Below are 144,179 nucleotides of genomic sequence, written 5' to 3'. Positions count from 1 at the left end.
TCTCCCTTATAACTATTCTGGAAGAATTGAAGGCTGTTATGTCAAATACAGATAGTATTGCCATGGAAATTAAAAATATACGGAAAGATATGGCTAGTCTTTCAATGAAGGTTGCGGATAATGAGATTAAATTAAATGACGTTATAACAAAAACTGAAAGGCTAATATAGCCTTATAGCCCGCCGTAGAGGGCTATACCGGCTATTAAAGGCCCTCTCCAGCGTTAAAGGCCCCGAGCCGAAGGCGAGGGCCTTTAACAAGGGAGAGGGACTTTAATAGCGGTATAGCCCATCTACGAAGGGCTATAAGGCTATTAGAACATTCTGCCACTAGAGGACAGAATGTTCTAACAAAAAAAACAAAGCCTTTTGGGAGCGTGAGGGGATTGGAATCCCCTCAGTCTCCCTGAAGCCTTTGTTCACAGCCAGAGCTGTGAACAAAGAAACATTGGAATGTTGGAGCTCCAAGCTTATACCAGCCATTATAAGCCCGGAGCACTCCATTGTTTTCAATGGAGCTCCCAACATTCCAATGTTCTAATACAGCTTGTTTCAAAATCCCTTTCCATCAGTACTAGACTGCTTGAATTAGAAAATAGAATACAACTTGCGTATTTTCAATTTGCATGAAGCTATCGAAGGGAATGACTGTAGACGCTACCTACTGTCTAATTTATTAAGCTTGGAGTTTTCAGAAACATTTCAGATTAATAAAGCACATCGTATTCTGTCTCATCGTAAACCACGCCAAACTAAACCTCAGCAAGTCCTTTTTAGGTCGAGCATTCGAGATGTCTTGTATATACTTTAGTCTATACTTTAGTATATATAGTTTAGTATATACTTATATGTGTATATACTTTGTGGGCTCTGGAGATCAGCCCTAGGACTTGTCTGCTTCCACTTAGGGACTTTTTTTCTGTTCAACTGTCTCTATTTAACTGTCTTGATAGAAAACGACCAGCAGAGGTCGGTAAAATACCAAAATTGCTTTCTGCTGAATTACTTTCTTTTTTAAATTTTTCTGGCAACTGCCTCTATTTCACTTTCTTGATAGAAAACGACCAGCAGAGGTCAGTCAAATACCAGAATCACTTTAGCATTCTTTAGATTCCAGTCCACAGAAATTGTCTTCCACAAGCACAAGTAGACAATAATATTGTTTTCCAACATTGTATTTTCTGTGATATGACCACTAAAGGCCCTGCTTGTATATTAAAAACAGAGCTTTGGACTATACCATTTCCTGCTGAAAGGCAATATTTCTCTCCATGTGTTCACTTACCTGGTGTGTCAAGCATTTTGGTGATTACTTTCCCTCCATGTTAAAGAACAGTAGATGTTTAAGCACCCAGGCTAATGTGCTCCATAGCTAAATACTCCAAATTCAAACAAGCTTTATTCGACAGATTATGTCATAAAAGCACATAAAAGATGAATAAAACATAAGTAATAGCAATAAAACATCACCAGTGTAAAATAAAGCCTGAGGGGTCATATCACAACACCATATAACACCATATAAAAGAGAGATCTATTCATCTATATATATCCAATAAAATTCAGATATTTAAACTTGGTTTAAAACAAAGGAACAAATTCTTACTTTACAAATTACAGAACCCATTTAAAATTAGCAGGCTCTCAATTCAAATTGGCTTCTTCTATGATAACTGGGTTATATACAGTGAATCACTACCTTAGCTAGCCTTTACAAGGCGTAGGGACCTTATTCTTATGACCCACAACCACCCCAAGAATTTTACCACTGCTATGGCGATCATTGATGATGTGTCTGTTCTAAGGATTCGTCCAGTTTCACTAGCCTTTCTTGTGCCTATGAGCATGCAAATCGGTCTCAACCAAGCCCATCGTGGTGCATCATAGCCAGTACAGACAAACAATAGGGCCAGTGACTCATTCCTAAGCTGGCATACCGGACACAATTCATCAATAGATTTATCCCATTTGGAAGTAAATGATCTTAGTGGCAGTGTGCCTGCTCTAAACTGGAAATATAATTTCCGGTTGTTTAGTTTTGTAATTTGGTCCCAATAGGGCTCCAAACTTGGTGTTAGTTTGCTTTCCAAGAAACGGCCAGTTAACGAGGACGACTCACTTTTTCTAAGTATATTCAACTGAACCCTTTCCCAGTATTTCTCCTTCAAAATCTTTTTTGTGGAAAAATTGGCATTTATTGGGTCCTTCCACAATGAAATCATATCAATATTTGCTAGACTGTCTCTAACCACCCATAGCCATTTTATTTAGTGAGAGATATCTGCCCTAATTACTGAAAAAAAACATGAGCATACACTTTTAATTCAGGAGTAGTCCATAGCCTCTGCCAACACAAAAGGGGACGCAGTTTGGCTATATCTGCGATAGGTTTCCTCCAGAAGTCAAACAGTAGCGGACAAGTAGGCGTGCTCTGTGGTAGCCTAGTAATTTTTGTCAAAAATCTGTTTTCCGCTATTGTCAGCATGGAAAAGTTCTCGAACCCCCATAGCTCTGAACCATAGAGGGCTGAGCTGATAACTTTCAAGTTATAAATCTCAAGTAACGAGCTGATTGGCTTTGAGTGTGAGGTATTATGTTCCGTATGCAACACCCCCGACAATTGCCTGTGCTTAAGAGATGCCAGATCAATCTGGTGGTTGCTTTCAAATCATCCTGAATATTAACCCCGGATGTGTAAACTCTTTAACTTGCTCTAGCAGCCGATCATTCATTAAAATACCCCCTTTATAGGCCCTATGCGAGTTAAATGCCATTAGTTTAATTTTCAACACATTGACCTCCAAGCCTAGCTTCATACAGAACTCCTCAAAAATTGCAAGAGCTCTCTGGAGACCACTGGGGGTCTTGGAGATGATCAATGTGTCGTCCGCGAACATTAATATGGGGATTTTTCACCTGCTAGAGTTGGTGTATTCGTAGGGACAGATCTCAAACACAGCACTATTCCATTAATAAATAAGGAAAATAGCGTTGACACCATAACACATCCCTGGCGCACTCCTTTTTCTACAGGGAAAGATTTGGTGACTTCGCCCTGCATACCCCATCTGACTGTGGCAATATTGTCCTCATGCAATCTAATAATGAGTGTAAGTAGTTCAGGAGCAGTGCTTAATTTGTAAAATATTAAGTCCAGGCGCTCAAATGTTTGTAGGAGGTCACACGCACTTTTCCCGACTCCACCCTCTTTCTCCACTGGCTCCTCCCACTTACTCTAATGGCTCCACCCACAACCTCAACTGGCGTAGAACCGAAATTGAAGTACCCACCAATCACGAAATATATTTTCAGAAGCAATATTACAGCGGAATAATGTATAATAATATAGTACCCCTTTAAATCCTCTTTGTCTACATCTTGCGCACCACACAATGTTGCCCACTGTAGAAATGTGCCTCTTCTGAATCTGTCCTGTTCTGCACATAGATGTAATTGTGCATGGCGGCACAGAATAGAACAGTGCACCGTATCCATAATGCATACCCTGGGCTGTATAATCCCAATTAAAGATATCAAACCCATGTCAATCCCCAACTTTTCCAAATTTTGGCAACAGTTGTTTTGAATCACAGAATCGAAAGCCTAGGCAAGCTAAAGGAATGCTACATAAAGATGTAGATTTTGCTTCTCTTCGTGTTTGGTACAGAATACCTGTCAAAAGCCAGCTTGATTAAACTAAAGAACCCCATTTTCAAAAATCTGCTTCTGCTTGCCCAAGATCTACAAGTAATACATTTGAACACATATCATTAGGATTTTTGGGCCTATATGCATCCGGGTCATCTGTCTTCTTTTCTACATGATGCAGACTAATCTAGTGTCAATATGTGAGTCTGTAATCCACCGTTTGATATTTAGAAAAAGTAACATATGCCCCTAAAGAGTTTTAGTAGTGTTATACAAGCCACAATGCTGGCTAAACAAAAGTAGGGTTGATGGCCTATTGTGAATCAAGCATCTTAAACACCAAAGACAGATACTCCCTATTTTTCATCCTCAAGCTTTAAAAGACCTGAAGGCACCTAGCACCACAAAATCTTGTGATATTTAAAGTATCCCAGAGTGCAGCAAATGTATGTCACTGTGGCGAAGTCAGACCATAATATGAACTCGAGACTCAATCCTACTGCCCAATGCAGTGCTCTTCCCAAGGCTGTCTTATACTCCCTAAAGGCCCTCATAGTCATAGCCAAAATTCCTCACCATCCTTATAAATTGACCAACATCAGTACTTCACTGGCAAAATAAGCACCAACAAGGCTCAATGTCAGCAGTACATAAAACTCACACTGACAAACAATAACAGAGTCTTACCTCACAGTATTACCTCAATAATTCAAAAATATCACTTCTAGAAAGAAAATCTAAATTATTTCTTCAAACATTAACTAGTAATATTAACAGCTTCTATAATAAGATTTGTGAGTAATTCTGCTCTTTTTGTTTTTTTGCAGTTTTATATAGAGTGAACTTGACTCAAAGGTATTGGAAGGCTTTAAATGAGCACCAGTTACATTACACAAAGAAACATTAATTTTGTTAGGCACAGGGAGATTAAGTGATTTGCCCAGAATTACAGGATGGTGAGCCGACGCCAAGACTTGAACCTGGTTCCTCAGTTCTAAAATTGTTAGCGCTGGCTTTTATGCCGCATCCTCTCCCCTAATCTTGGGGAGAAGCCTGGAGAGTGGACATTCAATGGCAAGAGTATCTTGCAAATGATGTGAGGACCCACAAACTTCGCATGTTTGCAGGCATTCACAAAGGTACATTTAAACAATGATTTATTCTTGTTGAGGGAAAAGTAAATTGTTTTTCTAAGGATGCAGTGCAGTGGGAATAATCCCAACATTTGTGAGGTGTAGGAGAAGGGGATTGTCTTCGGGAAAATCAGCATCCCCCTAGTAGAAAAAGTTATGTGTGAACGTCATTTTCATATATGTTAATAAATGTGTAACTGTGCACCATGGACATTTACAAATATGTGTGTATTCCTGGAAAGCTACTGTAATGAAATGTAATCGGTGCTTTAAATGGGCTGGTACTTTCAGGGACCGAGTACCTGCACAAGTGAGAGTATCTGCATTTCTCAGCAGAGGTTTAATACGTTTAATGGGAGAGTCCCAGAACTTCTCTGTATCAAGAAGGTACTCTGGAATAGTAAATACCCACACTTTCCTATTTCATTTCAGGCATCTGTCATACTGTCCCCAGAGTGCTCTCGAATGTTTTGCCCAATTGCAAATTATGTGCCATCTATCCTGAACTAAGTGTAAGCCTAAAGAGGCAGATGTAAAATTTACATCGGAGCTTCACGTAGATCACAATTTGTGTACTAAAACAGAAATAATGCTGTTAGTCTAAATGTATGTATTTTGTAATAGTGACATTGCTGTTAGGGAAATACGCAGCTGCTTCTTTGAAAAAATGTTCTTCAAATGTATTTGCTCCTCTTATGTCTTGCAGGGCTGTTTATTTGTTCTTTCCTCTGGTATTAAAAGTGTATTAAACATTTGAGTGCAAGTTGTTTTTTACCCATTTGAAGACTGATGTGGTTAGTTCAGTTTTCATTTCTTTTGCTATGTCAGACTGAAAATAAAATGTTGTTATTTACGTAAGATCTCTGTGAAGTTGCACTCAGCAGAGCTTCTGTTATGAACTGTACAGGGCCCAGGCAGAATACTGATGTCTCTTTCACTGTGAATAGACACATTATTTATTATGACTCTTCATAGCTGCTCAGGTTTGAGATTGCTATGTGTGACATTTTCATATTTTCCGGGGAGCCCGAGTGCTGGCAGTGTGGAGTCCAGTCACTGGCTCAGTGAACCTGGCAGGACCAGGCAAGTGTGCCTCGGCCCCTCGCACCCGTACAAGTGGGCAGATTATGTTTTCTAGGTCAGTTGGGGGCTGAGAAGTGCCCTCCCTCCAACACGTAGAGAGCTGGGCATATGAAATTTGCTTCCACCCAGTTGGTTCAGGCCTCCTACCGGACATTGGCGATTGCCAGTACCTCAGCATGGGATGCCAGGTTTCACTCAGTATTTAGGACATTTTACAATAAACATCCTCGTTATCGTGTCCAATGCCAGCTTGAGTCCGAGTCATAAAATTTGAGCTGCAGGCAGTTGATGGCGTTGTAAGCAATAAAACGCACATTTGTAGGTTAACTCGCAGCTGCCACTATCTCACTGACATTTTTATCATAAATTCTGCGCATTATTTTGTTTACTAAAATGCCACACTATCTGCAGACACGTGGCTGGAACTGGCCTTAGACACAGGTGGTACACTTTGGAAGGTAAGGTTTTGTTTGACTTTCTAATTTCCTCTCAGTGCTACCACCGCCCCTTTCATCATGCAGAGAATACATAGTACAGATCATGCACATCCTGCACTGCCCGGCCCCGGAGAGGTCGATGGTGTTGACACGGTCCTCAACCATTAAAGTACCACACAGTACCACATGTTACAAAATAAACATGAAATAGTTATTATTTACTTACTGCCTTTCTTTTTTTTCAATTATAGGCCTGGTTCTGCGCGTCACGCTGCTACCTTCCTCGAATGACTGCAGCTGCGCAGTATGGTGAGGCGGGCGAAAAGTCAGGACCTTAATCCCATTGGTCAGTCTGACTCAGGAGGAATCACATCCAGTTCAAGGTCAAGGAGGAAGGACGAGTCCTGGGTAACAATTCATCATTAAGCAGGAATGCAGGTTTGATTGGTAACGTTTTCTGGTGCTCCAGTGCGGGTAGAAGATCGTTAACTCGCACTACAAATCATATATTGTAGCCGCATGCACTGTAATAGGTAGACCCGGCCCTAAGAAATAAAGCACCGGAAAGCACCAGCACAAATTAAGTACTGTTCGGGAGGCATACCCAATTCTTGTAAAGTACCCCCACAATTTGACACAAGGCACAAGATCAAACGCTGACTTAAGATCAACGAAAGCGACATACATACTACCCTTACCCAAGGTCACTGTGTTCCAGTAGAGCAGGGTGAACCTAAACACTTGATCGATGGTGATAATGAAAGCCCTAAACCCAGCTTGCAGTGGAGATAAGACCTTAATTTTATCAATCCACTCTTGTATTTTATTAAGCACTGACAGGCCTGTAGTTCCCTGGGCATGATTTTACCCCTTTTTTGTGAACTAGAATAATTTCGGCTCCTTCCCAAGAAACTGGAACTGGGGCTCCCTGGGCAATGGCATTAGTCAACAATAAGATATATCAGCACCATCTATCCTTATCATAGAGGAATATGTCTCCTGGGGTACCGTTGGGGCCTGTAGCCTTATAGGCCGTTATGGAGTTAAATCCCGCTTCAACCTCTGCCTTAATAAAGGCCCTATCCTGATAGAGTGACCTGTTAATGTCACCCATATCTTCATCTTCACATGCGGCACAGCCGCAGCCGGCAGTGGGAGTACCTGCAGGGCGGTGACGTGGGGAAGGGGAGGGGCAGGGTGGGGTGTAGTAATGTATGGATTACGGAGCTTCCTCAGTAAGTAAACATTTAAATAAATAAAATGAATTTCGTTGAGTGCACTGCATCCTCAAATGCGATGCAGTGTGCGCAACAAAATTCGTTTTATTTATTTAAATATTTACTTACCTGTAAAACTCTGTAATCCATACATTACTACCCCCCACCCTGCCCCTACCCCTCCCCACGTCACCGCCCTGCAGGTACTCCCACTGCCGGCCGTGGCTGATGCATCATATTGGGGTTTGAAGTGATTCACCTAGTCAGTCCGTGAAAATGGTTTTGGGGCTGACTGGCCTGCCCTCCTCCGTCCCATTTGTACATATTTCAAAATTGTTTGGTATTTTTCTTGGCGCAGGCCTCCCTAAGTTCCTGCCATCTTTTGTCGTCCCATGTTCTCTTTGCCTTTATTTAGGTAGCCCTATAGATATTACTGACTCTTCAAACAGCTTGCGGGTCACCTCATTTAATGGCATTCCTCAGATCTACTCGTGCTTCACAACACTCTTTTTTAAACCAATGAACATCTTTCCTATTTGTGACCATTTTGTTCCTACCCTGCTTGAAGAAATGAGTATGCAAGTGGGCAAAAAGAATGTTGTGAATGCGAGTTGATTGCTCTAGGGCCAAAGTGTTTACTGCACAGCCATCGCTTATAGCACTATCCATACTCTTTTCAATGCTTTCCAACAGTTTAGGCATCATAATTACTTTTACCCATTTAAGGCGTCTCCTAATCGTTAGATAGAATGACTTCACTTGTAGAATTTTTATTTCCAATTTGGGTAGGTGTCTTATGTTTGACCAAATCCAGGGTCACACACAGGGGATAATGATCACTTTCTAACCTGTATCTAACCAGCATATCTCTAAGGGCATGCCAAAGTGCCAAACAGTACATAGTCTATCCTGCTAGCGCTACACTCGTTATTAAAGGTGTTATCCCCCAGTCTATCAGAAGGTGTACAGCCATTGGCAGCCCGCATACCCTTCTCCATGCAAATGGCGTTAATTTGGATAGCCACGTCTGTCCACCTTGGGATGTGGTCCAACTCCAACTTTGAAATACCCCACCTATCGTCTTCTCTTCCATGAGATTGACCCCCCCCTTGTAAGGAGCGCAAACGTTGAATTAAAGTACCCCGCTACTACTATGTTTGAGGTTCTCAGGTGTGGATCAAGGAGTTCGTCAAGGGCTGCCAAAACCCCTGACTTCTTCCCTCTGGTACCTCTCACATAGACGTTATACATGTCCATAGTCCACTGAGAGCCCATGGTCAATCTGACTGCCAGGATATCGTTGCACTGGTGTGGGAGCACCTGTATATTTAGCCCTAGATCTTGCCGCACCCAAATTTTCAACCCCCCCCGATGGTCTTCCTTTTGCCCCTTTGCTGGACGGAATATAGTAGTTCAAGTAACCTACACAAAATAAGGGAACTTCTGCCCATGTTTCTTGGAACAAGTATATATCATACCCCTCAATAAAAAGCGTGCCATTCAGGGGAGCCCATCTTCATGCACAAACCTGCAATGTTCCAGGACAGCAGGGAAACCTTACTCGGGCATGCAAGTGAAGACAGTGGCCCACTAGGAGTACACAAAGCTAGGCCACCTACCTCCAACTCAATGGCTAGCTGGGTTGTGATAACCGGAGTGGTATTTGATATATTGCCCCTCCCTACAGTAGGGTGCTCAGGACTCAGGAGACTAGCCCCTGGGTTAGGACTAGCTGTTGTGTGTTCTTAATTTTGCTTGAGGGGCCTTTCCTTCCCCTGTCAATCATTATGCTCAAGGGTAGAGCTACCCGCATAGTAGAAGGCCTGTGACATGTTAAATGATCACTCCTGCTACCCGGAGGGGCTCGTCTAAACTGTATTGGTGAATGCCCTGGTGCGGTAGTACGAAATTCCAGTGCAAAAAGGTTTTCCACTAAGTCTGCCCATATCATGGTAAGCTCTATATAGTCTTGATCATTATATGAAGAGGTTAGCCTACGTGCTTTAACTATATCCTCCCTAATCACTGAACGACATCCCCTAACATGCCCTAACATGCCCATTTTCCCAAGCTACGTTGTTAGAGACCAGTGCTTTATTTATTGATTGCTGGAACATAGCAGGAATAGCATGGTTAGAGAGTTGGCCCGACCTAGGATGGGGTTTGTTGCAGATAGGTAGTGTCAAGGGAGAAGACTCTAGAATTCCCTCACATTCGCTGATTAAGGTGTCAATACGGTCCATAACACAATACACCCGCACCTTTTTGAAGCTACCTTGCCTTTTTCCCCTATTGCCCCTACTCGCCCAACTCCCTCCAGCATCCCCCTTCCCCACATTGTTCTGTTATCTTTCTTTTTCCCATGTTCCTAAACTTATCCACCAGGTAGGTAAACTTGCTGGCTCCCCTGTGCACGAAAGCTAGAACTCCGCTGAGCTTAAAATACAACTATAACCCACAAGCCCCTGGTAACTACAAAAGGGAAAAAGAATAAACGACCACAATGTCCAACAATCCAACAAAATCCGCCAGATAGATAGTCAATTTTACAACCTCTGTAGGCAACGTGAGAAATAACAGAACCTTAGATTTCAAACTGACAGTCTCGTGGCAGCCACAACATCAAATCCACTCTCAGGCCATAGATGGAAGAGGGGTGGCCCTGCCCTGTCTCTTCCTGCCAATGACAGGCAGGACGGGCCTGCCCTTGGCTCGGGCTTTGCCCGGGTGCGGCCCATGCGGGGGTGAAGCAGCGCTTTATGCGCACTGATGTAATAGCGCCTCCCCGTCACTAGCGGCACCTGTGGGGTCAGCAAAGGAGGCTGGGACTAGATGTCTGATGCACAAAAGACCTCCTGGGAGCTGGCTGAGTACGGTGATTGTGCCCTGGGACTCCGGTCCCACCAGGGCTTCTGGAATACTGATGACAGAAGGCAGGATGGTGTCAAACAAAGGTTTTAGCTAAATACATATAAGGTCCCAAAGGGGAGAACGATTGCATTGCAAGTGCTTGTTAAGGTTCTTTGCCATCACCATCTCGTCCTTATCAGGAAAGCGGCTCTAGAAATTCCTTCTCTTCTGGTTAATGGCACTAAAATCTTCATTCATCAAGATTTTGCTGAGGAGATTGTTGCCGTACAATGAGATTTTGCAGCTTTGAGACCACAACTGAAATACTCTGGCTTCAAATATGGACTCTACGATACAGTCACCATGCGTTTCTGTAAAGACGAGATTTTAAAATCCTTTCACGCCCAGAAGACCTTCAAGCCATTCTTGATAACCATTCTCCTCTCTCAATGGATATGCCACTTCTTCAACTTGAAAATGCTTAGACTGTATTATAGCTTTTTATCTTAATTACCTAAATGGAACTTCATAAATGCTTTGTATTGTAGGTAGTTACCATTCCTGTTACTTTGTATAATATTATTTTAAGCAAAGGTGTTTCTCTCTCTTCTCTGCTCTCTCTTATTATATGCACATGTGTCTCATTAATATCTATCTATGTGCACCACTGTTTTGTATATAGATCTGTTCTTTACCCAATGTTTTCTTTGTTTCTACGGCTACTTCTTCGGTCTCATACTCCTTCTTTCATATCTTATATATTTCTTCATTCTTTCTCTATTTTTCCTTTTTATTTCACTTCTTAGTATATGAATATTATTCACAAAATTAAAGTTGTTTCCTTGAATGTTAAAGGTTTACGACATCCAGTTAAATGATTGAAGATTTTAGAATATTTATATAGGCAAAAGGCTGAAACTTGTTTATTGCAAGAAACTCACATTGATGACAACATGTTAGCATACATGCGAAGGAAATGGGTCGGTCAGATTATCTCCTCCCCTTCATTAGGTAAAAAGAATGGTGTGGCTATTCTTTTTTCAAAAAATGTTCAATTGCATATTTTAGATAAACAATCTGATTCTGAAAGTAGATTTATTTTGGTTAAAGTAAAACTTGGTAATACAATTTTACATTTAAATAATATTTATGGTACAACAGCATCCCAAATTGAGATTCCTTAAATGCAATGCATTAAAGTAAAAATTTGCGATTTCGCTTATAGGAGTAGCAAATTACCATGAAGTTGAACTTCATGGTAATTTGCAAAATCTTTGAAAAATAAACTTTTGTGCATTTTTCAAAGTTTCTTGTTGCGCACACACATTAGCCCCTAGGGCATGTGTGTGTGCAACATATGTGCACAGATCAATTTCAGGGGTGCAACAGGGTGTCATTTTGACACCCTTGCACCCTTGAAATTGCATGCAATCTCCTATTCATTCCTATAGGCCTGAAGGCCCATAGGAATGAATGGGACAGCATTCCTTAATTACGACTAGCAATTTGCAAGTCGCAATTAAAGAATGTGTAGGAATCGCTATTTTTATAGCGATTCCTACATGCATAGGCTTTTGCGATTCCTTAATTGCGATTCCTTAATAATCGCAATTAAGGAATCGCAAAAGCCTATGTTGATGCATGTACCAGCAAATTGTTAGACTTATAAAAACAGATTGCAAAATTGTAACGATTATTTCTATCTTTTCATAATATTGTTATGAAAACCACATTGCAAACATTTAGATATGAATATAATTCAATGCTAAGTAAAAGAGCCATTATTCAAATTGCTAATTAGAAAGCTAAATTTGCTTTTAACGTAAACAAATCGGGAAATGTTTAGCTAACTATCTCTGCATAAAAAAAGATAGAAATCAAATTTATGCTACACACAAAGATAATGGCACTATTGCTGTGTCTACTTCAGATATTCTTGATGAGTTCCTTAAGTTTTACTCCTCATATAAAGTAGCCCAAATCTTCTTAATCCTCAAGTTATAGACAAAACGTCTGCTCATTTACCACAACTTTCCCAGTCTGTTAAAGCCCAATTAGATGGCCCTTTCACTACAAAAGAACTTCTAATTGCTATTCAATTGCTCAAACCCCTGATGGCATTCCTGCAGAATTTTATAAAACCTTTGCTGATATTTTCACCCCTCACTTGCATCATTTATTCACTACATTCACCCACTCTGGCTTACTCAGAGGCTCTTTTACTGAAGCTTTAATGATAGTTTTACCTAATTCAGATAGAGACCACACTAAGGTTTCAAATTGTTGTTCTATTTCCCTAATTGCTCAGGATTGCATCATTTTTGCACAAATCCTAGCTACCTGGTTGGCTCGGATTTTGTCGTCACTTATTCACAAAGAAGAATCTGGTTTTGTGTCAAAATGATTCTCTGTTAATAACACACCTCCTCTTTCATGTTATTGATAAAGCTTCTACCTTTACTTTACCTGTCAGTCTTCTTGCTCTAGATGGAGAGAAAGCATTTGATAAAGTTCATTGGCAATTTCTTTTTCAAACACTATCTTCTTTTAATTTTGGTAATAATTTTATAAAAATGGTGTCAACATTATATGGCTCTCCTTCTGCTCGTCTTAATATGAATGGTCAGTTTTTAAATCCCTTTTCTCTCTATAGAGGAACCCGACAAGGTTGTCCATTGTCACCTCTTCTTTTTCTATTAGCAATTGAACCTTTTCTTTTTCATATTCAGAATTCCATTGATATTGAAGGAATAGAGTTAGCTAATGGTAATCTTCAAACGTCTGCTTATGCAGATGGTGTCCTACTAAACCTTAATAACTCCAGACACATCTATACCCCCAGTTTTAAAAGTTGTACATGAATATTCTATTGTTTCTGGTTATACCTTGAATACTCATAAAACAGAATTCTTTCCCCTGAATGTCCATTGCACATCTTCAGTACTGGATAATACAGAAATTATCTGGCAAAAGGATAAATATAAATATTTAGGTATACTTTTTTCATAATCCTTAAAACATTCCATTACTCTCAATTGTGATATTTAATTACAAAAATTATAGCTAAAATTCGCCAGTAGTCCCCACTACATTTATCTTGGTGGGAGAAACTTGAAACCGTCAAAATGACATTAGCCCCAATTATTTTCTACACTTTATCTATGATCCCCGTACAGTTACCTCTCTTAGTTTATATAAAAATTGATAAGCTTATTCCAAAATGTGTTTGGAATCATAAACCACTTTGTATTTGCTATACTAAACTTAAACTTTCCAAATTTAATGGAGGATTTGGCCTGCCTGATTTTTTCAAATCTCATAAAGCGTTTATCGTAAAACAAGGTTCATTTTGGTTTACCTGTATGGACCTTAGATATTCCCCAAAATGGTTACTGATAGAATGAAATTTATTTACGCCATTTCCTCTCCCATCACTTTTGTCTATATCCAATTCAAATAAATTTTTTAAATCCTCCATCATCATAGCATCCACTAAACTGATTGTTACTGACGTTGATGCTTCTTTTTCATCACGTATTTCAGATTCTACTATGATTTCTCTTTGGTACAATCCTATATTCAAATGTAATTGTACTATCACATTTTGGAAATGATGGATATCAGCTGGTAATTTCTTTCTTCAGGATATTTATGAAACTGAGGCTTTGTTATTATTCTATGAATTACTGGCTAAAATCATGTTACCCAATACCAAAGCTTTTAAATACGAAATTCTCTGTAATGTCCTACTTAACACCTTCCCAAATGTGCTATCCCAAGTTAAACCCCTGATTCGGTAACTTGATTTAAAGCTTGTTCAGCCTCTCAACATACTGTCTCCAAATTTTATAAACAGATAAATTCTACAAGTTTTACCAACGTAATTTTTTTATTCACTTTTTGGAATGCAGAACTCTTTTAGAATTTTTCGTTAAATGAGTCGAGGCAAATATGAACCACTAAGGGTGGTTTGCTGTATCGTTATCTCAAACTAATGCTTTTATTTTATTCAATTGTCTATGGACACCTTATAAATTATATAAGGCTAAACTTATTGATTCCTCACTTTGTTGGCATTGCAAACATTATGAGGGTACTTTAAAGCATGTTTTTTTTTATGTGCAGTAATATTTAAATTTTGGAGGAGTGATTGGGATATAATTGTTATAAATATCCCTACTATCTCTGAGGCCCTCACTTACAATATACTTATTTGTAAATCTCATGTTTTATCATCTATCTTATTGGAGTCCCATTCTAAACTTTTTGATCTTCTTATTTCTATTACTATTAAATCCATTACTTCCAATTGGAAATCAGCTGAGGCAATATTAATCCAGGCCTGGTGGTCATATGTTACTTTTGTTAGATTTGGTGCCCAATTGTCTTATAAGGGACCGTGTCAAAATACATCTTCATTTCAATCAATCAATCAATCAAAACATTTATAGAGCGCGCTACTCACCCGACCCGTGAGGGTCTCAAAGCGCTGGGGGTGGGGGGGGTGCTGCTACTGCTCAAAAAGCCAGCAGTATGGAAAAAAATTGATGATTTTATAAATACTTAACTATAAAATATTCAGTAATTCTATTTCTAATTGTATTGACATTGTTGTATGACTGGTGTTTTGAGTAGCCTCGTTTGTTCCTTATTCAATCCTTATATTTGTATTGCTTCTATGACAATTGTATACTTTTAGTATATAGATTTATTTTATTTTATTTGAAAAGTTTTTTGTGGCGCTGGCTAGACCCGGCTTTACATGAGGATCAGCGAGTTACAGGTTACATAGTTACATCAATGAAATCAAAGAATCACAGAGGGAGGGGAGGGGGATTGAAGGAAACACAGCGAAGAAACGAGGAAAACAGTGTCAGATTACCGGCTGGGTAGGTGACGGCCGAGGGGGTGAAACGAAGGACAGACTCCTCTATAGCTGCATATGACAGCTCCATCGGGCATCGGCCAAGGTTGCTCCGAGGTAAGTACAAACAGTTTTGGTATCCGCCCAGAGTTACAGGTTACATAGTTGCATCAATTAAATCAAAGAATCACGGAGGGCGGGGGAGGGGGTAAACACCAAGGTGAAACGAGGAAAACAATGTCAGATGACAGGCTGGGTAGATGACGGCCGAGGGGGTGAAACCAGGGCCAGACTCCTCTATAGCTGCATATGACAGCTCCACCAGGGAATCGGCCAAGGTTGCTCGTGCACCGAGGTAAGTACAAACAGTTTTGGTATCCGCCCAGTGGGCATCGTCAAAGGTCCATCGAAAGTTCCATCAAAGTTCCATCGGGCATTAGCCATGTTGATGTACTATGCATAATGTTCACGGTTTCAGTCCGGGGGCATCGTCATAGATACTGTTAAGACAATGTTTCCGACGTTAGTATTCATCCATTATATATACCAACACAGTATAATTTTTTGTTTTGTCCTTGTTTACAAAAACCCAATAAAATATTTTGAACAAAAAAGAAAATACGTACAAAGGTGTCTGTCCAATGTTGACTTCTTTCTTTAGATGGCAGGCAGGCAGGGCTCCTTAAAGCCAGGCTGATCAGTCACAAATTTGGGCACTTCTGACTGGGCTGCAAACTATGCACCTGGCTTTAGGATGGGCTGCCATGAGCCAGCCATGAAAATGCCCATATAATATAAATTGGCTACTCTTGCCGATAAGATATTAAACGCATTTGGCGCAATGATGGCAACATTACCGTCTGTTTAATCCATATGTCAGGTGCAGCATAGCATTCCCATTAATGTTAATAGAGCTATGTAACTATTATATGACTTGAGACATATACAAGTCAACGCCCGGCATTAGAAATAGCACGATGACTGGATACACACTGATAGGCTCAATGTTGTTTTTATATCTTTACAGCAAATACTCATTGAAAATACTTGAACATACCGCGCTACCAGATGCTATCGATATTTGATAAAGAACGTTGAGCATGCAGACTTAATAATAATCTGGGGGCTTTCGCTAGTAAGTGAACTTATCAAATACACATTTTAGTTGCCATTTTCGTCCTTCTGAGTCTTGACTATTGACGGTTATAACTTTGTGATTGTGTCTAGAGAACAACTTTTGTCTGCATTTGATATATATTATCATTATTTTCACCTCTTATAATAGGAAGAAGGACAGAAAATTTTGGGACTCCCACTTCTATTCATGGAGTTGAAAGCATAAGGAATATAGCACTTATGACCTGCCTTTACAATGTATAAACACGAGGCATATGCTTAAATGATTAGTCTTTACAATACGAGACCACTTTACATCACCGTGTCTTTACAGGGAGTCTTCATCTTGGTATAGTGGCTACCATCAAAGAAACTTAAAAATCTAAACCTCTTTTGCTTGTTGGCGTATAATGATATAATACCGACAACGCTAAAAATCAGTAAGTTGCCCATTCACATTACTATCCGTATAAAAATTAAACTTTGATAAACAAGGATTTAGAACAGATCACAATTAAAGGTGCATCTATTTAAACATAAAATGGTGGCATTAAAATGTGTCCGTCTATATATATTTTCTTTTCTTTAAAAAAACAAAATACAAAATACATGACAACTGTATGGGTTGTCAAGGAAAATGATTCAGGTATAAGTGAGATCTTGCACCCATATATACAATTGTATAACTATGACGTAGGCCATTTCTTGAGTATAAATATCACTGATAGATGTGATTGTGATTTGAAAAATTGCTGTGTCATGATGACTATGTGAGCTGTGCAGACCCTATAAATGATTCACTAGGTTAATTATGTTCATTCTATCAATTACAACACTTATGCCATAATCTGTGTGTAAAATAGTTTAATTATACAAAGCCAGTAGTACAAAAGCAAGTTACTATATATACCGTGTATCCATAGCTTTATACAAACTATGTCTATTTTCAGATAAACGATCTCGCCTACGCTGCTTTTAAGGTTGGCTTGAAGTTACATCTAACACCAACTGTAGTGTAGCTCCTATTTTCCCAATAGGCTCTGCGCATTGGAATAGTACCTACAGCAGTAAAGGCCTAGGCCAGACGTTAACTAGGTCTACTACTGTCGATGCTAGACTTAATTTTTGGGTTTGCCAGCTAAGCTCAGAGTTCGCTAGAAACTTTCTCGAATGTTCAAGGAAGGATTAACTTCCCTGATTAGACAAGAAGGGATTTAGTTTCTGACAACCATAGAACATGACAACTTTGCTCTCCCCTAATCAAGAGTCAATCTCAAGAGTCGTGTGAGCACAAGGCAATTATTTTACTCAGTCAGTACGTGCATTCTTAGTCTCATCAGAATGTAGAGAAAAGGAAGAGACGGGCGTGTTCAATAAAAGATGTTATTTATTGATCAGTCTCTTTTCTCGTACAAGAGAAATGGATCGATATTATTGCAATACTTATAGTTAAGTAAAGTGCATACATTAGAAGCAATAGTATAAAATAATACTGTAAAAACATTGATATGGTTTCTGAGCCATATGATGTTTTAAAATGATTAAAATATATTTACATACACATATACATTTGACTAAACGTACTCAACTGGTGTTTCTAAATACGCCTACCCCGTGTACCTGACCTAAGTCTAATACGTGGGCGGGAATAGAAAGTTACAGTTTAAGTTAAGTTTGTTTTTGCCAAGTGAATAACTAAAGAATTCTCTAGGAGGGGTTATTCAGTTCTGTACCTGGAATTTAGGATGAGTGAGGAATGGTATCTCTTTCTCTGCTCTCGATATTCCAGGCTGCCTGCGAGGGCTACCCGGAAGCGCCGGTGCTGGGTCTCTCGGTTTGAGATAGCAGCGCGTCTCTCAGCGCATCAGGAAGGCGGGGCTGCTGCCTGCGGGGTCTGCTTCTGCTCTCTGCTTCGGCAAGTATGGCTGCTCCGTCTTGTCACCACGCGTGTGTTTGCATAGGGCAAGGTCGGCAATATTTATACCTTAAAGGTGCCGGGATTGACGTAAGGATGGACATAGGTACGTCAATAAAGATGTCATACGACTTGCTCGTTAGCACATTCTTTACTAAAGTTCTCTGTGAAATCAAAACAATGGCCGCACGGATTATCCAGGTTGTCATAGGTTTGATTTGTTATGAGAACGTCGTATGCCTTATCAGGGGCTGGAGGAATGTCGCTTGTCTAATTAGATCTCAAGCGTTATGACCTAATCAGATAACACGTTCCTGTGCCGTAGTGTGACTGCGTCAGATAACGGTATCTGCATCATGGGGGATTTCTTGCCTCATGGGCTGACTGTTAGTTGACTAGCTAGGTAGTTTAACCAGAATAGGGTCAGGAATAGGGGGATCGATTCAGAACCTATAGAAATACACGACACCCACTCCACGCTAACTATGGTCATATCTACTAATCTATGCATAGTATAACATAGTACAACATACTATAGAGTATAGTGTATACCTTACCACCCCAAAATACATAAATGCATTTTGAAATTTTCAAATATATTGAAAAATTGCAGTCATATATATTGTATGCACTTAAGCTATGAATTAAATGCAAAAGTAAACATGCATTGTTATGCATTATTGCTTTTTGGTATATGAGAAATACACATGAAATGGCTCTTAATATGGCTATACAGAAAAGAAGTCGAAACCATTTCATCACATAAAATATATTGTGAACATACCAGCGGGCAGCTAAAGTCTATATAAAGTCTATAAAGTATCTAAAAAAATAGAAATCTTAGTTCTCTAGGAATAGTTTCTTACTTTAAGCAGAAGATCAGTGTCCCGGGAAAAAATATATAGAAAAATATTTTAGGGGCTTGCTGAAAAAAGTTGCTGTCCGTGAACTGGATTGTAATTGTTCATGTGACTTTATTTTTAAAGTTGAAGGCCGAATTCAGGGAACGCCGTGTGCGAGTTTACTCAAAAGTCTCTATTTCTGTTCCGGAGAGAACATCATATCATTCAGGCTTTCGAAAAAACTGTCAACAGCTTCATGGGAAAGTTCCTCTAAGTCGGAAATAGGGGTAACCATGCATTCGTGCGCATGATTGTCTCCATTGACATTCTGATTTGCATTGCTGACAGAAGGTCGTACCTGTTCGATGCTGTTTTCATCTTGAACTTCACTACTCTTCAATCGCAGTGGTGAAGATTCCAGGAATGCCGTCATCAGAATTGGCAGCCTTTGAGGGCAGCACAGTGCGTGAACCTTGGTAGGAACCAGCAGTGTATCTGCATCCACCGGCGCATCCGATTGTAGCGTCAGACAGGTGTCTAACACGCATTCTTCTCCGCATAGCAGACATCTTAGTACAGGTAAAACACACCTTTGCCACATTGGTCGAAATGATAGAAACCAAGTCATGTTTAGGTCTCTAAGCCGGGAGAGTCCCAGGATTTTTGATATCCGGTCCCGGTATCCAATGGCTAGGATCGTTTCTTCCATTGTCGTCAGAGTTTGATCTGTGACATGGGTTGCCATAACGAAAAATAAGGACTAGGAATAGGATTCCTGCAATTAGTCCCAGGATCAGGGGAAGTCCGCCAAAAATCGAATGGACGAAATCTGGAAAAATACCCAGTATGGCTTTGAATGGTGTTAATGCCATCGAAAATACTGTCTTAAATACCTTTGAGACCCCAGTGGTATCAGAAATATTCAAGATTTCGCTTAGGATTTCCGCGAAATGTACGGGGGAATTAGTTGATAGTAATGTATGTATCTCTGCAGTCGTCCTTGCGACTTGTAGATCATACGTTTCTTTTGATGACGTGAGCCTTGTAGGCGTCTGAAGAAGCACTGTTTTCATTCTGCTTAAAGTGTCTATTCGAATAGAAGTAATTTTCAAACCGGGCCATGCCCTTGCCTCCCTGTCTGGAAAGGAGCTGGGGAACAAAGAACGTCCACAGCACTTGACCTTCGCTGTCGTAGTGACGAGATAAGGAGTCCCGGGCATAAGACTGCAGCATCTGCGGTCTACAATAAGAATGTAACTCCCATTATAGAGTCTTTGAAAGAATGGTTCTATTTCAGTTGCAGGTGCGCCTTGCTGGTGACATGAAAGGTTGTATGAATTCCCTTCACAGGCTCCGTGCAAACTAATACCGTTACATAGAAGCGTGCCGCTTAGTGACATAGCACAATTGTTGCCACTAAGAAACACTTTCTGTCCTTTATTACTGATACATGCATGTGAATAGGGCAGGTTCCATGTTGTTTTAAGGTACCCCTTTCCCAATTTCTCGTACATGCCAGCCTGTATATATTTTTGGCAGTATTGAAACCTGAAGGTTGAGATTGGAATATTTATGATTCCGTGGATTATCCATTCACTGACAGGTCGTTCTGACATTGTCATTGGTAATCTTTCTAGTTTTTCAATGCTCAAGATTGTATAATCAGCACCCTTCTGCGCCATACCGATTTGTCTATCAGTAAGGTTAAAGATTTGGAATAGTGACGTTGTGTTGATTAAACGCCAAGGCACGTAGCCTGAACGCAGATTTTGTAACGTCCAGCCAAGCTGTACAATAGAACGCAATTGTGACTGACCATGTTGTAATAACAGTAAGTCTTGCGATAATATATCGATTGCTGAAGACACAATGCTGTCCAATGAAAAAATTCTGGAGGACAGAGTCATTAACCCATTGTCCACTACAGAAAGTGATTTTTCCAAATTAATACGGTCAATTTCCCGTATTCTTTCTGCTGTCTCAATTTGAGTAACCTTCCAGGCCTCATTGTATGCTGCGTATACAGAGGCTGCTATGAAACGCTTTTGACGCTGTTTGCGTGGTCCCAGTATGAAATCACGCAAGTCAGCACCATCAGTAAGTAAAGTTAGGTGTTGCTTAATTTCAGGCAGTGTGGAAGTTTGTAGCCATTGAAGGCATAATTTGCCCACACTGTAGGTTGTTATTATCCCTGGGTGATGTCTTTGGGGATATCTAGGGTCTGGCCTGGTCATTTTGAAACCCTGTGTTTTATTCAGGAATCTATCTTGACAGTTATTTGTATCTGTGGGCCAGATCAACCATTGTTTCCAATCAGGATGTGTTCTGTTTTGGTTAAGTATATGGTTTATGTCTATTTCTTCATCTGTATCAGAGTTATTGCTAAACATTGTTGGCTTTGGAATAGACAGGTTATTTAAATCTTTGATTTTGGCTAAGCCAAGACAGGTGGTTTGTTGGACAGTGTCATTTAAAAATATCATTTGTTCTGGGATCATGCAGGCTCTAAACAAAGCTTCTAAACCCTGTACTTGCCATTCTTTCGTCCCCCAAACACTTTTCAAATCAACATTTTTGTCCCAATAATCAAATCCAAAAGTATTCATTTTTTCAAAGAATGAGTCAGAATAAATCAATTTTGTGTTGGTTATCATGGTTTTGGTCCCTGTCTTGTTTGACAATTTAAAATAAAATGTTTCCGCATTACTTGTGTTAAAACCTGAAAAATATGAATATTTGCCATACACGGTTCTTGAGCTCCCTTTTGGAGGTGTAGCACAATGTTCCCATTGATTAAAATTTAAAACATTTCTAGGTTGTGCAGATTTATGCAAGAAATGGTTACCATAATGGTTATAGCAGTACATGCTGTCATAATTTGTAGAACCCTGCAAATAATCATGTTTTGTAAATTTAGCAGACATTACTAAGTCAGACATCATATTGTTAATACTTTCAAAGTCCCAATCATCAGCAAATGAGTTTGGTTTTGCAAAGTCACTCAAGGAGATCTTGATTTGGTGTGGATATTTCAGGATCTCGACCGGACCATAAATTTCATAGTCAGTGTTGTCCCAGGCTACCCCACCAGGTATTGGAATTGCTGTGAAGTTGGCTGAAGAAAGTTCTGAAGAAAGTTCTCGTTTCTCGACGTGTGAAGATGTGTGTGGTTTGAGGACCAAGTTGATGTTCTGACTTGCTGTGTCCATTTTAGCATATTTTCCCTCAATGAAGCGTCCCAAGGTAAATACCATGATGAGCCAAAGTATGAGGATAAATGCACCAAAACCCACCCAAAATTCAATCCATGGAGAAATCAGATATGTTTCTTTTAGTTGTTTCAAAAGTTCCTTTGCTTTGTCTTTAAAGGATTTTGGTGATGGCTGTGTCTTTTGTTCACTGAAGCCGTCAGAGGAATCATCGAAGTTGATGAAGTAACCAGATGCAGTTCTATCAATTGTTCCAATTGGTTCAGGATTTTTGTTTCTTGCATTTTCACTTGGAACTTCATTGTAGATTGGTGTGTCTCTGCTAAATGTCTTTATTTGGGTTTTCAGAGGTCTGAGTTCTATTGCATTGTTGCATAGTCCTTGTTGTTCTTCTTTAGGCGTTTCGAATGTGATGAGCCTCTTTGTTAGGACCTCTGTACTGGTAGCAAACCTTGGTGTTCTGCTACTTATTGGGAGTCCACTTGGCCTACTGTTTGTTATCGGCCACATGTTGTGGTTTTACCAGGTCGATGGATACAACTCGGTTCTCCTTTTTTCCAGCAAGTGGCGGTAGTACAACTGATCTTGTCCCGTTGACAGACAAGACAGGAACTGCTTTTCTGTAAGAAGGCCCAAATTCCTTCTTTACCGCGATCTTCTCCCTGACTAGATCCCCGACTTTTGGAATCCAGACAGGTCTTGCTGGGACAGGTGGTGAATCTTCAGTGGTCGTTGGCTGTTGTTTCAACTGTATGTTGCTCAGGTCTTTTCTTGTTTTGTTTAAGTCCTGCAAAATAGCCAAACGGTCTTTGACATCAAAGCTTTTTTCTGTTACCACTGAAGTCTGACTATCAAGGTCAGAGATCAACATCCTAGTTCCGAATAATAATTCGTACGGACTGAATCCCTTCAGAGAATTTCTTGGCAAGTTATTTAGACTACGTTGGACACTTATTAGATGTTTGACCCACCCAGCTCCCGAACCTAATATCCTTTCTATTATAGATTGCTTTCTGTCTTGGTTTTTTCTTTACACCATCCCATACCCTCAGGAAGGAAGTGAGAAGATTCCCGCTGGGCTGTGCTCATTTGGCCATTCTTTCCCCCCCCCAGGCTGGATTGCCTGAGAAAAAGAAAAAAATGGTCGAACGTAGCATGCTCTTAGCGTATATGCCATTTAGACTCGCAAATCTTGTATAACAGTCCGGACGTCAGCCGAGTGCTGTGGATCTACATTATAAGTGGGAACTAGCCTGTATATGTTAATCGCAAGCCATTCTTTTTGCTGGTAATATTATCTGCCTTGATACGACGAGGTATTAAACTGCTTCTCTCCCCACTGCGATCTCTGTTGCAGTTTGGGCAGTTTTTTACAAACATGGTGTAGTGCAGGCTCATGCCTGGCCACCAGTACCGTGATTGTAATTCTTCCAGAGAATCTTTTAATTTATGGTGTCTGAGACCCTCGCCCATGTGTGCGTCTGCGATTAACAAGTTTCTCCTGTCCATGTTTGGAATCACTCTATCCCCCACTCCAGGGATTCGAGCAAAAGGAATGGAGTTTGCATCTATGATGTATGTGTAATTGAGTGGATAGTTGATCGGTAACGCTGAGCAGTCGCCTTTTGATGACGTTTTCACCGCCAGCAATGTTTCGCCGTCAATGCATTTTAATGTACGCTTTTTCCGATCTACGGGAGCCGGTTTACTGGCTGCCGCTGCGGCTGTTTCAGCCAATGAATTCCCTACAACGTGAACGCCATCACGCTGGTGACTCAGTGAGTGTGTCACGTGAGTCTTTGGTAGTTCTTTTTTCAAAAGAGCTACCTGTTCCCAGAGCAGTCTCTGCTTTATTGGTGCATCCGTGTCATCTTTGTAACCGTTCTGAATCCAGGTCTGCAAATCCTTGTTATATGCTTTGACGCAGAAATATGAATCTGACACTATAAGTGTCGGGAATTCGCGATCCGCATTATCTAGCGCCATTTTCAAAGCTAATATTTCAGTTTGTAGTTCTGAATTAGTTTCTACTGAGTGTGATTTTGTTAATAGAGGTCTTAGTTTACCTCCGTGCCACACTTCTTTTGTAATCTCACATGTGGGATTGTATGCATGTTCTCCCCAAACGGAGGGTTGAGCATGTCCGTCTGTATAGATTACACAGGCGTAATGTCGTAGAGGCAGAATGTCGATTGGCAGAGGATACGTCTTTTCATATTTTAGATTTTTTAATTCTTCTAGTTCTGGATCAAAGAAGTAATATACTTTGTCCGTTGTGATTGAATTTACCCATTGTAACCATTCTGGATCCAATGTTGTTGTTGGTAAATTGCACGGTGTTGTTAATGTCTCAAAGGCTGATTCAGCTGTTCTGACTGTGATATGTCTACCGTCAGCTATGTCTTTTTCTCTAGCTATTGCGGTTTGAACTGCTTGAACAATTTTTCCTTTGTTGTTGAATCTCTGTTCAGCTTTTGTGTACAAATGTGATTTGAATGCAATTGGTACCTTATCTCCCTCATTAGAGGTTAGGTATGTGAATCCGCATCTCCCTGGGATGACTCGGATCACAAGGTTGCGTGTATTATCACGGGTTTCTAATTTTGTTTTAATTAGCATGTCTGTTTGTAAGGATCTCAAAATTTCTGTGTGTGTTTGAGTCCAACTGGATCTTTTAAAGTCTGGTTTAATCAGATCATAAAGGGATTTGACCCTTTCTGCGTAATTTGCAATGTATGTTCTTCCGAAATTTAGGAAGCCTAGAATTGACTGTAGGTTTTTTAGTGTTTTAGGAGCTTGGATTACGGCACATTTCTCTAGGAAATTGGCTGCCAGGCTTTTACCTTCACTTGATAACTCATATCCTAAGAATAGGACCGTCAGATGGGCAATTCTGGACTTTTTGAAGTTGAATTTGTAACCCTCTGCAGCGAAACCAAGTATTATGGTGTTCACTCTTTTCAAGTGAGTCTCCAAGTCATCATCTGTTAAGTAAATGTCATCGACATAAGATAATGCTTCATCATCATATTGTTGTAGTAATTCTGTTACTCTCGCTGAGAATACCCCCAGGCTATTCTTGTACCCCTGGGCTAACCGACAGAATTGTTTTTGAGTGCCATTTACTGAGAATGCAGTTAAATATCTGCTCTCTGGTGCTATGTTTTGACAAAAGAATCCGTTGGAGATGTCCAAGGTTGTTTTGTATTTTTTGCGCACTATGTTATTCATTAGTGCAGCACTGTGTGAGTTTTGCACTGCAAAAGTTTTGCAACATGTGTTAAGGTGTCGGTAATCCAAAACTAGACGGTACGAATTGTCTGGTTTGGAGACCGGAAACAAAGGATTGTTCATTTGTGAGGTGCAAGTTTCAATCACCCCCTGGTATTCTAGCTGATCTAGTATTTCATTTACTTGTTTTTTAGCTTCTTGCTTAATTGGGTACTGCCTTTGTGCAGTAGGTTGTGATTTTAACTGGATTTTGTGAGGAGGAGAATCCTCATCCCATCCTACATGATTTTTATATAAAGCAGGTGCTAAGGCCACTGCCCACTTTCTAGCAAGTGTGTATTTTTTATGAATCGGTATTTGATTCGAGAAGGCAGGCATAATTACTTCTTCGCCATGAGGGCACTCCCTGACAAACTCTGGTGGCCAGTCTTTTTCAGCAAGAAGGATGTCATAGCCCTTGGAGAGGTTATCCCAAAATAGTCCCCTAATTTTCCTAGTCTTATCTCCCTCTATACGTAATGTTATCTCGTATATCTTGTGGGGCTTGCTAACTCTGGTGTCTGCAGTTTCCACTTGAAGATATTCATTCGTGTCCACTGTCTCCAGATGATTCATAAGGACTTTGCGAGCTATGCTCACCTCTGCTGCGCTGTCTAGCATTGTCTGAGCCCACTCTCCGTTTTTCAGTTGTGTCCTCAGTATTCTCGGCATTGTTAACTACCTTGATACTGGCTACCTTCTTTTTGGGAAATTGTAATTTCTTTTTCAGTTGAGCAGGTTCCTTGTCTTTGGACTTGGCGTGCTCTTCTGATCGTCCTCTTCTTTCCGATTTCTGCGAGGAATTCTGAAAAGATTGAGAGGGACGTGTATCAATGTCTTGATATCTATCAGGTTTTTTAATATTATCCCTATTTCTAAGGTTATATCTATTCCCAGAGGGTTCACTCTGGGGTGACCTTTGTCTCGGGTTTGGAGATTTCTCTCTTCGCCTAGGAGACCTTCCTCTGGACTGGAATTTCTTCTCTTTAGGATTGGATTGTTTGTTTCCATCCCAGTTCTTTTTTGGTGAATTATTATTATTAAAAAATATTTTTTCTGGACTTGTAGTCAGTTGCGGTTTTACTGGTATTCCACCTAGACTATCTCTGCCTAGTTCTTCATAGGATTTTTCTATGATTCTGGCAATTTCAGCTGGTTGGTCTGCTATATCTGTCTCTTTTAACCTCTGGCGGATCGCCACGTTTGCTGCTTCACCCTTTATATTGGCTAGTAATATAGCCGAGACCTGCTTGAAGTCTTTTAGTAATTTCATACCAAGAGTTAAAGCAGGTTCTGGACCGTATTCATCTTGAATTTGTTTTAGCACATCTGGTATTACCGAAATGGATGGAACACCGTGCGTTTTTGTGTAGATGGAAGCAAAGACTGTACCCCAAGTGTCACAGTCCTCAATGTGTGGTGCGATTCCCATTGGGAGACATATAGTCAGAATTCTGTGTTTTTCCAATGGGGTGGTGTCAGGAAACACCGCCTCTATTTGGGTAATTTTCTGTGCCAACCAGAATGGTATTTGTTCCCGTTTAGCTGGAACTTTACCTAGGCAGGATTGGATGTTCTGTGGTGTAATTTTATTTGTGTTCCCCTGGTGAGGGGTCAGCTGTGGAAGTTTAATCGCTGGCTGAATTGTTGAAGTCCGCATTACATACTGAACTAATTGTCTGTGAATTTTTAGTAGTTGTTTTAGCTGTATTAGCAGCTCTGCTGCAGGCATTCTTTCGATGTCTGGATATGGTGTGTATCCGGCTAGGACCGGCCACGTTGCTCCTGGTCTTCCTAAAGGACCGAGCCTTGTAATGTGATTATTATGTTTTAGGGCGCCATCAAATAAGAGCAAATGCTCTTGGAATTTGAGTGGTACTTCCACCTCCTCGAAAGGAGTGTACTCATTAGGAGGTTCCTCTACTTTGTAATAGTGGAAGTACTTTGTTATAGTATTAGCTGCTGGAAAATGTATCCATGTATAGTATACCTCTGTCTGCCGATATTCGTGTGCCTCGATTACGAATATGACTGTGCCACCTCTAGGTGTCAGTCCATTTTCTATAAGTTTTAAGGTTATAGATCTCCTTTTGGCGACCGGAATGAGTATTATATCCGCGTCTGCTGCTTGCATGGTAGCATCAGCATCTGCTATTTCAGTAGCTAATCTAGTAACCTCTCGTTCTTCATCGCTGTTCATTTTGCTGACAGGATGGTATTATGTTTATTTGTAGATCAGGTTTCTTTATGGAAACAGAGATTAGATGCACAATATTTTGGAACTGTTTTATCCTTCAACGTTGACTAGACCAAGAACCATACATAGGAGTTCCCTCCTGCGAGGTTTTGGAGGATATTATAACCTTTCACCCACTCCAGACGTCTTTGGAGTATTTGGGAAAAGGGGTCTGAGTGAGAAAGCACGACTGAGTTACTCTAAATGTCTTACGTTAGTTTTATCGCCCTTTCCAAACGCGTTGGGCGCCATGTAGTGTAGCTCCTATTTTCCCAATAGGCTCTGCGCATTGGAATAGTACCTACAGCAGTAAAGGCCTAGGCCAGACGTTAACTAGGTCTACTACTGTCGATGCTAGACTTAATTTTTGGGTTTGCCAGCTAAGCTCAGAGTTCGCTAGAAACTTTCTCGAATGTTCAAGGAAGGATTAACTTCCCTGATTAGACAAGAAGGGATTTAGTTTCTGACAACCATAGAACATGACAACTTTGCTCTCCCCTAATCAAGAGTCAATCTCAAGAGTCGTGTGAGCACAAGGCAATTATTTTACTCAGTCAGTACGTGCATTCTTAGTCTCATCAGAATGTAGAGAAAAGGAAGAGACGGGCGTGTTCAATAAAAGATGTTATTTATTGATCAGTCTCTTTTCTCGTACAAGAGAAATGGATCGATATTATTGCAATACTTATAGTTAAGTAAAGTGCATACATTAGAAGCAATAGTATAAAATAATACTGTAAAAACATTGATATGGTTTCTGAGCCATATGATGTTTTAAAATGATTAAAATATATTTACATACACATATACATTTGACTAAACGTACTCAACTGGTGTTTCTAAATACGCCTACCCCGTGTACCTGACCTAAGTCTAATACGTGGGCGGGAATAGAAAGTTACAGTTTAAGTTAAGTTTGTTTTTGCCAAGTGAATAACTAAAGAATTCTCTAGGAGGGGTTATTCAGTTCTGTACCTGGAATTTAGGATGAGTGAGGAATGGTATCTCTTTCTCTGCTCTCGATATTCCAGGCTGCCTGCGAGGGCTACCCGGAAGCGCCGATGCTGGGTCTCTCGGTTTGAGATAGCAGCGCGTCTCTCAGCGCGTCAGGAAGGCGGGGCTGCTGCCTGCGGGGTCTGCTTCTGCTCTCTGCTTCGGCAAGTATGGCTGCTCCGTCTTGTCACCACGCGTGTGTTTGCATAGGGCAAGGTCGGCAATATTTATACCTTAAAGGTGCCGGGATTGACGTAAGGATGGACATAGGTACGTCAATAAAGATGTCATACGACTTGCTCGTTAGCACATTCTTTACTAAAGTTCTCTGTGAAATCAAAACAATGGCCGCACGGATTATCCAGGTTGTCATAGGTTTGATTTGTTATGAGAACGTCGTATGCCTTATCAGGGGCTGGAGGAATGTCGCTTGTCTAATTAGATCTCAAGCGTTATGACCTAATCAGATAACACGTTCCTGTGCCGTAGTGTGACTGCGTCAGATAACGGTATCTGCATCATGGGGGATTTCTTGCCTCATGGGCTGACTGTTAGTTGACTAGCTAGGTAGTTTAACCAGAATAGGGTCAGGAATAGGGGGATCGATTCAGAACCTATAGAAATACACGACACAACAGCAGACACAGACTGTGAAAAGGGTATTAAAGAAAGCGCACAAATGCAATATCTATGTGATGAATATATACTTGCCTGTTTCTGACTAGTGACCAGGGATCAATGTTGATTGAACTCAACTTTGCTGATATAAGTATAATGAATACATGGGATTTACAAGATGTTGGTGTTTGCTCTGATGATGATGTTGGATCCATAATAATGAACTCTGTACTGATTAACCATGCTCTCTCCCTTGTCTATAAAACTGTAATGTAAAAAATATGCGAAATTTCGAATGGCTTCCTGGTGTCTTTTAAATGTAAGTACGACTTGAGTTATGTTTACAAACAATGATGTAATAAACAGAAAAAAACGGGGGTCTGAATGCCAATACTATAGCGGGCTAACCTCAACTCCTCCAAGAGTAAGTCGGAGCACAAGTCACATGGAAGCCCACAAAGACAGAACAAGCATGAAAAAAGAGAGCGAAAAGGTAAGTGATTAGTAGTGAGATCCAAAACCAATCGAATTGATTCCCATCAATATATCATGCAGCCGCAGTGAGGGAGGAAGAAGAAGAGGGGGAAATCAACATTTCTGAAAATGTCAGAAATGCCCTTACTCTAAAACTAGCAGACTACAGAGTCACAGCTAAGGATGGGACAGTAACATTTGTGATTAAGGCTTACGAATCTTACAGAACAGAGGTATTCTATTCATGGGTTAAATTCCCACAAGTAGATGCACAATCACATACATTTCATTCTTACACCGAGGATGAACCACCAAATGAATACTGTCCATATGAGGACATTGAAGTTCCGCTCACCTAGCAGGAGCACATAAACTGGTTTAAAGGCACCCTCCCCATACAAAAGACAAAGTAAGACGAGGTCCGCTCTGTGGAAGAGATGGAGCCACTTGCCCAGTCTTAGCAGCTTACACACCGTATCCAGACATTGACTCAATGCCAGTAGCAGACTTACATCCACTTTATAAAGAAATATTAAAACTTTACAGAAACCTGACACAGTTTGTGATAAGAACACTCACACTTCAGCCAACAGGAGCTACATAAATAAACAGGATACATTCAGGGATCTACAACTAAAATAACACCACAAAAGCTACAAGCAGTTATGGGTAAGGTGCCCACTAAACATGAGCAAATGCCATTCTGGACAGCTCAGAAAATAACACATCTAGAGGCAGTATTTCCACCCACAAGCCATCATGAAAAATACAGAATGCTAACAATCTGCTTGCCAATGGGGATAGCTCTCCAAATGGAGAATTGTACCACTTGGGGTACAGGTTTCGCTGCAATATATACCAGAACTCATGGTATCCCATAATTAGCAGTAATACCAGATGTATTAAGACATCTGGTGTGTACAGAATGAGTGTGGAGCAGAACCTGCTCTGATCTTAGGGATGAAATTGTTAGGAACTTTTGCCCAGGTATCAGCTATCATACTAGCAAAGGTTAAAGGGGATGCAGCACCAGTGGCAATACGTCAATGCCTGAGGTATTTCACTCCTTTACAACAGGATTGTGAATTTTCTAAAATTATTGAAGACATCTATGCTGAATAAGGGAGAGATAGTTTGGGAGCTTGAGCAATAAAACCTCAACTCATGGGTGGTCCTGAAAAGGATAACATCAATCAAGCGCCTGATTCTTCCAAAAAGAAATGGGACAATAACAATAAAAAAACAAAATTATGGAGAAAATAAACCTCAATCCAGGGGTAGGTCTCTTCAACAGGAGCCCTCCAATAGGAAGTACAACCTTAGGAATAGAGATAACATAAAAAAACTGGACAGATATCAGGATACTGATACACGTTCCTCTCGTTCCTTTCAGGGTTCACCAAGAAACTGCGAGAGAGAAGGATGGTCAGAACTCAGACAAGAAGAGCGTACAAATTCCAGAGACACACCACGCACTTCAGATTATACTTCAAAAAATGAAGAGAAGCCAAAATCAAAAGCTCAATTCAAAAAGAAGAAAGTAGCAGGTCTCAAAGTAAGACTTGCCCAGAATTCTGAGTACTCAACTTCTGAACGGGGAATGGGCTCTGACGATGCTAGACAGCGCAGCAGAAATAACAATAGCAACCCAGAACCTGATGGAATTTCTACTGACAGCAGAGTTGAATGAACATTTCATGGTGGAGACACCTGGTACAAGGGTGAGTATCCCACATAGGTTACATGAAGTAACATTCCAAATGGACTGGGGACAAACCCAGAAAAATTGAAGGTCTCTTTTGGGAGAACCTGACTTTTGGCTATGACATCCTTTTAGCTGAGAAAGATTGGCCGCCTGAAATTGTAATGGATTGCCCAAAGGGAGAAATTGATATTTTCCCGGCCTTTTCTGACCCCATTCCAATATACTTAAAACACACATACGCGCAGGAGTGGGCAATAGCCCTTGCTCCAGCATTATATCGCAACCATGTTGGTTGGGATACTGAGTCACCTCACCATGTCATCTCAGTAAAAACTACTCCAACTCCTCAGAGACAGTACCCAATAAAACAAGAAGCAAAAAAGAGGTCATGGAGATCTTAGATCAACTTGAATACCAGGGTGTAACAGAAACTTTCACCTGTTCAATGAATAATCCTTTGTTTCCTGTTATAAAGCCCGATAATTCATACCATTTAAGTTTAGACTACAGACATCTGAACACGTGCACTAAAACATTTTCAGAACAGAATGCACATAGTGGCGTATTGATGAATAACATTGTGCGGAAAAAATACAAAACAACTCTAGATTTCTCAAAAGGATTCTTCGGCCAAAATATAAAGCCTGAGAGAAGGTATCTGATGGCATTCTCAGCACTAGGTTCCTAGCATCAATTTTGACGACTACCCCAAGGGTATAGGAACAGCCCTGGATTGTTCTCCACTAGGGTAACAGAGTTACTTCGGAATTTGGATGAAGAGGCATTGTCCTATGTAGATGATATTTATCTGACAGATGATGATTTAAAGGATCACTTGGCCAGGGTGAGCAACATAATTTTGGGGTTCGCCTCTGAGGGCTACAAATTCAACTTTAAAAAAATCAAAAATAGCCCTCCTCAATGTCCTATTTTTGGAATATGAGGTATCAAGTGAAGTTAAAATCCCGGCAGATAACTTTTTAGAAAAGTGTGCGCTGCTCCAACTTACTACATTGCTGAAAAACTTACAATCCATATTGGGATTTTTAAATTTTGGCAGAACATACATCTTAGATTACGCAGAAAAATTAAAACCTTTCTAAGGCTTAATCAGACCTGATTTTTAAGTTAGGCATTGGACACAGGAACACACAGACATCCTTAGTTCCATAGAAGCTGACATGATTGCTTCAAAACACTTGCAGACATGCGTAAATGTCGGCAGCTTGGTGATCTGTTTTATAGAGGGTCAGCCTGGGTACACTTACCTAAGCTTCAATGAGGGCGAAACAGTAACCACAGCATACAAATCACACTTGTACACAAACGCTGAAAAGCCCTTTGCTTCTACAGAAAAAACTGAAGAGGAAGAGCACTGGCTCAGGGGAAACTAATAATTGTCATAACTCCGGTACCCGCCTTAGAAGCTGCTACTAAGGCAAGTGTTCCATCCTTACATCCAAGATGGATACAATGGGCTAATTCTCTCACTGCAATGGATATAGAATACAGATATGACACTAGTCTAAAAACACAAACATTTCTTCAATATGAACAAGAATATCATCTCCCAAATTAAATAATGCCTCTAGATCATTGTATCTTCTGCTATTGATACACTAGAACAGGACTTGTCCACACTACAACACGGACAATCTCAACTATGTTCTATTATTTTATTAAGCTGGACGCTGCAATCATTGCACACTGGCCTTGGTGATTTTTATCAACAGCACGTCCCTATTTTCAGCATACAATCTGACTGAAAAGCAGATAACGATGGCACAAAGGGGAGCAAAATATACAATGCTGTGTATTGAAAAAACTGGACAAATTACCTTTTATTGTGGCAGAATCACCATCCACAGAATGGTTAATCCATGGCCATATAACACTACCGGTCACAACTTTCCAGTTTCATTACTGCCTAGAACAACAACATCCGGGTAGATATAAAGCCATAGGTAGGGAGTTTATCATGGAATCTTGGGAATTTCCATACAGATTTTGGTGCAGCAATGTTCCTTAGCGGTATCAACTGTGAGAATTCCTTAAGTGGATCTCTCATATGCCAGGATATCATGCTTAATGGGGCCTGTAATGGTTCGGTTGCTAACTTATCCTGTCACTTGAAAGGGTCCCCAGCTGCCGTGATTAATCTGGTGTTCAAGTTGCTTTCAACTGGGAGTTACTTGATGCTGAATGATCAAGGTTGTTCTGGGCTGCACCCGGGCATCGCATATGTTATCACTGTAATCTCCAAGGTTACTTGCTGTATGCAAGTATAGTTTCCACCGACCCACACAATCAGGGAGGCACCGTTATGGCCTTCGTTGAATGTGTACTTTATACGGTTTGATACTCTGAGACGAATGAAAACCATGCTTTTACAGCAAACCGTGCCCTTAACCTCCGCCCAAGAAACATATGATCTTCAGGTTACAAGGTCCTGAGCTGAGATACAGGCGATAGTGAGAACAAACTGACCTTTCCATTTCACAAAATGGTACAACATATCTTTAACATGTCTGATACGCCGGGTGTAGTATACCTATTTAAGACCTTGGGTTCGGGACTGTTAAGCCACTTTTAGACAATCCTCAGAGTTATTCTCAATTTTATACACTCCGTATTCGGAAGCATTTTTGGAGGACTTCCACTGATCATCTTCCAAATAGCAGGTATCCTGATTGTCATTTTCCTGCTACGCAATGGACGTCCCAATCACCAAGTATCGCACTGTTTCCACGATCCTGAGGGATCAGGGTTGTCATGTTCGATAGTTGCCAAGAACTATTCTCACCTTGGCTAGGGGGGTTTCTAGTGGCAGTGTGAGCTAGTTGGTATACAGGCTAACATACCCAGTAGGGTGTCTAGAATCAGTCCAGACACCAGTCCTACGGTGTATGTTGTCTAAACATGCAGATCCTATATAGGTTTATATGAACTACATGACACTAGAATATAAATATGATGATATTATAGAGAGGAAACTCTAAAAGTATTTATAGTCCTATTACCAGGGTCTATGATCCAAATCGCACCCATCGTGTGCTACATGGGATAATGTGGAGTACGTTCTATGTGCAATATAACGCTATGTTTTGAGTGATAAGCAGAGAAAGAGGAGGGAAAGGGGAAGGAGGCAGAAGAGGGAGGACGAACGAAGGCGATGTGTTCCACAGTCAACGTGTGATATCATTATTAATATCATATGCTTCTATCGAGAGTGCCACACCCCAAGGGAAGTGCGAGTCACATAGTGTGAAAACAAGCAACTAATTAGTGCAGTGATCCTGCGTTGATTGGTACAAATAAAACCATCCAATCCCAATATAACCAAAATTGTGATGGCCGTCACTCAAATGATGAGAAATGAAGCTCACCATGTCAAAAGTAAATACAACTTATTGTCAAGTCCAAATTATGATGGTGCAACATAGGTCTGATCAAGGTAGTCTAACAAAGTATCTAAATAATTCTGTGGGGGTAAACAGAATCCTATTAGAATATCAAAACAATTTTGCATTGCTTTATAACTCCAAATGAAAGCCATCATCCAAGAAGGATGCCTTACCTTGTTCTGCCAAAGTCAAGTGTAGAAACTGGGGTATAAGCAGTAATAATGGCATAAGATCTGCAATGAAAACAGCAATAGATACTTACTATACTATTTGTATCCATACAATATGTGCGTCAATATCTGGTCCCCCTAATGAGATGAAATTATGCGTCCCCACATATGAGGTGAAGACGGTAATTGTAGTGACAAGGTGCCCTTGTCAATAAAAAGTAGTAGTACAAATATGGCCAAAGCTAATATGATGCCCCACCGCTCCTGTCTGTGTTTCGAGGTCAAAATGTGTCTGACGAGCATGACTAACTGTAGACAGTGTGAGTGTCAAAGTAAATACAGAGAAATACTCTTGTATTAGTACTTAACTTGTTCTAACATGAGTTAGAATGTGTTATGCTTGGAGCATGGAATGTTATGTGTCATATGAGGGTTCTTGCAAGTTATGGTTTGGACATTCAGAGAGCAGGATGTGTTGGTCTTTCTCTTCATGAAACTCAACAAACATGATTATACTTAGCGTCTGTGTCGAGGACGGCGAATTCCAAACAAAATTGCCGATGAGCTGGCTCTCAACCAACCTACTGACTTCAGCTGCTTTGAAGATTCAGGTCGATACAAAAGGGGATGATGGACGGAGCGTTTGAGCAAATCAAACACTCACCCCCAGTCAACTGATCTGGGTTTAATCCATCACCATTCTTTACCTCACTCAGCCACCCCAGTTCAGACATGGCCATATACAAATCAGTCTGACCCTGTGCCTCATGGGACCAGTCCAGCCCGAACTGCCAAGCCATGTCTTCCCTGGACCGGAAACAAGCATCCTGGGACCGGTTTCGGATTCATAATCCTCATCAGCCAGGCTATCTTGAATCCAGTGGCCAAGTGAGCAAGGGACTCACGTCTGAGCATACCCTGCCAACTTAGGGCGAACAAAGCGATACAAAAGGGGATGATGGACGGAGCGTTTGAGCAAATCAAACACTCACCCCCAGTCAACTGATCTGGGTTTAATCCATCACCATTCTTTAGCTCACTCAGCCACCCCAGTTCCGACATGGCCATATGCAAATCAGTCTGACCCTGTGCCTCATGGGAACAGTCCAGCCCGAACTGCCAAGCCATGTCTTCCCTGGGCGGGAAACAAGCATCCTGGGACCGGTTTCGGAATTCATAATCCTCATCAGCCAGGCTATCTTGAATCCAGTGGCCAAGTGAGCAAGGGACTCACGTCTGAGCATACCCTGCCAACTTAGGGCGAACAAAGCGATACAAAAGGGGATGATGGACGGAGCGTTTGAGCAAATCAAACACTCACCCCCAGTCAACTGATCTGGGTTTAATCCATCACCATTCTTTAGCTCACTCAGCCACCCCAGTTCAGACATGGCCATATGCAAATCAGTCCGACCCTGTGCCTCATGGAAACAGTCCAGACTGAACTGCCAAGCCATGTCTTCCCTGGACCGGAAACAAGCATCCTGGGAGCGGTTTCGGATTCATAATCCTCATCAGCCAGCCTATCTTGAATCTAGTGGCCAAGTGAGCAAGGGACTCACGTCTGAGCATACCCTGCCAACTTAGGGCGAACAAAGCGATACAAAAGGGGATGATGGACGGAGCGTTTGAGCAAATCAAACATTCACCCCCAGTCAACTGATCTGGGTTTAATCCATCACCATTCTTTAGCTCACTCAGCCACCCCAGTTCAGACATGGCCATATGCAAATCAGTCTGACCCTGTGCCTGATAGGAACAGTCCAGCCCGAACTGTTAAGCCATGTCTTCCCTGGACCGGAAACAAGCATCCTGGGACCGGTTTCGGATTCATAATCCTCATCAGCCAGGCTATCTTGAATCCAGTAGCCAAGTGAGCAAAGGACTCACGTCTGAGCATACCCTGCCAACTTAGGGTGAACAAAGCGATACAAAAGGGGATGATGGATGGAGCGTTTGAGCAAATCAAACACTCACCCCCAGTCAACTGATCTGGGTTTAATCCATCACCATTCTTTAGCTCACTCAGCCACCCCAGTTCAGACGTGGCCATATGCAAATCAGCCTGACCCTGTGCCTCATGGGACCAGTCCAGCCCGAACTGCCAAGCCATGTCTTCCCTGGACCGGAAACAAGCATCCTGGGACCGGTTTCGGATTCATAATCCTCATCAGCCAGGCTATCTTGAATCCAGTGGCCAAGTGAGCAAGGGACTCACGTCTGAGCATACCCTGCCAACTTAGGGCGAACAAAGCGATACAAAAGGGGATGATGGATGGAGCGTTTGAGCAAATCAAACACTCACCCCCAGTCAACTGATCTGGGTTTAATCCATCACCATTCTTTAGCTCACTCAGCCACCCCAGTTCCGACATGGCCATATGCAAATCAGTCTGACCCTGTGCCTCATGGGAACAGTCCAGCCCGAACTGCCAAGCCATGTCTTCCCTGGACCGGAAACAAGCATCCTGGGACCTGTTTCGGATTCATAATCCTCATCAGCCAGGCTATCTTGAATCCAGTTGCCAAGTGAGCAAGGGACTCACGTCTGAGCATACCCTGCCAACTTAGGGCGAACAAAGCGATACAAAAGGGGATGATGGACGGAGCGTTTGAGCAAATCAAACACTCACCCCCAGTCAACTGATCTGGGTTTAATTCATCACCATTCTTTGGCTCACTCAGCCACCCCAGTTCAGACATGGCCATATGCAAATCAGTCTGACCCTGTGCCTCATGGGAACAATCCAGCCCGAACTGCCAAGCCATGTCTTCCCTGGACGGGAAACATGCATCCTGGGACCGGTTTCGGATTCATAATCCTCATCAGCCAGGCTATCTTGAATCCAGTGGCCAAGTGAGCAAGGGATGTGTGGCAAACAAGGACCCCCTGATAACGATGAGTTTCCTGGGTCAGGGCAAGCAATTTGAAGTAAAGTAAAAACCCAGGCAAAATTCAAATACTGGCAAGGTTCAAGGAAATAGCAAGGAAATGATATAATGAACACGAAAAAGGCACTGAAATAGCATTCAAAGATTGCATTTAATAAATCTGATTAAAAAAGGTATGAGGATATTCATCGCATAGAAACAAATAAAAATACATTAAAAGTCTTTACAGTCGATATTCACTAGATATTTATCATTTTTTATAAGTAAAAGAATTCCCAATAGTTTGAAGGGAAGATGGGTTCCGTCTACGCGTTTCGACACGTTGGAAGTGTCTTCCTCAGGACGCTACCATCTTGTAGCTAAAAATAGATCAATAATATTTACATAGATTGTTTTGTTTATGCTAGACAGTGCACATTATTCAATCCATTAATAAAAGCATTTTACTCGAACTTTTAATAGCCAGAAAAATGATGGTACTAGATGATATACCGCTTTTGTAATGAAACATAATATATGTTTTTTCAATAAAATAATAACCCAGATATGATACATTGAAGTACACATTTTTCTATTTTGTCATGTTAGGGGTTGGCATAGAAGAAAGAGATTACCTAAGGTAAGAAAAGGGAGGGTATAGGAATGATGCCTATATTATAAAAAGAAGACTGGTGTTTGCTCAAAACGACAAATAGGGCAGTTCTCTTATTTGGTTAATCAGCAGTTCCTTTATAACCTTTTTAATCTGTTAGACTTAGTACTAGGGGAGTTGAGAAGTAATATTTGATTCATTTTATTTAGAGATCTAACCATCACCTGTGTTTTCTAATTAAGGGTTGATGCTTACCATATGTAGCCTTCATTAGAGTAATAGAAAAAACAAGCGGGAATTATAGAATGAGTCCGATTCTGATCTCTGCGTGAGGCTTCTTTTTCTGTATACATTTAGAGAAATTAAATGAACCAAGAAAGCCAAACATGTAATTGTAGTGTTCATTTGGGATCACGGTTATCAAATTGTTTTTATCAGTTTCTAGACTTCAGACAAGTGATCACATGACTGACAGGGCCCACATCGTGAGGTGCCTCTCACATGATTTGCTCCATCTATAGATTTTTGTATAAATGGAGGATTGTTGGTCAATGCAGTATGGCGAGATCGGACAATGAGGTCCTTCAAATTTGTATTGCAACGGTGTGCAAACTACATGGAGCTGATAACAGTGCGCAATTTAACAAATTAATTATCTCTGTCCACAGCGTTCGAATGTGTTTGAATACCCTATCGAGCCACCAAACATCCTTTTTTCAACTACAAATAGACCAAGTGCTTTGCGTTGCTTAGCTCTGCCACGCACCGTCAAATAACTTCAGGTACATGAAAGAAAAGCACTATATAGGTCACTGCAGTTAGTCCCACACTGCTAAAACTATCACAAATTAAAATAATGTTTACTTTTTAACTCTTTGCAGCCATTAGGCTTTTATCCTTCCGTAATTGACGACCGGCAATCCTTGCTGACACGCTTCTTCGGCAGAAAGAATAACAGCACAGCCTCTATCAGGTACATTTCTCTAAATAATTAGCCCAATTAACCCAAATGGTTACGCTGTAGAACTGAGACGCCAGGTCTAGATACGCATATGCTGGATTATTATTATACCATTGCTTTTATGCACTGTGTAATATGAGCAAAGTAATTTAATACATGCGAACTGTGTATTTTGCAGGATAAATATAGGATACAAATTCAAATAAAAGTATCACTTGTCTGAAGTCTAGAAACTGATAAAACAATTTGATAACCGTGATCCCAAATGAACACTACAATTACATGTTTGGCTTTCTTGGTTCATTTCATTTCTCTAAATGTATACAGAAAAAGAAGCCTCACGCAGAGATCGGACTCATTCTATAATTCCCGCTTGTTTTTTCTATTACTCTAATGAAGGCTACATATGGTAAGCATCAACCCTTAATTAGAAAACACAGGTAATGGTTAGATCTCTAAATAAAATGAATCAAATATTACTTCTCAACTCCCCTAGTACTAAGTCTAACAGATTAAAAAGGTTATAAAGGAACTGCTGATTACCCAAATAAGAGAACTGCCCTATTTGTCGTTTTGAGCAAACACCAGTCTTCTTTTTATAATGTAGGCATCATTCCTATACCCTCCCTTTTCTTACCTTAGGTAATCTCTTTCTTTAACTCTATGCCAACCCCTAACATGACAAAATAGAAAAATGTGTACTTCAATGTATCATATCTGGGTTATTATTTTATTGAAAAAACATATATTATGTTTTATTACAAAAGCGGTACATCATGTAGCACCATCATTTTTCTGGCTATTAAAAGTTCGAGTAAAATGCTTTTATTAATGGATTGAATAATGTGCACTGTCTAGCATAAACAAAACAATCTATGTAAATATTATTTATCTATTTTTAGCTACAAGATGGTAGCGTCCTGAGGAAGACACTTCCAACGTGTCGAAACGCGTAGACGGAACCCATCTTCCCTTCACACTATTGGGAATTCTTTTACTTATAAAAAATAATATATATCTAGTGAATATCGACTGTAAAGACTTTTAATGTATTTTTATTTGTGTCTATGCGATGAATATCCTCATAACTTTTTTTATCAGATTTATTAAATGCAATCTTTGAATGCTATTTCAGTGCCTTTTTCGTGTTCATTATCTAATTTCCTTGCTATTTCCTTGAACCTTGCCAGTATTTGAATTTTATCTGGGTTGTTACTTTACTTCAAGTGAGCAAGGGACTCACGTCTGAGCATACCCTGCCAACTTAGGGCGAACAAAGCGATACAAAAGGGGATGATGGACGGAGCGTTTGAGCAAATCAAACACTCACCCCCAGTCAACTGATCTGGGTTTAATCCATCACCATTCTTTAGCTCACTCAGCCACCCCAGTTCAGACACGGCCATATGCAAATCAGTCTGACCCTGTGCCTCATGGGAACAGTCCAGCCCGAACTGCCAAGCCATGTCTTCCCTGGACCGGAAACAAGCATCCTGGGACCGGTTTCGGATTCATAATCCTCATCAGCCAGGCTCTCTTGAATCCAGTGGCCAAGTGAGCAAGGGACTCACGTCTGAGATTACCCTGCCAACTTAGGGTGAACAAAGCGATACAAAAGGGGATGATGGATGAAGCGTTTGAGCAAATCAAACACTCACCCCCAGTCAATTTATCTGGGTTTAATCCATCACCATTCTTTAGCTCACTCAGCCACCCCAGTTCAGACATGACCATATGCAAATCAGTCTGACCCTGTGCCTCATGGGAACAGTCCAGCCCGACCTGCCAAGCCATGTCTTCCCTGGACCGGAAACAAGCATCCTGGGACCGGTTTCAGATTCATAATCCTCATCAGCCAGGCTATCTTGAATCCAGTGGCCAAGTGATCAAGGGACTCACGTCTGAGTATACCCTGCCAACTTAGGGCGAACAAAGCGATACAAAAGGGGATGATGGACAGAGCGTTTGAGCAAATCAAACACTCACCCCCAGTCAACTGATCTGGGTTTAATCCATCACCATTCTTTAGCTCACTCAGCCACCCCAGTTCAGACATGGCCATATGCAAATCAATCTGACCCTGTGCCTCATGGGAACAGTCCAGGCCGAACTGCGAAGCCATGTCTTCCCTGGACCGGAAACAAGCATCCTGGGACCGGTTTCGGATTCATAATCCTCATCAGCCAGGCTATCTTGAATCCAGTGGCCAAGTGAGCAAGGGACTCACGTCTGAGCATACCCTGCCAACTTAGGACGAACAAAGCGATACAAAAGGGGATGATGGACCGAGCGTTTGAGTAAATCAAACACTCACCCCCAGTCAACTGATCTGGGTTTAATCCATCACCATTCTTTAGCTCACTCAGCCACCCCAGTTCAGACATGGCCATATGCAAATCAGTCTGACCCTGTGCCTCATGGGAACAGTCCAGCCTGAACTGCCAAGCCATGTCAGGTCAGACTGATTTGCATATGGCCATGTCTGAACTGGGGTGGCTTAGTGAGCTAAAGAATGGTGATGGATTAAACCCAGATCAGTTGACTGGGAGTGAGTGTTTGATTTGCTCAAACGCTCCGTCCATCATCCCCTTTTGTATCGCTTTGTTCGCCCTAAGTTGGCAGGGTATGCTCAGACTTGGCCACTGGATTCAAGATAGCCTGGCTGATGAGGATTATGAATCCGAAACCGGTCCCAGGATGTTTGTTTCCGGTCCAGGGAAGACATGGCTTGGCAGTTCGGGCTGGACTGTTCCCATGAGGCACAGGGTCAGACTGATTTGCATATGGCCATGTCTGAACTGGGTTGGCTGAGTGAGCTAAAGAATGGCGATGGATTAAACCCAGATCAGTTGACTGGGGGTGAGTGTTTGATTTGCTCAAACGCTCTGTCCATCATCCCCTTTTGTATCGCTTTGTTTGCCCTAAGTTGGCAGGGTATGCTCAGACGTGAGTCCCTTGCTCACTTGGCCACTGGATTCAAGATAGCCTGGCTGATGAGGATTATGAATCCGAAACCGGTCCCAGGATGCCTGTTTCCGGTCCAGGGAAGACATGGCTTGGCAGTTCGGGCTGGACTGTTCCCATGAGCGGTACAAAAGGGGGTGGTGATGGACGGAGCATCTGAATCAATCAAACACTCACACCCAGTCAAAAGATCTGGGTTTAATCCATCACCGTTCTTTAGCCCACTCTGCCACCCCAGTTCAGACATGGCTATATGCAAATCAGTCTGACCCTGTGCCTCATGGGAACAGTCCAGCCCGAACTGCCAAGCCATGCCTTCCCTGGACCGGAAACAAGCTTCCGAGGACCGGTTTCTGGCATTCCAGCCGTCTTCAGCCCAGCTTGCTTGAATCCAGTGGCAAAGTGAGCAAGGGACTCACGTCTGAGCATACCCTGCCACACTTATGGTGGCCAAAAGCGGTACAAAAGGGGGTGGTGATGGACGGAGCATCTGAATCAATCAAACACTCACACCCAGTCAAAAGATCTGGGTTTAATCCATCACCGCTCTTTAGCCCACTCTGCCACCCCAGTTCAGACATGGCTATACGCAAATCAGTCTGACCCTGTGCCTCATGGGAACAGTCCAGCCGGAACTGCCAAGCCATGCCTTCCCTGGGCCGGAAACAAGCTTCCGAGGACCGGTTTCTGGCATTCTAGCCGTCTTCAGCCCGGCTTGCTTGAATCCAGTGGCAAAGTGAGCAAGGGACTCACGTCTGAGCATACCCTGCCACACTTATGGCAGCCAAAAGCGGTACAAAAGGGGGTGGTGATGGACGGAGCATCTGAATCAATCAAACACTCACACCAGTCAAAAGATCTGGGTTTAATCCGTCACCGTTCTTTAGCCCACTCTGCCACCCCAGTTCAGACATGGCTATATGCAAATCAGTCTGACCCTGTGCTCATGGGAACAGTCCAGCCCGAACTGCCAAGCCATGCCTTCCCTGGACCGGAAACAAGCTTCCGAAGACCGGTTTCTGGCATTCCAGCCGTCTTCAACCCGGCTTGCTTGAATCCAGTGGCAAAGTGAGCAAGGAACTCACATCTGAGCATACCCTGCCACACTTATGGCGGCCAAAAGCGGTACAAAAGGGGGTGGTGATGGACGGAGCATCTGAATCAATCAAACACTCACACCCAGTCAAAAGATCTGGGTTTAATCCATCACCGCTCTTTAGCCCACTCTGCCACCCCAGTTCAGACATGGCTATATGCAAATCAGTCTGACCCTGTGCCTCATGGGAACAGTCCAGCCGGAACTGCCAAGCCATGCCTTCCCTGGACCGGAAACAAGCTTCCAAGGACCGGTTTCTGGCATTCCAGCCGTCTTCAGCCCGGCTTGCTTGAATCCAGTGGCAAAGTGAGCAAGGGACTCACGTCTGAGCATACCCTGCCACACTTATGGCGGCCAAAAGCGGTACAAAAGGGGGTGGTGATGGACGGAGCATCTGAATCAATCAAACACTCACACCCAGTCAAAAGATCTGGGTTTAATCCATCACCGCTCTTTAGCCCACTCTGCCACCCCAGTTCAGACATGGCTATATGCAAATCAGTCTGACCCTGTGCCTCATGGGAACAGTCCAGCCCGAACTGCCAAGCCATGCCTTCCCTGGACCGGAAACAAGCTTCCGAGGACCGGTTTCTAGCATTCTAGCCGTCTTCAGCCCGGCTTGCTTGAATCCAGTGGCAAAGTGAGCAAGGGACTCACGTCTGAGCATACCCTGCCGCACTTATGGTGGCCAAAAGCGGTACAAAAGGGGGTGGTGATGGACGGAGCATCTGAATCAATCAAACACTCACACCCAGTCAAAAGATCTCGGTTTAATCCATCACCGTTCTTTAGCCCACTCTGCCACCCCAGTTCAGACATGGCTATATGCAAATCAGTCTGACCCTGTGCCTCATGGGAACAGTCCAGCCCGAACTGCCAAGCCATGCCTTCCCTGGACCGGAAACAAGCTTCCGAGGACCGGTTTCTGGCATTCCAGCCGTCTTCAGCCCCGCTTGCTTGAATCCAGTGGCAAAGTGAGCATGGGACTCACGTCTGAGCATACCCTGCCACACTTATGGCGGCCAATAGCGGTACAAAAGGGGGTGGTGATGGACGGAGCATCTGAATCAATCAAACACTCACACCCAGTCAAAAGATCTGGGTTTAATCCATCACCGTTCTTTAGCCCACTCTGCCACCCCAGTTTAGACATGGCTATATGCAAATCAGTCTGACCCTGTGTCTCATGGGAACAGTCCAGCCCGAACTGCCAAGCCATGCCTTCCCTGGACCGGAAACAAGCTTCCGAGGACCGGTTTCTGGCATTCCAGCCGTCTTCAGCCCGGCTTGCTTGAATCCAGTGGTAAAGTGAGCAAGGGACTCACGTCTGAGCATACCCTGCCACACTTATGGTGGCCAAAAGCGGTACAAAAGGGGGTGGTGATGGCCGGAGCATCTGAATCAATCAAACACTCACATCCAGTCAAAAGATCTGGGTTTAATCCATCACCGTTCTTTAGCCCACTCTGCCACCCCAGTTCAGACATGGCTATATGCAAATCAGTCTGACCCTGTGTCTCATGGGAACAGTCCAGCCCGAACTGCCAAGCCATGCCTTCCCTGGACCGGAAACAAGCTTCCGAGGACCGGTTTCTGCCATTCCAGCCGTCTTCAGCCCGGCTTGCTTGAATCCAGTGGCAAAGTGAGCAAGGGACTCACGTCTGAGCATACCCTGCCACACTTATGGTGGCCAAAAGCGGTACAAAAGGGGGTGGTGATGGTCGGAGCATCACACCCAGTCAAAAGATCTGGGTTTAATCCATCACCGTTCATGGCTTGGCAGTTCGGGCTGGACTGTTCCCATGAGGCACAGGGTCAGACTGATTTGCATATGGCCATGTCTGAACTGGGGTGGCTGAGTGAGCTAAAGAATGGCGATGGATTAAACCCAGATCAGTTGACTGGGGGTGAGTGTTTGATTTGCTCAAACGCTCCGTCCATCATCCCCTTTTGTATTGCTTTGTTCGCCCTAAGTTGGCAGGGTATGCTCAGACGTGGCTCACTTGGCCACTGGATTCAAGATAGCCTGGCTGATGAGGATTATGAATCCGAAACTGGGCCCAGGATGCTTGTTTCCGGTCCAGGGAAGACATGGCTTGGCAGTTCGGGCTGGACTGTTCCCATGAGGCACAGGATCAGACTGATTTGCATATGGCCATGTCTGAACTGGGGTGGCTGAGTGAGCTAAAGAATGGCGATGGATTAAACCCAGATCAGTTGACTGGGGGTGAGTGTTTGATTTGCTCAAACGCTCCGTCCATCATCCCCTTTGGTATCGCTTTGTTCGCCCTAAGTTGGCAGGGTATGCTCAGACGTGAGTCCCTTGCTCACTTGGCCACTGGATTCAAGATAGCCTGGCTGATGAGGATTATGAATCCGAAACTGGGCCCAGGATGCTTGTTTCCGGTCCAGGGAAGACATGGCTTGGCAGTTCGGGCTGGACTGTTCCCATGAGGCACAGGATCAGACTGATTTGCATATGGCCATGTCTGAACTGGGGTGGCTGAGTGAGCTAAAGAATGGATATGGATTAAACCCAGATCAGTTGACTGGGGGTGAGTGTTTGATTTGCTCAAACGCTCCGTCCATCATCCCTTTTTGTATCGCTTTGTTCGCCCTAAGTTGACAGGGTATGCTCAGACGTGAGTTCCTTGCTCACTTGGCCACTGGATTCAAGATAGCCTGGCTGATGAGGATTATGAATCCGAAACTGGGCCCAGGATGCTTGTTTCCGGTCCAGGGAAGACATGGCTTGGCAGTTCGGGCTGGACTGTTCCCATGAGGCACAGGGTCAGACTGATTTGCATATGGCCATGTCTGAACTGGGGTGGCTGAGTGAGCTAAAGAATGGCGATGGATTAAACCCAGATCAGTTGACTGGGGGTGAGTGTTTGATTTGCTCAAACGCTCCGTCCATCATCCCCTTTTGTATCGCTTTGAAGATTCCGGTGTTATGCTATGGGGGGCATCGCATTCTGGAATTAACAGGCAACATCCAGCATTGGCGAACAGAGGGTATCTTGCTGGTGTTCTGAGTGAAATCAAGGTGAAAAAGAAGGGCGCTGTATCAATGTCTATGAGTGCATGTGTACATGCGTGCATGCTACAATTCTAGTTGTTCAGGGTCGTGCTCACGAGACAAGCAGCAGAAGTTCGAACGTGAGATCGGTGTGTGGTGAGCATTGTTGACACATCATAACTGCTGACGTGAAAAAGTTAATTAAAATAAAAAAAGACAAAAGCTATGCAAAAGGTAAAATCGAGCATTGGTTTGCGCCAGCGAACAAGGATTATAAAGTTACCATCAGTGAGGATCAGAAGAGTCGGGGTCTGACTTTTGCAGACCAAAATAGAGACACACAAACAAATGGAACATCCACCATGGTAACATCTCCCAAGAGCCCACCACGCGCCTCAAGCGAAAATGTGATCAAAGTTTTGATTGAAAGATCCCCCGTGCCAAGTGGCATCTTGAATTATGCACAGGGCCCACAGGTCTACGAGCCCGGCCACGATATCACGCACAAATCTGACACTGTAGACATAAATAACGACAAGGACCTCCAAACTGAATCCACATACAACACTCAACAGGAGAAAATCACTATTCAAGCAAGTCACAAAGACGGCCAATTTCGCAAGGACCATACCATCACCTCTAGGTTTGATTCACATATCCACATCGCAAAAACAAATAGGACCAAGGAGGGATTGGTCCTAGGCGACAACCCCACGCGGAACCTAAGTGTGCCTCTTGAAACTTCTATGGCTCCTTTCAATACACTTAATCCCGTTCAGTCGCTAGACCTAGACCTCGAAAATCCAAAAGTATTGCTATATCCCGAATTAATCTCGCAAGGGAGCTGGGACATCCTCAACAGAGGGAACCTCCTGAAACTCTGCAAAAGCATTCCAGGCCTGGAGAATATAAAATCAATAGACATTAAGAGGGTGGCTTTCTCTGGTCCAGGGCCTAGCGAACAAAACGAAACGACTGAGAAAACTTTTTCCAACTTCAACATGGCGAACGCACTGAAGGGACATAAAACACAACTGGATAGTTGGGGAATAAAAATTCAGCCTCCTCCACCCATTAAAATTATCAACAGGGAGACGAAGACTTGAAGGGACGGAAAAACATGAACATTACTCATCTAATTCCACCTGCCACCGGATCCATCCTACATGGCTCAATAGGTGGCACACAAGCAATACAGCTGAGTAGCAATTTAATTCACATTTTTAAACATACAGAATGAGGTAATCGCTCCTGCTCAATTATGGGGCAGAGTAGCAAAGACTGGTCATGGCTTGCCCAGGCCTTAAATTCTACTTCCTAATATCAACACTGGCAATTCACCGAACAATCATCTGATAATAACAAAGAATATCCCGGGCAATACCAGGCATAATGAGCTTGTTTCGCGTAATATTAGCACCGGTCAAGAGTTGGGTAACCATTTAGCACCAGCAAACTCCAACATAGGCCATACATACCATAACAACCCCACGAACAATCCTATCATCAACATAGTGTCTTGGAATGTCGCCGGGATACATAAAGCTTTGCAAAGGCAGGAGCAGTAGCACTCATGGTTGGAGCAGACATAATCTGTGTACAGGAAACATGGGCCACCACCTCTACACCAATAGGGAACTACGCCGAATACTTTAAACCTGCAAAAAAGGTTAACATTTTTGGGAGACCATCAGGGGGCATCTCAACGTATATTAAGCATGCACTGAAAGTAAATTTCTTACTAATACAGAACACCACAGACATGTTTCTGGCTGGAATTTTGAAAGGCCTTATAACTATTGATGGCCCGACTCCAATTCTCCTCATCAACGTCTATTATAATCGGCATGGGAGGGACTCAAACGACAAACTGAACCGCCTATTAAATGAGGTTAAAACCCTATTGGTACGGTATACAGATATGGACTCAATTATCTTGGGCGACTTTAATATGCACGACATATGGCAAACAATTGACGAAAACCATCATAACGGAAGCACCAGAAGATTCAATGCCCTAATGCGAGCATATAAGTTGGCAACATCACACTGTATAATAACAAATAATAACCCAACAGTACTGATTCCTCCTACCTTTAACAATCAGACAACAATCGACTAATTTCTACTAAGCGAACGCTTACAAAATCACATGTCAAGCTATAACGTTCAACCTCAGAATGAAAGTGACCATGCCGCCCTTATAATAGAGTTGTCCATGAGTGTGAAAATTAGGCACACTCTTCAATGTATTGGAATCACAAATGGAGACGAGCAACATAGACTCCTTAGAAGAACGAAATGGGGACCGTTTCCGACCCATAAGTTTGCTGCATGGAAATCAACCTGGAAAGGTTGCAAGACTGGCCGTAATGACCAGGGTAGAATCGGAGAGTGGGGCGCTCTCGCATATGACTTAGCCTACCAACTCCGAGGGAGCAACAATCGAAGAGCCTATGACAACTTTACTTACAAACTGGGATTCCAGCCAGCAATTAAGAAATCCTCAAAAGTACTCAACTCCAAACGCAGAGCCTATTGAGAAACCAGATCGATGACTGCAAAAAATGACTTAAAAGAGGCGGCCAAGACCCACGCAAAAGTTGTTTGGCAGGTGAAACGTGAAGCAACAGAGCAGAAATGGTTGAAGATCTTCAAGCTGCTTGCTTCTAGCAAGACCCAAGAATTCTGGCAATACATAAACAAGCTTACCCATGGGACCTGTAATAGTGAGAACCCACTTGATGCAAGTACTTGGACAGCCCATGTAAAAACTCTCTACACCAACGACTCAGAGAAAAACTCTAGCTAACGTCACACCTGCTGAAAGAAAGGTTTTAAGAGCAATTTTGAAAAGAATACGACACAATGGGGCCCCTGGACCAAATGGTCTGCCGGGCTCTCTCTTCAGGGAGGACATCGACTTTTGGGCTGAGAACCGGGGTCAGCTGTATGAGGAGTGTAGACTCCTGATGGATGTCCCAGACTCCTAGAGGGGATCCCTAATACATCCAAACTACAAAAAAGGGCCAAGCAGAGATCCTAAGAGTTACCGAATGATCGCCTTATTGGACGTGGAGGGCAAGGCATATGCAAGTTCTCTCCTTATGGAATTAGCAGATTGGGTCACCAAGGAGAACTTGTTTCCCTTCTATCAAACAGGGTTCCGCCCAGGAGGCTCACCATAGATAATATTATAGCCCTATCATACTTCATACAACAATCAATGGCGAGGGGCGACCAGCCTCTTTTTGACTGCTTCATTGATTACACAGCAGCCTTTGATGGTGTAGATCGAAACATTCTATGGAAGAAATTGGCTGGCTGGAACATCTGCCCGAAACTTCTACAAGCCATCAGATCACTGTATACTCAAACTTGGGTAAGAGTCAAACTCTTGTGTGAATCAGCCACGGAAAAAATTAGCACAGACCACGGGCTAAAGCAGGGCTGTGTCCTTGCCCCGCTTCTTTTCAACTTATATACAGCTGATCTGGGCAATGCATTGCAGGGAGCAAACCTGGCGACTCCTAGGATCGCGGGAATCAGAATCCAATTGATTCAATATGCAGATGACCTGGTCCTCTTGGACCATACCAAAGTTGGCCTTCAAAAAGGCTTAACACCATTAGCAGAGTATAACGCCAAAAACAAGCTGGTTGCAAATCCAACAAAATCTAAGATGCTGATCTTTGGCCGCTATCCAAAAAAGAAGCTAATAAAATGGAGACTGGGACCACTAATACTATCTAGCACACAATCATATACCTACCTTGGAGTTAAACTCAGCGAAACTGGTCGGCCACAGGTCCATCGACTCAAGCTCCAGCAGAAAGCCAAAATGGTTACTTATGCCATTTGTAAACTCAATGCCACTTTGGACAGCTCAACCACCACGGCCATTCAGTGAGTTCTGAGAGCAAAATTACTACCCTCCCTCAATTATGCCATACAGGCGTTCCCAGGAAAATTGGGGCAAGACCTAGAAAAAATCAACTGTGCAGCCTACAAAAAGCTATTTTGTCTTCCGTTATGCACAAGGAACACTCAAACTCTCTTGGTATTCAATCTCACCCGGCAATCTTTCGAAGAACTAGCAAGCCTGGCAAAATATTACTATCTAACCACCATAGCACCAGAGAACTCGATGAAGTGTGTTATAAATAAAATATTCAAAAAGTCAGGTAACCCGTGGTCAGCCGGTCTAGCCTCAACCAAAGAGCTTTTGAATCTAGCGATAGAGAACTGGGACCCCAATACAATAAAATACACAACAATCAAAACAGCAATAAAAAAGCAAGTAAGATCTTGCTCACGAAAACTGGACATCGAAGCTTTGACAGCCAGAGGCTTCCATGAGACCCAAAGCTCTCCTCACATTGTAAATGGCCATAAACCACACCTTGTACAGCCGTTGGGCAGGCAAGCCCTACAAAAGATTCTGGCTGCAAGATTGCATGTGCTCCCCTTAAAACATCTGTATCCTTCAGTCAAAGTCAGACCTGCGATCACAGAGTGTCGACTCTGCCACTACAAGCGTGAAACATTGTCTCACATCCTATTATGCTGCCCTGCCCTGTTGTCAGTCCGTATAATCCATCTAAGGCCCATCCTTCTCCAACTGGGTACACGGACGGTAAAAGAGGCAGTTCTTCAACTATATTTGCTGGACACAGTGAAGCACATGGCCAACTTCGCCAAATTCATCTACCATGTGCGACAAGCCCTAATGGACAGGCCAACAATGGTATAATTAGATTTTTAACTGGTGGAAGCTCCCATGTAGCACATGCTTCCTACACACACATTGTTTTATTCAATTTTAAATATCTTTTTTATACTGATTGCTCTTTTTGTATTGATTTTTATTAATCACTCAAAATAAAGTATTGTCATTGTCATTGTCAGCGGTCATGGTCTTTCAGAAACTAATGTACACTTTGTATGGTTTTGATCCAAAGTGTAAATGTATTTTGAGCAGTGATGTCAGCAATAAAAGGCATAGGAGCAGTGTTGTGTCAGAAAGATTCAGAGGAAAGAGTACACTGTAGGATTCACATCAAGGGCCTTATCACCTGCAAAAGAGTGATACTCTGTAATAGAGAAGGAAATCCTGGCCATTGTATCGAGTTTAGAGCACTTTAAAAATGTGTGGGGATTTTAAGTGGAAGCATATTTAACCATAAACGGGGGCGCTAGAGGGCGCACTTGCAGAATGGCCGCACCAATGTGAGGCTCCTGCAGCCTGGAATGAATATCCTGCATTTATCCTACCTTTTCACCATCTCTGATCGTCGAGACAGCGCTGAATGGGAGAGAGTATCCAGCCCAGTCATCGGTGAAAGAAATAGCACTCCAGTGATTTCCTGGCCGGAGAAACGTCCGCTGAAATATCTGCCCGACGTGGAGCTCGGAGCGTCCGGAGGGAGAGGCTGGCCTGCTGAGCTACGCGAGGCCGCTGCGTGACACGAGGCAAGTGGGCCCGGTGTTGCAACCCAGGCGAAACCCCCACAGCGGCGACTGCGGTGAGTGACCCGAACCGCACGCCGGGAGCGCACTGTGCGAACTCCGGCGCTGATTTCTGAGAGACGGCTGCGGGGATCTCCGCTGCAACTGCCGCGGCGGACACACCGACGTGGCTGTCCGTAGGCGGCCGAGAAGGGAGGCGGCCATTTCGCGCTGAGGTGGCGAGAGGCTGCGGATAGAGGAGCGCTCGAGGCGGCTGTACCCCTCGTACCCGCACTGTTGAGGACTGACTACGCACACGGGGCTCCTTGGCTTGGGACAGCATTACGGGACCGCTGGCCGTGACTGCCTTCCCCTGTGCCCAGCCTCAGGCCTGCACTCAGGAGGTACAGCTCGGGAACCGAGACGGCAAGCGACTGTATGAACATCTGAAGCCCCACCACCCATTACAGATGGCGTTAAACGCGCTGATTAACCTTCCCAGCGCTACAAGTACTGGCTAGCAGGCAACTTTATAGTGGATGTGACCGTTGGTGTATTGTATCCTGTATTTCCCTATGAGACGCTGTGCAGTGCCCGGCTGCTTCTCCTTCTACTTCCTCCTTCGCCTGTAAGCATTGGCCGAGACGTCTGCTGAGGGCAGGTCTGCACTCGGTTAACTAGCTGCTTGTGGCACTGCTTGGTGATACTTGGCACTGAAGTAGCGGCCGGGGATACGCTTTTACCCACATGGTCACGGGCACTCCCAGGCTTTTGGACCGAGGCAGGAGCTACATCACTGACGATTCTGTATTGCCCAAGGACCGCGTGGTTGGTGCTGTGTTTGGCGAGCGTTAGAGACTACGGCTGCCTCTTGTCTGCCACAGGTAACACACCTTCCCGACTGCTACAAGCCTTGCCCACCTCTCAATATGGGTAAGCCGGACAACAGACAGCCCAAATTGTCGTTTGACTCGACTGCGACCAAAAAGGGATTGCGGAACACACAAGAGGCGGGCAGCTCCCAGGCCCCTACTCCGGCGGACACTGAGACCCACCCTGGCACCTCAGACTTCCAACAGATGATGCAAGAGATGCGACAAGGGTTCACTACCATTGTTGATAAGGTAGACAGGATGTCATCTAGAATGGACGCAATAGTGCATAAAGTGGATGTGCATGAAGAGCGCATCACAGCCACAGAACAACGCATATCAGACAATGATGACACCACGGCAACACACACGACCCAGATCGCGAGAATGGACAATGTGCTCAGGATCATAGCCGCAAAGAACGAGGAGTTGGAAGCCAGAAGCCGTCGCAATAATATACGCGTGGTAGGAGTGCCGGAATCGACCAACACGGGGCGCATGGAGGACTATATTGAGAAGATACTAACTGCTGCGATTGGCCCTGAGGCGTTCTCCAAACAATTTATTGTCGAACGAGCGCACCGGTCACTAGCGCCAAGGCCCTCTGCCGGATCCCTTCCACGACCCATCATAGCCCGCCTCCTAAATTATCGGGATCGAGACGCTGCGTTAAGGGCAGCCCGCACCAATCACACGCTTTCCTGTGACGGAGTCAACTTTTTCATCTATCCGGATTTTACACCTGTGGTGCAGGAACAACAGCGAAAATTCATGGAAGTCAAAAAGAAACTGAGGAACCTTCAAATTGACTATGCGCTCCTATATCCTGCCAAATTGAGGGTGACGCACCAAGCGAAGCAACACTTCTTTACTAATCCGCAACAGGTCGAGGATTTTGTAAAACAAATTAAACGGGAACGCGCGGAAAATAGACGACATAGAGAAGACAAGCAAGAAGATTTTCACTCAGCTAACGAAGATGAATGACATTATTCATCGACTACGCGCTCCCTGCTCTATTGTTTTGGAGGCTGCAACGAGGCTGAATGAGACCCACTCTACTGTTTAGCCGCATACTACAACTGCTATCCAGATGAGCACTGGACGATGGTGGTAACGTATTCCAGGCACCCTCCCCCCACTACCTGTCTCATGACTGGTATGGGTATCGGAAACAGGGCCAAGGAGTGGGGGGAGGCTAAGTGCGCTACTAGACTGCACCCTGAAGGGTATACCCCATTGTATTCACTGCAACTGATGCAAATGTTGGGGAGTTTAGGTCTTGTTAAGGGTGGAGGGAGGGAGGGAATTACTGGCAAGTTGGGATTGCTCCAGTGGGTGGGGGGTGGGGGCGCTACCGTTGGTGCGCGTTGGACTGTTGATGGTGTTCTGCTTTTCTGTAGAAACCTCTCTACTGTGATATTTATGCTTGGCTACTTTTGCTGAAGGTTCTGGTCAGTTTCTGCTTTGCCATATATTGTCTACTGTGCTTTATTCATGTATTGCTCTACACGTAAAGCCTCGTTCTTTAATTCCCTCTGCTATATGACCGGACAACGATGGGTGCTTTCCGGCTGCTATAATATGTACCTATATGCTAACCCTGCTATAATGCCGCGGCCCGTTATGTTCGTGGTCTCACGCATCGCAACAGAGACATGGGGCCGCGCCGTATGTAGTTCAGTGGAATGTAATGCACTGTATATCCTTCATGCTTGGCCACTTGTTAGCACCATATCACTACGGTTTCTGCACGTTGGGGGGGAGGGGGATGGGATTGTTTGGTTAACATGGCTTGTTCTACTGCTGATTGCGATACAGAATGCAATGTCACTAACTGGTGATTTGGCTAGTTTACCTTGTTGTATACGAGACTTGGGGCATGCAGTACAGGTTGCACACACAGGACACAGACTACTTATGAACGCTGGTGTACAGTTCAGGGCCTCCTTGGTTACATGTGGGCGAGACATGTCGAAGATGATGACATTTGGGATGCTGCTGCACGTTACTGATGGGTGACACCGATCTCAATGTTTTAACTTGGAATGTTAGAGGGCTCGGAGATCCCAGGAAGCGACGGCAAGTACTATCGTACTTAGATAGGCACTCCATACACATAGCTTTTCTGCAAGAAACGCATTTTAGCAAGTCCACCACTCACACCTTTGCCAGTAGATGGGCAATGCATGCTGTGTTTTCCTCCTACTCTACGTACGCTAGGGGGGCGGCGATTCTGGTTAAGCGGAACACGCCATTTGTCATGGCTGGCTCCAAAGTGGACGCTCAGGGACGCTACTGTCTGCTATTGGGAAGACTGGGACACACAGCAGTCACCCTGGTGTGCTGCTACGGACCTAACATTGACGACCCGAGATTCTTTACGGAGCTATGGGCAGCCATTGTGGGGACGGGACCACACCAGATCATCTGGGGGGGGGGACTTTAATACGACGCTAGACCCCACATTGGACAGATCACACCCCTACCCGCACCACTATACCAAGGCGAGTGCGGAACTGCGCGCGGTAGTTACTGATTTTAGCTTAGTGGACACCTGGAGACGGCTCCATGGAGATATGAGGGAAGGCACCCACTTCACCGCACAAGCGCGCTCATGGGCCAGACTGGATTATATATTCTTGACATCCCACCTCTACACATCATCCCTTCATCGTGCACACCACCTCCCGAGGACTTACTCGGATCATTCCCCTGTGAAAATCACACTGCGCTCAGCGGAACTAGGCCCCCCTTCTACTGCTTGGCGGATGCGCCCCTCACTGCTACTAGACGCCACGTTTCAGGAGGAACTTCGAGACGAATGCCTAGATTTTTTTAGGAGGAATAAGGACTCTGTTAAGGATGTTGAGACTATTTGGGACGCGTTTAAAGTAACGTTGAGGGGGATTTGCATCGCTAAAGGGTCAGGGTTGTTGAAAGACATTACCTCCCGCATACGAGCTCTAGAAAGGGAGCTTAAAGATTTGGAAACGGCATTGGCTGCTACCCCATCAGACTCTACGCTACTTACGATCCGAGACAAGATCTCTGAATACACGACCGAGGTGGCAAGAGAATCTAAATTCCGGGGCAAGTACTGGACTGCTCGCCGCTATGGTGAGGGTGACCATCCTGGGAAAGCTCTAGCCTCCACGATCAAATTGATGCGTGCGCCCAACATTATAATTGAAATAGAGGGTCCAGATGGTGTGGTAGTTCGGGACACGACACAAATCCTCAACTTCTTTGTTTCCCACTACAGCACGCTGTATACCTCCTCTAGAGTGGGAGAACTGCAATTACAGGATTATCTAGCGGACGTTTCATTAGGCTGGCTCAGTGATGCCCAAAGAGCCTTCCTTAGCGCGCCTTTTGAGCTGGATGAGGTGCGGGACGCAATTATGGGAATGCAGTCAGGGAAAGCCACGGGATTGGACGGAATCCCGATTGAATTTTACAAAACTTACATCGACTTTATGGCCCCTGTACTCCGGGAGGTATATGAGGATGCCCTGGAGGTGGGCCACCTACCACCCTCGATGAGAACTGCTCTTATTATCTCTCTCCTTAAGCCAGGCAAGCCACCGCATATGTGTGACTCATACCGTCCCCTGTCCTTACTAAATTGCGATGTAAAGGTACTAGCCAAGCTCGTTGCTAATCGCATCAGCCTTCTACTTCCCAATTTGATACTCCCTGATCAGTCTGGGTTTGTCCCTGGTAGGGCTACCTCCCACAATTTGCGCACCTTCTTTTCTGTCCTCAACTCGGTGCATGAAGACCTGCCTATGGCGGCTGTCTTTCTTGATGCCACCAAGGCGTTTGACTCCCTGGAATGGGACTATGTGTTCCGAGTTTTGGAGAGAATGGGATTCCCGGCAATTTTCATCACCTGGATTCAACTCCTATATGAACGCCCTATGGCCACAGCCCTTATTAGTGGTAAACTGTCTGCTACATTCCCCATCACGAGGGGGACTAGACAGGGATGCCCCCTTTCCCCTCTCCTTTTTGCGATCGCCACGGAACTCCTAGCCGCTAAACTGCAACAACATCATAAAGACAGTGCGCTTCGATGCTTTCAACGACAAATCTTAATATCACTGTATGCTGATGATATTAATTTATACGTCCGGGATCCTTGCGTAAATCTTAACCCCATACTCAGAGAATTTGTGCGCTTCGGTAGACTGTCAGGGGTCCAAATTAATTGGGGTAAGTCCTGCATCTTCCACTTACACCTTCTACTGTGCGGTTTGACCTGGACTTCCCTCTTGCCTGGAGCGAAGGTGATTTTAAATACCTAGGGTTCCACATAGAGCAGGACAGGGAGGAGTTTATGCGCGCCAACTATGGCACTGCCATGTAAATGTAAATGTATTGCGACTTATATAGCGCACGTATCACCCGAAGGCATCAAGGCGCTTGCCTTGGGAACCCGTCCTGGCTTTTCCCTGTGAGATAACCCCTACTGGTTATCCCCAGGCTGAAAGCCAGGCATCCCGCAGCGGGTGGGCTGCCGTAGTGGAGATTAAGCAACTATTGCCCAGAGTTGCAGAGTAGGACCCCATAGTTAGAGAGGCACCGAGGCGAGATTTATCGAGCCCGCTGACATTGTCTCCGTACCCTGCCGCGTCGGGAATTGAACCCTGGTCCTGGGCCGATCTCTGCTTCTGGGTCTGCCGCCTCTAACCGGTGAGCCACACTTCTCCATGAATCGCATAATGGATAATGTGGCGCGTTGGATTACCTTGCCTTTATCGATGGCAGGCAGGACCTCCCTGATAAAAATGGTAATCCTTCCGAAATTATTGTACCTATTTTTGAACATCCCGTTTCACCCGGGCAGATCCTTTTTTAGCCAGCTTTGCTCTGAACTCATCAAACTAGTGTGGGTGGGAAAATCACCTCAGCTCAAATGGGACACCTTCACTCGCCCCTACTCACACGGAGGCTTCGGGGTACCCGATTTTGAATTGTACTATCAAGCGGCACAAGCCCACTATGCCTATTTTTGGGTGCACCAGCCCAGATACATGCCCCAGCTAGCCGCTGAACACTGGTTAGCCCTTCCTGTCCCTATTGACGGTGCACTTTATGCGGTGGTCCCCGGCAGGGACAAAACGCCTACGACAGTACTAAGCACGGTCACAGCATGGGCCCGATTACTGGCTAAAATGGGCCAGTCGTTATTATATGCTCCGTCATTGCCATTGAGCTACCATCCGGACATGCCCCTATTACAGGAGCCGGGATTCCGCAAACTATTACAAAAAATACGAGTCTCGACCTGGGGTGATCTATACCGCAATGGTACATTCTGCACCATGGAACAATTATATGAAGGAATACATCCCAATCCACTTGAAGTTTTCTTTTATATCCGGCTCCGTCAAGGTGTGAAAGCACTTACACCTGACTTTCCACAAGAACCGGTGGTATTGGCCCCCTTGCAGACCCTGCTCCAACTGGATGCTCCATATAGATTGGTATCGACAATTTATAGGGCAGTACACACGCAGATAGACTACACGGCTCTACCAGCTAGGCTAAGATGGGATCAAGATCTAGGTAGCCCCCTCACGGACAGGCAATAGGTATTCTCCCTTCAACACACAGAACGCATCTCAGCCAGTAGTAGACATAGAATCATACACTATAAATTCATACATCGACTATACTACACCCCAGCCCAAATGTGCAGACTTCAGCTACGAACAACGGACAACTGTGATAGATGTCATGCCTCTGGGGCGGACTTCTTACATCTTGCCTGGGCGTGTGACGTAATTAACCAATACTGGGTTCAGGTGATAACTGCGCTTTCTGAGATGACTCACACTACAATACATCCCTCCCCGATTCTGGCGCTACTGGGGTACGTGGAGCCCATACAAGCGACACATCGCAGATTTATTGCGCTGGCCCTTCTGGTGGCCAAAAGGAGGGTGGCGTGTCGCTGGGGCAGAGGCAGAGCCCCTAAATTTAAAGACTGGATGAATGATTTAATATATTGTCAGGATCAATTAAATACATATTCGGAATTATTGCAGATTGCTTCTCGACCATGTGACATTTGGGACCCATTGCGGGGATACCTTGCCAGGAATGATGCAAACTCTGTAGAGGGGACACACACACAACATCACACCCGACCCTCAAGATAGATACAACAATGCTCAATCTATGCAAGGTGCTACTGTATGCTGTGGTTGAGAGGTGGGAGAGACACCATGGGCGACTGGTACACCTTCGCAAAACATGCTATGTCTCTTGACCTAGCTGAAGAGACTGCCCTTATAATCCACCGTATACAACTGAATTGTTAGAGACTCTTAAGATCTGCGCTATGTAGAAATAGGAAATCAGTATGATACGACCTTTACTTGACTGTCCTGCTTCCTTTGATTGTTATGCCTACCTTCGTGTGTTTTGTAAGAAATGTACTATTTCGTTTTCCTTTCATGCCTGGATTGTACTGTGCCTGTGCCTCACCTGTGTAACAGTACTGCACTTTCTGATGTAAGTCTGTGTGACCACAAAAATTGCAAAAAATAAAGTTAAAAAAAAAAAAAGTATATTTAACCATAAACCTCTGCTTAACCGCATGCGCGCTAGCGGAATTCTGCTCCTGTGCTGAGTTTTTTAAAACCGCACTTTACATGACGAGCTGGGCTCGTCATGAGCGTGCGAGGAGGCTACCTCATGACGAGCCCAGCTCGTCATGAGCGTCGAAGGGGTTAAAGTGCTATCTTTGGAAGGTTATTTAGTGCCACAACCAGGATCGCAAGGATGTCTATATGGCTATTGGATTATCGGTACACCTTGCAGGAGCCAGGATTAAACTAGCAGAATGTTTAAGTAGATAACCGTTACAATTAGAAGTTGTCACTGAGAGTGGGGAGGATGTGAGTGTAGCATGGATGGGTGATGGAAGGAGTGATGCTAATTCAGAGAAAGAGTGGCAAAATGCATAAGGACAGGATGACACCCTGGAGAGTGTTAAGAAGTGGTGGATAACTGTTGTAGGAATTCTTGGGAGGTGCAAAATGAGAAGACAATGATGAATGATAAAGTCATGAGAGGAATGAAGGTTGTTCCCCCCAAGGAGTAAGGAAGTCCATTATCAAATTGTGTCATGATGGGCATTTGGGGATCATGCAAAGCAAATGGAGGATTAAAGGAAGTTATTGGTGGCCCGATGTTGATGCAGAGATTGAAAAAACCTGTTAGAGAATGTGAGTAGTGTGTGGATGCAGATAAGTCACAGGTTTTGTTGAAACCCCAACTGAAACAAGTACCTTGTCCGGAAATGGCTTTAGAAATTTTGGAAGTGGACATCATGGGGCCAATTGAGGGGGGAAAGGGTGATTCATGGTTGGATTTGTAAATTGTGCAAATACTGACAGTGTGGTGAAATTCCTTGATGGTATTTTTCAAAGGGAAGATTTACCCCAAAAAATCATTACGGATAATGGTGTACAGTTTAGAAGTAAGATGATGGAGTGTTACCTTCATCGCAGTGGGATTGAACACAAGTTCACTTTGGTGTAGTGGAATGGTTTAATATTGTGATAAAGGGAACTTTGCAATTGGCAAAAAGTAAAAATTTAATTGGATGGCGTGCATTAAGAAAACAGTGTGGACGTATCGCACTACACCATTCCTTACAGGGTACCACTCTTTTGGCATTATGTGGGGTAGGATACCTTTTATGAAGGATAACCAAGGATAGATGGTGAAATCTAGATTGCACCAGTGGTCACCGGAAGTGGTGAAAGAGAATTTTATGAAGGCACAAGGTATATATAAAGAGTATGTGGACAGGAAGAAAAGAGCTAAAGATTGTGTGGTAACGAAAGGAGATAAGGTGCATTTTAAGTTACTGAAGAAAGTCAAGAAATGTGAGACTAGATTTTCTGATCTGTTGGAAATATTAGAAGTATTAAAAAATTCAGCAAGGCTTAGTGATGGACGAGTGTGGAACATGAGAAGGTTTGTAAGATGTAAAGAGATCAAGAAGAATGTGAGTGCAGAAGGGGAGGATGTTGATACATGTTGTTAAAGTAGATTGGCTGAATATGGTGTTTTGGACAGTAGAAAAGGAGGTGCTGAGGATGCTGGTAGCGTTGTAGGAAAGTAAACTCTAGTGAGTGTTGAAGGTACTTTGGAGAAGAAAGAGACTGAAATGCAATAAAATACAGATCTGAGTGGGAGGTTAGACATCCAGCATATTTACAGGATTATGTTGTTTGAATAAGAGCACATGTTTTGATTATCTCTCCTATTCTGTTATTTGTTTTAGTCTCTATTTTTGTACCTTTTTATGTCAAATGATAGTAGTGTAATTTTAGAGTTATAGACTTAAGTGTTCTTATTTTGTGTTGTATTGTTTAAGGGGGAGGATGTGTTCTGTTTACTTTTGAATTCTATTTGCTTTTGTATTAGTACTCACCTTTTTTCTAGCACAAGGTAGGATGTGTTCTGCTTGGAACATCGAATGTAATATGTCTTAGGCGGGTACTTGCCAGTTACTGCTTGAGCCTTCAGAGAGCAGGTCGTGTTGGCCTTTCTCTCCATGATACTCAATGAAGAAGATTATACTTACCATCTGTGTCCTGGATGGTGAATACATGACAAAGGGCTTGTTATTAACCCCTTCAATGCTGAGGACGTAATGGTTACGTCCATAGCAGCAGTGCTGCTGTTCCGTGGATGTAACCATTGCGTTCTGTCACTGTCACATGGGGGAAGTGCTAGCGCTCCCCCCTTGGGCCATCCCCCTACATGCCCCCACTGGGGATGGCAGCAGAAGTGGTTTCGCTGCCACCCCCAACCCCTTCCTCAACAATCGGATGATGTTAACACGCTCACAGTGCACCAATGTCATCACAGGCTGCCGAGGACACACTGAAAGCCATCTGCTTCCAGCGTGTCCAGAGAAAGGACATGAAACATGTGTGTCCTTCTCTCTGTTTTGTTGGGAGGGCGTAAACAGACACAGGGGGAAAGGAAAGAGTTTTTCCTTTTTCCCTGTGCCTGTTTTGAATGGAATCCATCCACTAGACTACCAGAGATGGGTTTTTTTGTGTTGTTGGGGGAGAGACCCTCTTAGGGAAAAGTTGCTGCCCTGGGGGCATGTGCATCTGTGTTTGTGCCTCCCCTGGGGGCAGGGTTGGCCATTTTCTAGGCCAAATAGCCCCCTGCCCCGGTGGGCGCCAAAACCCACTAGGCACCAGGGAATTTATTTTGACGCAATTTGGGAGCGATCTTTGGGTAAGGGTCATTTCCAATGGGGTGATTTTCTTTTTTCTGTTTTGGCCATTTTTTCAGTTGATCTAACTCCTGGGCGGAGGGGGGTTGAAACCCACTAGAACCCATGAATTCTTTTTTTAATAATTACGGGGAGCGATCTCTTGGGAAAGGATCCCTCCCTTTTTGGGAATGAATTGTTTGGCCAATTCTGCCCCCTGGGGCAGATTGGCTTTATATTTTTAGGTCCCTCTGCCCAGGACAGAAGCCACTAGACCACCAGGGATTTTTCTGTATGCAATTAGAAATGTTATGGGGAGTGGCCCCCCCGGGCAAGGGTCACTCCCATTTTGGGGAGGAATGTTTTGGCAATTTCTGCCCCCCTTGTGGGCAGAACGGCCTCAGATTTATAGGCCAATCTGCTACCAAGGGGGGTAGAAGCCAATGGACCACCAGGGATTTTTTTGTATGTAGAGTGCCTCCTTAGGCAATGGTCACTCCCCTTTTGTGGGTGAATGTTTTGGACATTTCTGCCCCCCTTGTGGACAGATCAGCCTTATATGTTTAGGCCTATCTGCCCCTAGGCGGGCAAAAGCCTCTAGATCACCAGTGATTTTATTGTTTATTGTGCAAAATGTTTTGGGGAGTGGCCCCTTGGGCAAGGGTCGCTCCCCTTTTGGGGGTGAATATTCTGGCTGTTTCTGGCCCCGTGACGAGCAGAGAGGCATTGTATTTCAAAGCCCATGTGCCCCAAGGGGGGGCAGAAGCCACTAGACCACCAGGGGAAGTTTCGGTGCTAAATGTAGTTCCGCTGAAGGTCTGCGTGTTTTGCCATTATCTTTGATTGTAACTTTTTTTTCTCCATTTCATTTTAGTGCAAAGCTTTGGTTTCACTTTGGTGTAACTTGTACTTGCGGTTTCGGCACTGGTAGAGCTTCAGTTTGTATAGTTGCAAGTGTTTGGTAAGGAAACTTTTTTTATATTGTTTACTACAAATGAGTATCAATGAACTACATGAATGTGTTTTTTGGAAATGTTGTAATAATAGCAGCCTATTTAGCTTCTGTTTGAATGTGTGTGACATGTTCCTTGTATTTGTGCACAATGTGTATTGTGTTGCCTTGTGCATAATTTTCTTTTGTTTTCTTTTTTAGTGGGATATTAGTGCTTGCTGTGTCTGTGCAGAGTAGGTGCTGGTGAGTCTAGCAGCCTCTGGCAAGTGAGTGGTCTTGTTTTAAAGTATATAGGTATGTGTGTGCTTTGTATTGATTGACTTTCCCTTGTGACTGCTGTATGCCAGTAGTTTTTCTTTTTGTTTCATAAATCCACACATTGTTTATTACTTTTTTTACACAGTGTTGGGTACTGTTGACTTATTTGTCGAGTTTCTTGTATAACTAGGTATTATGGCTAGCCGCAGGATGACCGTTTAGCAAGCTGTTGGGATGCTTTTTGAGTATTCTTCTGACCATGATTATGAGACTGACTCTGCATCTGAGGCAGAGGAGGAAGGCCAGGATTTTGGCAGTTAATTTTCTGTCCAAGAGCAATCATTTGATGATGAAGCTACTCTCAGTGTGGATGAAGGTACACTCAGTGAGGATGAAGTGCCTGTTTTAGATGAGGACACTGATGTGCCAATAGTGCAGAATGAGGCATCTGGATTGCAGCCTGGCGCTGAAAGGCTTCCCATTGGAAGTGTTGGACTCTATTTTGACTCAAACATGATGCGGGCGGTGTTGCCTGCTTTTACTAGGGTTGCCGGGCGTAGAGCGAATTGTGAAAATATTTTGCCTTTACATTACTTTCAGTTGTTTATGGACAATGTATTTTTAGCTCAGATTGTTGACCAGACTAATTTGTATGCTGAACAGTATTTGAGGGACAAGAGTGCCAGACTTAAGCCCCACTCTAGAGCTACCCAGTGGACTCCCACAAATCTGGATGAGCTGAAGAAGTTCTTTGGTTTAACTTTTTTCATGGGCTTGATAAGGAAGCCTTTGCTGTCTTCATATTGGTCTACTGATCCCTTGTTGGCAATGGCTATATTTCCTGCAATCATGAGTCGTAATCGGGATTTGCTTCTTCTTCAGTTGTTGCACTTTGTTGATAATGCTTTAGCGTTACCACAAAATCACCCTGATTGTGACCATCTTTTTAAAGTTAGGCCTGTCCTTGATCACTTTGTAGATCGATTTTCAAAGATCTATGCGCCAGGGAAAGAAACAGCTGTGGATGAGTCTTTGGTCCTGTTCATGGGCCAATTGGTTTTAAGGCAGCACATTCCTAGCAAAAGGGCACATTATGGAATTAAGATGTATATTCTGTCTGAGAGTAGTACTGAATATGTCTATAATTTCAGGGTCTATACTGGTAGGAATTCCAGTATTGACCCCCTGGTTGTCCTTCCATTTTCTGAGAAAATTGTGTGGGAACTTGGTAGAGGACTTTTCAGCAAAGGTCACCATTTATATGTAGCTAACTTTTACACTGGTATGCCATTGGTCAGGGAAATGTTCAAAGTGGACACTGTTGCTTGTGGCACAATCCGCTCTAACTGTAAAGGTTACCCAAAAGAGCTGGTTTGTAAAAAACTTGTTAAGGGACTGTGCAGTGTCTTGCTTAGTGATGAACATCTAGACAGGAGAGATGTCTATATGCCGACTACCATCCATGATGAAAGTACTTCACCTGTGACTGTTTGAGGTCAGATTGCTGAAGTGGGCAAACCTGTGTGCATTTTAGACTACACTAAGCGCATGGGTGATGTAGGTTGAATAGATCAGAGGTTAGAACCTTACACTACTGTTCTTAAGGCATACATTTGGAATAAGAAGTTGGCTATCCATTTATTCCATTTAGTAAGCTACAATGTTTTTGTTGTATTTAAGGATTGCTTTCCAGAGTCAAACAATAAATTTGTTCAGTTTCAGCAGTCTTTGATAGGCAGGCTTGTTCTAGTGTAACAGGCAGGAGTTCATAGAGAAGCAGTGGTGGAGGATGTGGCTAGATTGAAAGGTTGCCACTTTCCTCATCACCTTCCTCCATAGCTAAAAAAGACTTTCCCGCTAAGAAATATAGAGTCTGTGCCCAACGAGGAGTGCCGAAGGAGAGTTGCATCTACTGCCCCTATTGTCCTTCTAATCCTGGGTGTGTGTGCCCACATATTTTAAATTATACCACCCACAACGGAGTTTTCGGTTCCAACCATGAGCGTATAAGTATACTTACTGGTCTGTATCGTTTTATATATTTTGTTCAGATTTCGTGGTTGGCATTAGTGTGATGTATTTAGTTAGATGTGTTGTGTTTGTCGTTATAGTTTTGTATCTATTCCCAATTGGTTTGTGTTTGCTTTTTTGCATAAAAAATGTGATGGCAGTGTGCGTGGACTGGCACTTGTCTGGTGGTGTGCATGGACTAGCGCTTGGCTGGCGGTGTATGTGGACTGGCGATTGGTTGAGGGTGTGTGTGGATTGATGCTTGGCTGGCGGTGTGTGTGGACTGGTGCTTAGATGTTGATGTGTGTGGACTGGCACTTGGATGGCGGTGTGCATGGACTGGCGCTTGGCTGGTGGTTTGCATGGACTGGCGCTTGGCTGGCCTTTCGTGTGGACCATCACTTGGCTGGCGGTGTGCATGGACTGGTGCTTGGCTGGCAGTGTGTGTGGACTGGCGCTTGGCTGGCAGTTTGTGAGTAGTGACTGGCATCTGGTCACTACACACACTGGTAGCCAAACATCAATCCACACACTCCATCAGCCGGTGTGGTTGCTGTGTCAGGAGTGTGGGCGTATGAAAGGGATGGGCCCTTGAATGGCACTGCCTGTTAATGTGAGTGTTTTAATGTGCTGGGCCCTCGGCTGGTAGTGTGAATGGTCTTGTATGTGTCACAGATGTAAGGTGTGTGAATGGCCTGTAAAGAGGTTAGTGCCTTGCCGTGGCTTTACAGCTTACGAGCTGTGTCATTGGTTCAGGTTTTTAACTTTTTTATTATTAAAAGTGCATTTCCTTTTTGTGAAATGTCCCTGGGTGTCTAGTTTTCAGAAATGTCTGGATATGATAGTTTTCCCTGCATGGCCGCCAAGCCCAGGACCAAAAATGAAGGTGACTCCCTCGCAAGATCATTGTTATCGGTAATTTTCAAGTCTCCACAGTAGGTTTTGGGGTATTTCCTGTCACAGGCACCAGGCCTACCCAAACAAGTGAGGTATCATTTTTATCTGGAGACTTTGGGGAATGCTGGGGAAATGTGAGGAACAGTTATTTTCCTTTGAAAACGTTTGAGGTTTGCAAAGGATTCTGGGTAACAGAACCCGGTGAGAGCCACACACATCACCCCATCCTGGAATTCCCTGCGTGTTTAGTTGTCAAAAAGGTAAAGGTTTGCTAGGTTTCCCTTGGTGCCGGCTGAGCTAGGGCCCAAAATACACAGCTAGGCACATTGCAAATTCTGTGGAAAAATCTGATGTGTCCCAGTTGGTTTTGGACCCTTTCCTGTTACGGGCACTAGGCCTACTCACACAAGTGAGGTACCATTTCTATCGGACGATTTGGTGAAAAGCTGGGTGGGTGAAAGTTTATGGCTGCCCACAGATTCCAGGACTATCCATCATGGAAATGTGAGGAAAATGTGTTTTTTTGACAAAGTTTGAGGTTTGCAAGGGATTCTGGGTAACCGATCCTGGTGAGAGCTACACAAGTTACCCCATCCTGGGTTCACCTGGGTGTAGAGTTTTTAAAAATGTACAGGTTTGCTAGGTTTTTCTAGGTGCCGGCTGAGCGAGGGCTTAAAATTCACAAATATGTGCATTGAAAAAAAGGGTCCGTTTTCAGTGAAAAAATGTGATGTGTCCGGGTTGCGTTTTGACCCGATTCCTGTCACGGGCACTATGCCTACCCACACAAGTGAGGTACAATTTTTATTGGGAGACTTCGGTGAAGACAGGATAGTAGAACAAGTTTTAATACCAGTTGTCTTTCTATGCATTTCTGCTTTCCAAATGTAAGACAGTGTGCAAAAAAAGAAGACATTTTGAACAGGGCCACTTAATTCACATGCTAGTATGGCTACCCACATACACAGGGATGTACAAATAACCACTGGTTCCAGACTCCATATTTTAGTTCCATTTTGGAAATACATAGGGTTCCTTATTACCTATTTTTCACTCTTTATATTGTACCAAATGAATTGCTGTATACCCGGTAAACGATGAAAAAACATTGCAAGGTGCAGCTCAGTTATTGGCTCTGGGTACCTCAGGTTCTTTTAAACCTACAAGCCCAATATATCCCTATACCCAGAAGGGTCCCGCAAATGTAACGGTATATTGCTTAAAAAAATCTAGCATAGTTAGAAGTTACAGATGAAAATGTAGGCACAAGTGGCTGGTTTTTTGCAACTCAATTTCAATGTTTTTTTTTATTTCAACTGTTACTTTCTACAGGAAAACCTTGAATGATTTCCATAAATGACCCCTTGCTGAATTCAGGATTTTATCTTCAGATATGTATAGCTTTCCAGGATCCATTTTTGGTTTCACAGTAATTTCTATCACTAAATGGAAGAAGGTTGAAAGCACAAAGAATAGGAAAAATAGACTATGTCCCAGTAAAATGGCAAAACTGTGTGGAAAATGTTTATGTTCTTGAACGGTGGGAAGATGGTGATTTCAGCACCACAAACCCTTTTGTGATACCATTTGCAGGGAAAAAAGCAGAAGCTGTCTTCTGCAGCACTTTTTTCCCCAAACACCCAAATTTAGCTGTATTTTGCCCTCTTTTTCGGTCCCCTCCAGCGGAAATCCACAAACCATGGGTACGTTAAGAATTCTTAGGATGGAAGAAGAGAAGGACGCAAATTTGGCATGGATACCTTATGTGGACAAAACTTTATGGCAGCCTAAGCACGAACTACTCCATAGCTGTTGGAACTGGCCCTTCTTGCAGGGTCATCCTCAAACTTTTTGCTTCTTCCTCCCTTATTTTTCCTGACCCGTGGCTGTTGGCAATAGGACTCTGCGCACTTTACCACTGCTGATCAGTGCTAAAGTGCATATGCTCTCTGTGTAAATTGTTATTCTGATTGAATATACATGTGTGGCATATTTGTATCACCATGAAGTCCCTAGTAAAGTGCACTGGGTGTGCCAGGGCTGGTGATGACAAATGCTACTAGTGGGCCTGCAGCCCTGATTGTGCCACCCACAGGAGTAGCCCTAAAATGATGTCTCAGGCCTGACACTGCAGTGCCTGTGTGCAGTTTAGAACTGCCATGTCCTCCTGGTCAGTTTCCCCACTGACCAGGCCTAACCCTTCCCTTTTTGTGCATATCAGCCACCCCTATGGAAGGCCCAAGGTACCCCCCTGGGCAGGGTGCAGTGTATGTAAAAGGTAGAGCATGTACTAGTGCAGGTGACATGCTCTGGTAGTGAATGGCAGCCATTTTCGTTTTTCACTACTGTAAGGCTATCTTGCTCCATAGGTTAACATGGGGGATGCTGGCTACAGTGGTTAACAGCATTTCTTCCCATAGGAACAAGATAGGACATACGTATCTAGTATCCCTAAACTCAGAATTTAATAACACATCTTTTAGGAAAGGTTGTTTTTAAATCCTGTGTTTGAGAACAGCACTTTTAGAAAGTTGCTGTTCTCTTGTCTGACCCTTCTGTGTGCCTGGGCCTGTTTGTGTATTGACTGTCTGGTTTGAGAGTGACAAGGGCTGGGGAATTCCCCAGGAGGCTGGATGAGTCAGCACTAGGCTGAATGACTGCAATTGCAACTGGAGTGGTGGGAGGAGTTAGCACCTGGGCTGAATAGGGCTGTGCCTGCCTTCCTCAATGCTGGCTCCACCCCCCTGCTGGGCGGCTGAGGACCCTGCCCCTCACTCTGAAAAGAAAGATGCAGCCAGCAAAACAAAGTGCTCAGGATCCACCCAGAACTGGTTTAGACCGGGCTCAGGGCCCACATGCACCAAGAGAACAAAGACTTTAGGGGTATAAGTACAGGACCCCTGACAACAGAAAATTAGATCATCCTGGAAATCAAGAAGGAACCTCTGCCAAGGAGAAAGCTGAAACTGAAGAAGGAAGATTGTCCAGCTGTTGCTCTGCTGGACTGACCTGTTGCTTTGCTGCCAAGGAGAGGGGAAGGACTTTGCTGCTGAGCTGTGTCCCCTGTCTTGAAGGAATCTCCAAGGGCCTGAGTAGAGCTGGCTCCCTGTTTTGAAGTCCCAGGAATAAAAGGACTTCACCCCCAGCTTCCCTGAACTCTGCTGAGAGAGTTCTGTCCCTCCTAGAGTGCTTGATCCAGTTGTGGGGCCTCTGGAGGTTGTACCTGTGCTGGGAAGCTTGAAACTAAGCTTGAGTGACTTTTGAACTGAAAAGTGTCGCACCGCTCGCTTGCGGAGCGCATCCCCGACAGTGCGAGAAGTTTCCCGCCGCTACGGAGGTCGAGATCGTCGCAGCGCCTGACGCCGCTGCCAGAGACGTCGCATCCTTCGTTTGCGGGACGCACCAGACCGGTGCGGGAGAATCGAACATCGCTGCGAGTATCGTCGCAGAGCCTGTCGTCGCTGGGTGAGATCGCCGCACCGCTTGCTTGCGGACCGCATCACGTCGCTGCGAGCATCATCGCAGAATCAACGCATCGAGGAGCTGCGAGAGAGAGGATCCCCGCTGGACCGCGCATCGTCGCCCCGGAGATCGTCGCAGCCCCTACGAGAACGTCGCATCGTGCCTTTGCGAGAACAGACTTCCTACGGAACCTACGCACCGGAATCCATACAAGTGGCCTTCCTCCCCATACAGACCGGATTCGTCGCAACACGCCCGCTGCTGCAGCGGGGCTGTCGCATCGCCTCCCCAGGGTCTCAGGAGCAACGCATCGCTTGTTTTCCACCGCACCAGCTTCTGCTTTTGGAACTTTGTTGCAACTCAAAGGTACTGTGAGTAAACGTGACGCAACTGTGAACTCTTCACGCATCAGTAGAGAATTCTATCGCAACGTAGAGAATTCTAACGCAACCTTAAGAACTCTTTTTGAAACCATATTCTTGAACTGTGTATGTTGGACTTTTGTTGTTTGGTCTTGTGTAGTTTAGATTAAAAATACCTTTATTTTTCTAAACTATTGTGGAGTCAGTTTGTGGTGTTTTCACTGTGTTACTGTGAGTGTTGGTACAAATACTTTACGCATTGCCTCTGGTTAGCCTAGACTGCTCGTGCCAAGCTACCTAGAGGGTGAGCAGGGGTTATCTCAGAGGGTGATCTCATTGCCCTGACTAGAAGCAAGGGTCCCTATTTGGACAGTGGTACCTACCTCGGCCAACTAGAGACCCCCAGATCTAACATTGGTGGTCAGGCGGTGGGATTTGAACTTGTATTTGTACTAGACCCACAGTAATTGGTGTACATCACTAGTGAGTGCAGACCACTACGCCACCACATACTGTTTGTTTTTTCCGGTGTCCTCCTGAAAGTATTTTTTGGATATTGATACTCTGGCTAATGTTGCACCTGTAAAATCCTGCCAAAATGGAAGTCAACTTTTTCCACCTGTGCATCTACACAGAAGAGGAGATAAAAGCCTTTTGCAAGAAGAGGGTGCTGCCCTTGGAGAAAGGTTCCACAAGGAGGGATCTTGAGGCATGCCTGTATTCCCATGAGGCCAGAATTTGGGAAGCAACATTAGCAGATGATTCTGAGGAGGAGGACTTCTCTGACAGTGAGGAAGAGAAAGATGAGTGGCTCCTTGCTGCTGAGCAAAGGTGCAGAGAATTAGACCGGCTAAACAAGGAAGGTATGATCCGGTGGGCCTTAGCCCAGAAAGAAAAATGGGATGCTCAAGGAAGGAGCTTTGCTGAGTTGGAGGTAGAGTCCAGCTCAGATGGTGGCAGCATGTTTATGATATCTAGTGCTGAGAGAAAGGTACAAACACCCAGAGATGTGGCGCCTGACTTGAGGGAGCGGGTCGACATACACCAGGGGGTTCAGGTTTATGATGTAGTTCCATTGGAGTGCAGTGTCCCTGGATTAGATTGGGGGACTGGCACAGGGGACCATATTACTAGTGGTGGGAGCGACACTCTACTGACTCTAGATGAGAGGTACAGGGAGAGGGGTTCCCCCATGGTAGAAACCTTGGTGTGTGTATGTGAAGACCAGCCAGAAGAGTGTGGGTTGTGTGACAGAGACAGTCAGATACTGTCTTGCCAGTCTCAGGAGAGTGGTGTGGGGTACTTGTGTGAGGCACTGGAGGGTGAGGCAAAGGGTAGCTTGGTTAACAACTGTGGGGGGCTGTGTGATTCATTTGTTGGAGAGCATATTTTAAGTCCCTGTTTTCCAGAGCTATGCCAACACCCGGTGGAGTGTGAGTTCTCTGACCCCAGAGAGCTTGCATTGGAGGCAGACCTCTTGGTGGATTCCAAAGGGTCTGAAGAGGCATTGGGGAGTGATCCCAAAAGGAGTGGCTTAGATATCTTCCAGACCTGTGAGGTGGAAGAGGTTCAGTGTAGCCCAGTTAGGTCCCAGTTTAGTGGGAGGGGTGTAGGGGCTCATGTCCGGACTCAGCGGAGAAGGAATGAGTATGGGACGGTGTGTCCCATGGTGCCCGAAACCCAGTCTCAGGGCCTGGAGGGTTCCTTAAGGGAACACCAGGTTGGAGAACTAGACTGTACTTGTAGGCCATTTGAGGAGGATCTCCTAGTGTCTGGTGAACGGGGAGTGCCTGTAACCAGGCCTCCATCGGTTCTGGTGTCTGGCTGTGCCGCTCCATTTGGGAGGGTACAGAAGTCCAGACTGAGGGGTGAGAGGGGGAAGGAGTCCCCAGTGGGAGAACCAGTGGGTCAGGGACCAGTCGGAAGGGCTGAGTCCCCAATGAGTGACCATGGTGACCTCACTTCTGTCCTGGGGGATCTTCCTGCGCTGTCAGGTGGACAGGGGTCGGGAGATCTGCGCCAGGCAGACTGTCACAGGACACATGAGTTGTGTGTCACCCTCAAGGGGGTACTATGTGAGTCCCCAGAAGTCCTGGTGTGCCAGGCAAATGCACAACCGCAGGTTTTGGTCCCTGGGTTGGGAGATCAGGTTCAGGATTTGCCTGACCTGGAAGGAAGGACATCTGTAACCAGTGTCCTGACCAATATGGTTCCCAGGGGTACCCCTCCAGTAGGGAGGGTGCAGCGCTCTGGAAGGGGGTGCAGAGGGAGGGAGCCCTCGCCCCTGACCCCGGTACAACCTGAGGGGTTAAACCCTCGGTTGGGAGACCAGTTGCTGGAGGGAGGTCCTGAACTGGTAGGAAAGTTGTGTTCTTGGTTGTCTTGGTGGACAGGGTTGCCCCTGGAAGGAGGGCAGGAGTCTCACGCTGGGGGTGGACTGGGCCACACCGTTGTGTTGGCCAGGTGGGTACTGTCTACTAGTATAGGCACCTCAGTGAGTGAAGTCCTGGTGCGCCAGGCAAGTGTTCCACTGTAGGGGTTAGTCCCTGGGTGGGGAAGCCAGGTTCAGGTGTTGTCTGACCTGGAGGCTTGGGAGCCTAGGTTTGAGGGCCAGACCCGGGGTATCCCCCCTGACCTGGAAAACCAGTTGCAGGATAGCACCCCTGAACTGGTGGATGAATGGTGCGGGACACCTGCCACAGGTGCCCTGGCTATTCTAAAAGGGGGTACCGCTCCAGGTGGGAGGGTACAGAGCCCCAAGGAAGAGGAAGACCGGGTGTGGGGAAGCCCACCACAGCCTCCTGTCCAGCCGCTGGATACAGGTCCAGGACTGGTGGGTCAGTGCCAGAGTGTCAGACCTGACCTGACAAGAGAGGGAGTGGACAAAGGGTGCCAAGCACCTGGGGCTACTGTCCCCCACCCTCTGACGCCACAGAGGTTTGAGCGCCCTGAGAGGCATGAGGCCTGGGTCTCATCCCCGATCACTGTTGGTGGTCACTGTGGCTTGCTGTCGGTCTGTTGGGACACACCTGTGAGGAAATTAAGGCTAGGTGCCACACAGGTGGTGTCCACAGGTGAGGAGAAGGGTTCCACATGGATTGGCATGGTGGACCCTGAGAGTATGGATAGAGTGATTGAACTGGGTTTAGGACGGCGTAGAACAGGACTGCCCTGCTGTGTGGGCCAGTTTCCGTGTTCTATCGCCTTAAGCAGGGAATCCCATTGAGGTATCGTTTGGTCTACCCTGGCTTTAGGCTGGAAGGGGGTTGTGTTGGAACTGGCCCTTCTTGCAGTGTCATCCTCAAACTTTTTGCTTCTTCCTCCCTTATTTTTCCTGACCCGTGGCTGTTGGCAATAGGACTCTGCGCACTTTACCACTGCTGATCAGTGCTAAAGTGCATATGCTCTCTGTGTAAATTGTTATTCTGATTGAATATACATGTGTGGCATATTTGTATCACCATGAAGTCCCTAGTAAAGTGCACTGGGTGTGCCAGGGCTGGTGATGACAAATGCTACTAGTGGGCCTGCAGCCCTGATTGTGCCACCCACAGGAGTAGCCCTAAAATGATGTCTCAGGCCTGACACTGCAGTGCCTGTGTGCAGTTTAGAACTGCCATGTCCTCCTGGTCAGTTTCCCCACTGACCAGGCCTAACCCTTCCCTTTTTGTGCATATCAGCCACCCCTATGGAAGGCCCAAGGTACCCCCCTGGGCAGGGTGCAGTGTATGTAAAAGGTAGAGCATGTACTAGTGCAGGTGACATGCTCTGGTAGTGAATGGCAGCCATTTTCGTTTTTCACTACTGTAAGGCTATCTTGCTCCATAGGTTAACATGGGGGATGCTGGCTACAGTGGTTAACAGCATTTCTTCCCATAGGAACAAGATAGGACATACGTATCTAGTATCCCTGAACTCAGAATTTAATAACACATCTTTTAGGAAAGGTTGTTTTTAAATCCTGTGTTTGAGAACAGCACTTTTAGAAAGTTGCTGTTCTCTTGTCTGACCCTTCTGTGTGCCTGGGCCTGTTTGTGTATTGACTGTCTGGTTTGAGAGTGACAGGGGCTGGGGAATTCCCCAGGAGGCTGGATGAGTCAGCACTAGGCTGAATGACTGCAATTGCAACTGGAGTGGTGGGAGGAGTTAGCACCTGGGCTGAATAGGGCTGTGCCTGCCTTCCTCAATGCTGGCTCCACCCCCCTGCTGGGCGGCTGAGGACCCTGCCCCTCACTCTGAAAAGAAAGATGCAGCCAGCAAAACAAAGTGCTCAGGATCCACCCAGAACTGGTTTAGACCGGGCTCAGGGCCCACATGCACCAAGAGAACAAAGACTTTAGGGGTATAAGTACAGGACCCCTGACAACAGAAAATTAGATCATCCTGGAAATCAAGAAGGAACCTCTGCCAAGGAGAAAGCTGAAACTGAAGAAGGAAGATTGTCCAGCTGTTGCTCTGCTGGACTGACCTGTTGCTTTGCTGCCAAGGAGAGGGGAAGGACTTTGCTGCTGAGCTGTGTCCCCTGTCTTGAAGGAATCTCCAAGGGCCTGAGTAGAGCTGGCTCCCTGTTTTGAAGTCCCAGGAACAAAAGGACTTCACCCCCAGCTTCCCTGAACTCTGCTGAGAGAGTTCTGTCCCTCCTAGAGTGCTTGATCCAGTTGTGGGGCCTCTGGAGGTTGTACCTGTGCTGGGAAGCTTGAAACTAAGCTTGAGTGACTTTTGAACTGAAAAGTGTCGCACCGCTCGCTTGCGGAGCGCATCCCCGACAGTGCGAGAAGTTTCCCGCCGCTACGGAGGTCGAGATCGTCGCAGCGCCTGATGCCGCTGCCAGAGACGTCGCATCCTTCGTTTGCGGGACGCACCAGACCGGTGCGGGAGAATCGAACATCGCTGCGAGTATCGTCGCAGAGCCTGTCGTCGCTGGGTGAGATCGCCGCACCGCTTGCTTGCGGACCGCATCACGTCGCTGCGAGCATCATCGCAGAATCAACGCATCGAGGAGCTGCGAGAGAGAGGATCCCCGCTGGACCGCGCATCGTCGCCCCGGAGATCGTCGCAGCCCCTACGAGAACGTCGCATCGTGCCTTTGCGAGAACAGACTTCCTACGGAACCTACGCACCGCAATCCATACAAGTGGCCTTCCTCCCCATACAGACCGGATTCGTCGCAACACGCCCGCTGCTGCAGCGGGGCTGTCGGATCGCCTCCCCAGGGTCGCAGGAGCAAGGCATTGCTTGTTTTCCACCGCACCAGCTTCTGCTTTTGGAACTTTGTTGCAACTCAAAGGTACTGTGAGTAAACGTGACACAACTGTGAACTTTTCACGCATCAGTAGAGAATTCTATCGCAACGCAGAGAATTCTAACGCAACCTTAAGAACTCTTTTTGAAACCATATTCTTGAACTGTGTATGTTGGACTTTTGTCGTTTGGTCTTGTGTAGTTTAGATTAAAAATACCTTTATTTTTCTAAACTGTTGTGGAGTCAGTTTGTGGTGTTTTCACTGTGTTACTGTGAGTGTTGGTACAAATACTTTACGCATTGCCTCTGGTTAGCCTAGACTGCTCGTGCCAAGCTACCTAGAGGGTGAGCAGGGGTTATCTCAGAGGGTGATATCCTTGCCCTGACTAGAAGCAAGGGTCCCTATTTGGACAGTGGTACCTACCTCTGCCAACTAGAGACCCCCAGATCTAACAATAGCCAAAAAGAATGCGTGGCACAGGGAGGCCTGGCAGCGAAGGGGTTAAGATTTTAACGACGATGTCAACAAAATACACTTTTCTGAGGGATAAAAGGTCCATATAAGAAAGAAGATCAGGATTCCAGTAAGTTGCTTTTAGATTAGCAGCACCGCTAGTACTGCAACTCTATTTCTAAAAAAGAACAAAAGCTTCCCCTTCAATGCATGAAAGATGCCTGTCAAATCATTGCCTCATTTGCGCTCACCAATCCCTAAGGTGAGGTTGCTCTGTATGTTGGAAATAACAAATCAATGATCTCACAGTTAGTCAGTCGAGCTGTTTAAAGCCATAATGCACTTCAAATAGCTAAATCCATATTTCAGTATAAAATATAAGCTCCTGTGCTTATGAACTCTGCCTTATTAAATGATACACTAGATGCCATTTATTCCATTTAAATGTCTCTACTCATCAGGAGAGAGTGGGGTTTGATCTAATGTTATTCATCTTGAAGCTGCAATAAAGTCATCATACTCAAAATCTTAATTCTGGATCAATGGTGGCTTCGCATTCCAACCTGTCAATATCTCAAAAAGATCATGGCTGGGCAGAGTTTATCTACTTTTTCTGCTTTCCGAGGCAGGATTTTGCAGTGCCTTACAACGTGGACTAGCTTGAAACCCTATATACATTATGATTTTCAAGCATGGTAGCATACTACGGAGAAGCACCCGTATATTTTTCAGTAATTGTATATTCTGTAAACTATGTAGTGTTCCGCTAAAGAAAAGACCACAGGGTTGCAAGGGAGGTTAGGGGAAGGTATTTCGAGGGGATTGCACAGGGGGTGAAAATTTCAAGCATATGTACCTATCCACCGGGTCCCGCGTCTCTGCTACTGCTCTCTTGCCTCCGACTCCAGGAACAGGAAGCAGACAGCCAGGCTACCTCCCCTAAGCCAATCACAATCCTGCAATGCAGCACTGTGATTGGTCTGAGCGCCTTCTCTTGGCGCTCAACCAGGGGCTGGAGGGATGGGCATGTTCACCTTGCAGGCTAAGGGGAAAGTGTGCATGACTGGTTTTGGAGGCCCGAGAGGGCCGACCAAACAGAGATTGCGCACTCAGGAGAAGTCGAACCGCTCCTCCCCTGCTCTGCTTGGAAAGCAAAGCAGCCCTGCCAACATACCCGCCCTCAAAGCAGCAGGAAGCATAAAATTATAATAGCGCAAAGTTATTATCATTTTATGTTTCTATTATGTACGCCACGCACTGCTTAAAAGCAGTAGGGCGATGCTGCTCCACCATAGCAGAGGAGCCGCCCCTTTTAGAGATCACAGTACAATTTGCAGTCAGGGTGCATTTCTATCCCAGTCACAGAACCATAGACTCCAAGACCCTCCCCCTAATCTTTCTATGGACAATGCATAACGTTTCTTTGTCCTCACCCCCTCAAGGCGGTCGATTATTTTGGGAGTTCAGAGATTTTTCATTAGCAGTTCTGCCTATTCCACAAGGTCTTCTGTCACTTTATCATCCCTTCGGAACTGCTTCATATGTTGTTCATCAGCTAGAACACACTCTTGCAAATCTCTTTTCCAGCACTTCGAGGCTTCTGAAGGGACCCAGTGTATATCAATCTGCCTTTTCGCCAGGACTGTACCAAGCACCTTCATTCGCAACCTCATTTTCGCAGGGCAGGTCGCTCCCCACGCCGCACAGCACCACCAGTGCGCCCATGTCTCTCCCCCCGCTGCTGCCACTTGTTCGCCACTCCCCCGTGACTCCTGTGCACTGTTGCTCCTGTGTGCCCCATTGCTGGTAACTACAGTTTTTATTTGCTGGTTTTGTTGTATTGTCTGCTGTAGCCTTTTTTTCCCACTGTTGCTCCTGTGTTGTTTATTTTTGCACCTCCTTTTCCCTTCTGTACCCTGCCCCGATCACCGTCCCTGCCGCTGCTTCCCTGCGGCCCGCCCCCTCTCCCACCCATTAGCCGCCCCACTCCCGCCTCCCAGCTGCTCCTCTTTCCCACTTCCCCCTTATATGCCGGCCGCTGAGCGGCAGTGAGAGTGACCATTGACCGTGCTCGCAGGTCAGGCCGCTCCCCACACCGCACAGGACCACCAGTGCGCCCTCGTCTGTCCCCCGCTGCTGCCGCTAGTTCGCCGCTCCCCCGTGACTCCTGTGCACTGTTGCTTCTGTGTGCCCCATTGCTTGTAACTTCTGTTTTTATTTGCTGATTTTGTTGTATTATCTGCTGTAGCTTTTTTCCCACTGTTGCTCCTGTGTTGTTTATTTTTGCATACCCTTTTTCCTTCTGTACCCTGCCCCGATCGCCATCCCCGCCGCTGCTTCCCTGTGGCCCCGCCCCCTCGCCCGCCCATTAGCAGCCCCGCTCCCACCTCCCAGCTACTCCTCCTTCCCACTTCCCCCTTATGTGGCGGGCACTGCGCGGCAATTAGAGTGACCCTTGACCCTGCTCGCTGGGCAGGCCGCACCCCACGCCGCACAGCACCACCAGCGCGCTCGTGTCTCTCCCCCCTCTGCTGCCGCTAGTTCGCTGCTCCCCCGTGACTCCTGTGCACTGTTGCTCCTCTGTGCCCCATTGCTGGTAGCTACTGTTTATATTTGCTGGTTTTGTTGTATTGTCTGCTGTAGCCTTTTTTCCAACTGTTGCTCCTGTGTTGTTTATTTTTGCGCCCCCTTTTTCCTTCTGTACCCCGCCCCGATAGCTGTTCCCGCCGCTGCTTCCCTGCGGCCCCACCCCTCTCGCCCGCCCATTGGCCACCCCGCTCCCGCCTCCCAGATGCCTCTCCCTCCCACTTCCCCTGTTATATGGTGGCTGCGCCAAAGGTACACCAAAGGCAAGCGCCTGGACCGCGCCCAGTGCCAGAACCCCTGGCACCCACGGCCGCAACAATGCCAGACTCCGCTACGATGCCAGCACCCTCCACGCACTCAACGCAGTCGAGACCACAGCTGCTTCCAGGCCGCCCCAAAATGCACCGATGGTCCTTTCTCCTGCCGCAAATGCAGCTTCAACTGCGACAGAGCCGCCAAACCACCAACAAGGACCGGACTCAACCATCTCTGCTGCATACTCCTGAACACCCGCTTCACACGCAAATACGCTGCCGAACTATGGGACCTGCTCGACACATCCACCCCAGACGTTGCCTTCCTGACAGAGACCTGGTGGAACGACTCCTCAGCACCCGACACCGCTATAGCCATCCCGGACGGCTATAAGATCTCCCGCAGAGACCGCACCAATGGAGTTGGAGGAGGAATCGCCATCATCCACAAATCCACCCTCAAGGTCTCCACCCACTCAGACGACACCCTCAACAGCGCCAAGCACCTGCACTTCCAGATTCACACAGATCACACCACCACCCTCAGAGGTTCCTTGATCTGTAGACCCTCCGGACCCCGACCACAGTTCAGCGACTCCATCGCCGACCTGGTCAGCACTCACGCACTCCCCTCCATGGACTACATCCTCCTCGGGGACCTGAACTTCCACCTCGAGAACAACAACCACACCAACTCTGCCACCCTGATAGACAACCTTGCCAACCTCGGCCACAGACAACTCGTCTCTGCACCCACCCACACCGCTGATCCCATCTTCTCTGTAAGCCCCCACGTCTCCTTCAACCACACCACCGAACTCCACTGGACTGACCACCGCTGCATCCACTTCACCTACAGGAAGCCCACCATGCACAACCTCACCCAACAGATGCCCCGCCGCTGCTGGAGCAAAGTCACCAAAGACAAGCTAACCACAACCCTCACACAGAACCAGCCCACCGACCCCGACACCGCTGCATGTAACCTCAGACAATGGATCGACGACTGCACCAACACCCTTGCCCGCTCAAGAAATCCTCCAGCCGCACCAGCAAGAAAGCCAACTGGTTCACCAAAGAACTCAAGGCCTCCAAACGAGCATGCCGGAAACTGGAGAAGAAATGGCTCCGTGAACGAACACAGGACAGCTACACGACCCACAAGACCGCCACCCGCAGACACCACCACCTCATCAGATCCGCCAAAAGATCCTCATTCAAAGACCGCCTAGACAACAACGCACACGACAGCAAAGATCTCTTCAACATCGTGAAGGAACTCTCCAACACCAACAACATCCCACCATCACAAGACCTGTGCGACTCGCTGGCCACCTTCTTCCACCGCAAGATCGCCGACATCCACGACAGCTTCAACGTTACGACCACCCCGACAACAACAGATTCCATCCCCCCGCGTCCACCACCCGCACCAACCGCCTGCTCTCCTGGACCAACATCAGCGACGACGACACCCGCATGATCATGAACTCCATCCACTCAGGATCACCATCAGACCCATGCCCACACCACATCTTCAACAAAGCCGACACAGCCATCGCACCCCAACTCCAGAAATTGATCAACATCTCTTTCGAGATAGCAACATTCCTGGAAAGCTGGACGTGCGCTGAGCTCAATGCCCTGCTCAAGAAGCCCAAGGCTGACCCCAAGGACCTCAAGAACTTCCGGCCCATCTCCCTGCTCCCTTTCAGCATTGAGGTCATTGAGAAAATCGTCAATAAATAACTGACCCACTACCTCAAGGAGAACAACATCCTGGATCCGACCCAATCCGGGTTCCAAAGCAACCACAGCACCGAGACCGCTCTCATCGCTGCCACCGACGACATCAGGACCTGCTAGACAACGGAGAAACAGCAGCCCTCATTCTCCTGGACCTATCAGCCGCCTTCAACCCGGTCTGCCACCGCACACTACAAACACACCTCCACAAAGCTAGGATTCAAGGGAAGGCCATTGACTGGCCCACTATCTTCCTCTCCGGCAGAACACAGAGCGTCCGCCTCCCCCCCTTCCACTCTGAAGCCACCGAGATCATCTGCGGCGTACCCCAGGGTTCATCCCTCAGTCCGACGCTGTTCAACATCTACATGGCTCCTCTCGCCCACGTCGCCCGACAACACGACCTCAACATCATCTCCTATGCTGACGACACCCAGCTGATCCTCTCCCTCACCAAAGACACTCAGACCGCCAAGACCAACCTCCACAAAGGAATGAAGGCCGTCGCAGAATGGATGAGGAACAGCCGACTGAAGCTGAACTCGGACAAGACGGAGGTCCTAATCCTCGGATCCACCCCCTCAGCCTGGGATGACATCTGGTGGCCGACCACACTGGGAACAGCACCAACACCCACCGACCACGCACGCATCCTAGGAATCATCCTCGACTCCACCCTCGCCATGACTAAGCAGGTCAACGCCATCTCCTCTTCCTGCTTCAACACCCACCGCATGCTCCGCAGGACCTACAAGTGGATCCCCACCGAAACGAGAAGAACGGTCACCCAGGCCCTTGTCAGTAGCAGGTTGGACTACGGAAACGCACTCTACGCAGGAATTCCGGCCAAGCTCCTGAGGCGGCTTCAACGCATCCAGAACACTTCAGCACATCTGATTCTCAACACCCCCTGCCGCAGCCACATCACTCCCCACCTGAGATTCCTGCACTGGCTCCCCGTCGACAAGAGGATCACCTTCAAACTCCTCACCCATGCACACAAGGCACTCCACAACCCCGGACTAGCATACCTCAACAGACGACTCACCTTCTACATCCCCACCCGCCAGCTCTGCTCCGCTGGCCTTGCCCTCGCCACGGTCCCCCGCATCCAACGAGCAACCTCCGGTGGCAGATCCTTCTCTTTCCTCGCCGCCAAGACCTGGAACACCCTCCCCACCCACCTAGAGCAGACCCAAGACCAACTCACATTCAGAAGACTCCTCAAGAACTGGATCTTCGAGCAGTAGCAGCACCCCCTCACCCCAGCACCTTGAGACCCTCACGGGAAAGTAGTGCGCTTTACAAATACTGTGATTGATTGATTGATTATATAATGTTTTCTCTTTGACCATGACACTTTCTCACTTTAAGTGGTTTTGGCCTGGGCAGATTATCTTGCTTTTTAATTTTAGTCTGTTTGTGACTTTAGGGTTATGAATGGGCTGGAAAGCACCAGGCAGACACGGGAGAAGAAAGTCCTTGGAGATTCATTTTAATGAAGGGGTAATTAACTGGGGCTCTTTCCCGGTTTAGGGTGACAGCCCACACTGAGCCGGCCCTCAAGGGCCCTCCTGTGTGGGTTATGAAGCTGAGTTTGCAAAGTAGCTGACTTCTTCCTAATTTTCCAGCAACAACAAATACTTCTAATGTTTGCCCAAGATCAGCATGTTATTGTAAAGCATTCTATTTAAGAGAGAAGGCAGTTTCCATATTGGATTGAAATTTGCGTTTTTGTATGGCTATATTTTATGGATGATCTATTGACTTGTGCCTTACATTTTGTTAAAATTTGAGGCCATTGTTCCCATGAAGGTATTGACACCCTTCCATTGCTTGATTTGATTGGGAGTTTGTCAGTGGTCAGCAGCAGCAGGACTCTTAAGAGTGGCAGGACCTTTGTATTTTACAGAATTGTGAAGCGGCTCTGCTCAGCCTTTCCACATGAAAATATTATTTATTATTTTGACATGCATAACTGTCTAGGTGTCCCAGTGGAAGACAAACAAATACCTTGTATTGGCTTCTTCTCTATATTGCTTATGCTAATCTCCACTTTGCCCGCAACCCCCCAAAGAAGGTGAGCTCTGGTAGTGGCTGCTTATATCTTACCCACACCCTAGCTTGCAATACGTTTTGGCAGGTCAGAATGCCCAGCACTCTCTTTCTTCCCATTTGATGGTTCTTGACAATTCGGATCTTCTACCTGATATCTTGTGGCAGTGACTATTTTCAGTAGCTTATGTAGATTTCCCCTGCTGGGAATATATTATACTTCACATTCAGTAACATACCAAGATCATGATATCATGTTATACCCTGTCTACCAACACCACATCTAATGTTCATTTCTCTATGCAAAATGTATTGACCAATGAACCTTGAGAAATTTAATTTCCACAGTCATTTCCCATTGCTCACCTGCACAGAACGTGACATCATTGAATTTTCTATCATCCATCTGCACCGAAAGTGACATCACTGGTTTCAATCAATCAAACAATCAATCAGCACAATTTGTATAGCGCGCTACTCACCCAGTAGGGTCTTAGGGGCTGGGGGGAGGGGTTCGTTACTGCTCGAAAATCCAGGTCTTGAGTTGTTTCCTGAAGGAGAGGTGGACCTGGGTCAGCCGTAGGTGGATGGGGAGGGAGTTCCATGTCTTGGCCGCCAGGTAGGAGAAGGATCTTCCTCCAGTGGTGGTTATGCGAATGCGTGGCACGGCGGTGAGGGCGAGGCTGGCCGATCATAGCTGGCGGGTGGGTGTGTAGAAAGTGAGGCGGCTGTTGAGGTACTTCGGGCCCATGTCGTGAAGAGCCTTGTGTGCGTGGGTGAGGAGTCTGAACGTGATCCTCTTGTTGACGGGGAGCCAGTGCAGATCTCTCAGGTGGGTAGAGATGTGGCTGCAGCGAGGGTTGTCCAGGATGAGACGTGCGGAGGTGTTCTGTATGCGCTGGAGTCTTTTCTGTAGTTTGGCAGTGGTTCCCGCGTAGAGGGTGTTCCCGTAGTCCAGTCGGCTGGTGACGAGTGCCTGGGTGACTGTCTTCCTGGTTTCGGTGGGGATCCATCTGAAGGACTTACGGAGCATGCGCAGGGTGTTGAAGCACGATGACGATACGGCGTTGACTTGTCTGGTCATCGAGAGGGAGGAGTCCAGGATGAAGCCCAGGTTTCGTACGTGGTCCGTTGGCTTGGGGGTGGTGCCAGGGCAGTGGGCCACCAGGAGTCGTCCCAGGCGGAGGGTGATGATCCCAGGATTAGGACTTCCGTCTTGTCTGAGTTCAGTTTCAGGCAGCTGTTCTTCATCCACTCGGCGACGCCTTTCATCCCTTCGTGTAGGCTTGCTCTGGCGGTGGCGGGGTCGTTGGTGAGGGAGAGGATCAGCTGGGTGTCGTCGGCGTAGGAGATGATGTTAAGGTTGTGTTGGCATGCGATGGCTGCGAGGGGGCTCATGTAGACGTTGAAGAGGGTGGGGCTGAGTGAGGATCCTTGTGGTACGCCGCAGATGACTTTGGTGGCCTTGGATCTGAACGGGGGGAGGCGGACTCTCTGGGTTCTTCCAGCGAGGAACGAGATCATCCACTCCAGTGCCTTCTCTTGGATTCCGATGTTGCTGAGGCGCTGTACTAGGGTGCGGTGGCAGACAGTGTCGAATGCTGCAGAGAGGTCCAGGAGGATGAGGGCCGCTGTTTCCCCATTGTCGAGCAGGGACCTGAAGTCGTCGGTGGCTGCGATGAGGGCGGTCTCGGTGCTGTGGTTGGCTCGGAAGCCGGACTGCGAAGGGTCGAAGGATCCGTTTGTCTCAGGAGGATGAGGGCCGCTGTTTCCCCATTGTCGAGCAGGGACCTGAAGTCGTCGGTGGCTGCGATGAGGGCGGTCTCGGTGCTGTGGTTGGCTCGGAAGCCGGACTGTGAAGGGTCGAAGGATCCGTTTGTCTCAAGGAAGGCGGCGAGCTGTTTGTTGATGGTCTTCTCGATGACTTTGGCAGGAAAAGGGAGGAGCGAGATGGGGCGGAAGTTCTTGAGGTCGGTGGGGTCCGCTGTTGGTTTCTTAAGGGGGGCTGTGAGCTCCGCGTGCTTCCAGCTCTCAGGGAAGGTGGCGGTTTTGAAGGAGAGGTTAATGATGTCCCAGAGTTGGGGTGCGATGATGGAGTCGGCCTTGTTGAAGACGTGGTGGGGGCAGGGGTCGGTTGGTGATCCGGAGTGGATGGTGTTCATCGTGCGGGTGGTGTCTTCGGTGCTGACCGGGGTCCAGTTGCAGAGGGTGGTGATGGGGGGCGTTGGTTCGGTGGTTGGGTGCGTGGTCTGTGCGCCGAAGCTGTTGTGTATGTCGGCGATCTTGCGGTGGAAGAAGGTGGCGAGTGATTCGCAGAGGTCTTTCGAGGGTGTGATGTCGTTGTTTCCGGCGTTGGGGTTGGAGAACTCTTTGACGATGCTGAAGAGTTCCTTGCTGTGGTGGGTGTTGTTGTCCAGTCGTTCTTTGAATGTTGTCCTTTTGGTGGTGTGGATCAGCTGGTGGTGTTTGCGGGTGGCGTTCTTGAGGGTAGTCATGTTTTCTGTGTTCTGGTCGTGGCGCCAGGCTTTTTCAAAGGTGCGGCAGTTTTTCTTGGATGTTTTGAGTTCGTCGGTGAACCAGGAGGCTTTCTTGCAGCCGGGTATGCTGGGAGGGTTCTTCAGTGGTGCGAGGTCGTCGGCGCAGTTGGTGAGCCACTGTGTGAAGGTGCGGGCTGCTTCGTTGGGTCCGTTGCGCTGGCGGGAGGGTTCAGGCTGAGGGAGGTGGTGAGCTGGTCGGCGGTGATCTTGTTCCAGCTTCTGCGAGGAACCTGTTGCAGGTGGTGGTGGGTCGTTGTTCTTCTGAAGCTGAAGTGGACGCAGCTGTGATCCGTCTAATGAAGTCCGGTGGAGTGGCTGAAGGAGATGTGCTTGCTGGAGGAGAAGACGGGGTCAAGCGTGTGGCCGGCATAGTGGGTGGGAGTGTCCACCAGTTGCTTGAGTCCGAGGTTGGTGAGGTTATCCAGTAGGGCGGTGGTGTTGCAGTCCTTGTTGTTTTCCATGTGGAAGTTGAGGTCCCCTAGGAGGATGTAGTCAGCGGAGGGGAGGGCGTGCGGGCTGATGAAGTCTGCGATGTCTTCGCTGAATTGTGTGCATGGTCCTGGGGGTCTGTAGATGAGGGAGCCTCTGAGGGTGGTCTAGGGGTCGGTGTGTATCTGGAAGTGGAGGTGCTCGGCGGCGGTAAAGGTGTAGTCGGAGTTGGTCGTGATGCGGATGGTTTTCCTGTGGACGATGGCGATGCCTCCTCCGGTCTGGTTGACGCGGTCCCTCCGGGTGATCTTGTATCCTTCCGGGATGGCTATGGTGATGTCGGGCGCTGAGGAGGCGTTCATCCACGTTTCCGTGAGGAAGGCGACGTCTGGTGATGTTGTGTCGAGCAGGTTCCAGAGTTCGACGGAGTGTCTGTGGACGGAGCAGGTGTTGAGCAGGATGCACTTGAGGTGGTTGTTGCTGGTGCCTGGCCTTTTGGGTGCGGTGCAGGTCTGGAGGCAGGTGAACTTGCAGGCTTGGCAGGTGAAGGGTCCATGGGTGCGTTTCGGGGTGGCTCGATAGCAGGCAGGGTTCCGGTCGGGTTTGAGTGCGTTGAGGGTGGCGGCGTCGTAAGTCCGTCATGTTGGCTGGCATCGTCGGGGGCCAGGGGTCCTGGCGCTGGGCGCGGGTCCGCGCGGACGGGTGCAGACGGGCTTGCCTTTGGCACGCCAGCGGCACGCCAGCAGCGCGCCCGCTGCGCGCCAGACCCGCGCAGCAAAACTCTCTAACTTGGATGCTAAGGCACTTGCAGGCTCTTCATGTAATTTCCATTGAAATGAATGGGCACTCCATGACGAGTTACCCTTGTCATTAGCATCCAAGAGGTTATTAAAAGAAGAAGCCAAGCAAGAGGACTTAATTTCCCATTACCCATCTGCACAGGAAGTGGCTTCACTGGATTTCCCATCATCCATCTGCACAGGAAGTGACATCACTGGCTTCCCACCAAAACTCTCTTTAAAAGAAGAAGCTAAGCAAGAGGACATAATTTCCCATCTGGACAGGAAGTGACATCACTGGATTTCCCATATATCATCTACATAGGACATCATTGGATTTTCCATCATCCCTCTGCACAGGAAACGACATCAGTGGTTTTCCTTCCTGTGGACCCAGTCCTCATTCCAGGAGCTATTTATTGGAGGCTGAAGTGCAACACACACAGTAGGAGGACCCCTGGTGTGCCAAAGATAACCCCTTCTGCACCTGTCCATGTCTGAACTGCGCCGAGTGCCAGGAACCCTGGTTCTCCCCTATCCACCAATACCCTGCTGTGCTCCTCCATGCTCTTAACCACAGACGCCTCTCATTACACTGCTGCCACACCACACAACACAGAAGGCGCATTCACATGCACCTCCTGAAAGTTCTCATACACTCTTCCACACACTTCACTCATTCGCTCCTGCTCCAACAGCATCCAGCAGCCTACTCGCTCACAATCACACAAACCAGCCACCCGCTCATAGAGATCAACTCCAGCTAAACAACACACCACACTCACATGAATGCCCCTCAGCACCAGCTCATTCACCAAACACACCACAGAATTATGGGACTCAATGCACAACCATGCTCTGGACCTGCTCTTTCTCCCATAAACATGGATAAACCCAACTTCTGCACCATACATCACTACAGCAATCCCTATCAGCTACAAGATCATTAGGCAAGACCATCAGCACAAGCACGGAGGTAGAGTCACCATCATATTCAAAGATACCATTAGTTGCACCACCTACATAAATACCCCCACCAGAGACATTGAACACCTCACGTTCAAGATACACTTCACAGCCAACTTCTGCCTGGGCGGTTAGCTCATATTCAGACCACCAGCCAATTTTACCAGCATCATCACAGACTTCATCTCTCCCCTTCTTCTCAAAGCAAGCACCTTCAACTCCTAGGAGACCTTAATTTTCATCTAAAAGGCCACACCCACCAAAACTATACAGCCCTTTTAGAAAACCTCAGAAATCATGGCCTCACCCAGCACGTTACCAAACTCACCCACACCGCTAAACTCCTATTGGAATCAATTTTCTCCTCAACATCACAATCGACAAGCCTGCAACTATGACCTGTACAGACCACGCCCTTGAAAGTTTTAGCATACCCATTCCACACTATCACAGACCTACCACCAATGCAACTGCCTGCATCAGCTGAAAAAGCATCTCAAAAGAGGAGGGGATTTCCGCCCTCTCTGAGCATCGGCTCAAGCAACTTGCTGAAAGCCATCAAAAACCTTAACAGCTGGATCACCGCATGTGCAACAACTTGACTAGCATCAACACAACCTAAAGGTAAGAGCCCGACCGCAGGCCTGCTAGTACACCGAGGAACTCAGGCTGATGAAACATCACTGCAAACGACTGGAGCACAAATAGAGAACAAGTCAAGACACAGCAGATAAAGACATCATCAATCAGTCCAAAGGCACTAGTACCAGCAGATATGGAACACCGAGCATACATGCTCTTGCAGATCGCATTGATGTCAACACTAACAGCAGCAAAGACAATGTTACCATCATTAAAGATGTTAGCGCGCCTTCTGCCACCTCCAGAAACATCACACTCCCTCTCAAGACCTTTGCAACAAGCTCTCAGAATTCTTCTGAAACAAAATCTCCTGCATATACATCTACTTTGACCTTCAACCGGACCTCATTACCATGTCAACTCAATATCTCATCACAGCTGATGAATGTACCCTGAATTCTTGGCCTGCCCTCACCACTGTCGGAATTCCTGATACCATGAAGACTATACGGTTGGGGGTCCATCTGGCCCTTGCCTCCACCATGCCTTATCCAACGGACTCCTACGATCAGTAAAGCAATAATATACACCTTCAATGCCTCCGTTGACTCACCCGCTTTCCAAGACACCTGAAAACATTCCACTGTCATGACCCTGTTCAAGAAACCGTCTGCTGACCCAATCATGGTGTCATACTACAGACCCATCTCCCTCCTACCATACCAGGCAAAGGTCTTAGAGAAAAGTATTAACAGACATCTCATCAACCACAGTATAGAAACAACACTCATAGCTGCCACAGATGCCATTTGCATGAACCTTGACAGAGGATACATGCCAGCCCTTATTCTCCTTGACCTCTCTGCAGCATTTGGCATGCCCCATCCTCATCAAACGCCTATGCGAGATTGGTGCTGAAGGACCCACTCTCTGTTGGATCTGCTCCTTCTAGATAGAGTCCAAACTGTCAGCCTGGTACCTTACTCCTCCGAAGCCTACACACTCATCTGAGGAGTGCCTCAATGTTCATCGCTCAGCCCCACTCTCTTCAACGCATACTGGCCAAAGTCATCTGCACACACAATGTCAGCATCCTCGATTACACGGACAACATGCTACTCTTACTCTCAGACGAGACCCCAAACAAGACCAAATTCGCTACTTGGATGAAAGCCAATGGTGTCAAGCTTCGCACCAACAATACAGAAGTAGTGACCTTCAGCAAAAACACCTCACCATAGGATTCAAACTTGTGGCTGGCTGAACTCGGACTCACACCGTTACTCAGAACCCATGCAAAAAAACTCAGAATAATCATGAACAGCAAACTGGACATGACTCCACAAATCAACACCGTCACTGCATCCTGATTTCGCAAACTGAATATGCTGAGGAAGATTTTCAAAGGGCTCACAAGCAACAACAGAAAAACTGTCACTCATGCCCTAGTGACCAGCAAGTTGGACTATGAGAAAACCCTCTATGCTGGGATCACCAAGCAACTCACTAGAAGACTACAAACCATCCAGAATTCATCAGCCAGATTCAACCTCAACCTCCCGCACAGAACTCACATCACAACACCCCTCAGAGAACTACCCTGGCTCCTGATACACAAACACGCTCAGTTCAAACTCCTCTCCCACACATTCTAGGCACTACACAACTCAAGCCCAACCTACCTGAACAGGTACATGTTCTTCCATCAACCATAAAGACACCTCCACTATGCAGGACACATCCCACGCATAAACAGACAAGATCAGGAGGCGAGCATTCTCTTACATTGCCCCTGAAGTGTGGAACTATTTTCCACTCCAGAGTGTCCTCCTCTCTTCTTCAATTCTCCAAGAATCTGAAGGCCTCGCGTTTCAATCAGTCAAGCAACCATAGGCAGGGCTAGGCATACACACCTGCTCAGTGCCAGGAGTCTCTCACGGTGATAGTGAGCTTTATGAGTACACATAACATGGACAGGAAATCTCTTTAGATTATAAAATACAGTGAATTGGATTGCTAGAAGTAGAATTTCTTTATTACATAAATCACATACAACAAAAATTAAATATTGATATTAATCTGAAAGAACATTAGTCATAGTCCTACTGCACACAGAAATTAATAAGGTATTATACGTAGACTACCAGCAACTTCACCTTTATTGCCTTATTTTGGGAATTGAATGTGCACAACATCACTCTGAATGTACGTACCCTAACAAGAGATACTCAAGGAGCAAGCCTGTTTTTGACTCAATTTATTTTGCCTTAGTGTAAAAGACAATCATGTAGGTATGCTGAGAGCCAAACACATTGTGGATTGTGAACCAAAATCGTTCTCTGCTATCAGGAAATGCACACCATGTATATTCACCTTAATCAGGTGGGGCTACACGCAGTTGAAAAAGGATGCAGCAGACTGACAGTGGTGGCATTTATGTGTTAATAGGACAGCATGGGCTTTTTTACCTGTAACCTGTGCAAAGAAGGTTGCCTACTGGCTTCTTCCCTCTAAAATGGTCTGCCAGTTCCCTACAACTGGGTTGTAAGCCGCATCCAGTGATGTTTGGATGTTGCAGATGTGTATGCATGGTGTGTAGCAGACTGAACACGAAGTATGTCTGCAATGGTTGACTGTGGACACTGAGAAATCCCTTTTGACTTCCTTTGTAGAAATGGTGTACAAAATGGAGGATGATTGTAGCCTGTTAAACAAGAAATGTATATTGGAGTGCTTCATCAATGCATTCTTGAAGCCTTTATGATGATAAGCCAGACTGTAGTGTGGGGCTTGACTGGAGACAGCGCTTCACTCTGAAGTCTTTGCCCACACCCTGCCCATTCTTTCCTCCTGAGCTGTTAACCCATCAGGTTCATAGGTGCAGAGTATGAAGACTTCTATTTTGTGCCTTTGTTTTGCATTTCTCTGGGTCAGACACTCCCAGTCCCACTCTTCCTTCCTGCTGACACTCAAGGACAAAGACTGTGTGGCTGGCCTGTTAGGCAGGTATAAGCAAAAGGGGCCAAACTGCCTGAAGCATTTCGCAGATTGTAGCTATAAAGCACACTAATGCTGTCTGGAAGCAGAGTCAAAGATTGGCTGAAACCAAAATATAGTGTTCCCAGACATCTTACTGATCACTGACCAGACAGAATGGGACTTTAAGCTTCCTCAGCTTGATTAGCTTCTGCAGAAAACCCCAGACGAGGGTGAATCCTGTTGACGCTCCCAGGCGTTATTTTTAAGCATTCAAGAAACAAAGACATTGAGGGGCATATTACCAATGAATAGCGATATTTATCGCAAAATGCGCTATGCGCATTTTTTTTTATCGCTGCCTATCGCTGGATATGTTAGCGGAGAAAACATGCTATTAGCAACCTTTTTCTCCATTGTGCTAAAATATCCAGCAATAGCGGCGAAATGCGTGAATATCGCTGAGAATACAGCGATATTCACGCATTAGCGACAAAATGCTCTTAGCCATGTTATCCACCTCACATTGGATAACATGGCTAAGAACTGGTCTGGGCAGGTGTTATAATTTGGAGATATTCGCGCTTAGCGCAAATATTTCCATCGCTACGCCTGCCTTGCTAATAGGCGATAGCGACATTAGCGACTGCTTTCACTCGCTAACTGGTTGGGTACGCCCACTTTGCATGTCATTAGCGATAAACATTGCTGACATGCAAAGCGGGCCCCAAACCTCTCGCTATCGCCTAAAAGCTGTCGCTAACATCAGTTAGCGACAGCTTGCTAATAGGGCGATAGAATTATCGCTGCTTAGCGGACGAAAACGTCCGCTAAAGCGGCGATAATTGCCTATCGCCCTGCTTGATAATATGCCCCTGAGTTCGGGTATATTGTTTTTAAATACGGGCATCTTGAGAATGGGTTGATTTATTTTCCGTTTATATCCTACATTCAAACTACTCGGTATAATTATAACTGCCACAATCGTCCCGTGGTTGTTGGCAATATATAGTGCTGCTCGTAGCACTTATTTATTCTAGCTATAGATCAATACCAGATAAAACGAAGGGTACACAACTTGAGGCTTCCTGAAGAAGGCGTTATACCGAAACGTGCGAAGAGAATAATAAATTATTCATTAGCCACTTTGTGAAAATTGTATTAATAATTATTTTCGCTTAAATAGTGTACAAGGAACGCTGTTTGAAATTGTTTCCCTTCTCCACATATGTATTTACTTTGCTCATTAGATGAGTTTTGTTGTTTAAATATATTTCTGTGATTTGGTTTGTTGTATGTTGTGGATGCATGAGACATATGAGAGATTGTATGGTGGAAATAATTAAGATATGCAATGTTGTGAAGAATTTTAGATGACATATGAGCTATTCATACATTCTTAAAGCATATATTGAACACTATATTTTTGAAAAATAAATGTGATTAATTTGCTATTTATTGATATGTCCCTCTGGCTATTGTATCATGTGCCCTCAAGTGGTGATATGATGTATTAGGTTTGGTGTAAATAAAGAGTTGCCGTTATCCTTTAACATTAGTGTGGAAGAGCTGCTTCTGGAAGGTGTAGATAAAGGTGTAGATAAAGAGAGAGGGTACGAGGGGATGGATTGAGGCTTACCAGCGTTGTCAGCATTAGTCTCTATATTGCGGGGACTTTAAAGGATAACGGCAAAAAATTAATAAACAGGAACGCCTTGATGGATACTATGGGCACTATGGATACCAGGGGCTCAGATCCTGATGGCTGTCTTGTACAGGCTGCAGCTATTGAATTTGGTAAAGCAATGGTGGTCACTGCCAGGAGCCCAGGGGCAGACACAGAGGCTGAAGCGGCTTTGGTACAGACGGAAATATCGGCGGGGACTCAGGGGGGTAATGGAATATTGATAGAACAGGATAGAAACCTAGGGGAAGAGCTTGAAGAAGAGTCCAATATAAATGCTGCTTCTCCGCTCCCTTCTCCACAGTCCCATCCATCCAATCATGTTAACCAATTCGATAAAGACATTAATACAAGGTTATTTAAGGAAATTAACTCTGCGCGGTCAAGGACAGTGGTCCCTGCTCCTAGGGGCATAATAACTGAAAAAAACAGCGTTTTCTCGCCGGCACCTCCTATAGAGCCAGTAACAGTACAACCTATGGTGTGGGATCAGAGTCTGGGTAAATCGAGAGCAGTTGGAGAGTGTTCCGTTGCGCCAGAAGATATATTGGTTAATGACTCTAACGATGAGCACGAGTATGAGGAGATTTTCGAAGAAGAAGGAGAACTCGAAAAGCGAGATCATGCCATACGCGAAGCTAAGGACAATAACTCCTCTGGTTCTAAGAAGCGGGGAGGAAAAAAAAATATAGCAAAGAAAGGGGGGAGAAAACTGAAATCTATAATGCTACCCTCGACATCAGTACCAATATCTATAGTAGAGAAATCCATCAGAGATCAGACACTTCTGCTTAAGTGGATGCAACCGCGAGGGACTATTAAATATACCGTTTTGTGTCCTTCAGGAACTACTCCCACAGAAGGGGGCATTTTGAAAAACCAGCAAAACCAGCAAATTCCTCCAATAAAAAATGGGGGGTTGATAAATCATGATCAAGATTTAAATTTAGAGACATCTGAGGTATCTTCAATGGCAACTACCGATTAAATTTGCCCATCTCTTGACCATTCTCAGTCCAATTTCAGGGACAAATCACCGGGTAGCACTACTATTGGAGACAAGGTCCCCCCTCTGCAATCTGTAACATCTCCTTACCCTCCTAAAACAACTCCTGAATCTTCTTCCTTGGATCTAATCTTAAAAACTTTAACGATACACCACCAAGAGACTCAAAAACAATTTCTTCAATTAAGGGAAGATAACACCAAGATGCAACTTAGCTTGCAGGAAGTTACTAATAAACTGAATGGGGTAACGAAAGAGATCGATGGATTAAAACAAAGGGCTGTCGAAGTGGAGGAAACCCTAGCCACTACTACTGTTCAAGTAGATCAGCACAATGAGCTGATTGGGTCCCTACAGAATAAAGTAGAAGAATTGGACAACAGACAGAGGCGACAGAACTTGAGACTTTTTGGCATACCCGAGGGATCAGAAGGCTCAGATGCCAGGGCCTATCTGGTTAAATTATTTGAAAGGGCATTTCCTGACCTGTCCGATTGGGATTGGGACTCTCAATTGCAGCGGGTGCATAGATTACCTATAACTCTAAAAAACAAGGAAAGTAAATATCCACGCCCAATTATGATTTACTTCGGCAACTATTTGTTAAGACAAGCGGTCTCAATAAAAGCTAGACCTAATACTCCTGTGACACTTGACAATATAACTTTTTTCGTTAAATCGGACTTTAGTAAGATAACTATGGATAAACGATGGGGGCTGCGTAAACTGATTGATTCTTTCAAATCCAAGGGTGCCACAGTTTTTCTTCAAGAACCTGCTCGCCTGAAAGTTATGAAATCTGGTCATACTTACTTTTTTAATGATGTAAAGGAGGCGGAGCAATTACTCGCTAAAATGAATTCAAATACTTAAAAACAGACCGATTAAGAAAAGGAAGAAAAGGAGGATAAGAGAGAGGGGGAGAGACTAGAAATAGTAATAAAATGGAAAGTAAGGAAATCTAGGATAGTAAGACTTACTGTAAATTTATTGGGACACTTTCTTTATGTTTGTGTTTTTGGATGCTTTTTTGTTATGAGGTTAACACGGAGAGAAGGGGCTCTCGGGGCGATCTTTCTGACTGGCTGCCCTTAGAGCGGCAGCAAAAGATAGGGGTAAGCTTCCGGGTAGACACGGGGAGGGGTGCTTCAAGGGTTGGGGGGCAGAGGTAGAGGGCGACTGTGGGGAAGGGATAGGACACTTGGGGAAAGGGTGGGGAAAAAAAAACAGAAAAAGACAAGACAAGTTCAAGGCCGATTGATGTAGTATCTTATAGTCTAATAATGAGTTTAAATACAAGGAAAGGTGCAGTCTATTATGATTTAGTAATTTGTCCGTATGCTGCGTTTTAGATGTTTAGCCTGGAACGTTTCAGGCCTGAATAATAAAAACAAAAGAAATTTGATATATGAAGAACTGAAAATATATGATCCACATATGGCTTTGTTAACCGAAACGCATATTTGTTTTAAGGACAAGAAGTTATTGGGACAATTGGGATATGAGATGCTAATATGTACTTCATTAAATGCTCCTATACGAGGAGTAGCTATTTTGAAGAAACGACAACTATGTGTAGAAGTGATTAAATCTATGGCAGATAATGGGGGTCGCTGGGCAATTACTCAATTGAAGTTGGAAAATCGTAAATATGTTTTTTGTGCCATTTATGGGCCCAACACCGATGACCCATATATTTTTGATTGGTTAAACATGGAACTGCTCGCATGGGAGGGAGAACGTATTTTGATGGGGGATTTTAACTGTGTGTTAGATTATGATCAGGATGTTACAAAAAGAGGTATTTTTCGACGTATGCGCAAAACTAGGGCGGCAATTTTAGAATTAGCAAGGATACATAACGTTAAAGACGTATGGAGAAACTTGTTCCCTGAAATACCTGGATATACTTATTACTCCTCACCTCATAAACGGTGCTCACGAATAGATCTGGCGTGGGCTTCCGATTAAATTATTGATACAGGACATATGGAGATTTTTCCAAGGATCTCATCCGATCATAGCCCCATACTTCTTATATTTAATATCACTCAAAGGTTGCCTGAATGTAGACTTTTTACATTCCCTAGATATTTGCTAATAGACGCAGTATTTGTAGCTAAGTTAAAGGAACATATTAAGGAATTCATTGAAATTAATATCAATACTGCTAATCTTCTAACAGTTTGGGACGCTTGCAAAGCTTTTATTAGGGGAGTTGCGCAGCAATATGTATTTAAACAAAACTTTATACGTAAGAAAGAGACTAAGGTTATCTTAGCTAATATTTTATCACTTGAGAAACAACTAGAAGACAGACTTAGAGCTGATGAGATGGACACGCAAAGTATAACTCAATTAGAAACTAAACTTGTAATTCAACGCTCAACCCTTAAAAGCTCTTTCAGGGAGAAAAACACTCAGAAAATTATCAAATATAAATTATCTCAATATGAATGTGGAGATAGAGTCGGGAAGCTTTTGGCCTATAAAGTTGCAGATGATCGGGCAACAACCCTAATAAAAGCTATTAAGGATCCCCAAAATGTTTTATACACTCAACCAGCACAAATTCTGGGACAATTTGCTTCATATTACGAAAATCTATATACCCCTGAGAGTAGAGGCACTGATGCCCAGCTACAATCTTATATTAGGAAGAATTTACCTGAAGCAGTATACTTGGAACAAACATGTATTGACCAATTAGAACAAGAGGTCACATTAACAGAGCTTCGTCTTGCTGTCACCTCTCTTCCATCTAATAAGGCGGCTGGTGAGGATACACTACCCATTGAGGTATACAAAATTTGTGCAGATGAAATTTTACCACTGTTCTGTTTGGTCATTAATGCAATTGGTGCCACTGGGAACGCACCAGATTCTTGGAAGACAGCTAAAATTATGTTTTTCTTAAAAAAAAATAAACCTCCTGTGGAGTGTGGGTCTTACAGACCTATATCTCTGATAAACACCGATGCTAAAGTTTATTCTAAACTTCTAGCTATGCGACTAGCCCCTTTTATGCCCCAGATGGTAAATGACCAGCAGCACGGTTTTGTTATTGGAAGGGACACCACCTTGCATGTTAACATGGCTATCACTGCTTTCGACGTGGCTACGACTAGTCTCACCCCACTCGGTATGATACTTTTAGACGCAGAGAAGGCGTTCGACCGAGTGGGGTGGGACTATTTGTGGGAAGTTCTAAGACAGTTTGGCTTTAGAGGGCGTTTTTTAAGAAGCATTCAGGCACTATATAAGGATCCTAACGCTAAAATCAGTTATGCTGGGGTACTCTCCTCTATTTTCCCAATTCGGCGGGGGACGCGGCAGGGATGTCCGCTATCACCCCTGCTTTTTGCTCTCTCCATGGAGCCATTCATAAACGCTCTGGAAGCTCAAATCAAGATCGTCCCTATTTTGCATGAAGGTAAAACTTTAAAAATCACCGCATATGCAGATGATTTAGCCATCTATACTACCAATGTAACGGATGCACTAATAGGGATAACGATGGAAGCTAATAACTTCGGGATCATTTCAGGTTACAAATTAAATATAAATAAAACACAGGTTATCATGAATTATCAGGCCAATTTACCTGTGCAAGGATTATGTCACTCTGCAGTATATCTAGGGGTAAGGATATCATCTAAAACTGATCATATAAATTCACTAAATTACGATCCTTTACTAAAAGAAGTTACCAATCTTTTGAAAAAATGGCACAAGATCCCATTAAATCTCATAGGCCGTATGAATCTGATTAAGTTGAACATTTTGCCGAAGTTCTTATATTTATTTCGCTCCATACCTTGCCGCGTTAATAACTTATTTTTTTAAAAATTAGATGGCATTTTAAGTAGTTTCGTTTGGGGCTATAAGAAGGCTAGAAGGTCTATGACAATATTAAAACTCTCATCTGAAAAAGGAGGTTTAAACTTCCCAGATTTCAGAGCTTATTTTCTTGCCTCCTTTTTAGGCCGGCTGCGTAGCCTTTTTGCCCCTAACAATCAATATTTTTTCACCAATTTATGCTTGGTGACCATTCAAAACAGTTCCTGGCAAAAGTACAAGACCCAAACTACTTTAAACGCGTTAAATTCAAGACTGCGAGGGACGCCGTATTCATATGGAAACAGATGTTGACCAAGTGTAACACCTCTTTTTTTTCACAATGAGCTGCCAATATGGGACAATCCTGGACTTCCAGATATTTTTAGAGATAAAACTGGTCGAGAATGGGCTAACTACGGTATTCAGACTTTAGGAGATGTGTATAGTACTGATGGTCTCTTACAATTTGAAACATTGAAACTTCTTTATAAGCTGCCTGAAAAAATGAGATACAAATACATTCAAATTCGGGACTACCTAGTACGGAAAATGAATTTGATAGAAATTACAAGGTCAGATATTTGGGCTTGTTTCTATTCTGTGCATAGAAAGCCATTAATTAGTTTGGGATACAAGTGTCTCAGTCAGAATAGCTTTGACGAAGCTCCTAGACTGGCATCAAAATGGACTCTTAGCCTAGGATATAATGTGACAACTCAGAATGTCTCTGCTGCCTTGGTCAATATCACTAAAGCCGTCCAGTCTTCTAGCTTGAAACTCCAAGCCTATAGAACGGTCAGCCAACTTTACTACACTCCACTAAAAATCTCTAAATGGGCACAAAGTAACTTTAATACCGATCGTACTAAATGTCCTAAATGTGGTCTGGTGGCAGCAGACCTCATACATATGATATATTCATGCCCAACACTAACTAAATATTGGGTGGACATAGAAAATATTTTAACGCAAAATCAACTAATTAACTTCTCACTCAACGCAGCCGCGGTACTATTGTCCGTATACCCGGTTAGCCCTATCCATAAAGAACTGCTAAATATCACACTGGCTTGTGCCAGACTTGTGATCGCTAGGGCCTGGATTTTTCAGAATCCTCCTCATATAACCGAATGGTGGACATTGGTTTGGGAAATTTACACTATGGAAGATGCTATTGCTAGGAATAGAGGTATTAAAGCAAAAAGAAAGTTTGTCAAGATATGGGGGAATTTTTTGCAAGGCCTGCAATGATTTGGTAACAAATACACAATTGTCCTCAAAGGAATCGTTTTAGCCAATTTCAATGATTAGTATTGTCACAAAAAAGTGATCAATCATTTAACTGAAAGCAAGGTAAATACAGTTTTTTATACTGTTTATTATTTTTCACGAGAATTATTATTACAAATATCATATCAAAAAAATCTATTTCTTAAACATTCAGACCTGGCAACACAATACTACTATAGATCATTAGTTTTCAGTAGTATACAACACCTTCTGCTCTCTACATGGATAAACTGAAATACCGTGTACAAAAAATATATATCTCAATCATATAATTTTGTATAACATCAAATGACATTAATAGAAGCAGAGCGGCGTTAGGCGTCGACGTTTCGGTCCTTTTCGGTTGCTAAATCCATAGGACCATCCTCAGGACCAGTTGCACAGAATATATCACTGACCACCAGCCGGTGGACGTGAGGCCCCAAAGGCTGAAATATTTTTGAATAAGTTATTTGACTCACTCCTGTATGAAAATCGGGGAAATTTGGTACCAGCTCGATTTGATCGATGTATTCTATACTCTCTTTTTTTCTCAGAGCGTTCACGTCTCTCTTCCACATGCCTCAACGGTCAATGATTTGGATCATGGATGTTCTTTTTGTTTAGGGCTTATTAAATATTAATGATGTGTTCTGACTAGGATCTATTTTCTCTTAATATTTGTTTGTGTTTCGTACAATATGAACCTGCACCGAATTGAATTAGATTCACCTTATTTTTCTGATTATGTATTTGGATATGTTAATTTCTATGACTTGCTTGTCAAATAAAATTCTTTAAAAAAAAAAAAAAAGTAAATAAAGAGTTGCCTAAGATTACTTTAAATTTGATAGGGAGGAAGGGTAGCAACACAATGACCCCAGGCACTTTTTTGGGGAAGGTGCGGGGGGGTGGAAGAAAAGGGTGTGGGGACCCAGAGGAAGCCTCCAAAGATTAAAAGTAAAAATGTATAATATTTTTGGGTGGTGGGTAGCGCAGCACTGCCACGGAATTCAGTGCGGCCTTCCCAAGAGATGCTGCGGTGCTCTCTCAGGACCTGGTATGCAAGTATCCAACCTATGGTACTGCCACAATGTGCAAGTGTTCCTGAGGAACAAGGGGTGGAATTTTGCATGGCAGTTACAGTGGGACTACTGTGGTGCCTGAATTTTTTTTTTCTAAAAGGCACAAGACACTGCAGGTTTGCGTGCGAGCGGCTTAAGGAAGTGTGCTGTAGAGGTTGGCCATATGTGGGGAGTTGGCAGCACAAACTGCTGAAGGTCAGTCCCTATGGCCAACGTTCGCTGTAAATTGTCAGAGGCTGTTCCGATTTGGGCTTTGGTACACAAGGGAGGATGGGCGCAGGACCTGGCTTTGGTCAGGCCCTTTGGCCAAACTATCTGCGCATGACCGAAAGACTTGTGCAGCAGGAATTAGCTGCATGTGAAGGGTTTGCCATTGGTCCAATTTGGAATGTGATCAAAAGACCCCAGAAATTAACTGAAAAACCAAAGCTCAAAATTATGTTATAGTTAGGTTATGTTCTAAGGGCCTGATTACGAGTTTCACAGTCTGACTGCCTGAAGACCATGACTGTGTCCTCTAGAAGACCTCAGTGCCGGCAGTATTCCTACCACCGTATTACGAGGTGAACGCGGTGTGGCTGCGGAGGTCTTGCGGAGGTGGTGAGAACTTTTCCATATGAATCAATGCCTGTGTGTACATTACAACTGCATCTGTGTTGAATGCACACATATGCATGATATATGTAGGAAGATACTAACTACCCATTGCCGGAGTCTGACCCATATGTGACTAGTCCTGGCAATAGGTATAAAGTGCAAAAAGGTCTTAGCTCGATATCCCCGCAGACAGGGTTGAGGTTAAGATGCTGTTGTGAAGTGGGGACCTGGAGAAAGGGAACCCAGTTGAATGCTGCTGGAAAGAACAGGAAAGGGGTGAGTATGCACACCAAATCCTTTGTTTCTGCCGACCTGAAGCTGGCGGTTTCACTGCTGCGGTCAGCTCGTCGAAATGTCAACTCTTAATACGGATGGTGGAAAAACTCCTCTGTACTGCCCTAAGGGAGCTGATTTACCCTAATCGCGAGCCAGGCATTAGGCAGTGTGTTGGAGGTGTTGACAGTCCAGCTGTGGTCTTTGCAAAGGCAAACCTCCCATCTCATAAAACAGAGGTCGGACCACCAAGTTTGCGGCATTCAGACAGCGATCAACAGTACAGCGGACTACAGAATAAGGCCCTAGGACCATAACTTATCAACTAAACAAAAAAAATCTGAAAGTCACCGAAAGAAACAAAGGGTAAAGTGACACTATTGTTTGGTGTTGGAAGAAGTCATGAGCTAACATTTAAAAAAAAACACGAAACTACACCTGCTATAGTTTTGTCAACTACGCATACCTTGCGCCCCCATCATGCACTGTTATGACCTCACATTACATCTGTTTTGACATGTTAAATTACATCATCGTTGAGATGCATGTTGGGGGGTGCATTCATAATACATAACAGGTAACTTTATAATATGGCCCTATATTTCCCTTGAGAGACTCTGGTGATATTTACAAAGGCCAAGGAAAAAGCCAAGTAGGTTTATACATGTCACATGAACCAAAAGATGGCAAAATAGGACCACATTAGATATGTTAATAATTAATTTTCCCTCTGCATCGTCCCTTGAAATCTGGACCCACTGGCCAGATCCTGCACCCAACCCCTGAAGGCAGCCAATGCACCGCCACCACCACCCGAGCGCACAGTCTTCTCGCAGGCCCTGTACTCAGTCCCTCATAGGCAGTCAACTCCCCGCTGCACCTGGCCTTTGACTGTGCACAGTGTGGGTTTAGCCCCTTAGCCCCCTGCAGACTGCAACCCCCGCTGCACACGACATCCTTATGAGTACCCCATTAGTGACAGTTCAGTTGCAAATGAGAGATTGCATTCGAATCAGAATCACAAGTTAAGATTTCTCTGCACCTTCAATAACTTTCCGCATGCAGATGTCACCCATGAAAATCCTGGCAAAATATGCATGGATAAAAGAGTTTGTATTAAGGCGAAATATGTGGTAAAAAATGCACAACATTTGATACCTCATATTATGCCACATTCTAAGCTCACTAATTCTGAATCCGGTGGTCATTTCGTACTCTGCCATATCGGTATTTCCTGCATCTGAAATTCACAGATGGTACATCCACAAACTTGTAATGAGGCCCTATTGTCTTTCTGTCCCAGGGCTGGACTAGGGACCCAAAAGCAGCTCTGGCAAAAATGCTCAAATCAGCCCACTCGCTCCGTCTCCTCATACAATCTGTCTCTTTCCATATATTCTCTCAATCTCTTACTTTAGCTCGTTCTTGCTTCCTTTCCCTCCCTCTCTCTTAGAGCCTTCCTGTGCTTGCTGCAAGTAATTTCGGGTAGCTCTATAAAGTGAAAGGCACCAAGAGCAGCTCAGATCTTTCAAAGCTGGCCTCCATGGAGCCAACTGGGGAAACGCCCAGTGGAATAAAAGTCGTGTCCCCCTTGCAAATTCGCAAAGAGAAGCAGCAAAATGAATGCCCACGAGGAGTATAAAATTATCCTAACTTGCATATCCTTTTCTTTTGTCAACCGTAGGAAAAGGATATACATGTCCATTTGAAGCTGTGTAGAAACTAGAGGCTTCCATAAGCCCTTGAGGATAGTTCAAAGCTGCCTTACACAAAGTACTGTACTTTAAGGGCCACAAAATCCAAAACACACACCTCTCTAGGACTTTCTGTGGAACCCTAATACTGTTTTTTCATACAAGGCATTGATGCCAATGGTTATTTGTACTTGGTGCATAAATTATTATTTTAAAATGAAATTAAAAGCACAATAGGGCGTAAAGAGGCAATGTGTACAATACTAGTACATTTCTATATGGTGATTTCATGCTGTCATAGTATAACCCCATACATATCGATGAAAATCTGTAAAATGTGAATTTTAGAGAAATGGTGCACTATTTTGCTCACCAACCTTTCACTGCCTTCTCTACCTTTTGGGGCATATTTACAAGGAAATTTTGGAGCGCGAAACTGGGCCAAATTTGGAAGTGCCGCTCTCCGACACAGGGATGTGCCATATTTACAAGAATACAGCGCACCCTTGTTTTTTCCCTAGCGCTGGCGCTAACATTAGCTGCCTAGCTGATTGTTTATGTGCAGGAAGATGTTTCTTCCTGCACATAAACAATCAATAATGGCGATTTGTTACTTCTATATGTGTGTAGTATGGCTGTACTGGGGGACTATTGTGATGTAATCTGTTATTAAATGAAAATGCTCTTGGCTATGTCATGTATTTCACTTTGGAACATACAGCATGGTTCTGAGAGTGGTCATTCTTGGCCAGTACTCAGATCCATCCGGATGTCTCCTGTGTCGTGGGTCCATACTTTGGAATAAACTTCCTGTGTCTCAGTCAAAGCCTCCAGTGGTTATTAAAGCATACTTTCACCTCTACCCCATACTTCACCTGGTATTAGGAGTGGGGTCAAATATTTCTGTGGCGGGGAGATCTCATTCAGCATGGACCTGGACCCACAACAAGAACTATCTTTCAAAAGGAAAAAGTATAAGAGGACTTCGCATCGCGGGGAATATTTTCATTACCCAGTGTGTTCCTCCATGTTTGGATGAGCTGCACCTGCTTTTAAATAGCCTCAAATCAAAGTTGTTTTACTTGTGGGCTCGAGACGTGGCAACCGGCAGTACCTTCGCGAGCAGGAAGCTCAAGACGCAGTCGTCACTGCTGGTGCTTGGTGAGCAGAAGGCTTGTGCTGCCGCAATCCTTGTCTGCATACAGCAGTAAGAGTGTGCGACATGCTCATTGTGATGCTCTCGCTGCAACATGATATCCAGCTGAAAAGCAAGCTCTAACGCTCCTTGGGGGCTGGTTTGCATGTCGGAAGCAGCTGGGATGTGTTATGTCACATGATGGAGGCAATCTTAGTTTTGGAAAACATTCAATTTCAAGCTCATTACGCGCTTCGGCAACGCACGGTCAGTTTCACTCAGTTCCTGCGCCTTGCAATTTCACTCAGTTCCTGCGCCTTGCAGTTTCACTCAGTTCCTGCGCCTTGTCATTGTCTTCTATGAAAAGCGCGTGTGAGCAGCTGTTGTTCCTTCGCAGCTGTTGCTAAAACAAGAGCATCCTGTGGCACATGTAACATTATTTGTAGAACTTTAATGAGCAGGTGAGAGCCTTTTCTTTTCTACATAATGGCAAATGTTCAAGGATCAGTTCAACCGCGTCTTTTCCTACAAAGACCACGAAAGCCGGATATCAAATGCAGAGAATGGTTAAGAATTTTAGAACATTATATGACAGCAATAGATGCTCTTGGGTACTCACCTGCTAGAAATGCTGCACTTTTGTTTGATCATCGTGGCTTTGATGGTCAGAGGGTGTTCGATAACTTACCTGTTGTGCCAGCTCCATCATGTGACAATGTGAACTGGAATGTATATCTAGAAGCTAAGCAAAGGGTGTGCAAACAGTACACAGATGAGTGTAGTGTCCTACTAGAGATGCATACTTTTTTTAAATGCAAACAAGCAGGTGAAGAGACAGTTGAGGAGTACATAGCCACCTTGCGGGTGTTGTCATCTCACTGTGAGTTTGAAAACTGTGTAGATATCTACATAGGCAACCAGTTCCTGTTCAATTGTTACTCTAAGAAAGTGCAAGAGAGGCTGTTGACTTTCAAAAACCCACGCCTATTCGAGACAATTAATATTGTGATGAGCATTGAAAGATCAATCACAACTACTCAGTTCATGGCTGGTCAAGGAAGCACTCATTTTCATGCTCATACAGGTCTCTCACCTGTTAATTATGTGTCAGATGAATCTGTGACTGGTGCCATCAGTAAGAATGGAAAACCTAGAGGGAGTGTTTTTGTGTGCTATAGGTGTGGGTCACGCAATTTGGTTGCACAATAATATGGGGAAACATCTTACCTGCCTGCACTTGGAAGAAGGTGCAATCGCTGTTGTAAGATGGGTCACTTTCAAGATGTTTCTAAAAGTGCTCCGGCAAATTTTGATAAGATCAACATTATTCATGTTGACGTTACCGGCAGTAATGAATAGGTGCAGGACTGTATGGAAAGGTTTGCCAATGTTCTATTAACAATTGTCATGCCTTCTATTGATTTCTTTAAAAAAATAAAAAGGTACTTTTTGTCAGGTCACAGTGGATGGCAAGCCTATTACTGTTCCCGCAGATTCAGGGGCTCAGGTCACCATCTTAGCGGAATCTACATATTTGAAATGGTGGCCTGGTGGTATGTCTTTAATATCCCCAGATATCTGCCCTAAAGCTTTTGGGGAACAGGATGTGGAACTGTTTGGGTATGTCATAACAACCCTGGAGTGTTTGGGTAGAAAAACAATCACCAAAGTCTTCATAGTTGTCAAGGCATTATTGGTTGGTTGGACTTGGGTAGGTTGGGAATTTATTTGCGTCGAGGCCATGAGGAGGCACTCGTTTTAGGAGAAGTACCTATGTTGTTGCTTGATACTCAAGTCGGAGTGACGCACTCTATAGTCAATACGTTTCCCAGGGTGTTCTGTGATGCCATTGGCACAATAAAAGGCTTTGAACACACAATTAAGCTTAAGAAAGATCACTCACTAGTAATTCAAGTGTGTCCAGTGCCTTTGAGCATAAGGGGGATTTGAAGTCTCTGTTGGAAAAGCTTATTGCTGAGGGTGTCATTGCTGCCACTGATTCCTTGGAGTGAGTTTTTCCGGTTGAGACTCCAGTTTGGCTTAGCGTCAGCGATAAGTGTTTTTCAAAAAATAATGGATACGCTTTTCAGTGGTGAACATCAGGTGCAAACCTTACAAGATGATATTTTGGTACACACTAAAACAGCCAAAGAGCATATGATTGCCCGGGAAAGAGTGTTCAGAATCGTGGAGGAATGTGTTATGACAGTGAAACATGAGAAATGAAATTTGTTGGTTCAGCAGGTAGAGTATCTGGGACACACAATTTCAGCAACAGGTATCAAGCCCAAAGCTTGCAATGTTGAGGCCATCAGGAATGCACCCACTCCTGTGGACAATGATGCCTTAAGATCTTTCTGTGAATACTGTGTGCGCTTTATTTCAGGCTATGCTCTTTTGGTCCAACCTTTACGCTCTTTACTCAAAAACTGAGCTAAATATAAATGGTCCTCTCAAGTAAATCAAGCATTTGAGAGTAATAAAGACTTAGTAACCAATGCTCCTGCACTGCAGAAGTATAATCATAAAGGCAATTCTTTCATCATGGTTGATGCTAGTCTCAAAGGATTAGGGACTGTGTTTGGTCAGTGGGTGAATGGACAAGAGAAAACAGTTGCCATTGCTTCTTCCACTTTATCTAATGCAGAAGTTAATGATAGCACCATTCAGCGTGAGGCTCTTGCTTGAGTTTGGGTGGTGGACAAGTTTAAAACATGTATTTAGGGAACGGCTTTTGAATCGATAACAGACCAAAAGCCACTTGTCTATCTCTTAGCTGGCAAATGTTTAGAAAAAGCATCTGCACCCCTAGTTAGTCTACTACTGAAGCTTCAAGAATTCAACATGTGTGTGAAATACATTCAGGGAGGATTTTATTGTGTGGATTGTTTATCATCTCTACTGCTTGCCATCTCTTCAGATTTAGGTGGCGGTAATGAGGAGTGTGTCGTTGCTGTTGTGGACATTGTGGATGCATGCACTGGCAACATTTCTGAGAAGGTATGATTGGCTGCTACTGCTTGTTTTGACATTCTGCAAAAATTGTGTTTAAACACACAAAGGTCGGGTGGCCTTCTTGTAAAATGCAATTGGATGAGCTACGTAGTTTCGCACAAGTTGCCATACAATTGTCCTGTGAGAGCCAGATTTGTATGTGTGGGTCAATATTTGTTCCACCCTCTACGCTTCATGAGCGCATAAGGACCATGGCTCATGATGGTCACTTGGGCATATCTGTAACTTGTAAAAAATTGAAGCAGTATTTTTGGTGGCCTGGCTTGGACAAAATTGTATCAGCTTTGATTAGAAAATGTCCTCAGTGCATAGTGTCAGGCAAGCCCTGGGTGATCTTTAACACACCCCTTCATCCTGTCCCTCTTCCTTTCAGGGCCGGACTGACTATCGGGCGTTTTGGAATGCAGCTGAGCTGGGGGCTGATTTCACTGCGGTGGGGGCTGATTTTGTTGATGGAGACCTGCGTGTGCTTTGAAATAAACAAAGCAAAACGAATTTCGATCAGCACATGCAGGTCCCTATCAACGAAATCAAGCCCCAGCTCAACAGCATTCCAAAACGCCCGGTAGCCAGTCCGGCCCGCTTCCTTCTGGTCCCTGAGTTAAAGTAGCTATGTATTTCTCAGGTCCTTTCCAATTGTTACCTATTGACCAGAAATTTCTTGTTGTCTTAGTTGATTACTTTTCTAAATGCATTTATTATTCTTTTGTTGATTCTCCAAATACCAAGTCAGGGACTGAAATATTTTAAAGAATTTTTTTAATTGAAGGTGCTCCTCAATTTCTAATTACTGACAATATCACACATTTTGTGTCCAAAAATGTAAATACTTGATGGCAAGTTTAGATATCACTCAACAGGTTGGTCTGTATAGTCCCTCCTCAAATGGTCTTGTTGAGAGAGCAAAGTGTATCATCAAGGAAGGTATTCAAACTGCTCTCTGCTCACCTAGACATCCCAAACGTTTTGGAGGATAAGATTTGGAGCTATCTTACCAGGCCCCATTCCATGACAGAGCTTTCTCCATTCAGAAGCCTATGGGCTAGGGAAGACAGAACCAAAATTATTCCATCGTGGTTACAGCTTGCCTCTGGATTTTAAATTTCCAAATTATTGGGGTGGTTCACAGGATCAGGTCCTGAGCGATAAAGTAATGGAGAAACAGGAAAAACAAAATAAGTTGTATGATTCTAGACACAATGTGCGTGAATCTTGGGTCAAAGAGAATGATTTTGTCCTAATCAAAAAACCCAACAGAGTACTCAAGGGAGAATTCAAATTCACTTTACCGGTAAAGGTAATCAAAGTCAGCAAAGCTTCTGTTCTACTGAAGGCAGAGGATGGTGGAACCAGGATATTGTAATTCCTATTTTGGATGTTTAGGTAGAAATTTACAAACAGGTTGTGGTGAAGCTGAGAAGGAGTCTATGTGGTCCACGGATGTGCAGTATCTTCAAAGTTATACTTCTGGGAGATCTAACATGGGTAATTCTCAGTTTGTTCCTGAATCGAGAGTTGTAATGGATACTGTCATTAGTGGATAAAAAGTAACCAATTCTGGAATGAGTAAGTTTCCCACAACTTGCATGCAAAAGGCAGGTTTTTCAAAGAGTTGTGCTATGACAAGTTGTGTAATGACCCGTTCTTCTAGATCTGTGACAATGACTGCTAAGTTGCAGGATTTGTAACAGTTTGAAGTACTATTATTATTTAGTTTTTGTCTTCGTGTCACATTCTATTTTCTTGTTTTAGGTGAAGGTCTACTTTGTTTTGTTTATGGGGGAGGGTGATGTAGTATGGTTGTACTGGGTGCCTATTGTGCTGTAATATGATGTCATCTGTTTTATATGAAACTGCTCTTGCCTATGTCATGTATTTCACTTTGGAATATACGGCATGGTTCTTAGAGTGATCATTCTTGGCCAGTACTCTGATCCATCTGGATGTCTCCTGTGTTGTTGGAATAAACTTTCTGTGTCTCAGCCAAAGCCTCTAGTGGTTATTACAGAGTGCGTCCACCTCTACCACATATTTCAGTGTGCTGCAGAATGCAGCAAACAGAAAAGTAACACATCGTCATTATTTAATTATTGTTTATGTGCACATAAACAATCATAAATGGTGTTTGCTTTTTCTATGTGTGCTGCACAATGCAGCACACATAGAAAAAGCAAAACGAGGAGAAATAAAAGTATTTCTCCTCGTTTTCACATTCTAACGGCTGCTATTGCATGGCATTAGGTTTTGGTGCTGGCTCATGTTTACACATCCTTGTAACTCTGGGCAGCATCAAAAAGCAATGGGTATTGCACAGGAGCACCCACAGCAAATTACACGCCCCTTTCATGCAAAGTGATGCATGTAAAGGGCCCGTATTTACAGGCAGCGTTAAGCACAAAAAGTGGCTTAATGCCGGTTTGTAAATATGGAGAAAGGCATTGCTCCACCAGAATGTCCCTAAAAGTGGCGTTCTGGTGGTGCTGTCCTATTGTAAATATATCCCCTTGTCTTTTATCATATCTCCTCATTAATTTAATTTGAAGAATAGAAGATGTAGCATTGTCAATCACGTATTACACAATTTTTGCAGGAAGTAAAATATGAATAATGTGCCATACTGTAATAAATAGTTGGAAGCTGCAGTTATAAATAGAGTTTCACAGTGAGTGAGCAATCCAACTTTCAAATGCATTCTACGTGAGCAATGTATTAACAATGAAAAACACGTCTTCATTTGCCAACTTTCCATTAAGCAACCTTTATAGTTCTGAGATCTACTAACATATGAGACGCACTACAATATGGAGGTCAAAGACGCATTGCCAGGAAACAAGTACCTTAAAAGCTGCTCTGAATGCCAAGCCTACTGTGCTTGTTGGCTCTTTTGTTGGAAATAAAACCCTAAGCCTGTTTTACAAGACTTTCTTCCCTCACAATAGTCTTCAATGGGACCAAAAGCATAGAGCGTTAAACTGTACTCTATATCGCAGGTTAACACCAATGACAATCAAATACAGTGGAATGGAAATTGAGGAAACATAATAATTCGTTTTTTTAGGAACAGGCCAACTGTATGGAGTGATGACACATCAAAAGGACTGTGTTAAAATATTTACTCAGAGCCGAGATGGTAAAGTGAATGGCTTTGGGAGTAAGCGCAAGCTCTTGAAACTAGTGATACTGAAGAAATGATGGTAGACTGAACAAGTAACAAGCTACTAGAATAAACGAAATGTTGTGGGAGGACACAAATTGTTGGCTAAATTTAAAAGGATAGCATAGTTTCCAGGATAGCACACCGTTACAATACATCCAGTATACTAATGTAACATAATATAATATGATAATTACATCAGGGCATCTGGACACTTACTCTCCTATTAAAAAAAATCTCAACATTGTGAAAGTTGAGGCATGACGGGTTTTAACCTCTTTAAAAAAAAAATAGAGAGAGAGAGAGTGAGAAGTAAAGAGAGAGCGTAACATGGGTTTTTCTAGTAAATGAATAGTGGTATTTAAGGTAGAATTTATACACATATATAAATATGTATGTATGTGAGAATATATATATATATTTTTATATCCTATATATATTATCTATACGTATATGTATGTGAATATATAAGTATGTTTGTGTTAGTGAATTTTAATCAATGCATTACAAGTGTCTTTAATTGTGTTCACGTATGCATTGTAATGGTAAGTGTCACTGAGGTGAATGTGAATGGGTTATAAGCGTATTCGTTGTAGTGCATGTGTTGTATATGTATTGCACGGTGTCGGGTAGTGTGGTAGTGGCCATCAACTGTTGCCTGCCACCAGGTCATGACTCAGCCCCACACTATAATGACTGTAATGAGGAAGAGCAGGACATAGTTTCAAAGACATCCAAGAACTGCGCGTATCAGCACTACTCAACGTCTGAAACTGTCTTTCATGTTGCTAATCCTGCTATGGAAAATGTATCTGGATCTGCCAGCACACATAACAGAGAAACAACAATATACTCCTACAAGTGGCATCAAATCAGTTGCATGTGTTGATGTTTTGAGTATACAATGAAGTGATGACTGTAGGTCTGTCATACACTAATACAGCTAGCTCCTCATCTGTCTGTTAGTATCAATGAACATCTTAATGACCTGTAGCAGGAAAGTCAGGCTAAACCACAGAAGCAAACTCCTTAACGAGCAGGGGTGCCCTGGGCCTGTCAGTTTTTAATTTATATCTCACCCCTTAGGCTCAACTAGCAGAGGAATTTGGAGCAAAAGTGACCTCCCATGTGGAGGACACACAACTGCTCTTCTCCTGGGACAAGGGAGTTGAGATGAAGGGCTCACACATTAAAACTTGCCTTACCGCAGTTTTTCACTGGTTAGTAAAAGATCAACTCAAATGCAATGAGAAGCAAACAGAAATTCTCCTCTTTTCCACCAGATTTCTGGCAAACCTTCTGGCCAGACGAGGTCTCTCCCCCAGTACCCGTACAGGTCAGGTCTCGACCTGACCTGGTCAGTGCCGGTCGCTCCTCACGCCCCATCGCTGCCGCTGCCCTCCGGAGATAAGTTCTGAGGCTGCATTCATTTGGTATTGTTGCTGCATTGATTTAATTTTATCGTCCTCCGTGCCCCTGCTGTACTGTTGTGTTCTGAGGCTGCATTCATTTGGTATTGCTGCTGCACTGATTTCATTTCATCGTCCTCCGTGCCCCTGCTGATACTGTTGTGCCTGCTTTATTATTGTGCTTAATTTAGTTTTGTGTACATCGCGATCCCCGCCTCTGCTCCCCCGCGGCCCCACCCCCGCTCTCTCCAGCATCACCGATCCCCTCCCCACTCGCCACGCCGCACCCGCCTCCCAGCTGCTCCTCCCTCCCACTGGAACCAAAAGGAGAGGTCCGATAAGCCAGAAGCTGTGATCCGACATGACCTGGTCAGTGCCGGTCGCTCCACACGCCCCATCGCTGCCGCTGCCCTCCGGAGATAAGTTCTGAGGCTGCATTCATTTGGTATTGTTGCTGCATTGATTTAATTTTATCGTCCTCCGTGCCCCTGCTGTACTGTTGTGTTCTGAGGCTGCATTTATTTGGTATTGCTGCTGCACTGATTTTATTTCATCGTCCTCCGTGCCCCTGCTGATACTGTTGTGCCTGCTTTATTATTGTGCTTAATTTAGTTTTGTGTACATCGCGATCCCCGCCTCTGCTCCCCCGCGGCCCCACCCCCGCTCCCTCCAGCATCACCGATCCCCTCCCCACTCACCACCCCGCACCTGCCTCCCAGCTGCTCCTCCCTCCCACTGGAACCAAAAGGAGAGGTCCGATAAGCCAGAAGCTGTGATCCGACATGACCTGGTCAGTGCCGGTCGCTCCTCACGCCCCATCGCTGCCGCTGCCCTCCGGAGATAAGTTCTGAGGCTGCATTCATTTGGTATTGTTGCTGCATTGATTTAATTTTATCGTCCTCCGTGCCCCTGCTGTACTGTTGTGTTCTGAGGCTGCATTCATTTGGTATTGCTGCTGCACTGATTTTATTTCATCGTCCTCCGTGCCCCTGCTGATACTGTTGTGCCTGCTTTATTATTGTGCTTAATTTAGTTTTGTGTACATCGCGATCCCCGCCGCTGCTCCCCCACGGCCCCACCCCCACTCCCTCCAGCATCACCGATCCCCTCCCCACTCGCCACCCCGCACCCGCCTCCCAGCTGCTCCTTCCTCGCTCCGCCCCCCCAACTTTCCACTTATGACAGATGAACGTACGCGCAGCGTTCACGCCCAGCGGACGCGCCCTATGCGTGCCGAAGGCGCGCCAAAGGTAAGCCCGTCTACGCCTGTCCGCGCCTGGACCGCGCCCAGAGCCAGACCCCCTGGCCCACCCAGAGACCATCCCACCCGCCGAACTTACGACGCCGCAACCCTCTCTGCACTCAACACCGGACGCCTTATCGACTGTCACCGAGCCGCCCCAGGAAGTACCCATGGACCCTTCACTTGCCATTCCTGCAAGTTCTGCTGCATCAGGACCCACACTGCAACCACTAACACCAAACTGAACTCCAACAACAACCACCAGAAGTGCATCCTGCTCAACACCCGCTCGGTCCACAGACACGCCATTGAACTATGGAACCTACTCGACACCACAGCGCCGGACGTCGCCTTTCTCACGGAAACTTGGATGAACGCCTCATCAGCACCCGACATCGCCATAGCCATCCCGGACGGATACAAGATCATCCGAAGAGACCGCATCAACAAAACAGGAGGAGGCATCGCCATTGTCCACAAGAACACCATCCGCATCTCGACCAACTCCGACGACACCCCCTTAGCCAACGAACACCTCCACTTCCAAATCCAAACCGACCCCAAGACCACACTCAGAGGCACCCTCATATACAGACCCCCAGGACCCCGCACACAATTCAGCGAAGACTTCGCTGACTTTGTCAGCCCACACGCCCTCCCCTCCGAGGACTACATCCTCCTTGGGGACCTCAACTTCCACCTGAAAAATAACTATGACAACAACACCACCACCCTGCTGGACAACCTCGCCAATCTTGGACTCAGACAACTGGTGAACACCCCCACCCACTACGCCGGTCACACGCTTCACCCAATCTTCTCCTCCAGCAAGCACATCACCTTTAATTACGTCACGGGACTCCACTGGACAGACCACAGCTGCGTCCACTTTAGCTTCAGAAAGACTACGACCCACCACCACCCGCAAGGAATTCCCCGCCGAAACTGGAACAAAACTACCACCGACCAGCTCACCACATCTCTGAACCAAAAACCCCTTGCTACATCAACGGACCCAAATCAAGCAGCCATCAATCTCGCAAAGTGGATCACCCACTGCGCTGACGAACTAGCACCCTTGAAAAACCATCCCAACAAGACAGGAAGCAAAAAAGCCTCCTGGTTCAACAACGACCTCAAGAACTCCAAAAAGAACTGCTGCACCCTTGAGAAAACCTGGCGAAGAAAACCCACCACAGACAACATGACCGCCCTCAAGAACGCCACTCGCAAACACCACCAGCTAATCCGCACCACCAAGAAATCAGCGTTCAAGGATCCACTAGACAACAACGCTCATAACAGCAAGGAACTCTTTAGCATTGTCAAAGAGCTCACCAATCCCAACGCCGGCAACAACGATATCAGTCCCTCTCAAGACCTCTGCGACTCTCTAGCCTCGTTCTTCCACAGCAAGATAGCAGACATACACAACAGCTTCGGCGACCAGTCCACTCTCCCCACCACCGAACCGAAGCCCCCCACCAACACCCTCCACGCCTGGACCCCGATCAGCACTGAAGACACCATCCGCATAATGAACTCCATCCACTCCGGATCTCCAACCGACCCATGTCCCCATTACATCTTCAACAAGGCCGACTCCGTCATCGCACCCCAACTTCGGACATCATCAACTGCTCATTTGACACAGCTACCTTCCCGGAAAGCTGGAAACATGCCGAACTCAGCGCCCTCCTGAAGAAACCTACAGCAGACCCCACCGAACTTAAAAAATACCGCCCCATCTCACTTCTCCCGTTCCCCGCCAAAGTCATAGAGAAGACCGTTAACAGTCAGCTCGCCGCCTTCCTTGAATCAAACAATTCCTTCGACCCCTCACAATCCGGCTTTCGAGCCAACCACAGCACCGAGACCGCCCTCATCGCAGCCACAGACGACATCCGGACCCTGCTCGACAACGGAGAAACAGCGGCCCTCATCCTCCTGGACCTCTCCGCAACGTTCGACACGGTCTGCCACCGCACCCTTGTACAACGCCTCAGGGACGTCGGGATACAGGATAAGGCATTAGCTTGGATCATCTCGTTCCTCGCCGGAAGAACACAGCGAGTCCGCCTCCCCCCTTTCAGATCAGAGGCCACCGAAGTCATATGCGGCGTTCCGCAAGGATCATCGCTCAGCCCCACCCTCTTCAACATCTACATGTGCCCCCTCGCATCCATCGCACGCCAACACAACCTCAATATCATCTCCTACGCAGACGACACCCAGCTGATCCTCTCCCTCACCAAAGACCCATCCACCGCCAAAACCAATCTACACGAAGGGATGAAAGACGTAGCCGAATGGATGAAGAATAGCCGCCTAAAACTGAACTCCTAGGCACATCTCCCTCTGCCTGGGATGACTCATGGTGGCCCTCGGCACTAGGCAACGCACCAAAACCAACGGACCATGCTCGCAACTTGGGATTCATCCTAGACTCCTCCCTCTCGATGACCAGACAAATCAACGCCGTTTCCTCATCATGCTTCAACATCCTTCGCATGCTCCGAAAGATCTTCCGATGGATCCCCACCGAAACAAGGAAGACTGTCAACCAAGCACTCGTCACCAGCCGTTTGGACTACGGAAATACCCTTTACGCCGGAACCACAGCCAAATTGCAGAAAAGACTTCAACGTATTCAGAACGCCTCCGCTAGACTCATCCTATACATACCCCGCCACAACCATATATCCGGTCACCTGAGACCTGCACTGTCTCCCCGTCACAAAAGAATCACGTTCCGTCTCCTCACCCACGCACACAAGGCACTCCACGACCTAGGTCCCAGATACCTCAACACTCGCCTGACCTTCTACACCCCCACCCGCCACCTTCGATCGTCCAACCAAGCCCTCGCCACGATTCCACGCATCCGGAAAGCCACCATGGGAGGAAGATCCTTCTCCTACCTGGCGGCCAAAACCTGGAACTCCCTCCCCACCCACCTCCGTCTCACACAGAACCACCTCTCCTTCAGAAAGCAACTCAAAACCTGGCTGTTCGATCAATAGTGAACTAATCTCCCTTAAGCGCCTTGAGACCCTCCGGGTGAGTAGCGCGCTATACAAATGTTTAACTTGAACTTGAACTTTACCCCAGAAAGATTCAGTAACAAATCTGGGAATCTCATTTGATAATAGACTGTCCTTTAGTCCTCAAGTAAAAAGGTTGGAAAGCATCTGTTTTAGGATTATGAGGCCCCTAAATAAATCTCTGACCCTTTTATCCTTTTCAGCAAAGAAAAGAGATATTCAGGTGCTGATTACATCTAGAATTGATTATGGTAATGCAATATACTTGGGCTTACCCGAGTACCTCATGGATAAACTCCAAGTGATCCAGAATGCGGCAGCTCGACTCTTGCTAAATGTACCGATGCAAACTTGTATTAGATCACAACTGTGGAGACTCCATTGGCTGCCCATGAGAGAATGTGTCAAATGTAAGGCTCTTGAACTGGCACATGTTGCTTTATATCATACAGGGCCTTCCTACCTCAGAACCAGATTCAGTTTTTTTAACCCTACATGACAGCTAATATCCGCCAACAAATTTCTGGCAGAAATTGCCAGGATTCAGTGTCAAAGAGCAGGAGGAACTGTCGCTCCCGTGGTACGACGGTGGAATTGCTTTGCCTGATCTCCGTCGCTATTATTGGGCGTCTCAATTGGGGGCAATAAATCATTGCATGTATGGCCCTTGGCCGAATCCGGCCTTCGAGATGGACAAATGGTTGTTGCCGGGGGGTGACTATAATAGAGCCCTCTACTCGAGACTCACCCCTCGAAACGTAACGGGCCCCACTAGGACGGCTGTCCAGGTGTGGAGACATGCTTCCATGGCGCTTGGGTGGTCTGATAAATTAACTCGTGCCACCCCACTGTATGCATCCGATAGACTTGGCTCTCTCTGGCAGTCGAAGGGGTTTGATAGGTGGGACTTGATAGGTATCAGCAGGATTGATGATGTTTGGACTAAGGGGAGAATGAAGACGTTTGAGGAATTGAAAACTGAGTACGCTCTGAGCGATCGCGAATTTTTTCGCTATGCGCAGGTCCGCCACGCGGTGCTCTCGGTCTTCCCTTCGGGTGTGGAGATTCCGGAGTCGTCCCCGCTTGAGGACAGGGTACTGGACGGACATGTTCCGGATAGTACGATTTCGCTTATTTATAAAAAGTTGATCAACTCCAGGTCTGATCTCCTGCTTCGCCTTAGAGAGGTCTGGATTGGTGATGGGCTGGGGCTGGACGATGAGGACTGGCAGGCGGCGATCTCCTCCCCTAAAGAGGTGGCCATCCAGGCGCGCCTTAGATTTGTGCAACTTAAAATCCTACATAGAGTGTATGTGACTGGTCCCCGTTTGGTGCACATGGGCTTTTCTGTGGATGGTTTGTGTCGGCGTGGATGCGGTCTCCTGGGCACCTTTTTCCATATCATTTGGGAGTGCCCTGAGGTAGTGCGATTCTGGACCCGTGTGCACGAGGTGATGAGTGAGGTTACGGGGGTGCGATCGATGCCGGAGGCTAGGAGATGCTTGCTGAATGTATGGGAACCGAACGACTACTCCGTTTCGCAGCTTCGATGGGTGACCTTGGGCAATATGATCGCTAAAAGAGACATTGCGCAACTGTGGGGCGCTCAGGGACCACCCGGGATTCGGAAATGGAAACAAAACATGGACTGGTGCATGTTCAGGGAAAAAACTGTATATATTTCTCGGGGTACCCCCCGAAAATGGGGGAAGATATGGACTCAGTGGAACACTTACCGTGGCGATATATGTTCCCCCCCTCTCCCTGACCCAGATGTTGCACCTACGTCCCCGTAACCCGAGGGTTCCTCCACTTACTACTGTATATTGGATACATTTTGTTCCTTCTACCCCCCCCCCATGCGAGACTCTTTCTTGATAGAACATACGCTCATTGGTTGACCTTCCCGCTCTCACACCATGTAAGGCAACGTTGTTTATATTGCTGTCTTCTCTTTCTCTTTTTCCTTGCAAATTGTTTGTGTTTGTATTTATAAAATTAATAAAAAGTTTCAAAAAAAAAAAAAAGAGCAGGAGGAAAATGGTGAGCATTCTTGAGTTTAGCACTATGGAATCAGTTTTCACTGGATCTGCAGACCATGAGCGATTCGGCGTTGTTTAAGAAGAAACTTAAAACGCGTTTATTTTTGCAAGCCTAAGTCCCGCACCCCAACCTTGCTGCTTTCTGTGCCGGGACACTCCCTGGAGTGGTTGTGCACAATATAAATAGCCTATCATATCATTAATGAAACTCATTTTACAGGACAACTTAGCACTGTCCTCCTTGGTTAGCACTATCTCTGTAGTGTGGTACCTGTTCTCACTTTTGCCAGATGTGTGAGCACATTTTCAGTGTTTTGATAAGCCCATCCATGCCCTTAAAATTTTGGCTAGGCATGTTTTTTTAAGTCATGGCTGGAACTGATAAAACATATTTTAACCATTGTGAGCCCTCTATGCCACCCCATGCTCTATTTGAGGGACCATTTCACTTGAAAAGATACAAAATGCCTGAAGAATATCCCAGATATAACAAATTCTGCTGGAAAAGTCAAACTGTGGCCAATGGACTGATGACTTACCAAACACCATGGCGCTCATCCTGTTGGATTTGAGCGCAGCCTTCGACACCGTGTCACATTCCATCCTTATTGACTCTCTGAAATCCCTAGGTGTGGCAGGCCAGGCTCTGGCCTGGGTAGTGTCGTTTCTTAGCGACCGAACTTTTCAAGTGTTCTCCCCGAAAGCAGCTTCCACCATTTGTCCATCTACCCGAGGCGTTCCCCAAGGTTCAATCCTTAGCCCTTTATTATTTAATATTTATGTTAAACCCTTGGCGTCCATAGCTGAACAGACTGGGCTAACCCTGTTCTCCTATGCAGATGACACCCAGATTGTCTTCTCCCTATCAGGGAGAGACGAGAACAACACCTCCGCACTCAAGTCTGGCCTCATTCTTGTGGCCGACTGGATGCGGAGAAATTGTCTCAAACTGAATGGGGAGAAGACCGAGGTGGTCATTCTGGGTCGGAACAAACATCTTTGGGGCCCCCATCATTGGCCCACTGAACTGGGCATTGCGCCTACGCCATCCACTGCAGTTCGTAACCTGGGCGTCATCATTGACGACAGGCTAACTATGAAGCAACAGGCTACTAAGGTTGCAGCCATCTGCTTCTCAACGCTGCGGTGGCTTCACAAGATTTTGTGGATGCTCCCCCTCTCCTCTCGCAGAACCGTAGTCCAGGCACTTGTAACATCACGCCTGGACTATGGCAATATTCTCTACCTGGGCGCAGATAAAGCCACCATACATGTGCTTCAGGTTGTACAAAATGCGGCTGCGCGCCTGTTAAAGAACGTCCCTAGACGCACTTCAGCTGCTGCCGCGTTGCGTGACCTCCATTGGCTGAGCGTTCCCGAACGTGTGAAATTCAAGGCACTTTGTTATATGTTCAAGGCCATGCAGGGTAGCGCTCCAACTTATATCCAAGGGTTGGTAACACCTTACATACCCTCGCGCTCACTAAGGTCATCGGACACTGGCAATTTCACAGTGCCAAGATTTAAGTTGGCAAGAATGGGAGGTCGCTCCTTTTCTGTTTTGGGCCCGAAGTATTGGAATTCCCTCCCACTAGCACTAAAGTCAGAGACCAACCTACTCCGCTTCCGTAGGGCTTTGAAGACTCTTCTGTTCATCAAGCCCAGTTAATAGTTGGTCGTGGCCTCAAGTCAGGTGTTGCTTTGTCCTTTCTCCTACAGTCTGTCCCTGGCGCCGGGAAACTCACTGTGAGTGGCTGTGCGCGGTAAAAGCTTAAATAAATAAATAAAATAAATAAACAACTCACTCCTCAAATAAGCAACAAATATAAACTCACTTACACTGAAAAGTAAATCATATGTAAAATGAAGTGGCCACATCCAGCTCAGTGACTCAGACAAGAATCACAATCAGATGAAATTCTGGTAGGAGAGAAATCCTCACCCAAAGAATAAACCATTCCCTGACCACAGTACACCAGTAACTTCCTTAATGATGCCTCTCCTACACTACTGTAAAGTTATATATTGGCTAACACCACCTCCCATCAATATATTAACATTTGTAACAGTTTAACATATTAAGAACGGGTTTAGAAAATCAGGTGAGTGTCTCAGTGTGTGATTAAAAACACAATGTCTTATTTAAATCTAAATGCTATTTTGCCAAGGCCAAGAAAAAAAATACCCTTCTATCAATTTTCATTTGACTTAATTGTGTGTTTTCCCATTAATCTTTGTCCTAGACTTGGTTAAATATTAATACGCAGGCACCATTGTTTGTAGCGTACTATTTCTCTACCACTGCTAAAATCTTTACTTTGGCTCCATAAATTCTCAGTGGAAAGATAATCATTCAAAGAGCTGCCCCAACTTTGATTGTTTTTGTATGTTTTGTGTCACGGGCTTTAGGACTCTTTGAGCTTTGATAAGGCTAAAAGGTACCACAGTGTCCGTGCTTTGTCCCTAAAACATGTGCTGTACATCAACTACTCTCCATGGGTAGTAAGCGCTATATAAATGCCATTGCAATAGAATACAACACTGTACATTTGTTTCACTTAATTGGGTTGTATATATGCCTTTGCTGTAAAGCCACGATTGTTAGTGCAGAAAATGCACCAGTAGTGTGGAAATAAAATAATAAAATGCCATATGTGGGCTGCAGTATGCATTCAGAGCACCCACATGTATGTCAAAATTGTGTTTCCCCAGAGAGCAACATTGTGCTCTGGTTGCACTGCAGTTTAAAAAGCATTGCATTGTCCTATGGTAAGGAAAATTGCTTTGCAACACAGAAAAGCCTATTTTTATATGTCATCTTTGTGTGCCTTGAAATGTCTAAGTACAAAAGTATACAAAAAAGTGATGATGGACTGCTTGAATTAATCTCAGCCTCTTGTAATTACTCAGGCCACATCTCAGATGTGAACACACTGTCACTGGAAACCAGGCTATACCTGGCTGAAGCTGGTCCTGGGTTGCTTGTCTTTCAGTTCAGGGAGGACGTGACCTGGCAGTTGGGGCTAGACTGTTCCCACTGGAGAAGAGTCAACACTGATTGGCATATGACTGGGTCCAAACTGGGGTGGGATGGTGTTCAAAATAATGTTGGACTGGGATTCAGCCCCAAGTAATTACCAATGGCAGAGAATAATTCCAGCATTCCATTCATCACTTTTTATACACTATAATGAAAGGGTTGCTGTCCTGAATAATGACTATAAAAATATTCTCATACAATAACATGAAAGTAAAAATTAGGACAACCACAATATTGACAACTCTACACTGATCATTAAAGCAAATGAAAATATCAATGGAAAGATATTGTACAACAAAAATATAAAAAGTTTTAAAAAGTATGATGCAAAAATATAAAATTAATAATATTGAGTTTTAAAATGTATGTTAAAATTAACTAAATATTGAAAACTAAAATTTAGTATACAAAATTCAAAATATAATTTTCAAATATTATATGTTTTAAGACAATATTTATACCTTTGTAAAAGTGGCAGTGCTTTAAAAAATATATTTTATAATTAAAATATATGTATTTTAGTTCCCTAAAAATATTAAATTTAAATGATAATTAATAAAAAATTACTGTAACATTTTTACATTAAAAAATAGTTAATTTACATGGCATATATCATTTAACAATTTAGCTGAAAACTAAGCAACAATAAGGAAAGTTTTGGACTCTGGGGGAAGGGGAGTAGATCGGGGAAATCTTTGGACTCTTGGAGCAGGAATTGAGATTTACTATTTCCATTTCAAACTAATCGAGACTGAGAAAAGCATTAGATTCTGTGGAGCGGGCCAGATTTGCCATTCCAACTGCAAGCAACACAAAACTAGGGAGAGTTTTGAGTTCAGCGGGTTCCCACTTCAAGCTATTCAACAAGACAAAATGTGCAAAATAGGATGTAATAAACCTTCAGCGCAGTCAAAAGTATAGGTAAGTACATCAAGTAAAACATTTGAAGAAGGAACCTGACCCAGAAGAGCGAATAGAATGCTGAAACATGTTGATCATAGGACAGTGATGATAAGTGTATTTGCCTGTTTACCTTGCTAACAGGGCTGTTAATAAAGTATGTTGGAACAACCCAAATTCAATATTAGACAATCTCCTGCTCCTAGCACAAACCATACGTGCAGACATGCATACTGTGACAGGCTATTATTACCACCGTTAAGGGAGTGAATGGCATCATTATCCATTGAAGGCTTTGCCTCTCGTAAATCATGGCCCTTCTCCAAAATTATCAGTTTATATAAAATCGCATATTACAGTCTGCTCATCTGCATATATACTATACGTTCACTGTAAAAACAGTTATGGTGATGTTTTCGTGCCAAAGCAAACTCTAAAAAACCCTGAAACTTGCCACTTTTGCTCTTATCCAAGATTAAAATATGGCTATGTTTGATAAGCATGAGCATTCTTTATTTTTGACGATTTAAAATACAATTCTACAAATTTGAAGATCTGCATGACATATGTCTAATACATTCTAATCTATAATTCAGTTCTTTTGATCCAAACTGGGGGGATAAATATTAAACAAGTGCTCATATAGTCCCAGGTAATCTGATAGGGACCAGAGGGCTCACTGTTTCTTCTTATGAAAATTTGATAGAAAAATATCAAGTCAGTGTGACTTGAAACAAAAGCCAAGTTGACACTTAGTCAAGATCGAAGCTGAAAAGCCCCAAGGGAGTTGTCTGCCTTTGTCCCAGGAAGCAGCGCCAAATTGGCCCGTCAATAATGTTGATTGAATTATTTATGACAGGGAGCCAGGTCGGAGAGGCATAAATCAGTGTCAGAGTACTTTAGCAATATTTAAGTGGTACCCAAGCGTAGCTTCATTACCCGCTATGTAATCGCATAAGAACATTAAAGAGAATACAGAACTTCTTTTCTATCAAGCAAAGCGTCACACGAAAGGCGGGTATCAAAGACAGTTCCCAAATACTAATAGCTCATTGTCTTGAGCATGCATTAAGTGTCTAGATCGAATTAAAATGTAACGTGCACATTTTTAACACCTGGGTTTTGTCCAGATTTATTTTCAATGTATTCTACACTATGAGTCAGATCACTAAACATTTACTGGCTAAGCCACCAGGCCATACTCAATCAAAAAAAAACATATTGGCTAAAAGCAACAATATTCAATATTCTTCAAAAGCACTCATTCCCATACCAGTCCTTGGAAAGGAAGGGAACTACTTTGTATATGGATGCACTCTTTGCGAAAGGGAAAAATGCTGTCACTCAGTGAACTTAGCAGGTTAGCCAAAGACTGACGTGGGCTGATCTTCTCTCCCATGCTGTATGCTGCAGTGAATGACAAAAACAGACGAATAGATGAACATGGCTGGCTCAAAGTGACCAGTCTACTTTCTAGTAGTAGTGAGCATACATATATATTTAGTATTAAAAATCAAAAGGTCTCGCCTTGCCAAGCACATTATTATGTGCAAATATGTTTCAAGGATAGTGCTGATTGTAGTGGTAGTAGATGAGCCTAAATAAATGTCCAAATATGACTTTCTATGTATGTGTGTACCTATTTATATTTACATGTTGATATATACCCATATGTAGGAAGTTGGGTTTTTGGTTGAGGGGTGGGGTGGTAACCCTCCTCTAGCAACAACAACAATCCCTGTCAGGGAGAACCACAAAAAGACACTAAATTAACCTGTGGTTAACCCTCTGGTAGCTTGGCACAAAAGCCGGCAGGCTTCACTTAGAGGCAATGTGCTAAGTATTTGTGCAGCACACAAACAGTAATAAAGTAAAAATGCAACGCAAGAAAAACACCACCCCAATTTAGGAAATTAGACAAAAAATTAATAAATGCTTTGACATCAATACAAATTAAATCCAATCAGTAGAACTAGAGTTATACATTTTAGTTACGGCTGACTGCGACGGAGCGCGGTACGGTTAAACTAAGTTGGTTGGGGCCAGTCTCGGTTTACCTTCTGAATTAGAAAAAGTTCAAAGAAAAATGTATGGGAAGGCAAAGCTCATTTTGGGAAGGCAGTCGGTTCTCAGGCCATTGTGTAGTGGAAAATATTTTAAGTTCTGATAGCGAGCAGCACAGCGGGAAAAAAGGGTTTCCGGTATCCAAAGCAGAGCGTATAACATCTATTCCACACGCAATGATAGTTTACGACATTCTTCTTACAAAAAAATCTTTCTATTTATATAACTAATTTTTGGCCCATATTATATCAGGTCCTCTTAGACGGATCTGAGATTTGATAGGGTTTTGGCAAAGGATTTAGATTAAATATTCCCCTTATGAGGACCTAGAACAAAATGAATATTTATATACACCTTTATATATATATATTTATTACTGGGTGTGACATTCCATGCATCCACCTACCTGGGAGCCAAGTGCTGCATCCTGGGATTTGCAGTTCGGGACTACGTCAAGAACTGCAACAGGTGGGATTCTGACATCAGGGGTGGAGCCTGGGTCACTTGACCAATATAGGCAGCAGGACAACATCAGTGCGTTGATGAAAACCTCCTGAATACTTGTGGCGCTGAGGAAGGCATTGTTATGCCGAAATGCATTCGCCGATTTTTGTGAAAATAAACGGCTTCCACGTTGTCCCCTACTGAGGCTTCTGCTCTTTTTTACTGAAGAGGCTGTTTGGATGGATATATATATTTATAATAATAATTGATGACAGACTCAGTTTCTCTGTTTGTTTGCTTTTATCTATTTTCTTTGAAAGCATATGAAATGGTCAATTAAGATACAGTATTGAACCTTAATTCCCACATCACAACACAATTCAGATAATTACAATAACATCTCAATCAAGGAACAAGAGTAGAGTGGATAGTGGCATAGACAAAAGTGCATTTTACATAAGATCAATACAATTACAGAATTTCATACAAACCTAAGTAAACTATAGCACAGTGTGCTAATAGTTGAAATGCTAACCAACCGGCCGGAAGGGAAAACTGGGTCAATTTTCACAAGGCATGAGGAACAAAGTTAAGGAGTCAGCTCACAGACAACATCAGTCAAAGAACCTCAAAGAAACAGTTCACTTGAATGCCTCACACAGAAGTTTCCATCTAACCATTTCCCTCCACCAAGAATCTATCACTAATAATTAAACCCTAATGTTAATCAGGCCAAGCCTATTTCTTGTAAAAAAAACTCCGGAAAATCTCTCTCCTTATTGGTCCAGTAGCATAGGGTGTTAAGTCACACCACTTCTATCGCTCTTTCCTCTCAAACGGCCATGGTTTAATTTCATGCTGTTATCATCGCCCTTCGGCAAAGGAAATCAAAATCTTCTCCTCCCTTGACACTTGCATAGTCGAACAAACATGGCAACATTTTACTAGCACAGACATGCACAAAAATAAGTGTTTCTTCGGATGGTAGGAAGTATTACTGATAAGCTGAACACGTAGTAGCAGCCATCAACAAGAAAGAAAACAATAGTCATCTATGAGGAACAAAACACATTTTCTGCATTTCTACATTTTAAAGCAAAGTTAACCCTAATAATAGTGTTGAGGTCTTCTTTGTAAAGCGTGAATTTTTCTCTAGGAGAAATATACAGATTTTAGTTATTTGCTCAAAATAAAAGCTCCATTTCATAATTTGATTTCATCTCTTTCATTAGTCTGATGAGAACATAATCATTATTAGACTATTATTGTATATCATTAATATTGCTTAGTTAAATCGATAAACAATGAACAAATTTTTCTGTATTTGCTCAAGGTTCAGGAATCGTTTGTGGCCTACCTAAACACAGTCATTTTCCCAGACCTTTCTTATTTTTTTTCCCAAACCGAATGCTAATAATATTTTGATTAATCTCAAAACTTTGCTGATAATTTTCATACCACGGAGAGTTTAATCCGAGCAGGTTATTTTACGGAAAAACCTGCTCCATCAGTGCCAAGGTTAATTTTTGGTTACTTGGGTACCTTTAGCACCACTTCCAAGGGCCCAGGACTGGGTGGGCACCAATTGGATGGTAGGACTCACTTCAGATAGGGTCCAGGTGCAGGGTTCGAGTATCAAGTTGTTGGAGCTTTTTGTGTCCCTGCACCTCAAAACAGGAGGCCAGTCAGCTAAGCCCTTGGAGACTCACTGGAAGTCCAGGAATGAAGTAGCAAGGAAGGCCTCAAGCAGCAAGGCAGTCTTCTGAAGTACAAGGCAGTCCTTTTGGGGGTTCTTCAGTCTAGGAGTGAACTGAAGATTTGATCAGAGTGCCCAATATTTACACCTGGTGCCAGCCTTTGAAGTGGGACAAACCTCTGCACATCCCCCATATCTGGTTCTGGAATTTCCTATCTTCCTTGTGTAGGCTCTACGAGGTCTAGGGTAACAAAGGACTGGTGTCAAGTTCTTTATGAGTGTGCTGAGGCAGGCCTATTGAAATATAAGTGGCACAGGGAATACCTGGCCCGACCATCCTGACAGGATCACCCATCTTGCCAACACGTAGTCTCCCTTTGTCTCACTGTCTTAGAGGAATACACAAAGAACAAATGCCACTCGGTTCACATGCATGTGACCCATGTTATGGTTGCAGGCATCCAATGGTTTGGACAAGAAAATGTCAGTTTTCTAAAAGTGGCATTTTCAGAAATGTGACTTATATCCGACTTTACCATTAAAGAGTATTTAAATTACAATTAATTTGAGACCAACCATGACACTCTACCAGTTTCCAAACAAAAGGTATCACTTATTAAATGTAATAGGGTAACCCAATGTAAACCTATGGGACAGGTAGGCCTCATCGTAGTGAAAACTAATCAAGGAGTTTTTTCCATACCAGGACATGTAAAACGTAAACATGTCCAACTTTTTAAATACACTGCACCCAGCTCTATGGACTCTTAAGGGCCTACCTTAAGAGTGACCTATATGTGTTACAAAGAGAGTTTTTAGCATGACAAAATGTTTATTTTTTCCATGTCAAAAAGGCAGTTTAAAAAATGCACACAGACTGCAATGGCAGGCCTTAGACATGCTATAAAGGGACACTTAAGTGGGTGACACAATTTGTGCTGCAGGCCAACTAGTAGCATTTAATACATGCCCTGGGTAAATGTTGTACCTTTTTACTAGGACTTATAAGTAAATGAAATGTGCCAATCAGGTGTAAGCCAATTTTATTATGTTTTAGGTAGTTAGCCCAAGCACTTTGGCACTGGTTAGCAGTGGTAACGTGCACAGAGCCCTAAAATCAATAAAAATTAGTTTCAGCCTCAAGAGGTAAGCAGGTAAAAAGCTTGGGGGAAGACCACACAAATGGCTGTCAGGTCTAGCAAAATGCAAAAAAAGACATACTTAAGCATTTTAAACAAGAGTATAGCTATGTACCTATATAGATGAATGTGTTTATTTACATACACCTGCATAGTCATACAATAGTCATTGTAGGTGTTTCATTTTTTGCCATTCCTAAGATTCACTTCAATAGATTCCACTAGATGTTTCAGTTATTAGTATTGTTCTTGTTGAAAAAAATGTTGTACCTCTTCCTGTTTTTTTTCCCAATCTTGTTGTCCCATTGTGGATTGGGAGCAGCAGAAGAAAGGCTGTGAGACCTGGTTCGGTGCAATAAGAGGAAACTTTTTAATACAAAAGAAAAGGTAGGTTTTGTTATATATACAGAGAGAAGAACATTTTTGACCATTGACTAGTGTTACTATTTTAGGAGAGGGTGATGCTCTTAACCACTATGCAACAGCAATAAAAACTCTGGATTTAGTTTCAAGCCATGCACCAATGTCCTCAGGGAAAGGCATATATTTTACTGAAGACACCAACTGCCAAGGGAAAGTTTGGTAGCAATCCACAGAAAAAGGATTGGCTATTGACCTCAATAAAACTAACACTATGTAAATTAACAACGCAAGAAGAAGGACCCCGAGATTGCATCTGGGCAGGATGCAGCTCGACTTGGCAGCTGAACATAAATACCTTGGAGTTATTATATCCCCCCAGAAAGAAGCTTCGAGAAGAAAAGGGAATACATCGGCCATTACTTAAAAAAAATTGAAGAGGGAACTATCTGGCCCTACCCTGATGCCACTTCTTCGAATAGTCCAAGCAAAGCTACTGCCCACTATATTTTACGGGAGCAAACCTTTAAGAGGAATAGACACTACTAACTTGGACAACATCATGACCAGAACATATAGGATGATTTTTACTCAGCCCAAATGCACATCCCTGTCGCAGATATACCTGGAATGTGGTCTCCAGAAGCTAACTCTGGCAAGGCGGTACCTATATAAACTGCTGGAACCAAATCAGAAAGACCACACCAAATACCCTTACTTTTCATCTTTGTGAGGAGAAACAAAATAGGGATTCCTCGGCTGCCAGAACATACCTCAATGAGTCCCTAACTATAACTGGGACAACAGACCTCTTGGGAACCCTCTATCAGCCATCTGTGCTTTAAAAAACTGGTTAGTGAAACCATTTAATCACTCTCTGTGTTTGATAACAAGGCCACTTTAGCCAGGATAACTCACACATGACTAGCTTTGAACAACTACATATCTGCTAACTCCGAACTATACTTCCATACCATGTATAGTAATAATCATTAAGAGAAGTTTCTGAAACATCATCTTGGGCTATTACCATTGTTGTTATGCTTACCCCCTCCCTGGCAAAGACATCCAGGCTGGAAAAGCTATTGATTGTGTGGTGGTGGCATAGAAGATCTACCACATTTAATATGTACTTCCAAAGTGCTAATGGACGATCGCAAACTGCTCTTAAAAGCATCTCGCAATCAAAGACGCATTCACACAAAGGCAGGCTGTGTTGACTTGCTTTGCCCAGGACGATCCGCGGCTGAATTTGTACCTATGGAAAGGGGCAGCGCAAGCACTGAGGTTCCGGACTACCTATGCACCTTATTTGCTTATAATTGTTGTTACTCTTTGCCTAGGGACTTTTGCACATTCATACTATGCATGCACATTACTTGCTTATAAATGCTGCTACTTTCTACCTTGCGACTTTGCACATCCTTCAACCCAACTACCTCTGTGACTTTGCACAATCCGGCCAATGATCTTACCTTTCCAGGGTGCAGGAAAGAACTGTAGACTATTTACACATATGCACTTTACCTGTCTATGCTTTTAGTTTACCCCCCTACCTGAATGTCCCTGTTGCTCTGCTCACTGCGGCAAGGATCTTACTTTTGCCAGGGGGCAGACGCAATTAACAAACATTTAAAACATGATCTGCTACCTGGATGAGGGTAGATCTATCCATCAGAGTTCAATCAAACATTGTGGGCCTAATTTCTTGCCATGCCCCAGACCTTTTTGTGAGAAACAGCCTACCATTAACACCTATCTATGTATTTTAATGGCACATAAGTATGAAGATTCATTCTTATAGCTGGCACTGAAACATCGTGCAATTCTGATATCCTTCTCTTCTAATTGATAGTGCATATCTGGGTTGTTGTTCTAAATGTCTTTTAATTGCTTGCAATGGGTTTAATTAATTGAACAATTATAAACGTACTTACTAGTAGCTCTCCCAAGTTTTTCATAGTGTGCGAATGGTTGACGAGATACACAAAAGGTCGTTCTATATAGCCTAATACATTTGTTGAACTTTTTCTGCCTTTCAGGCTGCCTTTTCGTGGAGCTTCGAGTAAGGACTGAATCAAATTAATCAAATATGTTAAGGAAAATGTTCAAGAAAAGGGGCAAGAATGCAACCATGGCACACACCTGAATAACAAAAGACCTATTTGGTAGTTGCTGTCATTTAGTCATTTAAACACCTATCCCTGTATCGGTATAGAGCTTAGATACTAACTCCTTAGCTACTAAAGATATGCTGGACACATACTCAGCATCACATCGGCACTCGGGTACTGAGGAGGTGTCCAGCATGTTCTGCCCCCCCCCCCATGTGGAAAGCGCTGGTGTTCATCTGTGAGATTCCCCACCTCATGTCTCCATTAGGGATGGTAGCAGAAGTGCTTCCACCCCTGACCCCTCCCCCAGTGATCTGATTATATCAGTGTGGCACAGCGCACCAACATCATCAAAACACTCCGGGGATACGCTGGCACATCTTGCAGGAAGGTATGTTTTTTCCTCATGGGAAAACTTTTAGACACCAAGGATTCATATAGATACACTCTTGGGCAAGGGATGCTCTCCAAATATATTACCACAGGTTTGGGCTGTTTTCTGCACCCCCCATTGCCAGAGCAGCCATTTTTTAGGTTGATCTGGCCCCAAGGGGGATGAAAACCACTAGACACCAGGGATTTTACTGAATATGTATTTAGGGTTGCTCCCCAATTTTCAAGAGCATGTTTTGACCATGTTACGCCCCCCTGTACGGGTAGATCAGCCATTTTGTAGACCAGTACACCATAAAGAGAGGCCAAAAACCACTAGACATCAGGGAATGTAACATTGGTGAAAGTTGGGGAGCGGCCCCATGGGCAAGGGTCGCTCCTCATTTTTGGGCACATGTTTTGGCTGTTTTCTGCACCCTCACAGGCATATCAGCTATTTTCTATGCTGATCCCCCTGGGGTAGAAAACCACTAGACAGCAGGGATTTTATTGGATATGCATGCTGGGGAGTCGCCCTTTGGCTAGGGGTTGCGCCTCAGTATTATCCACTCATGTCCTTTGTTTTCTGCTATCCCTGGGGGTGATCAGACTTTTCTATGGGGTTGGGGGCAGGAAACCACTAGACATCAAGGAATAAGTTGCTGTGTGTGTGTGTGTGAACTGGAGTTTGGCTGTCAGTCTCCGTGTGCTGGCATTTGGCTAGCGGTCTGCATGTACCAGCATTTGGCTGGCGGTGTGTGTGTACTGGCGTTTGGCTGGTGGTGTGTGGACTGGCTTGTGGCTGGCGTTTGGCTGATGGTGTATTTGAATTGGGGATTTTGGGGGTGGTGTATGTGGTTTGGCTCCTGACCGGCAATGTGTGTGGCTGGTGTTTGGATGATGGTGTGTGTGAACTAGTGTTTAGATGGAGTAAGGGTCACTCCCCTCAGGGGGTGCCAATTTCTTACCTTTGCTTTGTGCTCCCCCTGGGGGCAGTTCAGATGTTTGTGATGTGGATCTGCCCCCAGGGGCGGATTTCATATTGTTTTATAATGTTAACTGTTTTATTTCTTGTCATCATTGGCATTTGTGATCTTATTTCTACTTTTTATTCTAGTGCTAAGCTTTTGCTTTCCTTGGTGGTCACTCCTGCTTGCGTTTTCTGCACTGGTAGATCTGCAGGTTGTGTAATTGCATGTGTTTGGCAAGGAAATGTTTTTGGAATATTTGCTTCAAATCAGTATCATTGCTCTACTGCAATTATTTTTATTAACAGTTGTAATAATTGTAGCATATTTAGCTTATGATTCACTTATTTTTTTCAAATTAATTTATGTTGAGTTATCTTGTGTGTAATTAATTTTGTTTTTCCTTTCTAGTGGGAAATTGTTGGTGCTTGTTGTGTCTGTGCAGAGTAGGTGCAGTTGATTCTCAGACTAGCTGTCTGTGTCAAGTGACAGGTATCATTTTAGAGTATCAAATTGATTGTGTTCAATTGTATTGATAGTTTTTTCAAGATCATTATATGTCAATAGCTATATTTATTGATTGATGCAGTTGGGTTTGTTGACTTTTGTTCAGTGTTGTTTTGTTTGTAGTGTTAGTGTCATAACTAAGCAGTATGGCTTCAAGCAAGCTGGCCACTGACGGTGTGCTTTTTTAATCTGCCTCTGTGCATGGCTCTGAGACTGACACTGCATCTGAGGCCAAAGTTGAAGATTCTGGCAATTCATTTTCTATTCGAGAGGAATCATCTAATGATGAATCCACTATTAGTGATGATGAAGTGCCTCTTTTAGAGGAGTACAGTGATATGCCTGTAGCACAGTAGGAGCAAGCTGGACTGTAGCCAGGGGCTAGAATGCCTCCCATTGGAAGTGCTGAACCCTGCGTTGTCCCTAACATGGTACAGACTGTCTTGTCTGCCTTGTTTGGTGTTTCAGGGTATAGAGTAAATACAAAGAGCAATTTCTTCCAACTGTTTGTTGATGATCTGGTTTTAGATGATATTGTTGATCAGACTTATTTGTAGGCAGAACAACTTTTGAGGGACAACATGCCACACTTAAGACATACTCCAGAGCTACCCAGTGGACTCTCCATGAGATAAAGCAGTTCTGGGGTTTGATTTTCCTGATGGGATTGATAAGGAAGCAATCACTATCTTGATATTGGTATGCTAGTCCTTTGGTATATATTTCCAGCAACTATGAGTAAAGATCAGTATTTGCTTCTGCAGCAGGTGCTGCATTTTTGTGAATAATGCTACATCATTACTGCAAGATTGACTTTGACTGGGACCATCTCTTTAAGATTCGGCATGTCCATGACCATTTAGTAGATCAGTTCTGCGAGATCTATCTTTCTGGCGAAAGATATATCTGTGGATGAGCTTCTGGTCTTTTTCAAGGGGCGAATGGTTTTCAGACAATACATTCACGGAGAGAGAGAGAGAGTATGTTATGGTATTAAGCTGTATCTGTTGTGTGAAATTGCTACTGGACATGCATATAATTTCAGGGTGTATCCTGGTAGTGTTTCTTCAATTGACCCATCTGGTTGTCCTTCCACTTTTGGGGGTCAGAGAGAACACTGTATGTGAACTTGTCAGAACACTTTTTGATAAAGGTCCCCATTTGTAGGTGGACAGTTTCTACACAGGTTTGCAACTATTGAAAGAATAGCAGGTACTGTGGCATGTGTAACAATCCACTTTAATTGTAAAGGTTACCCTAATGAGCTTGTGTGTGAAAAACTTGAAAGGGAACAGAGCAGTGCTTTACGTAGTAAAGAACGTCTTGCTGTAAAATGGTTATACAGAAGAGATGTCTACATGCTGACAACTATTTATGATGAAAGTACTGTTTGGAGCCAGGTTGTAAACGTGCACAGACCAGTGTGCATTGTAGACTACAACATGCACATGGGAGTAAATCAAAGGTTGGAGGCCTACAATGCTGCTCAAAAGTCCTATATCTGGAACAAGAAGTTGGCTGTTCATCTATTCATCCTCAATGCTTACGTTGTTTTCAAAGATCGTTCTCCAGAATCAAAGATGACTTTTGTATAGTTTCAGCAGTCTGTAATAAGCAGCCCTGTTGCAGTTGAGCAGGCAAGTGTTCCTAGAGTCAGAGTGGTGGAGGATGCGGCTCTATTGAAAGATCGCCACTTTCCTGAATACAGTCTTCCAACACTCAAAAAAGACTTTCCTTGTTGGAGATCTAGAGTGTGTCCGAAGAGGCATACAAAATAAGAGTCATATGTACTGCCCCAAGTGTCTTTCTAAACCTGGTCTATGTGTCTTTATTTGTACCATACACAACTTAAGTATTGGAAACAGCCATGAAAGTAAAAGGGAATTGACTATGGTCTGTATTGCTATATAATTTTCTATATATTTTCTGTTTAGATACCTGGTTGGCAGTAGTTTGATGCTCTTAGTTGCACCTGTCATGTATGCAATCACAGTTGGCATTTTATATTCTACCAATAGGTTAGTTTGTTCTATTTTTAAAAGAAATCTCTTTTTAGTTGGATGTTTTATTTTTTCCCTCTCTGTGCTTTGTGTATGCAGGCTGTTCATTGTGGGAATTTTTTACAAATGAAAGTGGTGTGGAGCTTCATGGTGATATCTGAGTAGCATCTGGCTTGCATTTTGTGTGAATGGCATCTGGCTGGTGTTGTGTGTGGACTGGCGTTTGGCTGCCAGTATATGTGTAGTGACCAGCAGCAAGTCACTACACACTCACCGTCGCTAATCCACACATTCCACCAGGTGGTGTCTGAACTGACGTCTTGTTGGCAATGTGTGTGGCTGGTGTCTGTCTGGTGGTGTGTATAAACTGGCATTGGCTGGCAGTGTGTGTGCAGTTACTTGCTGCTGGTTACTACACATACACTGGCAGCCAAACACCACTCCACCACACACTCTGCTACCTGCCAGGCGATGTGATTGCTGTGTCAGTGCTGTGGGCATATGAAAGTGCTTGTCCCTTGAATGGCGCTTTTGTTGATGTGAGTGTTCTAATGTACTGGACTTGCAGCTGCTGGAATGAATGGTTTTGTGTGTGTGACACATGAAAGGTGCATGAATTGCCTGTAAAGTGTGTGGTGCCTTGTCATGGCTTTGCAGCTCACAAGTCGTGTGTCACTGGTCCATTATTGGAAAATTATAAATATCTTATTAACAGTGATTTCTACATTTTAATTTTCATGAACTATTTTGTTAGTAAAATAAAAAAATTTAACTTTTCACTCACCATCGTGCCACATTCAACCAGTAGATTTGGGTTCTTGAGTAGTAGATGGTGGTGCACATATATTTGTCTTTTCTGTCTTTCGCCACCAGGGTGTACATTGTTTCTAGGGAAAATCTACGAACTTCAGATATCTTCATAAACTAGATACCAGGGAGACTGCCGGGTAGTGTGTCTTGCATGGGTCCCATAAGGTTTCCGACCCAGAAGCCCATGCAATCCTCCAACATAGAAGTATGAAGAAAAGGTGTGTTTTTAATCTATGACTCAAAGTACTGAAAGCTGAGGGGAGCCCCAGGATTTCAGCCACAAAGCGTTCCCACATGTCTCCCGATAAAAATCGTACTTCATCTGTGTGGTTGGGCGTTGAGCACACTAAAGGGCAGGGTCGAAGACGCAACGTGACAATAACAGCAGGATTTTGGGCCTGGGCTAGGCTGCCGCACAGAGAACCCTACCAAACCCAGCCATTTGTGAAAACTAGACACCCAGGTAAATATAAGGTATTGTGCCTCTTATGGATACCACAAAGGTTTCTTACTCACAATGCCCTGCAAACCTCAAAATGTGCCTAAAATCACAGTACATTTCTGTGACGTATTCTTCCCGAATCAGAAGAAATCCACAACATTTCTACCACCCAGTGTTCTCCCACTTATCCTGATAAAAATGCTGCCCAAATTGTGTGGCTGGGTCTAATGCCCATGACAGGAACTGATCAAGCTAAGGTCAATGGGAGTTCTCGCAAAGAGACTCTCATTGACCTTTGATTGATATGTTTCTGTTGCGGGCACTAGGTCCAGCCACACAAATGAGGTGCTATTTTCATCGGGAGACTTGCGGTAATAGTAGGTGGAAAGAAATGTGTTTCTGCAACTTTCTGTCATAGAAATGTGAAGAAAATGTATATTTTAGTCAAAGTTTGAGGTTTGCAAGGCCTTCTGGGTAAGAAATCCTGGTGTGAGCCGTGCAAGTCACCCCGCCCTGGATGGATCGGGGTGACTAGTTTAAGAAAATGGGCAGGCTTTCATAGGTGCCGACTGAGGTAGTGCCCTAAATCCATAGCTAGGGGGGAAAAGATACAGGAGTATCACCCGTAAACCTAGTTGAGATCAGGGTAGTTATGGCAAGAATATACAACAATATCTCAACCGGATCCAATTATAAATAGATACACTTGTATGTACAAGACATTACAGAAAGAGAACAGAAAAAGAGAGACTATGAATCAATTATTAAATATGTCAAAGACATCATATATTTTAGAAGACTGGATAAAACACAACAGTTGTAACAGCTCTGTTAGGCAAAATTGCATAAACAACCCTAGAAGACTAAGTGCTCACTGTGCTCGCCTGGCATGTGACAGCGCAAGTGACACAGTGAAAAAACACAGCGATAGGCGCAAGGTGAAACGTAATAATATTGACCAAGGACCTGTGCACACATAAAGTCAAAAACAGAGTATGTACATATTATACACAAAAGGACAAAAGGTCGCCTTGAATTTTCTTGTTTCTTTTAACGCTTGTTGGCATAGCCAGCCGACACGTGTTTCGTCAGAGAACAGTCAACTCTGACTCTTCAGGGCCAACTCGTAATAGACAGTATGTGTAACCCCTATGCCGGTGATAATTCCAACCCAGTCGGGGTCTGGGATAACAAAGAAAGAAAGAATCACGATGAAGATACGGGGTTCTCAACTGGTGAAAGCACTAATAGTTGCTAAATCCACGTTGCAAGAAATGATAAGTAAAATATTTCATCAATCGGAGTTCGAGCGTAGAGTCTACTCCACTTGTCATTAATCCGGGTACAAATTTCAAGCCGATATGGCTTGAAATTTGTACCCGGATTAATGGGGTCAATGAAGGACGGATAGGTCTGTAAAGGTAATGATCGTGGAGCTTGCAGAATGGCCAGACAATCTTCAAAGACACGGGATAAGTGTCAAGATTAGAGAGAAGAAGGAGACCCCGTGTCTCGGCGGTGACCCCATATCGGCTTGAAATTTTTTCCCAGATTAATGACAAGTGGAGTAGACTCTACGCTCGAACTCTGATTGATGAAATATTTTACTTATCATTTCTTGCAACGTGGATTCCGCAACTATTAGTGCTTCCACCAGTTGAGAACTCCATATCTTCATCTTGCACGTGATTCTGTCTACGCTATCCCAGACCTTGACCGGGTTGGAATTATCATCGGCATAGGGGTTACACATACCGTCTATTACGACTTGGCCCTGAAGAGTCAGAGTTGACTGTTCTCTGACGAAACACGTGTCGGCTGGCTGGTCTTTATGCCAACAAGTGTTAAAAGAAACAAGAAAATTCATGGCGACCTTTTGTCCTTTTGTGTATACTATGAACAGACTCTTCTTTTGACTTTATGTGTGCACAGGTCCTTGGTCAATGTTGTATGGGTTTGGAGTTCCAAACACTAGATATGGGTTAGTAGGGTCACCCCTTTCCTGTTAGCACCATAGTACTTAGTTCTATGTCCACTTGACAGCCGTTTATCCTGCAGAGCGCAATTGTTCCCTTTATACTAAGAACCCTTTCTGCTGATACTACTGAAACGTAATATACACTATATACAATGGTTGGTTCAATACATTGATTTCTTTTGGAGAATTAGCTATAATTCAGTAGCATTTCTGAACCAAAAGGAGAACGTGCGCCACAAGTTGCACTGGTGGGTCGAAGGTGTTTCGATCCTTTCAGATTAGATCATTACCAGGACTGGGTTGTCAAGTAGATAGGTGCTGTGAGGATAAATCGTAGGTATCAGAGTGGCTAAGGGCGGGTGACAGGGGGAGCGGGGGGAGATGAGGGGGGTCGTGGAGGGGAAGGAGAAAGGGAGATTGAAAGGCCTACCTGTCGCAGTAAATTCAAGTAACCCAGGAGGCAGGGGTTAATGTGAGAAGGGGTAGCAGTGTCAGGAGCCGTCTGCCGATGATAGCGTGTTGTAGGAATGAATCTTAAGGGGAGAGTAAGTAAGGGTTGGTAACAGCATGAGCAAATAAAGATGTGGTGGTGAAGGGACCAACTGGTAGACAGGAGACTCACCGTCCGGTGAAGCTAGGGGAGCAGTGTCGGAGCCCCGATCCACTGCACGGGGTACAGGAGGATACCCGCTGGGGGGAGGAATGAGAGGGGTTAGGAAATAATGTATGTGCCAGGGTGGATGTGACAGGAACAGTGTTCTCAGGAGTTGAGGCTTACTTAGACCCAATGTCTGTGCCAGAAAAAGCGTCCACGATGGGTTGGGGGTAGGATGCGTCCTGTAGAAAAGGGAGTGGGGACGGGTTAGGGGTGAGTCTGTGTTCAAGGTATGAGGCACAGGGATCGCGGTCAGAGGATAGCCACGGCTTACCTAAATGGCGCTTCTCTAGTCAGGGAACGAATCCAGTGGTTCAGGAATGTAGCACCAGGCCGCCACTGTCGTGTGCGGGAAGCGGTGTCTCGGAGCGGAGTATGTGGAGCAAGGATTAAGAGACGGCAGCGCGGGCGGTGGGAGGCACGGGCGAGGAGGCACACGATGATGTATCAGCGCGTGGATAGGTCGCTAGGAAGGTGGGCGGGGTGTTACTAGGGACTCTGTGTGGCCGTCATGGGTGCGGAAAAAGGGAAAGTGAAAAGTTACTGAGTATGTGAGGTCGGGGATGGAGGGCATTGTACAATTAGAAATGTGGGACTAAATAGTGATATCAGAAATGTGGGACTAAATAGTAATATCAAGGCAATTGAATTGGCACAGTGGAATGAGGGACTGATTGGTAATAACAGGGCAAAGAAAGTGGCACAATCTGCAAGGGAAGAAAAACCGAGGTCCATGGACTCAATCAAGGCGGGACAATACTTGGGAAAGAAGGACAAGGTAGAAAACCAGGAATCCAGAATAAGTGGGCATTGAAAAGTCAATTATATGAAAACAGTAACGCGGGGCAGGGGGGGGGCGCGGGCGGGGAGGCAGGGGATGACGTGTCCGTGTGTGGATAGGTTGCTGGGGAGGTGGGCGGGCGTAGCTAGGAACGCTAAGTGGCCATCAAGGCTGCGGGAAGGGGGAAAGTGAAAAGTTACTGAGTATGTCAGGTCGGGGATGGGCGGCATAGTACATTTGAAAATGAGGGACTGAAGAGAGGCAATTGAATTGGACAGTAAAATGAGGGACTGAATGGTTATATCAGGGCAAGTAAACATGGGAAGAAAAACGAGGTCCATTGGCTAATCAAGGAGGGACAACGCACTAGGGAAACAGGGACTAGGAGATTGGTAGGGAAACCAGAGTAAGCGGGCATGTAAAATCAATAACATGTATACATCATAAAGAATAAGTATAGGAGCGATCAGCATAAGGAAACAATGGACCTGGAGGGTAAAAATAAATTGCATACATATATAAGGAACGAATGTCGATATGTATCGGTATGAGCGAACGAATGCTGAAGACATATTGGTATAGAAGCAGTGAAAAGCAGATAACAGATACAAAACCTATTTGTAGGAAGAGGTGGAATGGAGGCAGGTTGTAACGTCTATACAATTGTTAGCACAAATATGTGTAATTATGTATGTGTAGGATGAGCAGGCGGGTTAGAAGGATGTATGAGTGGAGGCAAGGAGTACTTAAGTTACAGCTGGATAGTACTGTTCCACTCATCGATTGTGTTCAGGCCTTGGCTCACTGAGTTACAGCGTGTGATCCATTTACACTCACTCTTGTTGAGCAGGGTTTGCAAGTTGCCCCCCCTGAGTGGGAGTCTGGGTTGCTCAATCACTTGCCATATAATGTCGGATTCACTGTGGTTCTTTTCTAGGTAGTGTGTGACTAGAGGGGCTGTCAGAACTCTGCAGTGTATTCTGCTTTTATGCTGAATGATTCTTTGCTTAACCATCTGGGTGGTCTGTCCAATATAGGTCAGGTTGCATGGGCAACGGATGGCATATATCACGTTCTAGGAGCGGCAGTTGGCGAAAGAGTTCAGGGTGTATGATTTGTTGTTGTAGCGGAATTCCTTGGTGTTGGTAGTGAGGTCTCAGACACTACATGTCTGGCATTTGTGGTGGCCGATCACAGGTGATAATCCCCAGGCGGTCGTGATGGTGTTGGGCTTCGTGGGGTTTGTAGGCCAAGTGATGGCGTGGACAAAGTGGTTTGATAGGTTGCTTCCCCTTTGGAAGGAGAATAGGGGTGGTTCCTGGAATGATTTGTTGGTTCTCAGTATAGTCCAATTGCGTAAGATGATCTTCTTCACCTGATTGCTGCAGGGGCTGAACTTGGTAACAAGGGGAATCCTAGAGTTAGTTTCCTTCGGTTGAGGTGTCAAGAGGTCATCTCATTGGCAGTACCAAGCTCTTTTGCGGGCGCGTGAGATCAATCTGGCTGGGTATCCCCTGGCGGTTAATTTCTCGCGGAGGACTTCAGATTCCCTGAAGTAGTCCTTGTGCCACTTGCAATTCCTATGGATGCGTAAAAATTGGCCGTAAGGTAGGCCGTCCCTCAAGCCAGGGGGCGGTGACTGGAATAATGCAGTAGAGTGTTTTGTTCGGTGGGTTTTCAGTAAAGCCTGGTACCGATCTTGCGTCTTCCGCGTGGATGGTAAGATCCAGAAAGGGTAGAACATTTGTTCTGTAATCCGAGGTAAATTTGAGATGAGGTTGAGAGTTGTTCAGCCAAAAAACAAAAGATGACAGTGTTTCCAGTGTACCTCTCCAGAGTAAGAGGACGTTGTCTATGTAGAGCCGCCAGAGTGAAATTTGTATCCTGAATGGGTTGGTTGAGGCAAGTATGAGGCATTTCTCCAACTTGTGTACAAACAGGATGGCAAAGTTAGGGGCGAAACATGCTCCCATCGATACACCCTTGATTTGTAAGTAGAATGAGACTCGGTAGAGGAAGAAGTTGTTTTCCTGGGCGATGCGCAACAGATCCATGATGAAATCAGTGGGGATGAGAGTAAGTCTGGGTCTGGTTTTTTTTTTTTTTTTTTTTCTTTTTTTAAATATTTTTATTGAAAAAAGTTTTTCAGATACAACACAGCACAGTAAATCATACCAATAATTAAGACCAAAAAGAATCGTAAAACAACACAAGTATAGCTACTTATGTGCGAAATCTTCTACACAAAACAAAGTAAAGGCCAGTCACAAGGAATGTATTAATGCATATATATTCAACCCTCCAATGTACCCTCCTTCCATCTCTGGATTGGTTCCCAGATTTTCTTCCCCAACCCGCTAGCCCTCCTGCCCTTCCTAGCGTAAATGCCCTTTTCTAGATTATAGACAGCCAGGAGGCTTGCAAGCCATTGTTGCATTGCAGGTGGTGTTTTATCCAACCAGGCCCTAGCTATAGAGTCTCAGAACTGCCATGGCAATGAATAGGAACTCCCCATGAGTACCATCCAGATCTACGCTTACCCCGAGTAGTATGAAGGGTGGGGTGAGAGGGGTACTGACCCCTAGCGAGCGGACAAGGAAAAATTCGATATCTCTAATAAGTGTATACAGTTGTGGGCAGGTGGCGAATATGTGGATGATGTCTGCCTCTGGTGCATGGCAGCGTATAGAAGTGGTCCCTGACGTACCTCCTCACTGAGCTATTCTTGCCGGGGTAAAATAAAGAGAATATAGTGTCTTATAATGCTGGGCTTGTAGTGGTACAATTATAAATGGTCCCAGTGTGGAACCATTGAAGGACAAGAAGAAAGGAAACTTACAAATTTGTGAAAAAGTGTTAGAAGAAAAGTAATTGAGATTCAATGTTAACCAATCACATAGAATAAATTATATATGGTTCACAATTTAATGTAGTCATAGGTAGGTTCAATAATTTACAGAGGACCAAAAAACAACAGTGCCCCGGGAAGGGAAGGGGATGTGCAAGGAAATGTGTGGGTTTGGGGAACAGATAGTGAAATAATACTGGTCAGTGGAACCCAATTTTCAACAATAATTGCAATGCGTGTTGGCTTGTAAATTCAGCCACACTAAGTACATGAATGTCATACAGCATTGATAGATAAGCCTCCAGAAATAACCATTTAAATTAATATAGCAAAATGGTTTGTTGGTGGTCAAGGGGAAAGATCGTCGACGTTTCGACCCCTCTAATTCTAGGAAGCGGTGAACACCTTAGGCTGGGGTCTTCATCAGGACAAACGTGGAAGGGGCAGGGAACCTGTGGGGAGGTGGGGGCAGAGAGTCTATACAACTCCAAAGCATAGAAAAGGAAATTAATAATTGGTAGTTAATACACAAAGATAATAATGATTACTGTGATTGAAAAGTCATCACGGTTCTACGACTTCATGGTGGATTTGGGCCCAAGGCTCCAAGTGAGGCGGTGATATAAAAACAGTTTCTAAAAAATGTAATAATGAAAAGAAATAAGCGAGTAAAACAAAACTCGCAATGGTAATGAGCACAATAATGTACAAAAACTCCATAAAAAACGTGAATCCCACTCACTTGGTAGAGTGGTGTAATTCCAGGATACCATCAAATAAATAGCGCCGCCAAGGACTGGTCGGCAAAAACCAAGACCTGGGAGAGTAAGAATAACTAAAACTTAGTATGCCCGAAGTAGTCCTAAGACTCAAACAACACATGCTTATGATCAATAGGTAAATGAAGAAATACGTGATTGAATGGACCGGTGCCTTATTAACAAACATAATAACAAAAACGAGTGCACATCAAGGCGTACCCATTAATCCAATGCTAATGGTGACAGACGTTAGTCGACCAGTTCGTTTAGACGTCATGGCGTCTCTGATTAAAGCAGGACTGGATGTGACCCAATACGATCGATCGGTAGGGAGGATTGCAGGCGTGGGTGGTGAACTGATTTGGATTAAAGCATGCCATGAAGGAGTTGCGTACAGTCCTAGCCAGTGTTACGCGGCCCAGGGAGTGAGGTTTCCATATTGTGTAGAGCGCAGTGATATGAGCCCACCGGTGCATGAACGTGTGGAGGGCGGATCGGGCCAGGGTTCATTATTATATTGGTCCAGAGTGGTCAAAAGCACCCTAGATACCAGTAACAACCAGTGAACTGATACAAAAACGCCAGATACTCACAGAGTGCATCCGCATATGATGCAAACTTTTGGCAAAGAACGGGGTTACCGCCTGAAAAGGTCGGGACTCGCGTACTACAAGGGGGAAAAAAAAGAAAGATGACATGCGTTGAGGGACAGTAAGATTGACTGTAGGTGCTCACTGGGGTGGGGGGAATTGGAAGGTATGAGCCGTTCTCTTACCAGAGTGCCAGAAACAAGGTCGCAGTAAAGTCGGTCACATCGGATCTGGGAGTGCCAGAAAAAGGGCCGCAGTAAAGTAGGTCGCATCGGATCTGGGACCCGCTCGGACTCACTGGTTAGGTAAAAGCTATCACTGGGCGGGTTACGTGCGTGCTTCAGGAAGGTAAATGGAACGCCGCTCGAGTCGATCTGGTTTCCAGGGAAACCAGTCAACAGGCAGTGAGGATTATCGTACTGCATTGAAACTAGTAGCTAACACCCAGTGTAAGGGTAGCCTTGGGACAGTGTTACAAAAACAATAAATGCGGACATACATACATCCTCTAAGCGAAATAGAAGGCAAAAGCCAAAAAAAAACAAATAATTGTGGGCCACAGATTATATGTATAAATACAGATACATAGTCACGGGACAGTCAATCATTAATTCAGATGAAGTGAGTAGGTCAGCGCCTCTCAATACAAGAGGGCGAAATGACCTCAACAGGCATCTTTCATGGAAGGCACAAAAGATAGTTAGCAAGTTGTTATTCGATGTGCCCACTCATAGTAGCCCGCGCCTCTCAACACAGGAGGGCGGAGGGCAACCGAGTGGTGCATTAGTCACCGTTGTTGCAATGATAGAGAGAATGATTACAACACCAGAGCTTCTCAATACAGGAGGGCATAGGTGTGTTAAAAGAGAAGACTTGGGAAAGAAAAATGGGAATAGGAGAGAGACTTTAGGAGACAGAGTCTAACCCCATACAGATATGTATCTATTGTCCGTATAGTGAGGAGGAGAGGCCGGTAAGGAATCACAGTATGGCTAACTGGGCTTGGCTACTGTCCAATTCGTTCAGGCCATTCTCGACCGAGTCAAATAGGGACATCCACTTAGACCCCCTAATATTGAGTATAGTCCGAATGTCGCCTCCCCGGGGCACAGGGTAGCTTTTTCAAGGACAAGCCAGTGTAATGAACCAGGCGCATGTCCCTTGGCCTTAAAGTGTTCCACAAGGGGTGTGCCAGGGACTTTGCAGCGAATCCTGCTGCAGTGCTGTAATATTCTGGGCTTGACTTTTTGTTGCGTTTGGCCTATATATGCCAGATCGTATGGACAGAGGATCTAGTAGATTACCTTTTCCGTGTTGCAGTTTGTAAATGTCTTGAGTTTTACCCTGAGTTGTTTGTACTCAAGGTCTTTAGCTTGCATAGTCATTCCACACGCTTTGCAGCTTCCACATCGATGATGACCCTGGATCGGTGGAAGGTCCCACATAGATTGTATTGAGGGCTGGTCCGGAATGTCCAGAAAGGATCGAACTACATGATCGCGGACACTCTTGGCTTTCTTGAAAGAGTGCATGGGAGGGGCTGGTTGATCTATGTCATCAGACACCAAATTCCAATGTTTGTTAACAACTATTTTAATAGCATTGCTGCACGTAGAAAAAGTCGATACGCAGATCATTCTCAGGTTGGTGGTGTCATCCCGTGCCTTGAGTTGTAGAAGGGTCTCGTGGGGATTGAACCATGCTTGTTTCCGAGCCCTTTTGACTAGTCTCCCCATGTAGCCACACTCGATCAAGCGGTTGATGAGTTCCTCCGATTCCTTCATAAAGTTGTCTTTATTTGAGCAGTTCCGCCTAATCCTGAGAAACTGCACGAAGGGGAGGTTATCTCTGAGCCCGCAGGGGTGGTGGCTGGTGTACTGTAAGAGTGAGTTGCGGTCGACTGCCTTCCGATACAGTGTGGTGTGTAAACAGTCACTCTCAGCATAAATGGTGAAATCAAGAAAAGCCATTTTATGTGGGTCAGATAGTATAGTGAATTGAATATCAGAGCTGCATTGATTGAGCCATATATGGAAGTTTCTTAGTTCAGCCTCCGTTCCTGTCCAGATGATAAGAATATCATCTATGTAACGCCTCCATAGATTTAACTGGGCCATAAAGGGATTGGATGAGCTGAGCACATGTGTGCGTTCAAAATGGTCCATGTATATTATGGCCAAGTCTGGAGCAAAAGTACCACGCATGGCTACTCCTTTCGTCTGCAAGTAAAAGGTTCCTTGGAAGACAAAAAAGTTTGGCATCATAGCGATTCATAGGAGGGTAATGATGAACTTCGTGGGTACCGCACAGGGGGCTGGTCTTTGATTGAGAACTTGTTCCATAACATCCAATGCAGATTGTTGAAGGATGCTGGTATATAGCGAGACAAT

This window comes from Lissotriton helveticus, chromosome 2_2 (genome assembly GCF_964261635.1).
Source record: "Lissotriton helveticus chromosome 2_2, aLisHel1.1, whole genome shotgun sequence".
NCBI lineage: Eukaryota > Metazoa > Chordata > Amphibia > Caudata > Salamandridae > Lissotriton > Lissotriton helveticus.
The sequence above is the reverse complement of the archived record's forward strand: the minus strand, read 5'-3'. Positions refer to the sequence as shown.